The following is a 144,179-nucleotide window of genomic DNA, read 5'->3' as shown; positions in this document are numbered from 1 at the left end:
AAAAAGGTGATGAATATGCTGGCTGGCGAATTACGCAACCAAGTTCAAAAGCGAGGAAGACCATCTACTTCTGATGCTCAAGAACATTTGAATGGTAAACTACATATTATCAGAAACCTACCTGGAAAATAACGTAAAGACTGCTGTCTGTTCAAACATGAGCAAGTAAGCTGGTAGAAAGGAAATAGTTTACTGCTGCAAAAGATATTCAAGGAAACTCGGTCTCCACTTAGAAAATTCTTTGGAAATGTACCACAGAATTAAAAGCTACAAGTATTAATGCATTTTGTGTTCTAACGGCAAGCATGTAACATGAAACATAATTATTTTTTGTGTTGGATAGTTTTGAAGTGTTCACTCCATGCAGCTGTTGATAGTGCGGACATTAATTCGCAGTAGAGCAGGAAGCATACGCTAACGGTAATGGAGTTCACGAGGTTTTAAGACTTCCCGTGTGGTGTTATTACAATACACAATCTTACATGTTTACGACAAAGACAATTGTTGGAGTTTAATAATTAAGTTTACTGGGTATGTCGTCCATCATATTCACTTAGTCCGTCAAGAGGAGGAATTACCACAACGATGCTGCGAGTCAAGCTTCCTTTGTATTGTGATACAGTCAGGACAAATCATAGAAGATACAAGAACTCACTTTACGAGTGGAAGTACGTTTAAACACCAGTAACTGTGACGTCCCACAACAAACTATTCTCGACATCGTGTGCGATAGTTGCGGGCCTATCCAGGCTAATGGAGTGACTTTCTCAAACCTACAGGTATAGCTTAGAAAATCGGTCTTCAGTTGTGATGTGAGATACTGCACCCGTCCACCTCCCGAGTCCCAGACTAGCATTTATCTCAGGGGTGTCGGTTCATTATTTAAGTCATCAAATATAAATATAGCGGCATAAATGAACACGGGAATGAACGGAGCAATTTAAAATTTAAAAAGGGGAAAACTCGATTGTAAACTTGAATTTAAGGACTCCATGATAGGACTAGGAAGTGACTGTTAACTTTAAAAAGGGCATCATCTAACTACAATAAAAAGATTATGAGAATGGTTTCCTTTGAAATAATTTGCCAGAAGGAGCAGTTTATTACGCCACCCGGCGTACGAAACTTTGATACATTTGGCAACGATATTTAAATTCCCACACATGTTACATAAATAAATCACTTGCTATACCGCAAGTGGTATCAATATGTTGCTGGGTTGCTTCTGAAAGAAATTACAAGTGGAGTATAACTTATGGGTCGATTCCATTTGAATCGAACCGTTGTTCAAGGATATAGCTTCCTTCTATCGGGAGCCCGAGCATAACCCATGTTACGGTCGGCTTTTCGATTTAATTAAGATGATGTACCCCGGCTATATACATTTTTCCGAGACCGGTACTCGGACTGGGTAATGTTTCTCGTGAATTACGAAAAATGGATTACACGGACAGTTCCTATCTTACGATGTCCAGCTGATGCCATACCACTGATTTAGCATTTATATTTTATTTACATATGATCTGAGACGTTACAAAGTAGCCTCAGTAGACTACTGCCACAGATGAGATAACGAGAAGCGGTGGGAAATACCGTGCGGAAACCGTACGATAACGAGGTAACAAATGACTATAATATTTATCACCCTTATTATTCAAACATAAGAGTAGAGGGATGTTGTCACCAACTAATTTAATCCACTATCGTCAGAATATTCATTCATCCCCGAAATTTATCATCCTTGAAATTATTATTATTATTATTATTATTATTATTATTATTATTATTATTATTATTATTACTCAACGGTTCCTGGCACTGTCACGTTTGATTAATATCGTCATTATTATGCGGGACGCAAACACCAATGGTTATTACTGTTGTTATTATTATTAGTATCTCCCTCTTGTGGTTATTATTATTAAATAGGTGACTCAAGATATTATTATTATTATTCACGTCACTCAAGAGGTTATTATTATTATTAATGAACCGGTCACTTCCGCCAAAATATATTAAGATATCGGTCGCAATTATAATTATTTCACTGATCAACCAACGGCATCATTACTGTTATTATTATGACAATTATTATTAATCTGACCGCGATGATTTAACATCGTCCTTACATTATTATTATTATTATTATCGGTTGCATATTATCATTTAGATTCCCGTTTAACATCTTTATCCACGCTCATTTAATTAAGGCGGTCCAAACCTTTATCTGCAATATTTATTATTATTATTATTAGCACGACATCATGATTGTCATCACTCGTCATTACAATGATTACAATATACGATCATTTATGTGGACTCTGAACTCTCATTATCCTTAGATCCGTAGTATCTCGACGAATAGCTGTGCAGTCTATTTCGTACATGCTGTCACGGGTTCGAATTCTACCCGCTACGTAACTCAGTATTTCTCTGTGACACTGCCCGTACATTTTACACTCATTTCAATATACTAAGTGTCTCTCGTACGGAATTTATTTCCTTTTCTATCTCAATATTCCTTGATTCATTTATTTCTTACAGAATTATCAACTGACTTATTTATTTACTTCTGACATCGTACGACCTTTTATTATCTGACTGCAGATTCTTTAACATTTTCTATCTCATTTTTATCTACGCCTTAGTTCGTTCTCCACAAATAATCGTAACATTTTGAAATTATATTTACCAAATTTGACAATCATGGTTTCGTAATATTAGTCCTACGTGTTCCGGCTAATGAATTGCAACTTTAAGACACGACATTTTTACGTAAAAAAATATTGGACCGTAATTTAAATCACACGTTCATTAACATGTACGGATTATTAGCACCGATCTTAAATTTCAATATTATTAATTTATCAAGTTAAATTACCACACACTTTAATTCCGAATTAAAAACGACCTCCCGTCATTAAATGATTCCTGATAAACTCAACACCTGATCACTTAAATTTATTATTACGCACGGCTCACTAAAAATTCCAATATCACATGAATTATTATTATATCCAAATAAAAAAAGTAAATTCTTCTTTAAAAAAGTAGTTTTATTATATTTATTATTATTATTAATTTAAAAAAATTATTTCGCCTGTTACACGGTAGTCCACTCTTAATATGTTTAACGCATAACCCCTTTTACAATTTCGATTTATTCTGGCACTAATCAATCCAGATATGATTTACTTGGAATATTTTTATTATAATCGCTTCTCACAAATTTAACAACTTCACTTTGAAACTGTGAACATACTAATCAACAACAAAACACAACTGGTATGACGAAGCTGGACCTTCCTTCAATGTCAGTACATAGCTCGTTAAAATGACAAACAGAAAAACACATATCGGGTCTATTTAACTATCATAACCAAAATCAAATGTAAAGAAAATTATTCTTGAATACAAAGAAAATATGAATGCATGCATGACTTAACGTACTGCCCTATATCTACAAAATTTACATCTCCAACAAACTGAATACATAAAAAAGACCCGATTATTTACATTGTTATATTTACTACTGTCCGTGCTACAAATTTAGGATGGGGTCGTTAAGCGACTCATCTTGTTACAGAAGGTAACCAAGTCTAATCAAATTATTCCCATTTTTCCCATCACGATAACATTTCCCAAATATTATTTACATTGTTATGTACTCATCTTAGTTTCTCGGTATTCCATTACAGCTTTGCAGATGAGAGGCTCCTTTCGGCCCCTCTCTGCATTTTACTCCTCCATTCTTGATGGCGTAGTTCCACAAAAGATTTCCTGGCACATTAGCATTTTACACTAATACCTTAATTATCACAAAACTTCACCATTGACAACGTTAACACTGAACACTTTAACTTTTATACAACAAATTAATATCCTAGACCCAAAAATTTAATATTTTACACTATTTTAATCTTCGTCCAATTACCGCACAATGGACCTGGACACGTACGACGAGGTGTCAAATTTTACGCCCGTCGCGATTTATGTCGTCCGACGCGATACGCCCGTTTCATACGGCACTCTTGAAGTGTTCATGATAGCGGTTCGATATTGCAAAGTACAGGCTATTATTCCCTTAAAGTACTGTTCGTCACACAGTCTATTATTTACGTACTTATTGTGGTACAATTTATATTACTCTCTTACAGTGCAATTAATTTATTTCACTGATATTTATAACTGACAAACACTGTCCTACGTTAACTATTTCCAGTTCATGTTGCTTAAGCGCGATCACATTTTCTAAACACTGGCGGATGCTCGCGCCATTACATGTTGAGTTACTGTACGCCCGTAGAATTCGAAGTTAGCTGCGACCGATGGTTCAGCTCCAGAGATTCATTTCAAGTGTGGTGGCGAGGATCCCTTGTCCCGTATATATGGATGAAGCTTTCCCTCGCGGATTCATTGACGTCATACCCCTGAGGGAGGGGGTGGATTTTTAATATCGGTACTTGCACTCCGAATTGGACGTTAACATTTACATCAAATTAATCCACTCGTCTAGCTTATTTGCTGGATTAAATATGAACTCCTGGCGATCACAGATTTAGGAGATACGGGTGGATTTAGCTCCTCACATTTCGCGCCTTTGGAAGCGTCCCTTACAACGTGGTCTTCGTCCAGCCAATGACATTCAAGCTGTCTGGTTTCCAAGAAATCCGGCCTTCAATTTATTCAATTTGCCAATAATTATTGATTATTTTTCCATGCGTGACATCTAATAAATTCATTACATTGATCCGTGTACTCACAATAATTTATTACTGATTACTTTTGAAGTTACGAGAATATCTCATCCATCATTCCTTAAGATGGTATCCCTGAGTCTTCCATCAAATTTTAGCGATTGGCCGGCAAGCGGTCACGTGATTTAAATTTCCACCTGCCCGAACCTAGGCTAGCGAATGTCCTCGCAACCGCTGTAGCTTTCCATGACGTCACGGAATTTCCGTCCTGCCAAAAATATCCCAGCGCATTACTCATGTTGCGAGCTTCCTTTGTGTCACCTACCCCTTCTCTTTCTGACCAAGACTTATTTGTGGACTTGTATTTTCTTGTTCGCCAACTAATGAGATCCCCTGCTGTGAAGTAGCTAAATGTTGTTGTGTCGAGCTAATCCGTCAGGCTCCAATCTGTCGTCCTTCCTCGCTCGTATTTCGACATTACACAGATGAAATATTTTCAACTACACTTCTGTATTTCAATAAATGTACCATATATTATTTTATCAATCAAATCATGATTGACTTTGGGCCTAAGTCACTCGGGTTCATCACATGTCTCTTTCTTCGTTATATGCAGTATGTACTACACTTCCGCTCTGCGCCTACTGCGACACCTGGTGACCCTCACGGCAGTGCACTGTTTCCACCACCAATTATGCAGAAGGAAAACCTATCATGCACCTGACGAAGACTGTGTGAGTGACTGTTGCAATCAACATTGTGAGAGATACCACGCTCTAAGGTGTCCTAAAAGAGGGATCTCCGTAACTAAATTCTGGCTGGAGTAGTAATTTTAGTTGGTTATTTACAATAGCCTAATAGAACTTGCATACGGCCAATGGCTGCATTAAAGTTTATTACTATAAAAGTGTCATCCTAAAGACTTGACATGAAGGAATATTTCCCTAAAATCCTAAAAATATACAAAGCATAAGAATTGTCTTACGTTATTCCAAACATACATTTAGTAAAGATAATGAATTATAATTTATCCTGGTGGCGTATTAGTTTCATCCAGTAAGAAGTACTCATTTAATTTTTGTATAAATTCAAGGTAGGGCAATGCTATTCCCAAATCTCATATGCGTCCTGAGATAAAGAACTTTAATAGAGATTCATTTACTCATTTAATTGGTAAATTGCCCTCCTAGTGGCCGTTATTTATTTTCCACTCCTGCACGATCGTAACAGGAAATGACATGTATTTGAAGGAGGGAGTCAACGCCAATACTGTCATCATCACTGACTTCACCATGGTGGTGGTAACACATATTGAGGAGCCAGGTAGTGACTCGACATTCTCTATGTTTTCTCCTTGTGATGCTGCAACATGATGTCTCTGTTCTTCTTGATGGGTGTAGTTCTCCAGATAGCCAAGATTAGTATCTCAGGCGGTACAGCGCTGACCTTCTGAGTGAAGTTGGAGGGTTCGAACCTGACGCAGTACAGTACTATTTGAAAGTACTCAAGGACGTCAGCAAGTGTCATCAGATTTTCCAGCATGTGAAAGAACTCTCGAGGCAAAAATTCCAGCACTTCAGCGTCACCTAAAATCGTAAAAATAATAGTTAGTGGAACGTAAAACCAATAACATTATTTATCACGTGCCCATATTGGGTGGTTACCACCTAGCTATCACGCACCGCGAGTTGTACCAGTTGTCTACTACACTGTACAAAGACAAGAATTACCAGAAACTGTTGACCCCGATTCCCCAAGACACAAAAAGTGATAAAACAAATAAGCCTATGAACTCGAGACTATCAATCTGCTCCAACGCCTACAGTAGATACAAGAGGACAAATTGGAGCAAATATTCATTTATAGGACGTGAATTAACGGTTTGGAATAATTTATTAAGGGAAATGTTCGGGAATCTGCCACCTGGATGACGGTCCTAAATGCAGATCAATGATTGATTGATTGATTGATTGATTGATTGATTGATTGATTGATTGATTGATTGATTGATTGATTGATTGATTGATTGATTGATTGATTGATTGATTGATTGATTGATTGATTGATTGATTGATTGATTGATTGATTGATTACTGGAGTCTGAATACTAGATACTGTAAGCCTATGCAACTAGGATTCCTTAAACGAAATGTTACGTCTCTCTGGTTCAGATTCCGAATGAATCTAAAGGTAGACTACAGGCATCCTAGGAATGACCACAATAAAAACAGCCACCTAATACTAGAAGCTTATTTCCTTCCACTTACTGTGGGATACGATTAGATGTCTGAAACACGTTCCCTCTGATGCTTCTACTTCGACATCAATCACTACGAAATATACCGACTGGTTCTAAACTCATTCGAGTTAAAATTTGAAAAGGGGCTATGAGTAAGGAAAGTCATCAATATGTTTCAGTGATACTCCACCTGTAATCCACTAATCGTGTAATGCGCCATAGTTTCGGGAAGTCCTCTTCGAATCTGTATTTACTTCCAGTAAGTTCATAAGTTTCCCCTCCACGTCGGCCAAGTGGACATCTTCACAGTAAGTGGTTTCACTTAACATCGAATTGGAATTCTTCAATACGAGCACATCGTCGTTGCGCCTGTGAAAACCGCTATGTGATGACGTTGTTGGAGAAATACTGACCCGCAGCACTTCTCATTACGGGTAGTCATCACTGAGATGTGGCGATTTTTAATCGAAAATTGAATTTTTAAAAATTATTAAAATCCCTCTATTCCTCTTTCAAATCCCATTGTTACTTTTCCCTAACGCTATTTTTAAAGTTCTCAATGCCAGATTTAAAGGGTGGCAGCACGGCGAATGTAGGGTAGAGCAAACATACGCCCATACATCGTCAGACAATAGTGGTTTCAAAGTTGTTTCGGACTGCCATTTCTATAATCCCAGTGGAATATATTTACCTTGTAGTAGGCTTACGGTGAGCGTAAGAGGAAATAGAAGACTGAGAAAATAACTTAAAGTCCAGAACAGTTTTAATACAAATACTAGAGGACCCATGATACTCCGCACCGGTCATTATAAATAGATCAGATGAAATGTCTTATGGCTTTTCTTAGTGCCGGGATATCCCAGGACGAGCTCGGCTCGCCAGGTGCAGGTCTTTCTATTTGACTCGCGTAGGCGACCTGAAGAAGATGAAATGGTGATGAAGACAACACATACACCCAGTCCCCGTGCCATTGGAATTAACCAATTAAGGTTAAAATACCCGACCCGGCCGGAATCGAACCCGGGGCCCTCTGAACCGAAGGCCAGTTCAGCCAACGAGTCGGACAATAGATCAGATAACTCGCATTAATCTGTCTGTCGTAGTCATATTGTTTTGTCTGTCATATTCAATGGTTTTATGAACATTTTATAATAGGCGTTACGATGTGCCGCAATCCTTAGTCATAATTCATCCATTCATCCATTCTGATGTCATCGTGTCGTCTGTTTGGTATAAATTGTATCCAAATATTCGCTTTTTTATCCTGCAGTTCTTGGTGTAAAGCTTGGTATTGTGTCGTAGAAGGCAATGGTACTTTTAAACGCAGTTATGCTATATAGGACGGTTGTCTTGTGGGCTAATAGGTTAGTCTCGAAGGAGCGCTTTCGCCAGGCAGAGAATATTTTAACTTACATAGCCTTCGTTCTTTCCAGTTTTCCTACGTTATCTTTCGATAGGTGTTCCCAAATAATATATAAGGCGTATGTCATGATCGGGTCTATTCATAAGTATACTTTCTCCTGAAGGAACGCTCTGCCATCTGTTGAATATACTTGGAAGGTGGGAAAGGAAAGAGAATCAAAGAGTATCTAGTACTCTTCCGTGATCATAGGAAGTGTATACTGTCTAACTTCACAGGTAGCAATCAAACTTGGCTGCATTCAATGCCATTACTGCGGATGAAAATCACATATATCAGAATACTAGCAAATGTACCCGTGCTTCGCTACGGTATTCTGCATTGTATACGAATATTGAAGTAAATACTGTACATGCAGTAAATAAGATTGTTTTAAAATAGCATGTCTCTTAGCGTTATCCGAGAAACAATATGCAGAGGTCCCCATACGTTGTTTCCAGTGTAAAGTGCTTGTTACGGATTTGTGATGATAACGACAGGCTCACTTCCCTACTGCGATTCACAATCGAGTTGGGAAGTTTACATTATAATTGCAGGCCCCATTGCCTACTGCGCGGTCACAATCTATTTGGGGAGTTTCCGTTACAATTGCAGGCCCCCTTTCCTACCTCCAGACATATTACAAATTGAAGAGTTTTTATTATAACTTCCCTACAACCAGTCAAAATTGAGTTGTGCAGTTATCATTATAATGATAGGCCCCTTTTCCAACTGCCAGCCAGCTTCCTGCCAGTCACACCAAGTTGATGAGTTTCCATCAAAATAGCAGGCCAGTATGCCTAATGCCAGTCACATTTTAGATGGGTACATCTGTTTATAACTGCGGGAACGCTTGCCTACAGCCAAAGACTGTATGCTGCATGCTCCCTTGCCTTCTGAAAGTCAAATCGAGAAGTGAATTATTCATTACAATGGTAGGCCTGCCTCATTAATGCCAGTTACGCAGGAATTGGAGAAGGACTCCATTCCTACTGCCAGTCATAGTCGGTGTGCGGAGTACTGATTACAATAGCAGACACACCCTTTCTCGATCGCTACAAAATCGACATCAGTGAATATATATAGTTCGACATACGAAAGTATGTGCTTGTTTACAATATTGCAGACCTTCATTTACAGATTAACTGCTTCTAAACGGTACATCATATCGAGAAAAGATTGTACCATAAGACGGCGGATTTAGCGGCCTCAATTGCTGGTCATATGATATCTCATCTATTCATGGGTCAGATTGAGTTAGAAACTTGGGTAAAATTTGTGTAAGATTATCTCACATTGCATTGCTTTTCGGATAATTAAGTGACAGCTACATACATAGCATTTGGCTCACATATGGCTACTGGGTGGACCAATTTTCGTGTAGAGTATGATGATTCTATCTTTCCTCTAAGTGATGGAAGGTATGAATTATGTATGTGAAAAGTACTACTTTACTTAAGATCGAGAAATAGAGAAAAGTCAAACGTAAAATGGATATAAATACGACAAAAAGTCGTACGACAAAGGTTGTAGATCACTCCAAATTGAACGGGGATTGTGCCATCCGTTATGTGATGATACTTCCCGAAGGTCTGCACCATCATTAAAATTGCCTCCATATTTCGATATTCTTCGGGATAGAAAGGGAAAAATTTAAAGCTCTTGGAAGTTTTCCGCCCGTTACAGGCTAAGTCGTAAAATTTTGCCAAATTTCAGTTTTCTTTCTCGACTGGCAGATTATGCCGCAATCTGGGTTTTCAGTGAGAAGTGTAAAAAGTAGAACTTTCAAGATACTAAACCAAAAAATATGCAGATGATCATTATTACCCCTTAAGCGTGTAGCTGTACGAAAATTTCGACAAAATAGTCTATGTACAGGCACACAGTAGTTACGATTTTATTTACATAGATAAATAAGGAACCTGCTCCACGTACAACACCTTTTGGGCTATATCCGCTGGACTTAACCGGAAAAACGGACCGTTTATGATATCTCCCTTATTAATCCTCCTGTCGAAAAAATGCACATGAAAAAAGTTTTAGAGATGGAATTCCATCATGTTTGGTCGATTTCCAGTCGGGTTGGTCTTGTACTGTATATATTCTGGAAGAGTAAAATCACCATTTCGGTTCCCTATAAACCGCCAGTCCATTCCGGGAACATGAAATGTTATTGACGATTAACACCTGCCGTTGGACAGGTGGATGTTAATATAAAGTTTGACTCAAATATCTTCAGTAGTTTTCAAGTTGTAAAACATACGCTTTACACGCACCCGCTCTTGAGTTAAGTCCGGTGGGACTTGTACCGGAAAACGGTCCGTTAATGATATCTCCCTTATTAATCCTCGTATTGAAATGATGCACATGAGGAAAAAGGCCTAGAAATGAATTTCCATTACGGCAGCTAAATTTACATTAAGTTTGGTTGCAAAATGACGGTTTCGGTTTCGTATAATCCCCCAGTCAATTCAGGGATTCAGAAACAATACTTGCCCTAAAACCTACCAAAGGACAGATGGATTCTAAATATCAAGTTTGGTGGAAATATATCCAGTAGTTTCCAAGTTTTAGACAAACAGACAAACAAACAAACAGACAGACACCAAAACAGAATATATGCAGATGGTCATTATTACACCTGAAACGGATAACTGTACGGAAATTTCGCCAAAATTGTCAATGTACAGACATACTCTAGAAGTGTAGACCTTTATTTCGATAGTTACTGCTTTGCAACTGTACGACGTATCTACAAACGGACTTCACCATCAGACGCCCCTTTCAGTGCTATACATGGTTGGTCCTATGACATCTTCTCGTATCTCCTTTATTTATGGGTTAGATTGAGTTAGAGTCATTGAATGGGGTGAAATCTTGTACAGTTTTTGAATGCTACTTTATATTTTTGATTCTCATGTGACAGCTAGAATCATAAAATTTGGCTATAACATTGCCAATGGTCATGTCAATGTGCGTGCCGAATGTCATGATTCTACCTTTCCTATAAGTGTGCCAAATGATAACATATACGTGTAAAAGTACAAAATCAACTTGTGTTTAATGTATTAGGGATAGAAATACGACGAAAAGTCACAGGACAAAAGTTGTAGATCTCTCCAAAATGAAACGCAATTTGCTTTGTGACTTTTGATACGACTTACTGATTAGCCACCAATTACCCCGAAACGAAGGTCTGCACCGCCGTTAAAATTGCATCCATATTTCGGAATTTTCCTGGGCCAGAAGTTATACATTTGCATAGCTTAGAATATTTCCTCAAAGGAAAGAGTGTACAGCATTCGGGATTAGCACTCGCATACATACGTGGTAATTAAGGAAGAAAGTAATACAGTTTAGTAAGTTGAAATTAATAGAAAATAGATTATAACAGAGGACATCCGGATGACGACAAATATATAAATACCAAGTGAATGTATTGGAAAATCAAATGCTCCTCAATAAATTATGCCGGAGTGAGTTATGGATATAAGAAAGCGGTAATCGGAGAGAAATTTAGGCGCAGGGATTCTTAGGTAATCAGATAAGAAGATGAATATTTGTGTTATTACTTATGCTATTCGAGGACGGTTATAACCTCCAATGATATTCCGCCAATATCCCGCAGAATGGCCGATTGACGACTCTCTTGCTTTCTACCCAAGGAACAACCACGAATTTAAAGGAATGATGAGGAAAATGACAATACGTTACTTCCCTGCTGGCAAGCAGTCAGAGACGTTGCCATGGTAACCCATATATTCGTTATCGCTCTGTCAGTCCCTCAATGCCGAGCATGGTATCGGCAGAAAATAGTAAATTTCTCCGTCATTTGAAGAGTAAGGTAAATTATGAACACAACGAAAGTTGTTTGTGATGAAGAGACCTTTCACATACGGTCCACAGAGTTTGCAGAAAATCAATAGTATAAGAGAAAATGGAGGAAGACCGTTGTGGTTTTCCTATAGACCCCCGTCTTTTCAAAGATTTTAAAATGATATGCATATCGAAACCTTCCCCGGGGTGAGTATACTCTAAATATGAAGTTTAGTTGAGATCTATCCAGCCCTTTCGACGTGATGGTGGAACAAACAAACATTTTTATTCTTTTTATTTTGCTAGTTGCTTTACGTCGCACCGACACAGATAGGTCTTATGGCGACGATGGGACAGGGAAGGGATAGGAGTTGGAAGGAATCGGCCGTGGCCTTAATTAAGGTACAGCCCCAGCATTTGCCTGGTGTGAAAATGGGAAACCACGGAAAACCATTTTCAGAGCTGCCGACAGTGGGGTTCGAACCTACTATCTCCCGAATACTGGATATTGGCCGCACTTAAGCCAAACATACAAACAAACAAACAAACAAACAAACAAACAAACAAACAAACAAACAAACAATCAAACAAACAGACAAACAGAAACGAACAACTTTATTTATAAGATTATTTTTATACCACTCCCCTCGCCCCCTGCCAAAAGGGTGCTAGGGGTGTCTTACCCTCACGCGGTTTGTCTCCTGATACTAATTGATAAGTGTACCACGTTTGGTGAAATTGCTCCAGTGGTTTAGGAGGAGATGTGTCATATACACACCCACACCCACACACCCACGCACACACATACATCAATTTTTATATATAGTAAGAAGAAGAAGATAATATTTTTATATGTAGTTTTTCGATTAATTTTATATCTCACCCCCTTCGCTCCCCACTTGGATTTGCAAAAAATCCGGAGTAATACTATTCATCTCAGAGACCCTGAAATCTATGGATTCGAAACTGTTTTTAATTATTTCTATATCTCACCCCACCCCCCCACCCTTTGCTCCCAACCTAAAAGGGGGCTGGATTTTAAAAAAATTCTAGAGTATCACTTTTCAACTCAGCGACCCCGAAAACTATGAATTCGACACTATTCTCGATTATTATTGTAACTACCACCCCCCTGACCCTCTCCCTTAAGGGCGCTAGGGATGGCTTACCCCCCACAGTGATCGTCTCCCGATAGTAAGTGATTCGTGTACCAAGTTTGGTTGAAATTGCTCCAGTGGTTTAGTTGGAGATGTGTCATTTACACACACACTTCCATTTCTATATATAGTAAGATTTTTACACTCGTTCTTCACCCCCTTTCCATCCCCGCCCAAAGGAGTCCTATGAGTGCCTTACACAACAGTATATTTTTTTCCCAGATATTAAGTCTTATTTGTACCTATTTTGGTTGACAGCTATGCCCAAACGTACATGCATAATCTCACTGCTCTAGAATCCTGGAGCTGACGTTGCCATGATTACGGCAGTTCATTTCTTTATCCGATTCCTAGAGCAGGGGTAGTGTGGTGCCAATATCTCCGTAACGGTTGGTTTTAGGGCCTTAAAACATGGTTTTCGGGCCCGTAGGGCTTACCGAGTTTTGTTCTTTGCGTCAAGAGGATTAAATTGAGCTTTGTCTCGTCCTTATACGACAAATTCGATATTTTGAATATAATAGTATAAGAGAAAATGGAGGAAAACCGATTTTCCTATAAAACCCCCGTCTTTTCAAAGATTTTAAAATGATATGCATATCGAAACCTTCCCCGGGGTCAGTATACTCTAAATATGAAGTTTGGTTGAGATCTATCCAGCCGTTTCGACGTGATGGTGGAACAGACAAACAGACAGACAAACAGACAAACAGAAACAATTTTATTTATATAGACTAGCAAATGTACCCGTGCTTCGCTACGGTATTCTGCATTGTATACGAATATTGAAGTAAATACTGTACATGCAGTAAATAAGATTGTTTTAAAATAGCATGTCTCTTAGCGTTATCCGAGAAACAATATGCAGAGGTCCCCATACGTTGTTTCCAGTGTAAAGTGCTTGTTACGGATTTGTGATGATAACGACAGGCTCACTTCCCTACTGCGATTCACAATCGAGTTGGGAAGTTTACATTATAATTGCAGGCCCCATTGCCTACTGCGCGGTCACAATCTATTTGGGGAGTTTCCGTTACAATTGCAGGCCCCCTTTCCTACCTCCAGACATATTACAAATTGAAGAGTTTTTATTATAATGGCAGGAAACTTCCCTACAACCAGTCAAAATTGAGTTGTGCAGTTATCATTATAATGATAGGCCCCTTTTCCAACTGCCAGCCAGCTTCCTGCCAGTCACACCAAGTTGATGAGTTTCCATCAAAATAGCAGGCCAGTATGCCTAATGCCAGTCACATTTTAGATGGGTACATCTGTTTATAACTGCGGGAACGCTTGCCTACAGCCAAAGACTGTATGCTGCATGCTCCCTTGCCTTCTGAAAGTCAAATCGAGAAGTGAATTATTCATTACAATGGTAGGCCTGCCTCATTAATGCCAGTTACACAGGAATTGGAGAAGGACTCCATTCCTACTGCCAGTCATAGTCGGTGTGCGGAGTACTGATTACAATAGCAGACACACCCTTTCTCGATCGCTACAAAATCGACATCAGTGAATATATATAGTTCGACATACGAAAGTATGTGCTTGTTTACAATATTGCAGACCTTCATTTACAGATTAACTGCTTCTAAACGGTACATCATATCGAGAAAAGATTGTACCATAAGACGGCGGATTTAGCGGCCTCAATTGCTGGTCATATGATATCTCATCTATTCATGGGTCAGATTGAGTTAGAAACTTGGGTAAAATTTGTGTAAGATTATCTCACATTGCATTGCTTTTCGGATAATTAAGTGACAGCTACATACATAGCATTTGGCTCACATATGGCTACTGGGTGGACCAATTTTCGTGTAGAGTATGATGATTCTATCTTTCCTCTAAGTGATGGAAGGTATGAATTATGTATGTGAAAAGTACTACTTTACTTAAGATCGAGAAATAGAGAAAAGTCAAACGTAAAATGGATATAAATACGACAAAAAGTCGTACGACAAAGGTTGTAGATCACTCCAAATTGAACGGGGATTGTGCCATCCGTTATGTGATGATACTTCCCGAAGGTCTGCACCATCATTAAAATTGCCTCCATATTTCGATATTCTTCGGGATAGAAAGGGAAAAATTTAAAGCTCTTGGAAGTTTTCCGCCCGTTACAGGCTAAGTCGTAAAATTTTGCCAAATTTCAGTTTTCTTTCTCGACTGGCAGATTATGCCGCAATCTGGGTTTTCAGTGAGAAGTGTAAAAAGTAGAACTTTCAAGATACTAAACCAAAAAATATGCAGATGATCATTATTACCCCTTAAGCGTGTAGCTGTACGAAAATTTCGACAAAATAGTCTATGTACAGGCACACAGTAGTTACGATTTTATTTACATAGATAAATAAGGAACCTGCTCCACGTACAACACCTTTTGGGCTATATCCGCTGGACTTAACCGGAAAAACGGACCGTTTATGATATCTCCCTTATTAATCCTCCTGTCGAAAAAATGCACATGAAAAAAGTTTTAGAGATGGAATTCCATCATGTTTGGTCGATTTCCAGTCGGGTTGGTCTTGTACTGTATATATTCTGGAAGAGTAAAATCACCATTTCGGTTCCCTATAAACCGCCAGTCCATTCCGGGAACATGAAATGTTATTGACGATTAACACCTGCCGTTGGACAGGTGGATGTTAATATAAAGTTTGACTCAAATATCTTCAGTAGTTTTCAAGTTGTAAAACATACGCTTTACACGCACCCGCTCTTGAGTTAAGTCCGGTGGGACTTGTACCGGAAAACGGTCCGTTAATGATATCTCCCTTATTAATCCTCGTATTGAAATGATGCACATGAGGAAAAAGGCCTAGAAATGAATTTCCATTACGGCAGCTAAATTTACATTAAGTTTGGTTGCAAAATGACGGTTTCGGTTTCGTATAATCCCCCAGTCAATTCAGGGATTCAGAAACAATACTTGCCCTAAAACCTACCAAAGGACAGATGGATTCTAAATATCAAGTTTGGTGGAAATATATCCAGTAGTTTCCAAGTTTTAGACAAACAGACAAACAAACAAACAGACAGACACCAAAACAGAATATATGCAGATGGTCATTATTACACCTGAAACGGATAACTGTACGGAAATTTCGCCAAAATTGTCAATGTACAGACATACTCTAGAAGTGTAGACCTTTATTTCGATAGTTACTGCTTTGCAACTGTACGACGTATCTACAAACGGACTTCACCATCAGACGCCCCTTTCAGTGCTATACATGGTTGGTCCTATGACATCTTCTCGTATCTCCTTTATTTATGGGTTAGATTGAGTTAGAGTCATTGAATGGGGTGAAATCTTGTACAGTTTTTGAATGCTACTTTATATTTTTGATTCTCATGTGACAGCTAGAATCATAAAATTTGGCTATAACATTGCCAATGGTCATGTCAATGTGCGTGCCGAATGTCATGATTCTACCTTTCCTATAAGTGTGCCAAATGATAACATATACGTGTAAAAGTACAAAATCAACTTGTGTTTAATGTATTAGGGATAGAAATACGACGAAAAGTCACAGGACAAAAGTTGTAGATCTCTCCAAAATGAAACGCAATTTGCTTTGTGACTTTTGATACGACTTACTGATTAGCCACCAATTACCCCGAAACGAAGGTCTGCACCGCCGTTAAAATTGCATCCATATTTCGGAATTTTCCTGGGCCAGAAGTTATACATTTGCATAGCTTAGAATATTTCCTCAAAGGAAAGAGTGTACAGCATTCGGGATTAGCACTCGCATACATACGTGGTAATTAAGGAAGAAAGTAATACAGTTTAGTAAGTTGAAATTAATAGAAAATAGATTATAACAGAGGACATCCGGATGACGACAAATATATAAATACCAAGTGAATGTATTGGAAAATCAAATGCTCCTCAATAAATTATGCCGGAGTGAGTTATGGATATAAGAAAGCGGTAATCGGAGAGAAATTTAGGCGCAGGGATTCTTAGGTAATCAGATAAGAAGATGAATATTTGTGTTATTACTTATGCTATTCGAGGACGGTTATAACCTCCAATGATATTCCGCCAATATCCCGCAGAATGGCCGATTGACGACTCTCTTGCTTTCTACCCAAGGAACAACCACGAATTTAAAGGAATGATGAGGAAAATGACAATACGTTACTTCCCTGCTGGCAAGCAGTCAGAGACGTTGCCATGGTAACCCATATATTCGTTATCGCTCTGTCAGTCCCTCAATGCCGAGCATGGTATCGGCAGAAAATAGTAAATTTCTCCGTCATTTGAAGAGTAAGGTAAATTATGAACACAACGAAAGTTGTTTGTGATGAAGAGACCTTTCACATACGGTCCACAGAGTTTGCAGAAAATCAATAGTATAAGAGAAAATGGAGGAAGACCGTTGTGGTTTTCCTATAGACCCCCGTCTTTTCAAAGATTTTAAAATGATATGCATATCGAAACCTTCCCCGGGGTGAGTATACTCTAAATATGAAGTTTAGTTGAGATCTATCCAGCCCTTTCGACGTGATGGTGGAACAAACAAACATTTTTATTCTTTTTATTTTGCTAGTTGCTTTACGTCGCACCGACACAGATAGGTCTTATGGCGACGATGGGACAGGGAAGGGATAGGAGTTGGAAGGAATCGGCCGTGGCCTTAATTAAGGTACAGCCCCAGCATTTGCCTGGTGTGAAAATGGGAAACCACGGAAAACCATTTTCAGAGCTGCCGACAGTGGGGTTCGAACCTACTATCTCCCGAATACTGGATATTGGCCGCACTTAAGCCAAACATACAAACAAACAAACAAACAAACAAACAAACAAACAAACAAACAAACAAACAAACAAACAAACAAACAAACAAACAATCAAACAAACAGACAAACAGAAACGAACAACTTTATTTATAAGATTATTTTTATACCACTCCCCTCGCCCCCTGCCAAAAGGGTGCTAGGGGTGTCTTACCCTCACGCGGTTTGTCTCCTGATACTAATTGATAAGTGTACCACGTTTGGTGAAATTGCTCCAGTGGTTTAGGAGGAGATGTGTCATATACACACCCACACCCACACACCCACGCACACACATACATCAATTTTTATATATAGTAAGAAGAAGAAGATAATATTTTTATATGTAGTTTTTCGATTAATTTTATATCTCACCCCCTTCGCTCCCCACTTGGATTTGCAAAAAATCCGGAGTAATACTATTCATCTCAGAGACCCTGAAATCTATGGATTCGAAACTGTTTTTAATTATTTCTATATCTCACCCCACCCCCCCACCCTTTGCTCCCAACCTAAAAGGGGGCTGGATTTTAAAAAAATTCTAGAGTATCACTTTTCAACTCAGCGACCCCGAAAACTATGAATTCGACACTATTCTCGATTATTATTGTAACTACCACCCCCCTGACCCTCTCCCTTAAGGGCGCTAGGGATGGCTTACCCCCCACAGTGATCGTCTCCCGATAGTAAGTGATTCGTGTACCAAGTTTGGTTGAAATTGCTCCAGTGGTTTAGTTGGAGATGTGTCATTTACACACACACTTCCATTTCTATATATAGTAAGATTTTTACACTCGTTCTTCACCCCCTTTCCATCCCCGCCCAAAGGAGTCCTATGAGTGCCTTACACAACAGTATATTTTTTTCCCAGATATTAAGTCTTATTTGTACCTATTTTGGTTGACAGCTATGCCCAAACGTACATGCATAATCTCACTGCTCTAGAATCCTGGAGCTGACGTTGCCATGATTACGGCAGTTCATTTCTTTATCCGATTCCTAGAGCAGGGGTAGTGTGGTGCCAATATCTCCGTAACGGTTGGTTTTAGGGCCTTAAAACATGGTTTTCGGGCCCGTAGGGCTTACCGAGTTTTGTTCTTTGCGTCAAGAGGATTAAATTGAGCTTTGTCTCGTCCTTATACGACAAATTCGATATTTTGCCTATAATAGTATAAGAGAAAATGGAGGAAAACCGTTTTTCCTATAAGCCCCCGTCTTTTCAAAGATTTTAAAATGATATGCATATCGAAACCTTCCCCGGGGTCAGTATACTCTAAATATGAAGTTTGGTTGAGATCTATCCAGCCGTTTCGACGTGATGGTGGAACAGACAAACAGACAGACAAACAGACAAACAGAAACAATTTTATTTATATAGATTAATGAAAATGCTCGTCGCTTAGCAACCTGCTAAGTACAGATTGTATTGGGGGTTACCTTAATAAGTCTTCCCCTGCAATTATTGGAGTGATCATTTAATGATTTGATTTTATGATTACTCAAATTTGGCTGGACTTAGAGACGTATTAATGTCTCACGATTCACCGGCGACTAACTCTGGACAGCATAAAACAAAAATGAAGTAAATTGGTCCAGTAGAACGGACAGTGGATCTGCCAAAACTGTTTTAAGTAAACTCTTCTAAAATATAGATGTTTCTTAAAACTTTCAATTGAAATTTTCTAGCTTAAAATGCTATTAGTTCACTGCCATGTACAAAATATTCCTTGCGACAGAGTTCGTATCAGATTAACCTGCAACTTTCTGATAAAGTTTCAGTATGTACAGGAATTAAAAGTAGATCTGCATTTAGTACCAGTTGAACATTACCTTCATATTTTTGTGCATAAAATAGCACCAAACTAGAGTTTTACCTATTATATGTGTTACTGAGTTTCCGTGTCTCATAGAGGAATAGGAAGACCTTGGGTTGTATGACTTGACAAGTAATTACTTAGAGTAGCATTTAACATAACAAATTCGGAAATTTTATTTCTTTCCTTTTCGCTTTTTTAACAGGGAGATAGAAAATCCGGATGAAAAACAAGCAATAGAACAGGGTATTGATGAGCCCGTCAGCTCTAACAATATCGGAGACTTAAAAGCCCGAACATCAGGAAAAAACTTGCTATAATTACAAGGTTGTTATAATTTATATAGAGAAGAGCGTAATTGATCCGGACAGTTACAATGTTTTGCGAGTTCAAAATGAGCTCCAAAATACCATAGTCTATCCTCGCAGAGGCAATCAGTTTCTGTTGATAAACTTAAATTACACTGGGCAATCCATTCGGTGACCTTACTTTAAAGTGTTCGAACACAGTTGCCGCATGGTGAGCTTATCAATTACTCCACAATAAGATGAACCACTGTCCTCAAAGGGAACGAAAACCAAGAAACAGTTACCCTAAGGATAATACCACATAAACAGGGGCATAGGTGCCCATAATATACGGCCTAATCAGTAAAAAGGAAAGGTTGCATATAATCAGCCACAAACGAAAGGCAACGAGGCAAAACACCTGCACTCCTTTTAAAAATTACTAAAATCCTAAGTGGGCTTATGGCCTAAAGATACAGAGGCTAATCCCATATTGCACGTGGGTGACTAAAGGAGGATCATTTGAAGTCAAGACAGGATTTACGAAATTTTGAGGTTGAACACTTCAGTCTCCCAATGCAAGGTTGAATAGGAAACGACAGAGGGCCACACTCTTCGTTCCCGTACAGGGAATAGAAACAGAATCCTCAGAGTTCGCAGAAAATCCTACATTTACATCACCAGTTTACAAAGTTACATTAAAAGAAAACGGCTTAAACCTTTCCCTCAATCTACCCGCAGGCACTATCACATGTTTAGGTAAATCCTACCATTACCTTGTATCGCTGGAAGTTCTTCAAGGAAGCCGCAGCCCTGCCTCCTAGGCCTCCGACAATTCGCACTCCCAATCACTGGAGCAATTCAGACAAGGCGGCCCAAAAGTGCCCTTCTTTTATAGCTCCGTAAGGGGAAACTTACAGAATTCTTTGTTGAAGGCTAGATTCCTGTACACACCCCCGGTTTTAATTGGCTCCAGAATATATTTCCAAGCATCTGATAGGTAGATTAAATCGAGGAGGAACCAACTATAGTTTTGGCAACTTCGGTACATTAAAACAAATCATAAAAGAGGTTCACCAACTCCTAAAATAAATATTACTGTATCAAGTAGTTAGTTTTTAGTCCGGTAGAGGGAGCAAACGAATCGACGGTAAAGCCATCTAACTTAAGAAGACGAAATTATTTGGTAGTTTACAAGTTCAAGTCCGTTTGGCATAGATGGCAGTAGAGAAGGCGCGCAGTTTAAATAAGTGGAGAAGGTGTATCCCTGGTACAATAAGAATAATGAAATATTGAAAAAACTTACATCTGCAATAGTTTACATTTGATTGCAAAAACCAGAGTTATTATTAATTATATGAATTTTTTGACAAGTCTGTCAAATTATAACTTAAAAATAATGAGAACTGTGCCTGAAGGAGCATTTTCATGCAACATATTTAGAAAAAATATGATTTGTTAATAACTTTGCAACAAATTACCTAATCAACTTGAAATTTTGTGTGTTGCTGTATCTTATTAATGTAGGTATGTGTTTTAAATTTGGTTGTGATAAGGGGTAAATTGTAGAAGTTCCAAACTTAAGTCATGACTCCCCTTAAGAAGGAGAATTCTTTAAGGATCATCACATGGTATTGCAACTTAGATGACTGATCCTTACCGACCAAAATTTTAAGCAGAAATATTTTACATAGCGGTTTTCGCAAGGGCAATGACGATATGAAGTAATTAAATAGTGTATAAGTTTACGATCCGTTCACCCTGCGAGAATGTTAAGTTTTGAATAGGCTCTGCTTATTGCCGACAGGTTACACAACTCGCAATCATAGCTCATATGGAAAAGAAATGCACTGCGAAGTTTAATACTAAGAAAGTAACGAATAATACTAAAAGAAAATTAATTAAATGAAACCTGAAAATCACAGCCACAAATTATGGGAATTACTACATCAGGAGCATGGATGTCCGATGTTGACAAGCAAAACATGAGCCGTACATTTTGATCACGAAATTCTTGAAACCGATACTTACTGAAGTGCTTCATCCACTTAAAAGGTGAGATATTGGTCAAACTGCAGTTGCTAGAACGCTAATATACGCTCAAACGTTAATTCATATCATTTAGTATAGTGATAATGGGGATTTTAATATCCACACTTACCGGGCATCAAACATTTTCTCCGCCTTCTACATCCTGAAATTAAAGAATAAACTGATTTAGAACGTTCCATTTCTACAAGCATAAATTACGAGTATAAATTAAATAAATATGGAATGTCCGTTCAAACGGGGCCATTTCCGCACACTAAGAAAATTGTGGATAAACTCAAAGAACCGTTTAATAAAAGGCACATTGAACGTGGCCATGATGACGTATGGTACACATTTTAAGGAATTAAATCCTTCTGGTCTCATGGCAATCCATAATATTCAACTACTTCAATGTATATGGACAAAATGTAAGTAGAAACAGCACCCTTTAAACAGACATTTCTCAAATAGTAACTCAATTTCAAGAAAATATACGCGATTACTAACCGAAGAATTGTTCTAAATTATGTTCAGAATATCAGTTAAACATTCACTATTGTTTACTGACGACACTCCTGAAATAGAGTTTGACGACAACGGACTTAGTATCGGTAGTGTAGGTAAGCACAGAAGCTTTTCATTTATTCATTATGTTAATACTTGTAAATACTCGTTAATATTATCACCTAATTCTCTATCATTGACAAGTTTACGCAGCGTAAACAATACTGTACATAAATGCGCATGTTTTAAGTGATTTGATACCATCTGAGGATGTTCTTGTAGAACGAAGCATGTCATTCTTTTTATAATTTTTTACATGTGCCTTTAGAGTGTTGTAAGTTAACTTATATTGAAACTGTTCTTTTCACAGACTGGAAAGCTCTTATGTTACATGTTTACTTTCGATTAAGTACATACTTCCGGATCTGGATAGCGACATGCATCAAATGAGAAAGTTAGTGGATCAATATGGATAAAACAGAATATACAGTGGAATCTCGATATCTAGAATCATCTCGGGAGCTAATTTTAGTTCGGGTTATCGAAATTTTGAGATAGAGGGAATACCGTTTTTGAGCTTTTTAGCGCACAATTGATCAAATGTATCTACGAACTTATACTGAAAATAGTATTTTACAGTAATTTAAAATGTACTAAGGAACTCGTATTTTACGGTATCGCTTTAATTATGGCCCTTATTAAAGTAACATGTTAGATAATAATAATTTCGTGTGGCTATATCTAGCCGAGTGCTGTCCTCTGATGAGGATGGGTGGCATCTGCCATGTGTAGGTAACTGCATGTTAGTGTGGTGGAACATAGTGTTATGCTTGATGTGTGAGTTTCAGGGATGTTGGGGACAGCACAAACATACAATGAAGGTTAAAATACCCTACACGGCCGGGAGTCGAATCCGCGACCCTCTGAACCGAACACCAGTACGCTGACCATTCAGCCAACGAGTCGGGCAATTTTTAGATGATAGAATACAGTACATACGGTAGTGAAACAAGAAACATACCTCCATTAACACCTTTGGACAAATTTCGTTAGCCTCTTCTGTTTTTTACTGTTAACATTCTTTTCTCCCACACACTTCACTACAACATTATAGCTGTAAAAAACACTGTCATTTATATTCGACTGACTCTGTATGTACGTTCGAATCCACGCAGCCAAGATTCGTAAATGGAGCTTGCCATCCACGACTTCCGGGGTTGATTTCGCACGTGACCGGTAATGAATTCACACCCGAAAAGCAACGAGGCTTCGCCGATTTTCCGATCACTATAAGGTCTTGGGGAATGGTGTTCTTGTCTTCAAAATGATCTGTTCGTTCAGTAAACCAATCCTCTTGTTTTAAAAGAAAATGCTTTGGCATCACAATCCCTTTTATTCTGAATCTTCTTATATATAGGTCGATAATTTGCGCACAAGCTTTCCATTGTACTCGCGTTACCAAGGTATTCCATTAGCGGCTAATATTGTACACTGACGTTCATTTAATAACTAGTCACCAGCAATATTCATTTCAAGAAAGGGAATCTGTACAGCCATCAGCAGCGCACAGTACCGGCTTACTCTCTCTCTCTCATTGGTCAGAACAAAGCCATGTAGAAGAGTGACATATCCATACAACTGAAGAGAGAGGGGGAGATAGAGAGAGCGGAGACAAACAAGTCAGCTCAATGAGGGTCAAATTCTTCTGTTTCTTTGTAATCCTTGAGTGCTGAAATATTAGCGGTCTCGACCCTAAATGGCATCGCGCTAAATCATTGGAACAAAGAATTACACTCATTTTCATCGATATAGGCCCCGTTAAATAAAACTAATTTCATGTTATAATAAATAATAATGTTACTTGCTTTACGTCCCACTAACTACTTTTACGGTTTTTGGAGACGCCGAGGTGCCGGAATTTAGTCCCGCAGGAGTTCTTTGACGTACCAGTTTATCTACCGACACGAGGCTGACATACTTGAGTACCTTCAAATACCATCGGACTGAGTCAAGATCGAACCTACTTTATTATTTCCGTGAGCAGTGACAAAAGAAGAATTAATATTTTAATGAATATTGAATTTTCACGACCGCATTGTAATCGAAACCGACTTTCAACCTATTAGGTCGTGTTACGTACATTTAGTACGTGTTGAAGAGATGTTAAGTACAGAACAAAAATGGCCAACCAGATACCAGTGGGATCCGAACCCACAACCTCCCGATTTATTGTCGGTTGCTCTACCAATTGAGCTATAGTGGCCTAGGCCATCTTTGTTCTGTTGGAAAGGATCTAAGCTACAGGTCTGGGACAACTGCCATCACACTGTAGAGTGCGTTTAAGTTGCCCGTTGAGGGCCAAGTCAATGAATATAGAATTTTCACGACCGCATTGTAATCGAAACCGATTTTCAACCTATTAGGTCGTGTTACGTACATTTAGTACGTGTTGAACAGATGTTACATTAAGTACAGAACAAAAATATATTTTGTTGCATAAAATATGCAGGGATATCAAATTTGAACTCGAAATTAAGATGAAAGGTCCGCCTCTGTGGTGTAGTGATTAGTGTGATTAGCTGCCACCCCCGGAGGCCCGGGTTCAATTCCCGGCTCTGCCACGAAATTTGAAAAGTGGTACGAGGGCTGGAACGGGGTCCACTTAGCCTCAGGAGGTCAACTGAGTAGAGGGGGCTTTGATTCCCTCCTCAGCCATCCTGGAAGTGGTTTTCCGTGTTTATCCACTTCTCCTCCAGGCAAATGCCGAGATGGTACTTAACTTAAGGCTACGGCCGCTTCCTTCCCTCTTCCTTGTCTATCCCTTCCAATCTTCCCATCCCCCCACAAGGCCCCTGTTCAGCATAGCAGATGAGGCCGCCTGGGCGAGGTACTGGTTATCCTCCCCAGTTGTATCCCAGATTCAGAGTCTGAAGATCCAGGACACTACTATTGTTATGAAATAGCATACAACGCTTTTTCTTAATATCCTTATAGGAAAAGGGAGAGAAGGCAAATGGTATAAAATGACGTATAAGACTGACAGGTAACGTGGCGGCTGTACGAGCAGGACCATGGATACTAACCGTTGTCGCAGCGAGGTAGAAACTCTTGGACACGTGCTCGGTTACTGCTCGCATGGAGAAGCTCTAAGAAATACTTGGTGCCATAAAATACAATGAAATACGATAAAATAAAATTGTTCAAGCGTTAAGGGACCCAGTCTTTACAGTCTTAGAAGAGTTTCGCGGTCTCTCTATTAGAAATAGAAATATATTTATTTAAAGTTAATGACAAGTAGGACCAGAGGTCCCTTTGGCTGTAACTAACTGCCACTTTAACTTAAATGTATCACCTAACATACAAAATCTAATGAAAGAATACATAAAAAGCGTAAGATACATTTTCCTACAGAGGATATAAGAATAAGATTAAAAACTAAACATCTAGAAGGTTACAATAATACTTTAACATTTCATAAACATACACTATACTAACAAGGAACAGAAGACGAAACAGAAACCTAAGAATTTTAAAGCCGAGGATGAATTAAGAGTAAAACTGAGCATCTAAAATGTATCTAGGGAATTATGATATTTCGTACTATTTAATTAATTTGGTGAAAATTCATTTACATGGCTTAATAAGTGGAAAGGTAGCGGTATTTAAGATATTTTTTCTGAGAGGCAGCACCCGTCGAATTGACATGATAGCCTTCAAAGACCACCGAGAGGGCTTTATAATACATCCGACGATCGGATTCGAGACATAAGAAACACAACGCAATGAAGTACACTAGGAAAAGAAAACAACATATGAACCAACCATCCCATTCTATCAACAGGAATACCAGTTGGATGATATGAAAGTCATGGGATTAATAGTAGGCGCTAGAGGAACCATTCATCTCTTTTTCGTCCAGTTCTGCAAATCATTTAACCTTAGTCACGCATTAATAAATGAAATTGTACTGACTGCCCTGAACTATTTCGTCCCAATCCTGAAGAACCACATCTCCCAATCTTTTTAATGCAAGAATATACAGCATGTCAAATGAGCGAACCAACTCAGAGTTACTTTTAATATTCATATTGTCTTTCTGTATACTTTGTCCTGCGGGCAATTTCCAGTTTGGAAAAGTCGAAATTTAAAACAGAGATAATGCTTACATTTACAAATACCTGTATGTGAAGAATATTATTCAAAATTCAAAAATATCAAAATAAAATAAAGGTTGATGATAGGTAAGTTGTAATAAAGAAATTCAGACTCCTTGGCTGAATGGTCAGCTGTGAATTCTTCGCTTCAAGGGTCCCGGGTTCGATTCCCGGCCGTGTCGGGAAATTTAATTGCATCTGATTAATACTTCTGACTCTGGGACTGGCACTAGTGACTACATCCCTCCGCATAGGGTTGGCCTCAGGAAGGGCATCCGGCCATAAAACCGGGCCAAATCCATATGTGCGACACAGTCCACATCCGTGACCTTACAGTTGCGGGATAAAGCGTTAAAAAGAGAAGAATAAGATGTAATAAAGGAAAAAATAGGATATTCTCACACTGTCGCAATAAACTTAAAGAAACAAAGGATTGCACTTAGTAAGAAATAAAATGAACGCTTCCTACGCACGAAAATATAAATGTCCTTTTTAACGAAAGAGAAATAAAACATATACCCACTGTGTACCCTTGTTTTATACATTGTATTCTTCGCGGAGCGTGCTCTTAACGTCTACTCTTTAGGATGCTCCGTAGCACTTCTTTGGATCAATGGACATTGGAATTTTGGCAAACGTGGTGCATCGGAAGGTCTACTTACAGCGCTGCAACTCGCATGGATGGACTTTATTCCCACTATTCGACAAAAAATTCTTCACAAGTGGTCTCCGGAATGGGAAACATCTCTACTGCATAAAGGTAGAGCTTATGCTGTCGTACAACCCAACATCCCTCGTAAGCCATGGTATTGTAAATTTCGTCTGTCACGAGGTCTAACGGTTTATGTAATCCGAATAAGGATAAATCATGCATCATTCTTTTCACATCGACATCGCATAGGAGTTTTGGATTCACCGCGCTGTCAATGTCAGTATGCGGAGGATGGCAATCTCAACCACATTTTGTTCAAGTGTGGCCTTTATGATGCTTCTCGAATCCGCTTTCTATCTGAACTATGTCATCTACAAGTGCCGTTCCCAACCAGCGCTGCATTGGCGTTGCAAGGTGAAAACTTTTCAGTTCTCAATGCTGTGATACAGACATCGTCAGTCGAGAGCGAAATGCCTTCGGAGCCAGTTTGCTCCCCGCTCTCGAGGAACGAGAGCATCTTAGTGGACAAGTAGGGGAAGTGCATGACGTAGTATGTACTGAAGGCCAGTGGCGCAAGTACAGTTCGGCCACGGTATGCAACCCGCCTGACTGCTGCTCCCTTGTCACGTGACAAACACCCGTCCCGAGCGGAGCAAGTAACACCGGCTCCCTAGAGCAACTACGTGATAACGTCTGCTGTTTGAGATCCGCGGATATAGGAATTTGACTTTGTGCTAATCGCATTGTTGCCAGTGTTTTGTTCGTTCTGCCGCTCTCCTACCGGAAAATAGATCCAGTGTGGTTTTATGTACTTGATGAATAAGGACGATTTCGTTTTTATTTCTTATGAGTACTTTGCGCTGAAAATTCATATTTTGGCATGTATGCTTTGAGTGTCCATTGTAAGGGTTGGCCGCTTTATCCAACACGAGGTGTTTAGAGAGGAAGATGCCAAATACCGAATAAGTTACACAAACATATTTTAAATAAGCTAGTGATTTCAAGAGAATTTATAGGACAGAAATATGGGGCATTGAAGTATGAAGAAAAATTATATGTAATAAATAACAAATTCTGCAAAATGATTATGGGGCCTCTAGAGTGCACGGATAATTGTGGAGTTAGAAGACTATGTGAGGATATAAGCATTCAAGCAGATACAGACAAGCAAGCAATAAAATACTGGTTAAGATTAAGAAGAGGAGAGGGGATGGAAATACTGAATTTAGCATAAAAACAACAGATGGAACACTTAAAGGATGATTACTATCTAACGGAAGTGAAATGGATAGGAATGAAAAACTACTGAAGTAAAGAGATTCCGTAGTAAGATAAGGAATTCAGTGAGAAAGTGAGGAATATTGAGAGACGATTATGGCGCAATGTGGAACTAAAAGGACACTGCTGAAATTTTGTAAAATCATACACAATATGGCAATAAGGAGAAAAAGGCTTCCTAACAGAGAAGTGAGAAGAATGGTGTGGTGGCTAATGGGAATTTATAAAAATAAGAGTCAGAGGGAAAGAAATAACGAAGATCAGTGTTCACTCTGTGGAGAAGAACTGAAAGAATCGCATCTATTAAGAGTTTGTAGGTCAACGGAAGCACTGAGAGGGAAATATCTGGGAAGTGAATATGAAACAAAAATAGATTGAGAGAGAGAATTCTATACAATTACTAAAATACTAAATAGAGATTGGATTACACCGGGAAGAATAGCAATTCTTTTTGTATTTAGAAATAATGTGTAAAAAGTAAATTGAAAACATCAAGACAAATACAAACGAGAGTAATGAAGGATAAGGATAAGATGGATAAGAATCCTGCGTATCCTAGAATAATAAATATATAATTACTAGTAGTTTAAAAAATTTCAAATGTAATAATATACAAATTGTTGTATTGTCGTGTCATTAACCCCATGGCACTACAGCCCTGAAGGGCCTTGGCCTACCAAGCGAACGCTGCTCAGTCCGAAGGTCTGCAGATTACAAAGTGGCATGTAGTCAGCACGACGGATTCTCTCAGCCGTTATTCTTGGCTTTCTAGACTGGGGCTACTACCTCACCGTAATTTAGTTCCTCAATTCTAATCACATAGGCTGAGCGAACCTCGTACCAGCCCTCAGATCCAAGTAAATATCCCTAACCTGGCCGGAAATCGAACCCGGAGCCTCCGCGTAAGAGGCAAGCACGCTACCTCTACACCACGGGTCCGGCTCGTGTCATTATAGTCTATTCATAATTCAGCCGTTAATTATGGCAAGTTGTTAATGGTAGGATACGCCAAAACACCTGTAATACAAAAGTTAGCATTAAATAAGCTAAGGAAAGATACATGTTGTGCTAGATATTATAACATTGTTAACGTCTAGGGCAAAATAAATTATATTTAGTGTAGTAACAGTCAAATAATTTATAAGAAGAAAATATAATGCATGTATCGAACTTTAATGAATTGCAATAAAAGAGAGCTCTCTCTCTCTAGTTTCAGGCGATCCGGAACTCGGAGATGGCAGTACTTTATGCTGAGTGTTCATTGTACATGGAGGATGGCCAAATGTTGTTACAACAAAGAGCAATGTTTTAAAAAAATTACATAGCATTCTTTGAAATGACGACTCATATTTATAAATCCGAAGCCATCTCTTTTCAGTTCCGACTCGGTTAGAAACTCATATTTATAATATCCGAACCGATTTCTTTTCAGTTCCGATTCGGTTAGAAACTCAAATTTATAATATCCGAAGCCATCTCTTTTCAATTTGACTTGGTTACAAACTCATACTTATTCTTTGATCGATATAATCAGGGATAGGAACAAACAAACAAATAAATAATATTTTACATAACAGTGTGAAAGTAGTCAATACAGAACGCTGGACGCCTGCAATTCACGCACGGCAGCAGTCTGGCAAACAAATGGAAAAACAAAACCAGTGGGAGGTATGAATGCAGTACCTGGGCGAGATATTCAGAGTGGTGGTGGAATGATGCCAGTGAACAAAGAGCCTAGCTGCCTCTAATGACCCTCATTAGCCTCCAGTGGTTACCTGACTGGGAGAGTCCTGTAAAATACGTCCTCTTCCGCAGCAGATGACATCATAACGCAATTTATTCCCTAAATACTCCATTTTCTATGGCAGCTGATATGGTTGCTAGAATTTACACCTCTCTCTTTCGATAACTACAATGAATATTCGCTCAAGTGGAGAAGAACCAATGTATGCCTACTGTACTAAATGTCTGAACCGTTGCCTATTGATCTTAAAGTCTTGAATGTTATAAATTGAAATATTAATAATGTTAATAAGCTCTAATTGAAGGTTGTGATGCAAGTAACTCCATTTTACCATTCATTTTTCTCAGGAGAGACAGAGAACTAATCAACTTATCGCACCTTGGGAAGAACAAGGCCACAACTGCAAAATGATACTTCTGAGATAATTGTAATGTAAGATTTAAAAAGGTCTAGTAAATACAGTTTTAATATATTTTATGTATGTTATATATTATGTATTTTATATATCTTTCTATATTTTCAATATATTTTACATTCATAGATTGTAATTTCGTCAGAAGTATCATGTTTGCATTCGTGGCCCTCTTCTTCACAAGGTGCGATATTTCACATAGCTTAAATAGTTTTGAGAGATATATTCCCAAACACCTATTGTAGGGCGGTAATGCGTGGGTACAGTTTGAAAGTTCACGCTGATTATTATTAATATATGTTTAATACGGAGTTATCAATATATTAAAAACTAGCAAATGTACCCGTGGTTCGCTACGGTATTGTACCTTGTATACCGAGTTCTACGCAAGTAACTGTACACGCAATGAGTAAGATTATATTAAATTACACGTCTCTTAGCGTTATCCGAGAAACCAAACGGACAAGATCCCATACGTTATTTCCGATGTAAGGTGTACGTTGGGAAAATGTTAATGATAATCGCATGCCACGTTGCCTACTGCCATTCACAATGAAGTTCTTACCGTTTAGAAAGCAGTCACCAAGGAACGCAGGTCTGCACCGTCATTGAAATTGCCACCATATTTCGATATATTCCGGAGCCTAAAAGTAATGCATTTGAATAGCCTGGAATTTTCCTTCAAAGGAAAGAGTGTCCAGTGACCAGCCGAAAACACGTGCATAACAGAAGTTGTTTAATAGGAAGCGACGTCTCACATATAGTCCACGGATAAAAAGCATCAATAGTGTAAGAAACGGTTGTGGTTTCCCTATAAAACCCCAGTTTATTGAGTGATTTTTATTCTTATGCATATCTAAACCTTCCTCTGGATGAGTACACTCTATATATGAAATTTAGTCGAGATCTATCCATTTCGCCGTGATGGTGGAAAAGACGGACAAACAGACAGACGGGCAAATACACCTAAATCGGATAATTATCTCAAAAATTGGCAAAACAAACGAAATTACATAAAGGGACCCCCTACAAATTTATTTATATAAATAAGCATGGGCAAGTTTATAAGTGCAGACTTTCAATTCGACATTTACTCCTTTTAAACAGTACGTCATATCAACAAAAAGATTCCACCATCAGACGCCACTTTTAGTGTTATGTATTGTTTGTCCTATGACATTTTCTCGTATCTCCTATATTTATGGGTTAGATTGAGTTAGAAACATTGAACAGGGCGAAATTTGGGTACAGTTTTCATACATTACTTTTCTTTTGGGATACTTATGTGGCAGCAAGAATCATAAAATTTGACTAATATATGACCACTGATCGTGTCGATGTGCGTAGCGAATTTGAGGATTTGGTCTTTATTATGAGTATGTCAAGAGATAAGACGCGTGTAAAAGGTACAAAATTAACTTAAAATTGAGAAGTGCAGCTCTATCTAAGGTATAAGGGATCGAGATACGACAATATGTCGTAAGACCAAAGTTGTAGATCTCTCCAAATTGAAACGCCAGGTGCCTTCTCTACTGCACGTCAAAATTGTGTTGTACTGTTATCTATATAATCACAGGCTCCTTTTCCTAAAGCCAGTCAGCTTACTACCAGTCACACCGAGCTGGTGAGTTTCCGTTATAATTGCAGGCCACTATGCCTAACGGCAGTCACATTTTCGATGGGTGAATTTGTTTATAATGGCGGGCACCCTTGCCTACTGCCAAACGCAATCAGGTAAAGGAGTTCTGAAAAAAGTCCATGCTCCCTAACCTTGTGTAAATCAAATCGAGAAGGCAATAATTAATTACAATGGCACACAAGAGTTGGAGAAGGACCCCATTCCTACTGCCAGCCAAAGTCGATGTGGGGAGTACTGATTACAACAGCAGACGCCCTCCTGCTTACAGTAATTAGCGATTTGTAAGGTATTAATTACAATGGCACACACACCCTTTGCAGGTCACTACAAGTCGACTTCAGTGAATAAATATAGCTCGACATAAGAACGTATATGTATGTTTATCTCCATTTAAAATGTCCGGCTCCATGGCTAAGTGGTTAGCGTGCTGGCCTTTGGTCACAAGGGTCCCGGGTTCAATTCCCAGCAGGGTCAGGAATTTTTACCACCATTGGTTAATTTCGCTGGCACGGGGGCTGGGTGTATGTGTCGTCCTCATCATCATTTCATCCTCATCACGACGCGCAGATCGCTACGGGAGTCAAATCAAAAGACCTGCACTTGGCGAGCCGAACTTGTCCTTGGATACTCCCGGTACTAAAAGCCATACGCCATTTCATTTCATTTTCCATTTAAAATTTCACTGCTGGTAAACAGTAATCATATCGACAACCGGAATGCACGATAAGACGCCACATTTAGCGGTCTAAATGGCTGGTCCTATGGTATTTTCTCGTATCTCATCTGTTTATGGGTAAGACTGAGTTAGGAACGTTGAATAGGGTGAAATATGGGTAAGGTTTTTTCACAGTGCAGTAATGTTTGGATACTATTGTGACAGCTACAAACATAGAATTTGGGCCAATGTTCATGAAGAATTTGATGATCCTATCCTTCCTAAAAGTGATTAAAACCATCAAATATACGCGTAAAATGCGCAACATTTCCGTACAGTCCAGAAATAGAGCCTAATTTAAGGCGTAAGGGTTAGAGATACAACAAAATGTCATAGGACCAAAGTTGTAGATCGCTCCAAATTGAATGGAGATTGTGCCATCCGTTTTGTGATACGACTTACCGTTTAGCCACCTCGAAAGGAAGGTCTGAACCGTCATTAAAATTGCCTCCATATTTCGATATTAAGGTAAACATACATTTAAATATCGCGTAATTTTTCTGTCGGTTAGAGACTAAAAGCTATAATTTTGCCAAATTTCAATTTTCTAGCTAGCCTGGCAGATTGTGTCGCCATCTTGATTTGGGAGAGTGGTAAAAAATTATGACTTTCAAGAAACGTTTAAGCCCATGAAACCTATAGGTTACCGTTTTGGATAAATATATCCAACTGCGTTCATATGCTGAGCCACAAATTTGACATTCCCAGCGTGGCCCCCCGAGGGTATTTTGAGAATTTTCTATTTTTCTAGGGATCGTGAAGTCATCCGCTTTTCTGGTACCAAGTTTTAAGTTTCTAAGATGCCTGGAAGTGCCTCATTAATTCATGTCTATTTTCATTTTTATACCTATATATACAGTATATACAGTATATATGTACTTTAAAAATATCCGGAGTGTCATTATTAATCTTAGCAATCCGGAAAAGTATGGATTCGACACTATTTTTGATTATTGTTATATATTACTCACTCCTCGCCCCCCACCCCAAAGGGGTTTAACATGGTCTTTAAAAAAAATCCGGAGTGTCACTACTGATCTCTGCGACCCCGAAAAGTATGGATTTGACACTATCTTCTAATATTTTATACGTCACCCCCTCGCCTCCGGCCCCTAAGGGTACTTGAAGTGTCTTACCCCCAAGAGGTATGTCTCCCGATACTAAGTCGTAAGTGTACGAAGTTTGGTGTAAATCGCTCCAGTGGTTTAGTAGGAGATTTAATAGATACATACCCACATACATACAATGACATTTATATATATTTTTCTTTTTTTTAAATGTTCCGACGTTCTTTTCCGCTTAACCCTTTAACATATACGTGTGGTATGTGGTGTGGGAAGTCACCGGGAATACGATTATTTATTCACACGTTAACTTGGCAAGTACAGACATTTATTTGATTACTATGACGATTGCTGCTTTTCGGGGCCTAACATCTCGATCATTGGTTCCTGATGGCAAAAGACGAAATTATCGTAATTTAAAATTCATCCATTGACATGGATATTAAAATAATCTGTGGATCTGATTCATAATATCTTACTTTCCGTAAAATGATCGAAAGAAATAAAATGCAATAAAATCAATTAGGCATTGATTTAAAAGTAAAGTAATGCGTCTATATTATTTACTTATCTTGATTTAATTTTTACGCATTTATATAGACGGTCTCGGTCATGAGCGTAAGAGAAGTATAGGGAGACCAAAACGACGATTGTTAGACTTAGTTTTCTAATTATTTAAATACAAGATATACAGTATGGTATTAAACGTGGCCACAGAACTAGTTCAAATAGAGGATTGTGGAGGATTTTAATAAATTCAAAGAGGCTTGCAGACTGAACGCGAAAAGTGCATAACATTTCTTTTACAATTTGTTTTACGTCGCACTGACGCAAATAGATATTATGGCGACGATGGGATAGGAAAGGGATAAGAGTGGGAAGGAATCGATAGTGGCCTTAATTAAGGTACAGTCACGGAATTTACCTTGTGTGAAAATGGGAAACCACGGAAAACCATCTTCAGGGCTGCCAACAGTGGGTTTGGAACCCACTATCTCCCGAATGCAAGCTGATAGCTATGTGACCCAAACAGCACAGCCACATGCTCGGTAAAAGGCAAAACAGTCAATAATGACGACGTATTTAATTTATTTATTTACTTATTTATTTATTTATTATTTATTTATTTATTTATTCATTTATTTATTTATTTATTTATGCCTTTACAAATGTCGAAGTTACGTCTCTCTCTCTTACACTCTAAAAACATTTTAAAATACGGGTTGAATTCAATAAATAAGGTGCTGATTAATATTGTAATAAAGATAGTAAAGAAGAGATTTTAACATTCAATCTGTAGTAAAAAACAGGAAATATGGTAACTTACAGTGTAGAGTAAAACACAGTTATGCACATAACTAGATTACTCAGGGTGATAATGGTGATACTAACGAATAAAAAGAAGTAAGTTACAACAAAGTATGTACCATTCGTAGCAGAGTGATCGTCTACATGACCTAATGCCTCGTATTAGAGTTATATCATTAATGGAAATACTTATGTACTATCATTCATTCTCACAGTCACGCGTGAATTCATACGAGTTGGTGACGCACTTCCCAGGATGATCCTTTAAAAGAGGCTAATGTCATGCAATTCCTAAGTCTCACTAGCACCAGGCATGAGAAACGAACGATTGTACACTGGTGTACCATTTATTGGTGAAGTAAATGAAGAGTTGGATCTGTGTGATGCTGATGAGCTGAGTAGAGATAGCTAAGATCTGAAGAAACGTACTGCTTCATTCAAAAGTTGGCAGATGAGTTGCGTGTATTTATATACTAAAAGGGTCGGTAACCTTATTCACTGAACCACCCTCGTATTATTATTATTATTATTATTATTATTATTATTATTATTATTATTATTATTATTATTATTATGTAATATTTAATGGTTCATGTTTGTGGGTTACTGTAGTCACGTCCTAGTTCGTGAACCATGGGCAACGGCTGAGTGGCCTAGTAAGTGGTCCTGAGAGTCGGGATACCAGTTGCTATGGGAAGGGAGTGGGCATCTCGGACATATTCTGAGTCGTGGCCCTCCTTGTGCTCAGGCGGCTAGGAATATACAATTCACCGGTGGTCCATAACCCGTTAGAGGAGAGATCCTCACTTGGACTATGTGCAAGTAGGGCAGCATCCTGCTTCATGAATTTACCGAGCTCAGAACACTTTAAGCAAGCCTCGGACCTATGGGAGTAATGGAGTCCCACTCCCATTTGACAGGCGAGGGACTCCTTGGAAACAACTTGGCGAACGAAATGGAATTCGATGGGGAGCTATCAATATTAATGGGGCTTATGGAAGAAAGAAGGTAGAACTGGCTGAGTCAGCAAAGAGGATGCATTTGGGTGAGCTAGGAGTAAGTGATATTCGGGTAAGGGGAGATAATGAGGAAGAGATAGGAGATTATAAGGTGTACTTGACGGATGTTAGAAAGGGAAGGGCAGAGTCTGGGGTAGGGCTCTTTATCAGGAATACCATTGCAGGCAACATAGATTCTGTTAGGCACGTAAACGAGCGAATGATGTTGGTAGATTTGTCAGTGGGAGGAATTAGGACAAGAATTGTGTCCGTGTATTCACCATGTGAGGGTGCAGATGAGGATGAAGTTGACAAGTTTTATGAAGCATTGAGTGACATCGTGGTCAGGGTCAACAGCAAGGATAGAATAGTGCTAATGGGCGATTTCATGCGAGAGTTGGGAATAGAACTGAAGGATACGAAAGGGTGATTGGTAAATGTGGGGAAGATATAGAAGCTAATCGGAATCGGAAGCGTTTGCTGGACTTCAATGCTAGTATGGGTTTAGCTGTTACGAATACATTCTTCAAGCATAAGGCTATTCACCGCAACACATGGGAGGCTAGGGGTACCAGATCCATAATAGACTATATCTTAACAGACTTTGAATTCAGGAAATCTGTTAGGAATGTACGAGTTTTCCGGGGATTTTTCGATGATACAGACCACTATCTGATCTGTAGTAAACTAAGTATCACTAGGCCTAGGGTAGAGAAAGTGAAATCTGTCTGCAAACGAATAAGGGTAGAAAATCTCATGGACGAGGAAATTAGACAGAAGTACATGGATATGATTAGTGAGAAGTTTCGAACAGTAGACAGTAAGCAGGTTCAGGATATAGAAAGTGAATGGATGGCATACAGGAATACTGTAGTAGAAACAGCAAGGGAATGCCTAGGAACAACTGCGTGTAAAGATGGGAAAAGGCGAACGTCTTGGTGGAATGATGAAGTGAGAAAAGCCTGTAAACGTAAAAAGAAGGCTTATCAGAAGTGGCTCCAAACAAGGGCCGAGGCAGACAAGGATTTGTACGTAGATGAAAGAAACAGAGCGAAACAAATAGTTGTTGAATCCAAAAAGAAGTCATGGGAAGATTTTGATAATAACCTGGAAAGCAGCAGGAAAACCTTTCTGGACAGTAATAAAGAATCTTAGGAAGGGAGGGAAAAAGGAAATGAACAGTGTTTTGAGTAATTCAGGTGAACTCATAATAGATCCCAGGGAATCACTGGAGAGGTGGAGGGAATATTTTGAACATCTTCTCAATGTAAAAGGAAATCATCATGATGGTGTTGCAAACAGCCAAGCTCATGGGGTGGAGGAAAATGATGTTGGTGAAATTACGCTTGAGAAAGTGGAAGGATAGTAAATAAACTCCATTGTCATAAGGCAGCAGGAATAGATGAATTTAGACCTGAAATGTTGAAGTATAGTGGGAAGGCAGGGATGAAATGGCTTCATAGAGTAGTAAAATTAGCGTGGAGTGTTCGTAAGGTACCTTCAGATTGGACAAAAGCAGTAATTGCACCTATCTATAAGCAAGGGAACAGGAAGGATTGCAACAACTATCGAGGTATCTCATTGATTAGTATACCAGGCAAAGTATTCACTGGCATCTTGGAAGGGAGGGTGCGATCAGTCGTTGAGAGGAAGTTGGATGAAAACCAGTGTGGTTTCAGACCACAGAGAGGCTGTCAGGATCAGATTTTCAGTATGCGCCAGGTAATCGAAAAATGCTACGAGAGGAATAGGCAGTTGTGTTTATGTTTCGTAGATTTACAGAAAGCATATGACAGGGTACCGAGAGAAAAGATGTTCGCCATACTGGGGGACTATGGAATTAAAGGTAGATTATTAAAATCAATCAAAGGCATTTATGTTGACAATTGGGCTTCAGTGAGAATTGATGGTAGAATGAGTTCTTGGTTCAGGGTACTTACAGGAGTTAGACAAGGCTGTAATCTTTCACCTTTCCTGTTCGTAGTTTACATGGATCATCTGCTGAAAGGTATAAAATGGCAGGGAGGGATTCAGTTAGGTGGAAATGTAGTAAGCAGTTTGGCCTATGCTGACGACTTAGTCTTAATGGCAGACTGTGCCGAAAGCCTGCAGTCTAATATCTTGGAACTTGAAAATAGGTGCAATGAGTATGATATGAAAATTAGCCTATCGAAGACTAAATTGATGTCAGTAGGTAAGAAATTCAACAGAATTGAATGTCAGATTGGTGATACAAAGCTAGAACAGGTCGATAATTTCAAGTATTTAGGTTGTGTGTTCTTCCAGGATGGTAATATAGTAAGTGAGATTGAATCAAGGTGTAGTAAAGCTAATGCAGTGAGCTCGCAGTTGCGATCAGCAGTATTCTGTAAGAAGGAAGTCAGCTCCCAGACGAAACTATCTTTACATCGGTCTGTTTTCAGACCAACTTTGCTTTACGGGAGCGAAAGCTGGGTGGTGGGTGGACTCAGGATATCTTATTCATAAGTTAGAAGTAACAGACATGAAAGTAGCAAGAATGATTGCTGGTACAAACAGATGGGAACAATGGCAGGAGGGAACTCGGAATGAGGAGATAAAGGCTAATTTAGGAATGAACTCGATGGATGAAGCTGTACGCATAAAGCGGCTTCGGTGGTGGGGTCATGTGAGGCGAATGGAGGAGGATAGGTTACCTAGGAGAATAATGGACTCTGTTATGGAGAGTAAGAGAAGTAGAGGGAGACCAAGACGACGATGGTTAGACTCGGTTTCTAACGATTTAAAGATGAGAGGTATAGAACTAAATGAGGCCACAACGCTAGTTGCAAATCGAGGATTGTGGCGACGTTTAGTAAATTCCTAGAGGCTTGCAGACTGAACGCTGAAAGGCATAACAGTCTATAATGATAATGTATGTGTATGTATGTATGTATGTATGTAATATTTATAATAAAATTAATAACAGCATCCAAGAAAACTCAGCAAGCCATTGAATGTGATTGACCGATGGCTTGCAGGTATAATATCAATCCTCCGTCAAAGGTAATCCCAGTCTATCAACACACTGGTTCAATTATGATCAATTATTCAGTGTTCTGTAATCTACCATTTAGCACATCTCATCGCGCACAGCAAATCTCCAAGGTGCTCACTGTGAACTACGGGTTGCTTACAGGTGTAATCTCAATCTATCTCAAGGGTAATTCCAGTCTATCAACATGTCAAATCAATGGTGACTCCATGGACTGTTCGATGACAGTCGCTAGTGGTTATAATGTACTCGACCTCTGTACGTCAACACAACAGGTGTTATAAATAGCCGTCATCCCACGCGTTGCGATTATTATGATGACCAGGATCACAGTAGCATGATGATTGTTCTTACTGTTGTCCTTGTTTGAATTATCAGTCCATAAGCTGGTTTGTGGCGAAGCCTCCATGGCTCAGACGGCAGCGCATCGGCCTCTCCGCTGAGTTCCGTGGTTCAAATCTCGGTCACTCAACGTGAGACTTTTGCTGGACAAAGCGGAGGCGGGACAGGTTTTTTTCCGGGTACTCCGGTTTTCCCTGTCATCTTTCATTCCAGCAACATTCTCCACTATCATTTCATTTCATCTGTCAGTCATTAATCATTGCCCCAGAGGAGTGCAACAGGCTTCGGCCGCCGGCAGAATTCCTATCCTTACCGCAAGATGCGTGCTTCATTCATTCCATCTCTGACCGGTCACTGACTGGTAAACAGGCTGTAGGTTTTCATTTTCGAGCTGGTTTGTGGCATGCCTTCACACAATTTTCACCTAGGCTAACTTAATCTCCACATAATTATCTTATCCTTTACTCTAATATGTTCCTTATACTTAATTCCTTGTCTCCTACTACTATTTACACATCCCTAAAAACAGCTGAGAGTTCTAAATGTCATCAAATATGTACAATTCTCTATTCCTTCTTCCGGCCAAATTTATCCAAGAAGTCTTCCTCTCACTAACTTCATATACGATAACTTTCAACAATCCTCTGTATTACCACATTTCAAAGGCTCTAATGACGTTCTACCTAAACTAGCTATTGCCAGTGTTTCATTTCATCCTACAGCATGATCCACAGAAAAGTAATATTGTCTTAATGTCTATATCTTTGTCTTGAAGTGAATAGAATTTTCTGATTAATAAAGTACTTCCTTCCCTGAGTTAGTCATTTGAAGGACAAAACAATAGAATAATAAGATTTACTTAAAATGAACACAAGGATAAATAGTAAGGATTTCAAACCTTTGTAAGTTAACTGTATTGACTAAAGAAATCAGGAGAAATATTTGGACCGAGCAATTGTCCAAGCGACTTGGTTCACGTTGTTATCAGCTTGCATTCGGAAGATAGTGGGTTCGATCCCCACTGTTGGCAGCCCTGGAGATGGTTTTCCATGTTTCTCCATTTTCACATCAGCCAAATGCAGGGTCTGAACTTTAAATAAGGCCAAGACCTCTTCCTACCCACTTCTCCCTTTCCTGTCCCATAGTCGCCATAAGACCTATCTGTGTCGGTGCGACGTAAAGCAAATAACAAAAAAAAAGGACTGACGTTGTTGATAAAGGTAGTCGCTGTCACTGCACAGAGGAGGCTTGAGACTTGTTGGTCATCCCTCGCACTATATTTCTCTTTCTTCTCCTTTTCAAGGTTTAGCTTGCGGTCCACTGATTTTGGAGCGCTATTTAGAACAATCATGAGCATCTTCGGTACGAAGACCAATCACATTCAGATCTGCACTGACTGTCAATCCAGCGCTGTTTTGGTCAACTGGGAGGACGTCGGTCATCTACTTCTAGGGAGTGATCGGCACTGGTGACAGTGGTCGGTGCAGAGCGAACTCTATGATCAAACCATTGGAATCTTCTCTGTCGCACCTTCTGATAAACACCATCATCATATACTGTCTTATTTCTTATTTCCTTTTTCGGTCAAGGAGATGGACCCGCAAGTGACCCGCGGGTAATGCACATCTCCATTATACGGAGGCAGATTTGGTGGCTGGCAAGAAAGCGCTTCCACACAGCCCCACTTAAGGTGAATCGGCAATCTTTTGTCACACACGACTCCTGTAACCTCCCTCCTTCATTAACAGGTTATACTTGCGCTGTACTGCACCCGCCCACCTCCTGAGTCCCAGACTAGCATTTATCTCAGGGGTGATCAGTTCGAAAACGATAAAAAAATTATATAAAGAAAATAAAAAAAATATATATCGGCGCATCTAATGAACACAGGGATGAACGGGGCATGCAAATTTAGGTTACGGGGGACGACTCATTCATGGATACAAATTTTTGACTCCACAATAGGACTGGGAAGTGACAACTTAAATTCCATGGGCATACTGGACTAACTACAATGAAAAGATATGGAAACTGTTTCCTATTGAAAATGCAATGAAGAGCAATTTATTCACTTATTTTGCATACTACACATGATGACAATTTTACATTGGGACACTTTCATCCTGAAAAATAAATGACATAATACTTGGATTTTACCTCACTACTCTGGTAGTGTAAAACATCTGGTGAATTCGCCCCAATTGGTTACTGGGGATCGAATTCACATCCGTATGATTGGACGTTTCACCGCTGGAGATCTTCTTTCGGGGACGAAGGCACGACAGTAACTTTTTACTGTCGTCTCCTCGTTCCGTTTGGACATGAGACACTTCCGGTATGTACATTCTGGTGAGCCGGGCACCCACCGTAGAAAATGTTATCGCCTCGAAAAAACGGGAATTTATAATACGGACAAACTCTAGCCTATTATTTTCAGATTCACAAACACACCAGGTAGAGTTCATTAACTCAAAAGCTACTTTAATATTTACACTTGTCAATACGACAAGACGTACGGAAAGGTTCATTACTATGCTCTGACCATGAAAACATGTGCCGTCCGTGGGTTATTTACGTATCTACTGCTAACAATCTCCCCGTGAAAACCCAACATCTGGTTCAGAGCAGTTCGACACAGGATGACTGTCCCTAGCATATCCTCCTATTATTATTAGATAATATCATTACCATTCTTTATCTGATCATTAGCATATTCTTTGACTACCATCAATTAATTTTATTATGATCATTAATTTCAATTATAATCCTATTTTTGATTATTATCATTTGTCATCCGGGATGATTATATGCCAACCCTTGCCGATGTTTCAAACGAAGGGTCGTTCTTCCTACTAATTTATCCGCACAATATAATGATCAGCTTCCTCATAAATATTTATTATTATTATTATTATTATTATTATTATTATTATTATTATTATTATTATTATTATTATTATTAATAGTGGAAATCGTGATTATCGTAACCCGTAATCATCCTTGCTATAATACTCCAACTTCTCGCTCTTATTATTTTCATCAAAAAAATAAAATAAAAAAGTACCTTCATTGGTTATTCTTCTTCTCCTTCTTCAAATATTTTTATTTATTATTATTATTAGTTAAAAATCTCAAATCTTTCATTTCATCTCCCAACATCATTATTATGTCCAAAATATTAAAACAAATTAATTCTTCAAAAAAAAAGTAGCTTAGTTTTTATTATTATTATTATTATTTTTTTTAAAAAACTTAATTTCGCCTGTTACACGGTAGTTCACTCTTAATATGTTTAACGCGTAACCCCTTTTACAATTCCGATTTATCTTGGCACTAAGCACTCGATTTAAGACAAGATTCACTTGGAGTATGATTATTGTTATTATTATTATTAAAAATGGAAAGATGATATTTTAATTTCCACTCTTTAGAATTTAGTCACATATGTTAAATCCCGTTATGAACCACTAAGATCTGCTTTATATTAGTCGGGACAACACGGTATCCGGGACCGTACCTTCAATTTCGTACTGCCGTTAATTTTATATGGGGACACACGTCCTCCCAAGACACATCTCACAACCTATGGCACATCGCGGCTGGGCAAATACCTCCAATGCCGGCGATTGCTAAACTATTCCTTCAAATTTGAAGTCCATTTCCTTTCATCGGAACTCTTCAAACATTTAATTCATAAAATAATCATCGGTGCGTGGATTCTACCACTAATAACACCGGCATATGCATTTATAGCATCTTAGGCCTTGAGATTCATCTATTTCATCATTACAAACAATACGGCTCAATTTATTTCACGCCGGATATTCGTCCCTCATGACTTCCAACTCTAAATATGGGCTCAAATCATTCTGGGCTTTTAACATATCGTGACCATTCTAATTCACGTGCCTATATCGCTTTTAAACAAAATTTTAATGGTTAAAATCAAATCCAAAAACATAAAATCAAAAATGTACGTAAAATCAAACTGATTACGCGAGTGAAAGTTTTTGACGCTACATGTCATCTCCACATTGATTATTATATTTGCACTGGCTAACTTGTGAAGCACCGTCATTATTATTATTATACTTTAACTTGCACACGCCCAAATATTATTATTATTATTATTATTATTATTATTATTATTTTACTTTCCTTTGTCGACTCACAAATATGATTATTATTAGTATTTTAATGACCTTCCGTACGCAACACAAATCTTCCATACTCTGGCTCTTTCATAATCTGGCTGTCTAATAGAAATTATTCCTAATTAAAATACAAATGATCACCGCAGTGAATGAAATTCAAATAAATGGGTTAGCACAAAAAAAGAATTTAACACTTGAAATGAACTTAATTCAAAGTATTACAAACAGCATGCATTAATTGAAAGAAATATATCCCATATTTACATTATATACAACAAACAAATACTCAAATTAATTAATCTAACCCATTATTACGTTAATATAAATTAATTCGTCCGTCTAACAAACAACAAAAAAATCATGACTCGGGAAGCGGACCATGTTAAGTAACCATAATTAATTTACACTGAACCCCGTTTAGTCGCGATAACATTCCCCAATATCAAAATTGTGTACTCATTCCTATGTAGAATTCCATTGTCTCGTAGCGGAGGAGATATAGGCCTTACGGCCCCATGGTGATCTACTCGTCCATCATGCCGCACAATACAAATTTAACACCATAAAACACTTCTGGGTGACTACCCATGATTAATACCTTATTACACTATTTTACACAGGAATACTAATAACAAAAAAAACACTTATAGGTGCTCCTAGACCCCTGACACTCGCACAATATAATCTTCATATACGCCCGAAACACACGTCGTGGCACATTACGACGAAATGTCGTTCATTTGAACCGGCGCGTATCGCGTCTTCAACCGGCACTTCCTGGTTTATTTCTAAGCCGTCTTGATAATCGCCTAGCTCCTATGGTTCCCTGCTCGGATAGTTATTCACCGTCTATCTTGAGGTGTTTACTTCAGGCTCCGCACACTGCCTTCCAAAGGTACTATCGGCGTTCCGTTAGTTATTTATTATTTAAACACATGACATTCATTAAATTCAACATACAGTTGTACTGATTATACACACTCGGTACTATTGATAATTTCACTGTTCGTATTCATTCTCCTAATAATTCACGTACTTTCAGCTCTAACTGACTTCGAATGCGTCCCGAGGTACTGACTTACAGAGTCAACGTGTCAGAGTCTCAACTACTCCATTACGACTGACACGACTGGTGACCGATAACGACTGGTGACTGGTAAGAACTGAGTGATGTGAGGTCCGCTTCTGGACTTTTATGGACGATACGGTTTCCCGCCGGGGTCATCCGCGGTCAGCTCCTGGAGAGGGGGGTTGGTTATCCTAAATCGGCATATGCAGGTGGATTTGGATCTCTTGCTTTATCCTACTTAATACACTGGTGATACACATTCATGTGTCGTATTCTGAACTCCTATCGTTCGGTGATCATGGAAATATCACTTAATTTCTGTCCTCCACCTTTCGCGCGCTAACTCGGCGTCCCTGATGGCGTGCTCATTTCGACCAATGGCGAGATAGCGTGGGTCATTTCCACGAATTCATTACTTTAATTTATTACGATTACAATTATTCAACATGGGAACGATGTCACAAAAATCCCCTCTATTCAATTATGTGGTTGGAATAATTTAATTATTGTTATCGGAGAAGCTAACTGGAGTTCACTCTGAGTTTTTCTTATGTTGGTTTATCTGCGGGCCTGTGATATATTTTCTCATTGGTCAACACCGCTTCGGTTAGTTTGAAATCTCTTCCTTGTAACGTTGACAACACCAAATGCCTCGGGCGTGGAAAAACTGGCACGTCACATTCTCGGTATTGGTGATACATCTACTCGCCCTTGGTCCGAAATATATACTCTTTCACTTCCTCGAAGTCATTATTCTGTTGTTGTGAGCTCTAGATTTAATCCTCTTATCTTCTGGCCAAGAAACATTTTCCCCTTAATGACAAGCTTACACTGTGGCGACGGACAGTCGCGATATGTCTAGCTCATGTCGAAATTATCCCGTCCACACAAAACTGACACTGTATTCATTTAATATTCCTTTATATCTGTATTTCTCATATCAAAATCAAATCATGAAACTAGGGCCTATCTCATCAGGGTACATTTTCCTGTTGCTCGGTAAAAAAAAAATCTTGTGATAATCATGAGATTTTTTTATATATCCGCATCATACTTTCATCATGATTTGATTACTGCTTTCGTTCCTTTTCGATGGTGACTGATCTCGTCCCGCAGATTGTGGTTATTGAGTCTCAATTCTTCATTCTCTCGTTGAATCATGTGGATCCTGTTAACGAAATCTTGGACATCACTGTCGATCTCTCCGCATTCTGGGCATGGTCTTGCTTCTATTTGCCTATGGATCAGTTGGACTTCTTCTTCTCTTCCATCTTCTTCTTCATCATCCTCTCCTTCGTCCTCGTCTTCTTCTTGGTCATCCTGTTTTATTGAAACTCTGTCGTTTTCCTCCTAGCACCGAGTTGTCGTTCGTCCTCGAATCTAGGGGCGTTTGGATTTAGCTGGCTATTATATTGGTATTGTGGCATCGGCGCGTTCCTTTCCCCGTTGTGACCACCATTTGCCTCCTTCTTCCATTTGTCTTCTAAATATTGCTTGGTCTCCTGATGTAGCTCCTCCATAGTTTGTATCGTCGCCTCTATGTATGGTTTCCCATCGTCTCGGTCCCAAACACTACATGGCTTGTCATCCTTTCTGTCATGATTTTGGATTGCCTCCTTCCATTTCCTCTTCTTCAGCTCATCGAGGTACTGCTGGGTTTCTGGGTGTCGATCCTCCCCATTTCTACGGTACTCCTCCGTGTAAGGCCTTCGGTTATTCTGATTTCTTCGGTGGTACGGCTGAGTTTCGCTCCTTCCATTCCGATATCCACGGTATCCCCTTTCGTCATGGAATTTAACATGCTTCGTTTGCCAGTTGCCTTCCGCAAATCCTCCTCCGTGATTCCATTGTCGGGGTCTCCATCCTGGATCATACATCCTCTTGGGTTCTGGATCGGTACTCGTTCCTTGACTTCTAGTACTGATGGTTCTAGTTTCCGTCTGCCTCTCGACGTTATTTATCTGTTGCTCTCTAGGCCTGGGTTGCCTCTGGTTAGAGTGATACGTGGTCTGATCTAATTGACGTAACAGAGCTTCCGCTTGCACTGCAGTCTGAATATTCGACGCAATCATCATCCGCTGGACCTCAAATGGTAACTGCTTCCCGATAGCGCTAATGAGTTCTGTTTCGCTGACCGGATTGTCTAATTCCCGCATCTTATGAAATTGGGATACGAAATACTCTGAATATTTAGTTGGGGACGATGTTGAATAACGTCTAGAATAGAACTCCAACCTAAGATCTTGCTGTTCTTGGATACTCCAGAATTTTTGCAAAAACGCCTGTCGGAATCCCATGAAATCCTCGAATGTGTATAAGAAGGCCCTGAACCACATTGCAGGTGCTCCGTCCAAAAACTTCTCTACAGTTCGTAATTGCCGCTCCGCCGGAATTTTATTTTCACTAATATAGTTAGTGATCTCGCGGATGAAGCCTTTAGGGGTAATATGTCCTCGAGCGTCGTATCTAGGTGGTTTGTCGTCTGACATTTTGATGACGTGGACCACAGATGTCGGAAGGGCATTTGATGATGATGACGATCCGTCTCCTACTTCAAACTTAAGTCCGATCGTATCGGCTTGTAACATGCCTTCCTTTTTATGAAAGCCCTGATTGTCTGGGGTCTCGAACTCTCGGTACTGGAGATGGAAGTCCTGAAGTGACCCTGGCTGTTCTAACCTGGCCTTGACCTGTTCCAGATCCTTTCTAATTTCTTCCAGCCTTTCGGTATTACTGTCTGACATTTTCTTGGCCACTGAATTCTGCCCCGTGTGTACATTAAATTGTTCCACTATTCTGACCTCTGTGTCAGCGATCGTCTGGCTTTGTTCCGCTAACCCATCAGTCTTTCTGAACAATGCTATATTTGCCTCCTCACACTGTGTGAGTCTACGGCTACGGTCTTCCGAATTCGTCTTCATATCCTGAATTTCATTTCTGAGACCAGCTACTAGTACTAGGGTACGAACAGTTTCACCTCGTAACTCATCGATTCCCTTTTCGTGCCTGTCCAAAGTACTTGCAGTATGTGCACCTTTACTTTCCACGTGGCTTCGGATGATATCGTTTTCCTTGCGACATTCACCCCTCACCTCTTCGATGTGCGCCTTTAAATCTTCGCGGTCGACCAACCTCTGAGCTGAAATCTCCTGAATACTGGCCTTTAATTTCTCCTTAATTTCATTACGTTCTAGTAACGCCTCATCCCTGAATCGGTCAACCTTTTCATTGACACTAATAATACAAGAGTCGATATGCCCTTTCAATTCGTCCTTAGCGAAATGACACGCCTCCTGGACTTGGGTCATTCGGTCCCGTAATTCCTGTCCTAGTGATATACTGGCGGCATGAACCTCAGCTATTTGTTCTGTGAGTTTTATTTTATTAAATTCACACGCGGCCTGTACCATCTCGACTTTATTTTCTAATGAAACATTAGCGGCATGTATTTGTTCCGTCAGTTCCTGTCTAGTAGAAACACTAGCGGCCTGAACTATAGATGTCAGTTCCTGTTTAGTAGAAACACTAGCGGCCTGAACTATAGACGTCAGTTCCTGTTTAGTAGAAACATTACCGGCCTGAATTTGTTCCGTAGTTATAGCCAAAACTCGCATCAAATCTTCCAAAGTGAGAGCTTTCACCTCTCCCTGTCCTTCTAACTGTTCACCTTGGGGACGCTCCCCACCTTCGTCTGACATTATATAAAATGAGAAAAGAGGGCCGATCAGCCTCTCATCCTATCGCACACGATTACGACAATGTTGGGTCTAGGCCCTATCATACGGTTATATCCTCGTTAATAATTTCTAAAAATTTTAAATTTCCAAATTCAAAACCAAAACAATATTTTTCGCTTTCACATAGCGAATTATTATATAACGTAATTCAAATTTGCATATTAATTGCCATCACGTGCTTATTATGCCTGAATTAGATATCATCAGTCACTCCAAACTATGACAATAACAACAACAACAATCGATAATACAACGATGGAAAACTTGAAGTCACCTGTCTTGAAATAATTTAAATTTAAATTACACAGTTCCATTATCTTTTTATTAATACTTGAATCTGGTTCTCAGTCACATATTTACCAAATACAGTATTCCTAATAAATTTTGCCTATATAAAATTCCTGCCCATGGATAGTTACATTTATGTGGAGTCTCACTAAATCACAATAAATTTTAATTTTATAGAATAGGGAATTATTAATTTAATGAGCCTTCATAGCAATAACTACTCTTGTATAATTATCAAGTCTAGCCCCGTTCGAAACTAACCTTACTTTAACATGAAATACTACTTGACATATCAAAAACCACTATTTAACTTAACCGTGATGCGGTCAAACTTTTAATTAAATATCCCGATTGGGTTTACATTTAAGTTAAACAACTGGGCATATTTATAATGAAATCGGGCACTGAGCTGGTCGCTCATGATATCGTCGCTAATACAACAAAAATTCAGATGTGGTTTTTTTTTTCGTAAAAAATTATAAAGTCACCCGTTGCTCAAACATGATGCAATAGGCCCTTTTACGTTGGGCGCCATTATGCACCCGCCCACCTCCTGAGTCCAAGACTAGCATTTATCTCAGGGGTGATCAGTTCGAAAACGATAAAAAAATTATATAAAGAAAATCAAAAAAATATATATCGGCGCATCTAATGAACACAGGGATGAACGGGGCATGCAAATTTAGGTTACGGGGGACGACTCATTCATGGATACAAATTTTTGACTCCACAATAGGACTGGGAAGTGACAACTTAAATTCCATGGGCATACTGGACTAACTACAATGAAAAGATATGGAAACTGTTTCCTATTGAAATTGCAATGAAGAGCAATTTATTCACTTATTTTGCATACTACACATGATGACAATTTTACATTGGGACACTTTCATCCTGAAAAATAAATGACATAATACTTGGATTTTACCTCACTACTCTGGTAGTGTAAAACATCTGGTGAATTCGCCCCAATTGGTTACTGGGGATCGAATTCACATCCGTATGATTGGACGTTTCACCGCTGGAGATCTTCTTTCGGGGACGAAGGCACGACAGTAACTTTTTACTGTCGTCTCCTCGTTCCGTTTGGACATGAGACACTTCCGGTATGTACATTCTGGTGAGCCGGACACCCACCGTAGAAAATGTTATCGCCTCGAAAAAACGGGAATTTATAATACGGACAAACTCTAGCCTATTATTTCCAGATTCACAAACACACCAGGTAGAGTTCATTAACTCAAAAGCTACTTTAATATTTACACTTGTCAATACGACAAGACGTACGGAAAGGTTCATTACTATGCTCTGACCATGAAAACATGTGCCGTCCGTGGGTTATTTACGTATCTACTGCTAACAAACTCCCCGTGAAAACCCAACATCTGGTTCAGAGCAGTTCGACACAGGATGACTGTCCCTAGCATATCCTCCTATTATTATTAGATAATATCATTACCATTCTTTATCTGATCATTAGCATATTCTTTGACTACCATCAATTAATTTTATTATGATCATTAATTTCAATTATAATCCTATTTTTGATTATTATCATTTGTCATCCGGGATGATTATATGCCAACCCTTGCCGATGTTTCAAACGAAGGGTCGTTCTTCCTACTAATTTATCCGCACAATATAATGATCAGCTTCCTCATAAATATTTATTATTATTATTATTATTATTATTATTATTATTATTATTATTAATATTATTATTATTATTAATAATAGTGGAAATCGTGATTATCGTAACCCGTAATCATCCTTGCTATAATACTCCAACTTCTCGCTCTTATTATTTTCATCAAAAAAATAAAATAAAAAAAGTACCTTCATTGGTTATTCTTCTTCTCCTTCTTCAAATATTTTTATTTATTATTATTATTAGTTAAAAATCTCAAATCTTTCATTTCATCTCCCAACATCATTATTATGTCCAAAATATTAAAAAAAATTAATTCTTCAAAAAAAAAGTAGCTTAGTTTTTTTATTATTATTATTATTATTTTTTTTTTTTTAAAAAAACTTAATTTCGCCTGTTACACGGTAGTTCACTCTTAATATGTTTAACGCGTAACCCCTTTTACAATTCCGATTTATCTTGGCACTAAGCACTCGATTTAAGACAAGATTCACTTGGAGTATGATTATTGTTATTATTATTATTAAAAATGGAAAGATGATATTTTAATTTCCACTCTTTAGAATTTAGTCACATATGTTAAATCCCGTTATGAACCACTAAGATCTGCTTTATATTAGTCGGGACAACACGGTATCCGGGACCGTACCTTCAATTTCGTACTGCCGTTAATTTTATATGGGGACACACGTCCTCCCAAGACACATCTCACAACCTATGGCACATCGCGGCTGGGCAAATACCTCCAATGCCGGCGATTGCTAAACTATTCCTTCAAATTTGAAGTCCATTTCCTTTCATCGGAACTCTTCAAACATTTAATTCATAAAATAATCATCGGTGCGTGGATTCTACCACTAATAACACCGGCATATGCATTTATAGCATCTTAGGCCTTGAGATTCATCTATTTCATCATTACAAACAATACGGCTCAATTTATTTCACGCCGGATATTCGTCCCTCATGACTTCCAACTCTAAATATGGGCTCAAATCATTCTGGGCTTTTAACATATCGTGACCATTCTAATTCACGTGCCTATATCGCTTTTAAACAAAATTTTAATGGTTAAAATCAAATCCAAAAACATAAAATCAAAAATGTACGTAAAATCAAACTGATTACGCGAGTGAAAGTTTTTGACGCTACATGTCATCTCCACATTGATTATTATATTTGCACTGGCTAACTCGCGAAGCACCGTCATTATTATTATTATACTTTAACTTGCACACGCCCAAATATTATTATTATTATTATTTTACTTTCCTTTGTCGACTCACAAACATGATTATTATTAGTATTTTAATGACCTTCCGTACGCAACACAAATCTTCCATACTCTGGCTCTTTCATAATCTGGCTGTCTAATAGAAATTATTCCTAATTAAAATACAAATGATCACCGCAGTGAATGAAATTCAAATAAATGGGTTAGCACAAAAAAGAATTTAACACTTGAAATGAACTTAATTCAAAGTATTACAAACAGCATGCATTAATTGAAAGAAATATATCCCATATTTACATTATATACAACAAACAAATACTCAAATTAATTAATCTAACCCATTATTACGTTAATATAAATTAATTCGTCCGTCTAACAAACAACAAAAAAATCATGACTCGGGAAGCGGACCATGTTAAGTAACCATAATTAATTTACACTGAACCCCGTTTAGTCGCGATAACATTCCCCAATATCAAAATTGTGTACTCATTCCTATGTAGAATTCCATTGTCTCGTAGCGGAGGAGATATAGGCCTTACGGCCCCATGGTGATCTACTCGTCCATCATGCCGCACAATACAAATTTAACACCATAAAACACTTCTGGGTGACTACCCATGATTAATACCTTATTACACTATTTTACACAGGAATACTAATAACAAAAAAAACACTTATAGGTGCTCCTAGACCCCTGACACTCGCACAATATAATCTTCATATACGCCCGAAACACACGTCGTGGCACATTACGACGAAATGTCGTTCATTTGAACCGGCGCGTATCGCGTCTTCAACCGGCACTTCCTGGTTTATTTCTAAGCCGTCTTGATAATCGCCTAGCTCCTATGGTTCCCTGCTCGGATAGTTATTCACCGTCTATCTTGAGGTGTTTACTTCAGGCTCCGCACACTGCCTTCCAAAGGTACTATCGGCGTTCCGTTAGTTATTTATTATTTAAACACATGACATTCATTAAATTCAACATACAGTTGTACTGATTATACACACTCGGTACTATTGATAATTTCACTGTTCGTATTCATTCTCCTAATAATTCACGTACTTTCAGCTCTAACTGACTTCGAATGCGTCCCGAGGTACTGACTTACAGAGTCAACGTGTCAGAGTCTCAACTACTCCATTACGACTGACACGACTGGTGACCGATAACGACTGGTGACTGGTAAGAACTGAGTGATGTGAGGTCCGCTTCTGGACTTTTATGGACGATACGGTTTCCCGCCGGGGTCATCCGCGGTCAGCTCCTGGAGAGGGGGGTTGGTTATCCTAAATCGGCATATGCAGGTGGATTTGGATCTCTTGCTTTATCCTACTTAATACACTGGTGATACACATTCATGTGTCGTATTCTGAACTCCTATCGTTCGGTGATCATGGAAATATCACTTAATTTCTGTCCTCCACCTTTCGCGCGCTAACTCGGCGTCCCTGATGGCGTGCTCATTTCGACCAATGGCGAGATAGCGTGGGTCATTTCCACGAATTCATTACTTTAATTTATTACGATTACAATTATTCAACATGGGAACGATGTCACAAAAATCCCCTCTATTCAATTATGTGGTTGGAATAATTTAATTATTGTTATCGGAGAAGCTAACTGGAGTTCACTCTGAGTTTTTCTTATGTTGGTTTATCTGCGGGCCTGTGATATATTTTCTCATTGGTCAACACCGCTTCGGTTAGTTTGAAATCTCTTCCTTGTAACGTTGACAACACCAAATGCCTCGGGCGTGGAAAAACTGGCACGTCACATTCTCGGTATTGGTGATACATCTACTCGCCCTTGGTCCGAAATATATACTCTTTCACTTCCTCGAAGTCATTATTCTGTTGTTGTGAGCTCTAGATTTAATCCTCTTATCTTCTGGCCAAGAAACATTTTCCCCTTAATGACAAGCTTACACTGTGGCGACGGACAGTCGCGATATGTCTAGCTCATGTCGAAATTATCCCGTCCACACAAAACTGACACTGTATTCATTTAATATTCCTTTATATCTGTATTTCTCATATCAAAATCAAATCATGAAACTAGGGCCTATCTCATCAGGGTACAGTACCGTCAATATTACCGTCATAATGTCGATCCCAAGTACCAGAACTGAGTAGCCTTAGTAAGTTCCACGCCATTTATTTTCATGGAACCTGCTTAGGAAATGTTTTCCACGTTGTCAGCTTTAGTGATGTTTAGACGCAAATAAAACTACCTGAGACGCTTAGGCCTATGACTTGTTTCTCTGGTGTTAGCTGCTAGCATTATATCATCTGCATAGAGCAAAGTCCAGTGTGGATTCTGTCTCAGGCCTAGGATGATAGCATCAATGACCAGCACGAGGTGCAACTGCATTTTATTGTGTAGACATATTTTTCTATGGTGAATTTACTGGTGTATGCAAACTTCAGCGCTTTAATTATTTGAGTGCAAAGGGTTGAAAAGAATGACGCAATTTATTTGTGTTGGAATATTTTCAATGTTTGCAGAAATACGAAGGAAGTTATAAGAAAAGTATTTCCCGCAGAGCGATTTAGTCTTGAACTACACGTTTCTATCGGAACACTTTGGTATTTATACTCCTCCGTGAGCTTTTTCAGTTCCTAAATAACCTTTGAAGCATCTGGTGTATACACTATTATGTATTCTCCAAGCAAGGTTGCCCTATTTTACCTAAAAGTATGATAGGGATATATTTTTTAGCATTACGATATTAAATATTATTAATTCATTATCAGGTAAAACAAAATACTGCAAAGAATATTACAATGAGTTAATCATTTTCTAAGAAACAGATAAAAACTGAAGTGCAACAACTTTTCACAAATATATCAGAGAAGATTACACTGCAGTAACTCAGGTGTCCTAACAAATTGTTTCTTTTGATAGCGTGTAGTGGACAATGGAAAATTAAATAAGCTACTATTTGATCTGATTGGCACTTGCAAAGGTATCCCTTTGGTTATTGTATGTTAAACCGTTGAAAATAATTTCCATATTTAACATATCCAGTAATAAACGGTGGGTTAGAAGAATTAAGTTAAACATTGTTGAACGGTTAGAAAGAACAACACCCGCATGACATGTTATTTGTCCACACCGAGTTCCATCTGTATTCCAATTCACTTATAAGTATCTTCTTCACATGAGATACGTGGAGAAGCTGAAAAATCGGTATCCCATCGAGCCGAGGTTAACATATCCACCCTCCCATTTCTAACAGTTCCAGCACGACCTTTTACCCAACTAAACCATACATGCAAGTTGCTGGATAAGAGCAAATTCCTAATGTTTGACACCAACGGGTGTATTAATATACCACTATTTCCGGCGAAATCTTTGCAGATATCTTTCTTTGTAAGTACGTTCTGCAAACCTTCAAACTTCAGAACGTTATACGTATCTCCTCAAAGCAGCATTCAATGTAACTTGTTTTCTTGTTGTCTCTCCAAGGATAACCCATTAGAGTTTAGGGTTATTACAATTACGCGCAGTGGTAGGTGGACGGGTAAGAGAAGGAATTTTGTGGAGGATTTGTAAGTATAACGGGAGTTCATGTTAGGACGTGAGAGGCAACTGATATTTTCAGTGAATTCTTACGAACATCGCTGGGGTTCATATCTGGTGAATGATGAAAAGTCACGTCAGAATATATATAAAACTGATGGAATGAAGGAAAGACTCTCAGAAACGGTAGGCAAATGGAATACTAATTACAGGACAGATTGCATTACACTTGACTTTAAAGCACAATAGTTCCAATGGAATGCTTACAAACACACAAAGAAACAATAGCCCCAATCGGACTTAAAATGCTGGGACTCAAAACCAAGAGAACTACGGGAGAGATGAAAGATATATATTGATATTTTGTTTCATAAAAAACGAAACGTGTTAAACACTGACTTCTGTGAGGTGAGAATAGCAACAAAAAAACAAAATAATGGCTGCGAACGTTAAGTTAATAGCAAATGAACTACATTATTACTAAGTAACACAAGTGAATGAAATCGGCGATGAGACTGTTAGAAATATTGAAAATATCGGTATATATCGCAGTACGGTATAATATTATATCCATAATTAATGATAGCATTAGCTGGGCTGAGTGGTTCAGACGGTTAAGGCGCTGGCCTTCTAACCCCAACTTGGCAGGTTCGAACCTGGCTCTGTCCGCTGGTATTTGAAGGTGCTCAAATACGACATCCTCGTGTCGGTGGATTTACTGGCACGTAAAAGAACTCCTGCGGGACTAAATTCCGGCACCTCGGGGTCTCCGAAGACCGTAAAAGTAGTTAGTGGGACGTAAAGCAAATAACATTATTATTTTTACTATTATTATTATTATTATTATTATTATTATTATTATTATTATTATTATTATTAATAGCATTACATATATACATTATCATTATAGACCGTTATCCTTTCAGCGTTCAGTCTGCAAGCCTCTGTGAATTTACTAAACGTCACCACAATCCTCTATGCGCAACTAGTTCTGTATCCCCATTTAGTTTTATACCTCTTATCTTTAAGTCGTTAGAAACTGACTCTAACAATCGTCGTTTTGGTCTCCCTCTCCTTCTCTTACCCTCCATAACGGAGTCCATTATCTTCTTAGGTAACCTATCCTCCTCTATTCGCCTCACATGACCCCACCACCGAAGCCGCTTTATGCATACATCTTCATCCATCGAGTTCATTCCTAAATTAGCCTTTATCTCCTCATTCCGAGTACCCTCCTGCCATTGTTCCCACCTGTTTGTACCAGCAATCATTCTCGCTACGTTCATGTCTGTTGCTTCTAACTTATGAATAAGATATCCTGAGTCCACCCAGCTTTCGCTCCCGTAAAGCAAAGTTGGTCTGAAAGCAGTCCGATGTAATGATAGTTTCGTACGAGAGCTGACTTCATGCTTACAGAATAATGTTGATCGCAACTGCGAGCTCACGGCATTAGCTTTATTGCACCTTGATTCAATCTCACTTGCTATATTACCATCCTGGGAGAACACACAACTTATATACTTGAAATTATCTACCAGTTCCAGCTTTGTATCACCAATCTGACATTCAATTCTGTTGAATGTCTTACCTACTGACATCAATTTGGTCTTCGAAAGGCTAATTTTCATACCGTACTCAGTGTACCTATTTTCAAGTTCCAAAATGTTACACTGCAGGCTTTCGGCACAATCTGCCATTAAGACCAAGTCGTCAGCATAGGCCAGACTGCTTACTATATTTCCACCAAACTGAATCACTCCCTTTCTACCTTTCAGCAGATGATCCATGTAAACTACGAACAGGAAAGGTGAAAGATTACAGCCTTGTCTAATCCCTGTAAGTACCCTGAACCAAGAACTCATTCTGCCATCAAATCTCAGTGTAGCCCAATTGCCAACATAAATGCCTTTGATTGCTTTTAATAATCTACATTTAATTCCATAGTCCCCCAGTATGGCGAACATCTTTTCCCTCGGTACCCTGTCATATGATTTCTCCAGATCTACGAAGCATAAACACAACTGCCTATTCCTTTCGTAGCATTTTTCAATTACCTAGTGCATACTAAAAATTTGATCCTGACAGCCCCCCTGTGGTCTGAAACCACACTTATTTTCATCCAACTTCCTATCAACGACTGATCGCACCCTCCTTTCCAAGATGCCAGTGAATACTTTGCCTGGTATACTAATCAATTAGATACCTCGATAGTTGTTGCAATCCTTCCTATTCCCTTGCTTAGATATAGGTGAAATTACTGTTTCTGTCCAGTCTGAAGGTACCTTGCCAATCCAATACTCCATGCTAACCTTACTACACTATGAAGCATTTTCATAACTGTCTTCGCACTATATTTCACAATTTCAAGTCTAACTTCATCTATTCATGCTATTTTATGACACTGGGGATTATTTATTTACTTCCTCAAGCGTAATTTCACCAATATCATTTTCCTCCTCCCCATGAGCTTGGCTGTTGGCAACACCACCAGGAAGATTTCCTTTTACGTTGAGAACATGTTCAAAATATTCCCTCAACCTCTCCCTGGGATCTAATATGAGTTCACCTGAATTACTCAAAATACCTTTCACTTCCACTTTCCCTCCCTTACTAAACTTTTTTATTACTGTCCAGAAAGGTTTCCCTTCTGCTTAACCTAGCCTTTCCAGATTATTACCAAAATCTTCCCATGGCTTATTTTTTGATTCAACACCTACTTGTTTCGCTTTGTTTCTTTCATCTACGTACAATTTCCTGTCTGCATCCGTCCTTGTTTGGAGCCATTTCGGATAAGCCTTCCTTTTATGTTTACAAGCTGCTCTCACTTCATCATTTCACCAAGGTGTTCGCTTTTTTCCATACTTATACACAGTTGTTTCTACGTATTTTCTTGCTCTTTCTACTACGGTATCCCTGTATGCCACCCATTCTCTTTCTATATCCTCAATCTGCTTACTGTTGACTGTTCGAAACTTCTCACTAATCATATCCATGTACTTCTGTCTAATTTCCTCGTCCTGGAGATTTTCTACCCTTATGCGTTTGCAGGCAGATTTCACTTTCTATATCCTAGGCCTAGAGATACTTAGTTCACTACAGATCAGATAGTGGTCTGTACCATCGTGAAATCCCAGGAAAACTCGTAGATTTCTAACAGACTTCCTGAATTCGAAGTAGGTTAAGATATAGTCTATTATTGATGTAGTACGCTTAGCTTCCCATGTATAGCAGTGAATATCCTTATGCTTGAAGAATGTATCAGTAATTGCTAAACCCATACTAGCACAGAAGTCCAGCAAACGCTTCCTATTCCCATTAGCTTCCATATCTTCCCCCATTTACCAATCACCCTTTCGTATCCTTCAGTTCTATTTCCAACTCTCGCATTGAAATCGCCCATTGGCGCTATCCTATCCTTGCTGTTGACCCTGACCACGATGTCACTCAATGCTTCATAAAACTTGTAAATTTCATCCTCATCTGCACCCTCACATGGTGAATACACTGAGACAAATATCGTCCTATTTCCTCCAACTGCCAAATCTACCCACATCATTCTCTCATTTACGTGCCTAACAGGAACTTTGTTGCGTGCAATGCTAATCCTGATCAACAGCCCTACGCCATACTCTGCCCTTGACTTTCTAACACCCGTCAAGTACACTTTTAATCTCCTAACTCTTCCTTTTTATCTCCCGTTACCCGAATATCACTTAATCCTAGCACATCCAGATGCATCTTCTTTACTGACTCAACCAGTTCTACTTTCTTTCTTCCATAATCCCCATTAATATTGATAGATCCCCATCGAATTCAATTTCGTTCCCACTAACTATTATGACGGTTTTCTGAGACGCTATGGTGCCGTAATTTAATCGCGCAAGAGTTAATTTACGTGCCAGTAAAAATACCGACACGAGGCTGACGTATTTGAGTACCTTCAAATACCACCGATCGAACCTGCCAAGTTGGTGTCAGAAGGCCCGCGCCTCAACCGTCTGAGTGATACATCCCGGCTTGAAAGGATCTCTACCACGATTAAGAATAAGAAAATTACTTCCTACGAACAAATCACAGGTATGGAACAAGAAGAGTTATCAAATAATATCTTCACCTTGCAGGAGCATAGAAGAACAAAAGTCTTATGGGAGGATAGAAGTGCGTAATACACGAAACGTGGGATCAAGGAAGATGAGGTAGGAAACAGATAAGTGTTGAGGTGAAGGATCGGCCTGCAGAAAAAACAATGTGGACAGATAGGAAGAAGAATGAGAAAAGGTGGACCAGGGAGTGCAAGAATACCTAAAAAAGATAGACGATAATGAAATGAACTTGAAGTGATGAAGGAAATCGTGTGATCGATGGCTCACAGATGGCTGAACGAATATACTGTAATAGTAATATCAATAATAATATAGTCAAAGAATATCCACCTACCGGGCGAATTGGCCTTGCGGTTAGGAGCGCGAAACTATTGCGTTGCATTCGGGAGATAGTGGGTTCGAACCCCACTGCCGGCAGCCCTGAAAATGGTTTTCCGTGTTTTCCCATTTTCACACCAGGCAAATGCTGGTCGACTGTCGCTTCCTTCCTTCCTTCCTTCCTTCCTTCCTTCCTTCCTTCCTTCCTTCCTTCCTTCCTTCCTTCCTTCCTTCTCCTAGGCCTTTCCTATCCCATTGTAACCATAAGACCTATCTGTGTCTGTACGACGTAATCATTTTAATCATTCTAAGTATTAATAAGTGTTTTCTCTCTGCAGATAATTTATTTTATATAGTTACATATTATCGTATTATAGTATCGTCTCTTTCCGAAATCGAGTATTATCTAGGCCGGAAAAAGTTCCTGGCAACTCATCAGCGCATGACATAGCGGTAACTATAAAGAGCTCCTGTACATTTCCCGTAATGCGTGAGTCGTGTACTGCTTTCTGTCAAGCCCCTCGTGCCGGGCAACCCGCAACACAATACAATGTCATGAACGGGCGAGCCGATGTCGCAGGGGCATGCCTGCCTGTGACTTAAATTAGCACTGCAGCCTATCGTATCACCGACTACAATGTTTATCTACCTTCAGCGACTTGCGTTTCGTTCGTGCACTGCGCTCCACGAGGAAATTCGAGTGTCACACGGGAATGTACAGTAGTTCCGCTTCATATATCTGTAAGTATACCAAATTGGTTAATATATGGTGGAAAAGGTGTAGCTCATACCTTGCCAATAATAATAATAATAATAATAATAATAATAATAATAATAATAATAATAATAATAATAATAATAATAATAATAATAATAATAATAATAATAATAATAATAATAACAAAATGAAATAAAGCACTACAACACAGTAGTGAAACCAGAATGCCTGTATCCCAGCGAATGTCTACCACTGAACTACAAGCTCGATAAATTAGAAATATTAGAAAGAAGAATTATAAGGAAAATATTAGGCCCTCTAAGAATTGAAGAGTTTTGGAAATTAAGAAGTAACAATGAAATTTACCAAAACATACAAAACATATCAGAAACAATAAGAAAAAGGAAGATTGCTATTTCTTGGACACATTTACAGAATGGATGACAATAGACTAACTAAACGAATCTTCAACTACCTTTGGGAAAAGAAATCAACTACCACCTGGATTCAAGAAGTCAAGAAAGATCCTGAAAGGAACAACATACGAGAAGAATAATTGTTGGAAAGAAAGATTTTTGGAAAGAAAGTCTTACAAATGGAAGGATTCCAAGGGAGGAAGGAAAAGAAAACAGGCAGAAAGTGGACGGAAGACAGAAAAAGAAGTACAATGAAACAATGAAAGAATACTGGAAGAAAAGGAAAGAACTAAGGAGGAAGAATTGAAATTGTAACGTGGTCCTTAGAAGGCCGGAACGCAAAAAGAAGAAGAAGAATTGCTCCGGAGATTCTGTGGTTTGCAGAGGTGAAAGAAGGTGCGCGCATGAATGGGTGGATATGGAAACGCCAGAAGATTAATTTAAAACTTCAAATTTGGAGCTATATTTCTTCCGTATATCTTTTTTGTTTTCAAATTTTAAACTTTACACTTTGCTAAACAAATAGTAAATCAGGTACAAACTCTACCTTGTGAGCTTAGAAACATCAGAACATCAACTAATAACCAATTAACAACCTAAGATCAGAAAATCGAGTAATAACCAATTAACAACCTTGAGCTTGAAGCTCCCTAAATACAAATTTTACATGAGCACTGCGGCTCCTTTCAAGCAACAGTCAAGGAGACGGATCTCCCAATTTTTACATCAGTGGAAGAGCTTCCTTCCTCTAAAAATTTACAATTTACAAGCCTACGAAACTCACAACCTACATTTAACAAAATTAAACAGTATTCACTTTCATTACATCCCTGAACCGGTCAATGACTGGAAAATAGGTGGTAGGTTTTCATTTTCAAACAGTATTCACTGTCTTAACTGCTCAACAGTCTGAGTGCCTTAAAATGAAATGAATACGGTTGACAGTAACAGGGTAACAAGTATCCATTCCACCTGATCTTTGGTAAAAACAAAAGGTTAAAGTTACTGGCCGAAAATCAAAATTGTAAGGAGGCGAACACTTGGTTCCTTGAAATTTACATGAAATACTTAAAACCCTATTTGGGCTTATGGGCCGACGTTACGGAGGCTTAGCCTATACTACGGAGGTGACTAGATGCAGAACAATATTAAAGTTACAGAAATTACTAGATAGATTTTAAAGGTTGCGAAATCACAGTCACCTCAATATGAAGTTGAGAGGGAATACAAGAGGGTACCTCACTCTTTATTCCCTAAGTTCGAGTAAATTCTTTAGACTTGTTTGAAATTTACATTAAGAAATTAAAGTTATATTGCGAAAGAAATTTGAAACCTTCCCCTCGAGCTAGCTTTCGAAGACTATTACGTTATAAATCAGAATCTGCCATTACCTTGAACTGGTGGATCTTCGGAAGATGGACGAGGGAGCCTTTCCCCCTGCCTCCGTAACGTACACACTCTAGACTGGAGCGATCACAAAGACAACGTGGCCCAAAATGTGCCACCTTTTATAACGGAGAGGAAGGTTCCAGATTTCTGTGGGTCGAAACCCTGACACACCCACAATTTTCGTTGGACAATCAATTAAATATCAAACACCGTGATTGGTTGCTTAAATAAATATACAAAATTTCCCATTGGCCAACATCTTAAGTTGGCGTGAAGAGATCGTTGATAACATTTGAACGCCAAAAACAAACAATAAGCAATTCAGTTTAGGAAACCTTGACATACAAAATCACTTTGAATATTAATAATTCATCTTCACCCCAGAGGGTGCAACGTAATTTGATAGTAGTGACATCTGCTGAGAAATGTTCAAACTATTTCCAAAATGAGTTTCAGATTTCCTGATCTAGATGGCCTTCTACAAGGTGCTAGTTTTAAATGCACGGGGTGGGTGTACCTCCGGTAAAGTAATAATAATAATAATAATAATAATAATAATAATAATAATAATAATAATAATAATAATAATAATAATAATAATAATAATGACGAAATACAATAAAACGGATTGGCGAACAAAACCAGTCTGAAAGAGGCAGGAATTACAACAGCAGGTGTCCAAACCGGCTAATCTTCAGATCCAATATTCACAAATGGCAAGTTGAAAACGAGGAAATACTAAAAGAGACTGGAACAATCTGGTCTAAAGACATAAAGGAAGCACACAGTGAAGGAATAAAAGAAATGTAGTCACAAAGGAAGGCAAATGCACACCTCTAAGTACGTACGCAAGTCAATAAGTATCTGCAACTTTGCTCTAATTGTCTTTAAGTTGGATCTATGACATTGTGTGCTCACCAACCGCTATATGTCACCGTTATATTCGTATATACCAGGAGCGGAAATTCATACAAGACTTTCAGCACAATACGGGGGCAATGTTTTGCCACAGCGAAGTGTTTACCAGTGGATTGAACAGTTCAAATGGGGTCGCACGAGAGTGAAGGATGAGAAAAGGATCCGGGCGTCCACCTGCAGCCGTAAGTGATGCCAATATTGAACAAAGGCGTGATGTTATCCTGCATAACGGACGAGTAACTTATGTGAATTTTCGCCCCTGGTGCACCCTCAGACCACAAAAAACAGATTGCGGAACGCTGTTCTTCCTTGGTGCGAACAGAGAGTGGTGGGGCCAACTTTACGTCGCAACAGCACATTCTGTGCTGATCTGATAACGCTGAAACCTACCACAGACGTAGATAACGGTGCCATCTAGAGACTGGTGAGCACACAACGCCATAAAGCCAACCTAAAGAAAATTAGAGCAAAATGTCAGATACTTATCGACTTTCCGTCGTACTTTGCGTAGTCCTAATGGGCTTATTCGCAAATATAAATATAATAACGACGTGTGACGTCAGGATAATCCTGGTGCCGGCCTTTCGAGTTGACACACTCCAGGCGACCTACGCATCTGTCAAAATAGAGTCCTACCTAACACGAACGATGAAGACGGCACAATCACCTAGTCGCCAGGCCAGGCGAATTAACCAATGGAAGTTAAAATTCGAAGACCAGACCGGGAACAGAACTCAAGACCCGTTGGATTACAGGCCAGCGTGGTAACCATTTAGCCATGGATGTGGACGCCTTGTCGACGCAACTACGTTTCTCTTCTCTCCTCTTTTTTGCTTCATTTCTGATATGGGTCTGTCATGGAAGACAATATTTCAAATTAATTCCATTAAACGACGTCATAGGGAGTGTTATTTATTTATTTATTTATTTATTTATTTATTTATTTATTTATTTATTTATTTATTTATTTATTTATTTATTTATTTATTTATATATAATTCGCTGGGGCCATCAAGGACCACGTTAAGTCTTGCTGCATATGACACTGAACTTGGCCTTCTTTAGAGCCCAAATTTCCCTCATTCTTTGTGAGTGGGCCTGCTTACGCTCCTCTGTCCAAGGGGCACCGTGTCTTCTCTTCGGCTGCTCGTCTCGGTTTAGCCCGTTCGTCAATATTTTCTTGCGGAAGAGATCCCTGTTAAGGGCGTCTTTAGCTGAGATATGTAGCATTTGCAGGTCTTCTTTGGTATTTCTAAACCAGGGAATTGTTGTTTTGGGGTTTGAATCAAAAAGTGAAAGATTTCTTTAGTTAACTTTCTTCCGTCCATTCCTTTCAAATGACCGTAAAATCGTGCCCGTCTTTTTCTGATTGTCTCGGTAATTTCCTCTATTTTGCTGTAGACTTCCTTGTTGGATCTCTTTTGATGGATTCCATTTCTGTACTTTGATCCCAAGATTCCTCTCACAATTTTGCGTTCTCTTTTCTCCAGTTCTTCAAGGAGTCCTTTGTTGGCATTTAGAAACAGGGTTTCGGCTGCATATAGAACTACTGGCTTCAGAACTGTTTCATAGTGACGTATCTTGGTGTTTTGGGAAAGGCATTTTTTGTTGTAGATTGTGCGGGATGTTTGGTAGGCTATTTCCAGTTTGCGTACTCGCTCCTGAAGTGCTTCTTTGTCCAGTCCATTTTTCATGATGATCTCACCCAGGCATTTGAATTTGTCTACTCGGGTGATGTCCCCGTATTTTGTATGGAGTTTTGGTGGAGCCTCTTTGATGTTAGTCATTACTTCTGTTTTCTCAAACGATATCTGCAAACCAGTTTGTTCGGCAATTTCCTTTAAAATTTCAACCTGAGCTCTAGCGGTTTCTATGTCGTTTGAGAGAACAGCAATATCATCGGCAAATGCTAAGCAGTCTGTTGCGATGCCCTTGGATTTGGTTCCTATTCTCAATGGACTGTAGTTGGTTTCCTGTAATCTCACCCGCCAGGTTCTGATGATCTTTTCAAGAACACAGTTGAAGAGTATCGGGGAAAGCCCATCACCTTGTCGGACTCCTGTTTTGATGTCAAAGGAATGCGAGAGACATCCGTGGAACTTCACCTTGGATTTTGTATCGGTCAGGGTGTCTCTAATTAATGCCAGCAGTTTTAAATCAACTCGAAATTCATTTAAGATGTTTAGCAGGACTTCCCGGTCAATGGAGTCGTACGCTTTCTTAAAGTCCACAAAGACAGACACATACTGCTTGGACCTTAGTGTACAATATCTGATGATCGTTTTGAGATTTTGGATCTGTTCAGCTGTTGAGCGACCTTTTCTGAACCCTCCTTGGTATTCACCTATTTGATGTTCGACTTGTGCTTCCAAACGCTCCAGTATGGCAAGTGATAGAATTTTGTAAGTCACGGGTAGCAAAGATATTCCTCTGTAGTTGTTGATGTTCTTCATGCTGGCTTTTTTGTGTAATGGATGGATCAAAGCTATTTTCCAATCTTCGGGTAGGGTCTCCTTGTTCCAAATTTCTTCTATTTGCTTTTGCAAGATATCAAGTGATTCCTCTGGGGCATATTTCCATAGTTCTGCTACTACTGAGTCTTCCCCCGGCGCTTTGTTATTTTTCAGACGGGCAATGTGGCGCTTGATTTCATCTCTGTCGGGTGGTCTGGAATCTGGGTACCTGAGTAAGGGTTCCTTGGTATCAATGGCGCTTTGAGGTTTAGAGCAATTAAGTAAATTCTTGAAGTAATCTGCCAGAATGCTGCAATTTTCTTCATTTGATGTCGCCAGTGTGCCGTCCTTTCGCTCAAAGCATAGAGATGGTGGTTTATAGCCAGTGAGTTTGCGTTTGAAGGCTCTGTAGTACTCCCTGCTTTCATTCTTCCTAAAGTTTTGTTCTATCTTTTCAATGAGAGATTTTTCGTATTTACGTTTCTCAGTTCTGGACACCCTATCTGCTTGGGCACGTTGGGTTTTGTAGGTTTCCCAATCATTTTCTGATTTCGTGGAGTAGTACTCTTTCCACGCATTGAGTCTTTCTTGGAGGACTGATTCGCAGGTACCATTCCACCAGGCATGCTTTTTGCCTCTCTTGATTTCTGCAACGTCTTTGGCGGCCTCAACAAGGAGACTTTTGGCGTTGTTAAAGTCACAGTCATTTGGTCTAGCCTTCTCCTGGAACTCCTCGACCCTTTGCCGAAGTTTATCATTGTCGAAGCGTGTGATCTGTTTGGTTGTCTTCCTTGTGTTTGCGGGAATTGGTTTGAATTTCATAAGAGACATATAATGATCTGAGGCCACATTAATGCCTTTCTTTACCTTGACATTCATAATCTCAGGGCTGTTTCTCCTGGAGATTGCAACATGATCAATTTGGAACTCTCCGAGAGCTTGGACGGGAGAACGCCAAGTCAATTGCTTTCTGGGTAGATGGCGAAAGTGGGTCGACATGACCTGCAGGTTGTGAATTTCGCAAATGGACACCAGTCTTTTGCCGTTGGGTTGGTTCTTTTGTGAGCAGGGTAATTTCCTATAACTCTCTTCTACTTCTGTTCACGACTTAGTTCGGCATTGAAGTCACCCAAAAGAAGCTTGACATGGTGTTTGGGGATTTTGTTTAATTTTTCATCCAGTAGGTCCCAGAAATTATCAACTTCGTCTGGATCAGACTTGTTCTTATCGTTAGTAGGAGCATGTGCGTTAACTAGGGCGTAGGTTTTGTTCGCGCATTTAATTGTGAGTATAGACAATCTGTCATTCACAGGTTCGAAATTTGCAACCGATTTAAGGATCTTGGTTCTAACAGCAAACGTGGTTCCAAGCATCACAGCTCCATTGAGGATTCCTCTTTGCGCTTTGCTCTTGAAAAATCGGTAGCCTTCGGATTCAAAAATCTCTTCATCTGGGTACCTTGTTTCCTGTAGGGCCATTATGGATATCTGATTTTCGCGAAGAGCTTTGGTGAGGGTTTTCAGCTTGCCAGTTTGTGTAAGTGAATTTATGTTGAAAGTTGCTAGAAAGGTTTTAGATTTTGGCCTGAGTTTTTGACTCTTCGGGGTACACCGAGACGCTCCGACTCGTCTCTTGCATGATGTCGAGTCTCCCCCAGAATCCGAACGAGACTCGTGCGCCGTGGCGTTCACGACGAGGGATTTATCCGAAGATTTACCCCCTGGGGTATGTTTCTTGAAATGTTGTGCCATCATGCTTTTTGACTTGACTTTGCTTTGGACGGGTACCCATCCTTTTACAACTAGGGTTGTTAGCCCTAGAGGTTGCCTCAAGATGTTTTCTGGCTTCTGGTGATTTACCAGTCTTCACCGTAACCCTGGCAAGGGACCAGTTATTTTCACGGTGGTATTTTATTTCCCTACTACCCTCTGACTCTGCTGGCGGCAGAGCCAGCGAGCTTCCCCAATTCCAATGGGACGAGCCCGATGGAGGTAACCGGTAAATCCCCACACGGGATTTATTTATTTATTTATTTATTTATTTATTTATTTATTTATTTATTTATTTATTTATTTATTTATTTATTTATTTATTTATTTATTTATTTATTTATTTATTTATTTATTTATTTATTTATTTATTTATTTATTTATTTATTTATTTATTTATTTATTTATTTATTTATTTATTTATTTTCGAAATAGGTATTACTGCAGTGCTATAAAATAAGAACAGCTCGCGGCTTCGTAGTATCGTCACATGTATCTCTTAGAACTCTTAACATACCATTAGTGACCATAATGCCCGAAAGTTCGTGACCAAGTATATGAAATATTGAAAATGTTACGACATTTCTTTTATACGTTGAAAATTGTTATGATGTATCATATAGAGAAGTTTACTTTTGTATCAAGCATGCGTTTGATTTAACACTCGCAAAACACATCATGGTGCCGAAACCCGAGATAAGCACTATGGACTCAGAAAGTCGTATTAGTTCGTCATCTAGGATCACCTCCCAGTAATTATCTCCACCTGTGAGAAGTTCAGTACGGAGATCACTTTCATTGCCCTATGAATCTGCTAATTGCAACCTTGCATAATCAGAAACAGTCATAGATTGGAACGGCAAGATACGAGGAACACTTGTTTTCTCTTTCGAAAGCTGTTACAGTTATATTCGTTTTCGTCCACAGGACATTGATGTTAAACTGGACAATCTTGCGTGCTGTATCCGTGTGTTGACACACTCAAATGCCGTAATAGAGAGTTCCCTCGCGCAATCTTCATTTTGTACCGCGTGTATTATGTGACTTGTCTACAGATACCTCCTAAGTACAAGATGCCAAACTTGAAAAAAGCATACGTTTGTACAACTTAACAAGATTATTTTCAAAACTAATTCATGATTTGTTATTGGCACCACTTATTTTCCATTTTCAACCATTAGGATGTGTTTCTCGCACTCTCGTAAAATCAGGCTTTTCTTACATACCAAGTGCCCTTTCCTAAGCGACGTTTTATGATGATCGTTCTATTTCAATGTATGCATGAATAGATTGTGCAATATTAGCAAACATTTTATTTGAACTACGTCATTTTTACTCTAATTCAGTGGGTAAATATAACCTTAGACCGTCTGAATACTATATTTAGGGTAGGTGCTCATTTTCTGTTTTCAGATTCCGGGATCGAATCCCGGAGCAATACATCAAAATTTCAAAGATCTTACTTATGTGAGACAGACCGGAGACAATCCATTTTCTGGTACGATAATTAATATCTCTTCGGAAATAACCTTGGCACTCGAGCAATGTAGAAATTGACAGCAATTGAAGGGGTATTGAATACGTACGACAACATTCACGAGCATACCTCAATCTGCATTTTGGTGAACTCCACCCAGTCGAAGCATTATAATGTTTGAGAAACATTGTGTTATTATATATGACAATGATCCGCCTTAACAACACTCACATACGTAACAATTATTATTCACATATTTATTTTAGGTACATGCTGCGGGACTTTTCCAATCCCTTCATCAGCTAATAGTACAATAACGGCATAGCATATGAAAGAACCTTTCCACTCTATATTGCTACCTTCCACTTAAAATATCTAAAATCCTGGCGATGTTATTAAAGTATACCCGTTAAAAGATTATGCTTTTTATTAAAATAAGTCCGCCTCTGTGGTGTAGTGGTTAGCGTGATTAGCTGCCACCCCCGGAGGCCCGGGTTCGATTCCCGGCACTGCCACGAAATTTGAAAAGTGGTACGAGGGCTGGAACGGGGTCCACTCAGCCTCGGGAGGTCAACTGAGTAGAGGTGGGTTCGATTCCCACCTCAGCCATCCTGGAAGTCGTTTTCCGTGGTTTCCCACTTATCCTCCAGGCGAATGCCGGGATGGTACCTAACTTAAGGCCACGGCCGCTTCCTTCCCTCTTCCTTGCCTATCCCTTCCAATCTTCCCATCCCTCCACAAGGCCCCTGTTCAGCATAGCAGGTGAGGCCGCCTGGGCGAGGTACTGGTCATGCTCCCCAGTTGTATCCCCCAACCAAGAGTCTGAAGCTCCAGGACACTGCCCTTGAGGCGGTAGAGGTGGGATCCATCGCTAAGTCCGAGGGGAAACCCGAACCTGGAGGGTAAACAGATGATGATGATGATGATGATTAAAATAGTTGTCATAATTTAAAAGCGTGCCATATTTCTTCACTTCTGCTCGGAAACTCTAAACGATTATAATTGACACTTCATCTCAAAGTTTGCTGCCACCGGCATAAGTAGACAGTCCAATCACACATAATTGCTGCTAGGGGGAGATTATGAGGGGCGACCTGGCTGACTTGTAATAGTAGAAAAAGAAATAAGGATCCGCCTCCAAACTACATAGAATAAACAGAAAAGTATCAGTGGAAGTGCCTTTTCTATGGACTTGTCGTAAGAGTAAAAAAGGGTCAGTGGAACAACATCAAGTGATTGATGAACTATCAGTTTTAACAATTTATAGCTTCTGAACAGAAGGGAAGAAATATAACACTTTTTTTTCTACTTGCTTTACGTCGCACCGACACAGATAGGTCTTATGGCGACGATGGGACAGGAAAGGCCTAGGAGTGGGAAGGAAGCGGACGTGGCCTCAATTAAGGTACAGCCCCAGCATTTGCCTGGTGTGAAAATGGGAAACCACGGAAAACCATTTTCAGGGCTGCCGACAGTGGGGTTCGAACCTACTATCTCCCGAATACTGGATACTGGCAACACGCTCTTAAATTATGGCAATTGTTTTAATGGCAAGCATAATCCTGTAATGAGTATCCATGTAGTATTTTAATAACACAGCCAGGGTTTTAGATATTTAAGTAGAATGTAGAATGGAAAGGTTCTTTGATATGTTATGGTGATATTGTGTAATTGGCTGTTCGGGTCCATGGCTAAATGGTTAGCGTCCTGGCCTTTGAGCACAGGGGTCCCGGGTTCGATTACCGGCAGGGTCGGGAATTTTAACCATAATTGTTTAATTTCGCTGGCACGGGGGTTGGGTGTATGTGACGTCTTCATCATTATTTCATCCTCATCACGACGCGCAGGTCGCCTACGTTAGTCGAATCAAAAGACCTGCATTTGGCGAGCAGAACTTGTCATCGGACACTCCCGGCACTGAAAGCCATACGCCATTATTTATTTATGTATAATTGACTCATAAATGGATTGGAAAAGTCCCGAAACATGTAGCAAAAATAAATATGTGAATAATAATTAATTTGTACATATGTGAGTATTGATGAAGCGGACCAACTGCATATAAAAGACAAAACTCTTATTGTATATTATTAAAATAGGACTTTTGTCTTACATTGCTCAGAATTTGAAAAGAATGGTATTTCTTTATCGGTCGTATACACAACAATAAGGAAATGCCCTTTTTAAGTTACCGTAATGTCTGTCTGTCTGTCTGTCTGTCTGTCTGTCTGTCTGTCTGTCTGTCTGTCTGTCTGTCTGTCTGTCTGTCTGTCTGTCTGTCTGTCTGTCTGTCTGTCTGTCTGTCTGTCTGTCTGTCTGTCTGTCTGTCTGTCTGTCTGTCTGTCTGTCTGTCTGTCTGTCTGTCTGTCTGTCTGTACGTATAAACTTACGCCTCACTAGAAAAGGCTGAAGAAAATTTAATGAACATCGTTATGTAAAGTCGCATAATAAGTGGCTACAATCTACGCCATGAATAAGTTAAGTTTATTCTCAAATGGTCCACTCAGCCTACGTGAATACAATTGAGGAGGTGTATGACGGTGAGATAGCGGCCCTGCTCTAGAAAGCCAAGAATAACTGATGAGAGGATTCGTCGTGCTGACCACACGACACCTCGTAATCTGCAGGCCTTCGGGCTGAGCAGCGGCCGCTTGGCCCTTCATGGGCTGTAGTACCATGGGGTTGGGGGTTTATTCTCAAATATTTATGTTATTAGTGGTACTGTCGATAAATAATGCGTAACTAAAGTTATAAAATATTAGATTTCCGATTTTTTATGTCTTATACATTTTTATTGTACCGGCTACGATAACATATATTTATGAATTTGTATATTTGTTCTTAAGTCCATGTCAACACCGAGTCACGAGGAAATGGGTAAACAAAATTTAATGAAAATCGGTATGTAATAATCGAGGAATAAGGAACTATATTCTACGCTATAAATAATTTTCTAACTTGTCCTACCGGACGAGTTGGCCGTGCGGTTAGGAGAGGGCGGCTGTGAGCTTGCATCCGGGAGATAGTGGGTTCAAATCTCACTGTCGGCAGCCCTGAAGATGATTTTCCGTGGTTTCCCACTTTCACACCAGGCAAATGATGAGGCTGAAACTTAATTAAGGTCACGGTCGCTTCCCTCTAACTCCTATGTCTTTCCTCTCCCATAATCGCTATAAGACCTATCGGTGAGACGTAAAACCACTAGCAAAAAAATAAAAAATGTTCTAATATTACAGAGTCGGAAGAAAACTAAATGTTAAGGCCTACAACATAGAAAGCTCATACAATTGATCAATAATAACATTACATTGACCATTCTTTGTTGTGATGTGCTTTGTGTCTTCTGCTACCACTCGTCTCGGATAGATGGGATTACTGTTGCGTACCGAGCATAACAGCCTCTCTGAATAATGGCGGGAAGTAGCTGGGGAGTTGGATCTCTTTCGCCTTTGGCCTCTGGATTATACATTTTCTGATACTATTGGTACGTAATACACTGGTTCATCATAGCATTCCAACTATTCAGTTCCGCTATGAGGTACTGATTGGAATGAGCAGTGTGCACATTTAATGGAATAATGGCGAAAGTGTGTTCGCAGCTGTCTGCGGACTGGTCATTCCAGCACTGGAACTTAGGATTGTTAGATCGGCACGGTATTACTGTTCGTTAAAAGTGAGAAAATGTGCGATTTTCCATTTGATCGAGTATTTTATATGATAACATTGCTCTTAATCGCCACATTCCTACTGACGTCATTATAATGACCTATGATGACTTCAGTTGGGAAAACCACAAAGACAGTCTTCCTGAGAATTCCGTAACAAAGCATGGGTACATTAGCTAGTAATAATATTGTAGTAGTCAATACGAACCAATCGACCAAAATATGGTCAAAATAATAAACACTGTGTTCGCAGGGTTATAAAAGCATACGAGTTACATGGAGGGCCGCGGAAACAGGCCTCGTCTGACGGGAGACACAGAGCCTCCGGAGGGATCTACCCACAAGAGACACATTACCAGCTCACGAGACCCGCACTTAAATATTAACGAGCACGTACCTTAATGGAGGAGACTAAGTTTCAGCCTTGAGATACTGCAGACTCCGTAGAGCTGGTTCTGGAATTAATTATGTGCATGTCTTGGGAAGCGGAAATAGCAGTGTAGGCCAACTTACCAACTTGTAACCGAGTTAGATAAGGCAATCCAGCGTTCTGATTGTTAATAACACTAGGTTTATGGTACGATCGATACATCATTACCTCAGAGAGTAAAGTAATAGTATTGAAAATAGCACCGTAAAACAAACTACAAATTGTTTTTCCACTTTTGAGATTCCCGTAGCATAGATTTTCTTGAAAATGATAATTCACTCCAGGGAAGCAGAGAAGGGGGTTACTGGAACTAGAATCCCCCGCCCTCATGGAAATGTTTACAAAAGGAAATGGAGAGAAACTGACAATAAACAAGTAATAGTCGATTCAAGGGGTTCACTCTTTTGTACATTCACAGAGGTATAATTGTAAAAACAAAAGATCTCTTGGATCTATTTTCTAAGAAACCTTGAAAGTTGGATTTTAGATTGTAATCTGAACATACCATTTGTTGTAAAACTATTCACCTTGAACATATTGCTCTTGTTCTGTATTTTAATGTAAGATTTTGTAATATACCGGTACTGCAATCTGATATCAATCTGATAACAACATAATTTACTTGTATCAGTGTCCTTATAATGACACGCATGCCCACACCACTCACGCACACGCACTTCCGTTATGTTCTATGAACATTTTGAACACCGCCCCCTCCCCCCAATTGGTCGATACTGGCTTTGCTGCTAATCTACTGCAACTACAATTCAGCGTACAACGTTGTTAAATGTCCTAAATTTGGTTCATCTATCCCAAATATAAAAGCGATTTTGTAGTATTCACTTTTTTATTTAAATTCTGAAGTTTAATTTTGCATTTCCCTTCTCCTTTAAGATAATATCTATTTACGAAATATGCTTTATTACCTTACAAGGAAAATGCATGAACTTCCCTCTTAAGATTTTTACAACCGAGCTCGATAGCTTCAGTCGCTTAAGTGCGGCCAGTATCCGGTATTCGGGAGATAGTAGGTTCGAACCCCACTGTCGGCAGCCCTGAAGATGGTTTTCCGTGGTTTCCCATTTTCACACCAGGAAAATACTTGGGCTGTACCTTAACTAATTCCACGGCCGATTCCTTCCCACTCCTAGCACTTTCGTATCCCATCATCGCCATAAGACCTCTCTGTGTCGGTGCGGCGTAAAGCAACTTGCAAAAAAAAAAAACTACAAGATGCCTGTGCGGATGATGTGCTCTGATGTATCAACCTACTACGTCCACAGACTCCACGAGCTCCATGGGAATATTGTCTTCTTTAGGGAGTTATTTTTGACAACAATATAAACATTCGGACTCTGAGACAGAAAGTGAAGATGTACAAAATGAACAAAACGAGCAGACTGCGAAGAGTCTGGAAGACATTTCCGACACACGAAGGGCCCAATGCCCTCACTGTGGTGGATATTTTCAAGGAACAAGAGATGTAAACATTCACATTAGTCGCCCTCATCCACAAATACATTGAACTACCTTCTTAACCAACGTATGTCAGTCAATAGATATTATTCCCACCGAGTATCAATATCCTATTCAAGAGGAGACTACTTTTCAGTCAGAATTAAAGGAATGCAAGCACAAATTCACTCAGTTCTGCAGTGAAAACTATTTTGATTTCGACACACTCATCTCTTACCTGATTCAAAACACCCTGCTACAAAATATTACGAAGCGAGGAGAAAAGAACATCTCGGATATCAAGGTAAAATATATAGCAAATCTCGAATCCACAACGCCAAGAAAGGAAATGTAAATACAATATCAGTTCACTCAGTTTCAGTTCTACAATCAGCCAAGGAAAGCCGTGCGGAGGGTACTGAATCCAAAATCTGAATCTTGCAACGTCGATATTTCCAAAATATTTACTACTTACTCTGATTTGTTTCCATTGAAAATTCCAAAATAAGATATGATTACTGCTCCAAAATCAGTGACTTAGACCGTGTCCAGTCCAATGATCACAAAAGAAGGAATTTTCGCAGCAACGCGTCGAATTGTAGTAGATACCGCTCCTGATCCTGACCGTATCTAAGTACGAGTCATCAGGGACGACACGGTATAAAAAATCACAGCAATCATTGCGACTCGAATGCTTTCCACAGGTAAAATACCCCAGTGTCTAAAGAGTGCTAGGACGTTGAATGTCAGTCAGACTGGAGACCAGTAACAATCTGTTCATTAATTAGACATGCGTTCCTTTGTAACTTTCAGAGAACTCCAAAGAGGCATTAACGACGAGCCAGGATGCCTCATAAATACTTCCATTCTCAGAGGACTCCTCAAGACAGCAAAGGCAGACAAACAAGATGTTACCACGTTTTTTTGTTTGTTTTTTAGACATATCAAAAGCATTCGAAAACATCGGACATCATCACCTAAATCTAACACTAGCAGCCGAGTCACTTCCATCTAAACTGAAGGAACTAATCATAAATCTACACAGACTCATAATATAACACAGATCGAAACTACTAAGGGTAAAACGAAACCAATCCACTTGTTAAGAGGACTTCGCAGGGATCAGCAATATCGCCAGCATTGTATAACCTAGCCACAGATTTCATTTTTGATGAGATAACAGAAGAAAACCTACTACAATTTTCTGCAGAACTGCCCCCTCTTAGTATTATGGGTTGCACCGACGACACAGTTATTGTTGGCAAAAATAAGGAAGTAGCTCTTGAGTTGACATGCATTGCTATCACGTTGTTCCTGGAAATCCGTTTACAGATAAATGCCAACAAATGTGTGGGCATATGTATTGAGAAGGAGAAGGTCGTAGATGGAGTCCTCGATATTCACGAAAATTTCAAGATTACAGCAGTAGCCTACTATTAAAGAAAGAGAAGAAATTCGATATCTTGGTGTCACTTTCAACGAAACACTCACCTTTCACGCGACCTCTTCTTTAAAAATCTTGCTCAAGAAGTTAGATGCGCTTACAGCCTCACCTGTATTACAGGAAGATCAAAATTTCATTGTTTTGAACAAAGGAGTCAGACCTACTCTTGTGTATGTTTTTCAGAGTGCTGAAATAAGACAAGTGCCGGTTAGCTCCCTGAAAACCTCTGACAAAATGTTAAAGAACTCTCTAAAGGAAATTTTACAGTTACCCATTGATACACCCGATAGGGCTCTGGATTCTAATTTAAGATTCAAAGCTCTCGGACTTTTAAAAGGAACCTGAGAAGTACATCTGTAACAAATGAGCGCATACAACGCACTTCGCCGAGCCAGCAATAGCTACGTTTGAAAGATGCGTGATCTGTCATCCGAAATGACACATTGCTCACAGGCCCTCAACATCACAGATGTTAGCAGATTCTCCAATAAAGGCAGCGACCTTCCAAATCCAAGAAAAATCCGCCAAGAACGAAGAAGTTGTGAAATGGCAATTTGGTGCTCTTTGCCTCAGAAGAGGATTGGTATAGAGCTGTATAAAGAATACACTCCGGCCAACAATTGGATTAGGCATCACCAAGGACTAATAATAATAATAATAATAATAATAATAATAATAATAATAATAATAATAATAATAATAATAATAATTTCGTGTGGCTATTTCTAGCCGGGTGCATCCCTTGTAAGGTAGACCCTCCGATGAGGGTGGGCGGCATCTGCCAGGTGTAGGTAACTGCGTGTTATTGTGGAGGAGGATAGTGTTGTGTGTGGTGTGTGAGTTGCAGCGATGTTGGCGGCAGCACAAATACCCAGTCCCCGATCCAAGGCAATTAACCATTTAAGATTAAAATCTCCGACCCGGCCGGGAATCTAACCTAGGACCCTCTGGACCAAAGGCCAGCACGCTAACCATTTAGTCATGGTGCCGGACACCAAGGACTTTCTTGTAGCGAATGGCGAGAGGCAATCAAGAAGACATCAAATGTTTCTGCAGTAGCAGCTATTCCGGTCACAATTCAGGACGGGAACCTCCGTCGCAGATGCGTCAGAGAGAAAGAAACACTGGCTCACGTTCTGGGTTCTTGCCCTTGCGGCGAAGTACTGAGAAACCCACGTCACCACAAGATAAGATCACTGATAGCCGAAGAACATCGTAGTAAAAACTTCCGTGTACATGAAGAAGTCTACTGTTTGTCTATGACAGGAAGTACAGTATGTACAAGACGATTTGACAAAATTGCCTTTAAAGATAACGACAAAAAAGGCTTCTTTATCGATCCCACCATCCAATTCGAGAACCATGTCGGCCAACCCACTTAAGTCCCCCTTGAAAAGCAGAGCATTTGCCCGCCCATCATACCGTTCTACAACAATAAATACTGGCTGAATGAAGTAGAGATTATCGGCCTAATGGTGGGTGCTCGTGGCACAAAATCTGCCTTGTTCATAGAATTCTGGAAGAAGTTCGAACTGCCTATGAACAGTATTGAAAAAATAGTTACCACCACCATACATGGATCTGAACACATTCTAAAATCTCATTTGTTCGAACCACGATAATTAAAACAATTCCATATTACAGATATATTTCTATATGACAAAGTATTCTCTATCCTGATATGCTTTATTTTGTCCACTGTGGCAACCCGCAATTGCGGGAATTAGTTCCTTCGTTCAATATAGATATATATTATAAATTAAGGTGGTGTCGTACATTGTATAGTCGTGTGAAAGAATAAATAGAAAACGAAGAAATAAACAGTTCAAAAAATTAGAACATATTTTTGAACGTATGTCATGCTCCACAAAACAATACCTCACACTCAGGTATATTACCAACTAAACCTTTATTCCTTACCATTAAAGTATACAAAAGAACATCGATGAATTCGCGTTCATTTTCAGAACACAAACGGAAATGTACAAATAGGGGCGAAAATAAAGTGATAATATGTTGCCATTGATGCTTGCACTGCCCGTACTTATAGATATGATACTGTATAGGCTTTGGGTTTATGCCATGTCAAGAAAATAAGGTGAAATTCTTTACGTTTCGCAGAGAACTGTGCTCTGCGTCATCAGAAGAAAATCTCGACTGTCCACGAGAAAGGCTTCTTAAACAATGACATTTTTTGAAATTGAGACGTTATAATAGAAGTGGAAATGGTACGTTCATTCGTCACCAGATGGCTCCCCGGATGTGGCACAGCGCTAGCGTTCGAAGCGGAAGCTGACCGAACCATCAGAATCAGTTTAAGAGGGTCACATAACATGTGTCCGGCTCCACGGCTAAATGGTTAGCGTGCTGGCCTTTGGTCACAGAGGTCCTGGGTTCAATTCCTGGCAGGATCGGGAATTTTAACCATCACTGGTTAATTTCGCTGACACGGGAGCTGGGTGTATGTGTCTTCTTCATCATCATTTCATCCTCAACACGACGCGCAGGTCGCGTACGGGAGTCACCTCAAAAGACCTGCACCTGGCGAGCCGAACATGTCCTCGGACACTCCCGGCACAAAAAGCCATACGCCATTTATTTTTCTTTACATAACATGTGTACGTAACATATGACATAGACACAAGCCTGGAATGAAACATCTGGCGATGAGGAACGTATGAATTTGGAAAACACCGAGACTAAATAACAATAGTGAAGGGACAGGAAAGGGAACTACCTACGTAAATCCGTTATGGCTGGCAACCAGGTATTACTTAATTGATAGCCAGTGTCCCTGTTGAAATTGTTAGGATTTCTACGTATTTCCACAGTTTCCAGTATAACCCTGGACCTGTAGTATCTAGTGTGGGTAAGAGGTCGAGCATCCTGGAACATGACATCATGACCCGACGATAGAGCGTGCTCAGCTATTGCCGATTTGTCTGGCTGGTTGAGACGAATATTACGTTCATGTTCCTTGATACGGGTACCAATGGACCGGCATGTTTGTCCGATGTATATCTTACCGCAACTATAGGGAATTTCATATACCCCAGGACGTAAAATTGGGGAAAATTTGTCCTTAGTTTTACTCACACAGTGAGCAATTTGATTGGCGGTGCCAAACACGGTTTTTATATTGTGTTGCGGAGGACCCTGGCAATTCAATCTGTGGTGTTGTGAATGTAAGGCAAGTAGGCAGAAGGAAGAAGTGAAGGGAACTGCCTAATTGCCTTACATTCACAACACCACAGATTGAATTGCCAGGGTCCTCCACAAACACAACATAAAAGCCGTGTTTGGCACCACCACAAAAATTGATCACAGTCTGAGTAAAACCAAGTACAAATTTTCCCCACTTTTACATCCTGAGGTATACGTCATTTAAGTAACACTTGGTTGCCAGCCATTAAGGATTTACGTAGGTAGTTCCCTTCCCTGTCCCTTCACTCTTGTTATTTCGTCTCGATGTTTTCCTCATCGCCAGATGTTTCATTCCAGGCTTGTATCAATGTCATACACCTGTCAATGTTACGCACCCATGTCATGTGACCCTCTTAAACTGATTCTGATGGTTCGGTCAGCTTCCGTTTCGAACGCTAGCGCTGTGCCACATCCGGGGAGCCATCTGGTGACGAATGAACGTACCATTTCCACTTCTATTATAACGTCTAAATTTTAAAAAATGTCATTGTTTAAGAAGCCTTTCTCGTGGACAGTCGAGAATTTCTTCTGATATCGCAAGGCATAGTTCTCTGCGAAACGTACAAAAATTCACGTTATTTTCTTGACACGGCATAAGCCCAAAAGCCTATACAGTATCAAAGTGATAACAGTCCTCCAGGGTGGATTATTATCACAGTTGGACAGCTTCAGTATGGTATATGTCCTCCAGGAGCATTTATCACAGCTTGGCACCTACGTGTCACGCTCCGTATAAGTCGACGGAGGTCACGTTGCGGTATCAGGTACCATTCTTCTATGAGAGCCTGTTCGAGGTCTTCCAGAATCTGTGGTGGAACAGGACGCAGAGAACACTTTTGTCAAGCCTATCCCACATATGTTCGATGGGATTAAGGTCGGTACTGATTGCTGGACATTCCATTTCTTGAATGTCCAGTCCTCGCAAGAATGCCCTAGTGATGCGCTACATGAGCCCTGGCTTTTTCGTTCTTGAGTACGAATTCAGGGCCAACACCGTATGCAGAAACCATCACATGCTGTAGCAGTATCTGCTCGATGTACCCCGCAGCGGTAATGTTACCATGGACGACGACAAGATCCGTACGGCCATCAATACTGATGCCACCCCACACCATCACAGAACATTGCACGAATCGGTCGCCTTCCTGGACAACACTTGGCATGTACTGCTTACCACGGCGTCTCTATACACGTTGACGTCCATCTCGCTGTGTCAGGGGAAATCTGGACTCGTCTGTGAACAACACAGGTCTCCACTGGCGAAGTTGCCAGTTGACGTGGGTACGGGCAAACAGAAGGCGAGCTGCGCGATGTTGCTGCGTTAAACGGGGCACTCGAGCAGGACGTCTGGGTCGTAAGTACACTTATCTTAACCTGAACCTTAATGTCTGGTCCGACGCCGTGACTCCAGTGACCCTCCTGAGGTCTTGTTGCTGCTCTGTGGCAGTTTCTGGACGACGCCGCATCACAAAGATGGTCAGATATCGGTCATCCTGTAGGTTTTTCATGCGTCCACGACCTTGTCCAACCCTCCTCGTGAACTGGTCTGCCTCCCCGTAGCGATTCCACAAGTGGTGAATAACTGGCGGAGAGAATTTGAGATCCACAACAACACGACGAAATGTCCAGCCTTCCTGGATCAAAGTGACGGCCCTTGCGACTTGAACCTCGTTAAGATCTCTCATGGGATGTGCTGGTTTACGTACAACATGCTCAAATTACCGTAGTAGTCCGTGTACCTCACAACGACACACGGACGCACCACTATTCACTTTGTTTCGAGGGGTCACCTGACAGTTTAATGCATGGCTACGCCTACACATGGAGTATAACTTCGATATGACGTACCCTCAGTAGCTAAGGTCTCAATGTATGCTATATGACCACTGGAAACCCATCTACCAAATTAACGTTCACATACCAGACATTACAAAACACGTCCCCGTAATTTTTTTGAACTGTGTGTTACCCCTATGTTAAGGCATGCCTTGACACCATTTGAATGATTACACGTACAAAATGTATAAATATATTTGTTCCAAAAAACTTGAATTTTCGAACTTTTAATGACGTCCTCATTACTCTCCACTCTAGCAGTTATAAAAATAAAAACTAATTAATTTTGTGTCACAGGTCAATCGAGGAAGAGTGTAAATACCATTTTAACTTTACTGCATTGTATCAAGTTAATGAAAATATTCTTATGTATATTTTCCTCTTAGTCTTGTTTCCTGATACAATGTGTACCTGTTTAACTAGTCAGCAACGTGAAGTACTGTCTATCACCCAGGATTCATGGCGAGGATCTTCACACAAACCTATTAACGTTTGAAGAGGTTGTGAAATCTAGTATTTCTCTAGCTAATCTTGACTAGTTCTTTCTTACGTAAAAGTATCATCACGCATATTAAAATTAATTTAACAGAATCTGATGATTTTCTCTCAGAAATGAAATAGGCCATTCTGTTATGAATTAAATGTTATCCTCTTCAGTATTTTCTAGTTTTTACCACGTTACTGGAAAGTTTAAAAGTGATATGTTCATTAATAGTTTAGGTTACCGATGAGAAGAACGGACTTGCCCACTGGGTGTAGAAGAAGTAGGTGGTGATGTTTAGAAACGTGCTCAAACTTATTCACCTTTTCATTCCACCAATGTGTCTCTTTTTCCTTCACCCTCTCCGAAGTTCTGCCGCAAATCTTCTCTTCACTGTTCACAAACGTGTGTTTATACTTGGTCCATTCTTCTTCTACTCTTTCTGTTTCTGATATAGGGGTGTGCTGTTTTAATTTCTCCACAGTTCTTTTACTTTCACGATTTTCAGTTTTGCCACCACTCCTCTGTGCCTCACCTGTAGTGCTGTTACATCCACTAACTGTTTACGATTTATTTTCTCAACCAAAAGATAATCAATAACTGTTTTTTTTCCTTCTTTCACCCCAGCCGCATCTAGAGATATTTCTACTATTCTTCTTTCTAAACCAAGTTTACCCACAATCACTCAATCTCCCTCACTGTTTCTTTCTCCATATCCAAATGGACCTATCATTTCTTCCTTACCAATTATGTAATTTCCAACATCCCATTGAGGTCTCCCGCGACTATCACTTCCACATCGGTGATTATTTCCTCGAGTGTCGCCAAGAATTCCTCAATTGTTTAACTCGTCTCTTCTTAAATCATTTCAAAGAACTTTGAAATTTGTCGACAATTTTTTCTTGATAAATTATTCTATTCCTTAACTCCTCTTTCTATAAGCGAATACTCGGCCCACTTTGCCCTCTTTAATTCGAACTTTATATCCATACTTTGATCTTTCCTACATTTAAAAGCTCCTCTCAAGGTTATTTGACTACTAATGTCATTCCACAACACCTCGTCACCGACAGCTTGGAACATACCTCTTAGTCGAACAGCTCATCCCCTTACTTTCAAATCTTCCCAGTCCAAGTTTGCAACATTTTTCTTAACGCTACTTTTTTATCGGATATCATTCAAAACAAATCGCGCTGTTTTCCTTTGGATATTTCCCAGTTTTCCTATCAAGTAGTCTTGGTGTGGGTCCAAACACTGGAACATTAACCTAATTGGGATCTTGAAAACGACGCTAATCATTCAGCCGAGAAAGCAGACACTGTAATAATAATAATAATAATAATAATAATAATAATAATAATAATAATAATAATAATAATAATAATAATAATAACGCCCATCGTTCGTGTGTCTTTAGGAGACACCGAGATTCTTTAACGTGAGAGTCAATGTAACTGCACAGTCTTCTCACATTTAAGCACAGTTAAAGCACTGTAAAATGACTATGGCTTGCAGCTGGATACGATCCCACAACCTTAAGGGAACCGCGAAGTGTGAAACAATAGGAAAATGTAACTTCTAATGTTTAGTTACGTATCTCAGAGGAGGAATTTCCTTTCATGTTCTTTTTATATATTCATAATACTTCCGTCATATTTGGGAAGAATATGAAGCTTCTATGTTTAATATCTTTTGTAATAAAGAACATTATAAAATTAACATCTTTTAAAAATAATTTTTAAAATTCACTTAAGTTAATGTGCCTTTTTCAGAGAAAATATCCAAACCAAACCCAAGAAACTTTGTATTCATAATATATAAATTTTTTACGGGACGTTAAAGTAAAATTATTGTCCTATTGTTTTCAGGAATTGAAAAATGATATTTTTATATCCTAGTCGAAAACTGAAATTTTCTGCAAAATTTTCAGTGCTCATCAAGCTGGTCTCCATGAACTAATAAATATATCTGAATTAATTCACTTTCACGAACATATCTATATAGTGTTCAAATAAATTGATGTGATAGTTTGTGAGAAAAAAGATAGGCCTACACAAAGTTTCAAAAAAGATGACTTACGGAAAATTCAAAAGGAATGTTTGACTGGTAGCTGGCAACTAATGATATTCAGCGTGCAGGATTATGTTTAAACCTAATTTTATTGCCTCAAATATAACTTCAGCACAATAATTGATACACAAAAATTTTTCAGGAAAGATTGGAGATATTTTAAAGCTCAAAAACGAAAATTGAAATATCTGAGTCTATCGCACTTCCCGGTTCCCTTACGTATCTAAAAGTGCCTAAACAACTGCAGCTGTTGATTAACTAAAAGTTGGGTTTTTAATTCACTTTGATGTATTGTGGTGCACCAGTTTATTGAGATTACAAGGGAGGGACTTGAAACAAAACAATTCAGGAGCTGTTATTCTACAACATTCCATTCAGCGAGAAACACAAATGACATCACACTTTACTTTTCACTTGTAATCACACGGAGAGTTCTGCTGTGAAATCAAAACAACATACCTCTACTATTTTTAATGGAATTATTTATCTTAATTAAATATCTGTAGAGAATTCAATAACATCAACTCTATCGGTGCATCAGTGAAATTAAAATTTAACAGTCTAAACAAATACCAAAATGCTGTAGAAGAGCAATTTTTGTTTAGTGTTGCATTGTATTCACGGTAACTGAAGATAACTTATCATTAAACAAGGACGTTCAGTTATTATAGAACTTTCCTTCTGTAACATCGTAATGTGTCTTTCGACGGTATTATTAAAAGAAACGCCCACGAAAGTGGAAATAGTTGCAGACTAAATAAAACTTGTTATCTTTTCTGTGAGGTTTCGGACCACAATTCCTTTCGGCGGTATTGCATTGATGATAAACTACTAATAATTTTCACCCATAGACATTTTGGTTGAGAAAGTTCTAGGGATCGCTACCTGTCAATATATTGGTGGACTAGAATATTGTCATCGGAAAAAATCGTTAGTAATAGCTTATGACATCGATGCACAGAATAACTGTGCGTAATAAGTGCAAAGAGTGTCAATATATAAGGGGTAGTCAAATGAAAACAGAACACCCGCCATATTCCGCGCGAAAGGTGGCAACACTGTTGTTACGTATCGATACTGCCATCGCTGTGGAGGAGAACTGCATAGTGACAACTCACAGATGTTGGGTTGTCTTTGTTGGTGCGCGGACTAGTCTAGTGTGTTCGTCCAGTTGTAGAAATGGAGGTAAGTAAAGAAGCAGAGAAGTGTGACTAGTTTTCTGGTGGCTGAGCATTTGGAGTACGCCAAACTCACCGTCTCATGTCTGTTGTGTATGACGAACACTGCATATCCATGACGACTGTGCACGAGTAGCATAGGAGATTCCGAGAGGAGCGTACATCACTACAAGACGATGCACGCGCGGGAGAGGCCTATAGAGCCATTACTCCTGACGTGATAGGGCGGATTGGTGGCCTTAACCGAGAAAACGACGAATCACGGAGGAAGAGAAACATTCGTGGAAGTCGTTTTAATTCGGACGAGAAAGTGCAGAGCGGGTGCGACTGTGGATCCGTCAGCGACCTACCTGTTTCTACGAAACTGGAATTGATCGTCTCGTTTCCCAGTGGGATAAATGTGTTCACGCTTTTTGTAATTACTCGTGAATAAAACCATTCCATGGTCACGTTGTGGCGGGTGCTCTGTCTTCATTTGTAGACATGTTCAGTTCAAAATGGCGGTTGAGTAAGATAAGGGTCACGGAGTGCTCCCGTATATACGTTGTTTGTAGCCAAAATACCGTGAAATCGTAGGATACTTTTTTGATAGTTGCGTGAAGTGAGTGCCAACTTTCCATAGGATGATGCGTAACCTACCGATTACGACCGGTGTAATGTGGTAGTGTCTTACATTTGAGTCAGCGTTGGAGTGGTGGCACCAAGAATGATAAGGCAATTATTTTGCGTAGTAGAACAAGAGTTGATGTGTCGACAAATATATTTAGTTAATTATTCTGTAATATATCCGTGTGGCAGCATTATTATTATTTCTTTTTAGTGGATATTCTTGTATTATGGAACGGACAGGACATTATTCAGGGCCGCAAGCACCGTGGAGTCTCCCATCTTGTTTGAAGAACGGATTGGAAATCAACCACCTGAACAACGAAACCCATGTGGTCCAGTGGTCGGACACATCAATGCGACGGTTGTTGCAAGACATTCAAACTTTCTGTTAGACGATATGTAACTTACTGATTACGACCGGTGTAACGTGGCAGTATTTGACATCCAAGCCAGCGTTGGAGTAGTGGCACCTTGAATAATAAGGGAACTATTTCGTGTGGTGGAACAAGAGTATATTTACTCAATTATTCTATGATAAATTCGTGTGCCAGCATTTTATCTAGTGGATATTCTTGTAGTATGGAATGGATAGGACATTATTCAGAGTCCCAAGCACTGCCGAATCTCTAACTTACTTGAAGAATGAGTTGCAAACCAATCACCTGAACAATGAAACCCATGTTGACCAGAGGTCTGGTACATCAATGCGATGTCGTTACAAGTCATTCAAACTGGAAGTACGCCGTAATGACATTTTTCTAGCCATAATTGAAAACGGCAGTACCGGTATACAGACAGTGTGGGGAAACGTGCAGGTTATGATGTAGACAGGTGTTATGCACACAGGGTCAAGAAATATAAGAACGTGATACTAACGCAGTCTAAGGGGAAAATAGCCATAATGGACACGGGACCTTTGATGAAGTGGCTACCAAGTTTATCGTTGCTATCGTTCGCCAAATCAAGCCGCAGCTTGCTATTGAGGAGAAAATTATTAGAACATTAAGAAGAGAGACAAATGCACAGGAAGAAATCCACTGTCTTCTAGATCGAGAAAACATCGTAGAAGTGAATAATACGAGACAGTACAAACATTGAAAGTACCCCCAACGATAACACGCGACATAAACTACACATCGCCCACAACAACAGCAAATCGCTTTGAAGTCCTTGGGAATCCAGAAGAAGATATTACAGCCGTTTACGCGGGAGCGAGACCTAAATAACAGAGTAAATCGAAAGAGGTTAAGTTTAAATTTCGTCTTTTACTGAGAGATTCTTTAGTCAAGAATATGTACCGTTGTCTAAGGGTCCAGGTTAGTCAACGAACACGGATAGTGTACACATACCGGAGAGAAACCGTTACGCTGCGTCGAACGCAATAAAGCTTGTACAACCGGGGGCAATCTCCTGCAACGTGCATACTGGACAGAGGCCGTTCCACCGTAAAAAATAAAAATCACAATATGGTGGTTTACAACAAGGAGCATTCTACAAAGACACGCAACTCCTCATACGGGATTAAAGATATTCCAGTGCAGGCAATGCAATAAAACGATTTCCGTAGACTTTCAGCTCCAAACCCTGCTGCCTGTTCATAATGGCGAAAGGCCCTCCCAATGCCAGGATTGTAACAATGCATTTGAAAGAATAATAGATCTAGCTTCCGAAAACACATGACGCCGCATACTAAAGACAGTCCAACCTGCTGTTAAGAATGCAACAAGCCGTCTACAACTAACAGCAAACTCCGAACACACACTGTTACACATACTGGATCGAGGCCATTCCAGTGCCGGTAATGCAATAAAACGCCTACCCAGCGAGGTAATCTACAACGGCACCCCCTTCTTCATAATGGAGAAACACCATCTCAGTGTCAGGAATACAATTAAACGTTTAGTCAAGCCCGTCTCTCAAGCAACATACACTGACTGACAGTGACAATGCAACACCAAGGAGGAGTGGTTCGAAAGGGATGAAAGTTGGGGAAAAAACAGAGACGGCACGGACGAATAATTGATGTTTATTTCAAACCGATATGCAGGTTACACAATGCGCACGGCATCGACTCAGTAGGATGTAGGACCACCGCGAGCGGCGATGCACGCAGAAACACGTCGAGGTACAGAGTCAATAAGAGTGCGGATGGTGTCCTGAGGGATGGTTCTCCATTCTCTGTCAACCATTTGCCACAGTTGGTCGTCCGTACGAGGCTGGGGCAGAGTTTGCAAACGGCGTCCAATGAGATCCCACACGTGTTCGATTGGTGAGAGATCCGGAGAGTACGCTGGCCACGGAAGCATCTGTACACCTCGTAGAGCCTGTTGGGAGATGCGAGCAGTGTGTGGGCGGGCATTATCCTGCTGAAACAGAGCATTGGGCAGCCCCTGAAGGTACGGGAGTGCCACCGGCCGCAGCACATGCTGCACGTAGCGGTGGGCATTTAACGTGCCTTGAATACGCAGTAGAGGTGACGTGGAATCAAACGCAATAGCGCCCCAAACCATGATGCCGCGTTGTCTAGCGGTAGGGCGCTCCACAGTTACTGCCGGATTTGACCTTTCTCCACGCCGACGCCACACTCGTCTGCGGTCACTATCACTGACAGAACAGAAGCGTGACTCATCGGAGAACACGACGTTCCGCCATTCCCTCATCCAAGTCGCTCTAGCCCGGCACCATGCCAGGCGTGCACGTCAATGCTGTGGAGTCAATGGTAGTCTTCTGAGCGGACGCCGGGAGTGCAGGCCTCCTTCAACCAATCGACGGGAAATTGTTCTGGTCGATATTGGAAGAGCCAGGGTGTCTTAAACATGCTGAAGAATGGCGGTTGACGTGGCGTGCGGGGCTGCCACCGCTTGGCGGCGGATGCGCCGATCCTCGCGTGCTGACGTCACTCGGGCTGCGCCTGGACCCCTCGCACGTGCCACATGTCCCTGCGCCAACCATCTTCGCCACAGGCGCTGCACCGTGAACACATCCCTATGGGTATCGGCTGCCATTTGACGAAGCGACCAACCTGCCCTTCTCAGCCCGATCACCATACCCCTCGTAAAGTCGTCTGTCTGCTGGAAATGCCTCCGTTGACGGCGGCCTGGCATTCTTAGCTATACACGTGTCCTGTGGCACACGACAACACGTTCTACAATGACTGTCGGCTGAGAAATCACGGTACGAAGTGGGCCATTCGCCAACGCCGTGTCCCATTTATCGTTCACTACGTGCGCAGCACAGCGGCGCATTTCACATCATGAGCATACCTCAGTGACGTCAGTCTACCCTGTAATTGGCATAAAGTTCTGACCACTCCTTCTTGGTGTTGCATTTGCTCTGTCAGTCAGTGTATCATCACGCATACCGGAGAAAGACCATTCTAATGTAAATAATGCAATAAAGCGTTTGAAGTTAAATGGTAGCCTCCGACAACACGAAGTCGTACATACTGGAGAAAAGCCATGCCCCTGTATGAAATGCAATAAGACGTTTTGTCTACTTAGTAATCTTCGCACCCACTTGCTTCTTCATAAAGGGGAAAGGCTCTCTCAGTGTTAGTATTGCAACAAACTATTCGCTAGGCGAAGTGACCTCCGGCTACACATAACAATACATACTGGAGAGAAGTCCTTCTACTGGAAAAAGGACAACCTGCACTCTTCGTTTGGTGTTGCATAGGATATGATCTATACTTCACTCAAACCTGGCGGAAGGTATACGTAAAACGTGACCCAGTTTTGTGGAGACAATCATAAAGGAAGACATTTATTACTTTAAACTTACATCTTTTCACGGTTTCTTGCTTGTGGAGTACAGTACATCCCTTATCCGAGAGGACTTGAAGTGTACCTAGTCTCTATTTTTTTCGTGTGGTGTAGATTATTGATAGTTGAAAAGTTTAGTGTGGTTAACTTTTATACATGTCGCCTGTTATGTGATTGTCATATATCCTAGTATTCCGCCGCCTCATTCAGTAAATCAAGTCGACAAGGCAGTGATGTTAGAAGATCACGTGGCTCGTTTTATATTCTTTCCTGGATAACAGCGCATAGATAAGAATATTTCAATCATAGTTATACGGTCACATATACATGTTCGCAATATGGCTAACAATCTTTCCGACGAACAACAATCACATGGTGTACAATGCACGCACTGTGGGAAATATTATCGATCCGATAGGGGCGTAAGCATACACGTTAGCAGAGCTCACCCTGCAGTGCACAGAGATACCCTGGTCAAGAAGCAGAGTAAAATCAGCATTATACGAAATTCTCCAGAGAATCGTCAGTCCAATGAAACCACAACCAATACCGCTACTACTCAAGCTCCGAATATGGACGAGTACAACCGCGATCTGATTGAATGGAAATCAAAGTTTTCTGAAAACCTAACAGACGACCACTTCGACGAGGCCGTTAATGACTTTGTCCAATTCTTAGCTTCAGTACCACATATTCTTCCCGGGCCGAAACACCCCGCCCAGAAATATTACGAACTGAGAAAGAATGGCCAACTAAATTCTACCCAACGTTCATATAGGACCTCTTCAAACCCTGAAAGATCAACGAAAAGGGGAAGAGAGAAGAGAAGAAGGAAGTACATGTATGAATCCACTCAGTTCTACTATTACAATCAGCGGCGAAAAGCCATACGCAATGTGTTTACAAACGAACAACCGATTTGCAGCCTGAAAGAATATGTATTGCACACATTCATTTCGGACATATTTTCTAGGCCTAACGACCACAAAAGACCAGAATACCCTCAAAAATTCACTGAGAGTGAAATCATGGAGACTAACGACCTATACAATCCGGTCATATCTAAAGAAGACATTATTCAGGCAACACAGAACATCAAGATAGACACCGCAAGCGGTCCTGACCACGTAATCGTCCGAGCCATTAAAAACAGCACGATTTCAGAGATAATCGCAATCATCGCCACTAGAATGCTAACAACAGGGTTAGTACCATCGACTTTCAAGAAAGCCCGTACAATTCTGGTTCACAAAGGAGGCGACGTAAACGATCCCAGTAACTGGCGTCCAATTACTATATGCTCAGTTATTAGACGAGTCATCGAGAGAGTTCTTGACAAACAGCTTCGGAACTACATTGGGTTTCATGACAACCAAAGGGGTTTCACCAATACACCCGGTACTTACATAAATACCTCAATTTTGGAAGCCGCTTTACAGCACACTAGGCAAGAAAAGAACGATGCATGCATTATATTTCTCGACGTTCGCAAAGCTTTTGATAACGTCGGACATGCGCACCTCCAGAGCACACTGGAGTCGGTCGGAGTTCCCGAAAAACTGACGAAACTGATAATTGCTCTACAAGAGGGAAACGTAACACAGATAGAGACACGAAAACAGGGAACAAAACCCATCAAAATTAATCGCGGTGTGCTTCAAGGCTCCCCTTTGTCACCGGCATTATTTAACATCGCTACCAATCATATTGTGGAAGAACTTTCTGAAGATTCTTTAGCAAGGAATTACGGTTACTCGATTGCAAACGAGGAGCCTAACCTCAATATAATGTGTTTCGCCGACGATACGGTAATATTTGGGAAAAACACTGAATCTGCTGCCGAACTAGCCAGGATCGCCATAGAAAGATTTAAGGAACTCGGCCTGCACATCAGCGCTTCAAAATCAGCTTGTCTTTCTATCAAGAAAGGTCGGCTAACGGAGGAGAATATCATCATTAATGACGACTGTGAAATTAAATCACAGTGCAATTCGTTACTTAGGTGTGAATTTCATCAATGAAATTAAACTGGATCCACAAGCCGTACTTGAAAAGACGCGAAACAAGATTGACACCCTTGTTAGCTCACCATTGCTGCAATCTGACCAGAAATTTTCAATTTTAAACAGTTGAATATCACCTACTCTTATTTATCCACTCCAAGTTACTCCCCTAAACAAGATACCTCAATCTTTTCTATCAGATGCGGATAAAATATTAAAGAGTGGAACTAAAGAATTATTACAACTACCAGCAGACGTTCCGGATCACATGGTATACTCCGAAAGGAAGTATAAAGGCCTCGGTTTGTTTCGCGCGACTTGGGAAGCCAAACTACAGCATATTAACATCTGTAATAAATTATCGCTTGCAAATAACGGCTACATTAATGCAACTAGAAACTTGGAACAAGAGCGTACAATTTGTTTGCAAGATCTAGGCATAGAAATGAATGATCGAGTTATGTCCAAAAATAGCCATCTACCCAACGTAAGGAAGGTCCGACAGACACTACGAGACAGAGAAGTTCAGTCATGGACGAAGTTGCCGCACAAAGGAAAGGGCGTCGGACTCTTCCAGGAATACACGCCAGCGAACAAATGGATAAGAGATCACCGAGGCTTATCCTGTGCGGAATGGAGAGAGGCCATCAAGATGACAGCGAACGTGTGCGCCGTTCGCTCCGTGCCAGGAAGGTCCCAGGACAACACCCTCTGTCGGCGTTGCCACAGAGAGCACGAAACCCTTGCCCATGTCCTGGGAGCCTGCCCTCACGGGGAGGTATTGAGAAATTCCCGCCATCATACAATACGACATATGATTGCGACCTCGCTGAGGGATCACGGTTTCACGGTGCACGAAGAGGTCTCTGGCCTAGCTACCGACGGGAGTAACAGACGTATTGACATGATAGCCTTTCAACCAGCTAGCAAGCAAGGACTAATCTTAGATCCCACAATACGCTTCGAGTCCCACGTTGGCCAGGCCGAAGAGGTGGACGCCGAAAAGAAGTCAATTTACCAGCCAACTGTAAACTACTATAAATATAAATATCACCTAGACAATATTTCCGTCCATGGACTCATGATCGGAGCTCGAGGCACAATCCCTAAATTTCTTGTACAGCTATGGGATTCTCTCGGTCTCAGCCGGACACGACTCCACGACATCGCTATCGCCGCAATACGAGGTTCAGTGACCATACTCCGCAATCATCTATATAACATCTGACGAACCGTATTGCAAATCTATTCCTGAGCCTTTTGGGGAATCTTCTACCTGGCACACTAGCAAAGTCAACAGTAACTTAGAAGACAAAATACTGTGTAGTCGACATACTTTGTCCTTGTGGCAGCCTCCGCATGGGGGAAGTTGTAATAATAATAATAATAATAGGCTTTTGGGCTTATAGTAAAATGAAAATGTTAAAGGTCGACCTTTTCAATACCATGAATGTTTATTGATGTGAATATATATCACATAACGTTTAAAGCCTCCTCTGCCAATCATGTGACCTTGCCGCGGTGGGGAGGCTTGCGTGTCCCAATGATGCAGATAGCCGAGCCGCAGGTGCAACCATATCGGATGGGTATCTGTTGAGAGACCAGACTAAGGAATGGTTCATCGAAAGGGGGTGGCAGCCTTTCGGTAGTTGCAAAGGCGGCAGTCTAGATGAGTGACTGATACGGCCTTGTAATAATACTCAACATAGCTTAGCTGTGTTGATACTGCTACACGGCTGAAAGCAACGGGAAACTACGGCCGTAACTAACTCCCGAGGACATGCAGCTCTCTGTATGAATGATGTACTGATGAAGGCTTCCTCCCGGGTAAAATATTCCGGAGGTAAACTAGTCCGCCATTCGGATATCCGGGTGGGGACTACACGAGAGGGGGCGATCATCAGGAAGATGCATACTGACATTCTGCGAGTCGGAGCGTGGAATGTTAGAAGTTTAAATCGTTGTGGTAGGTTAGAGAAACTGAAAAGGGAGATGGATAGGCTAAAGATAGATGTAGTTGGTATAAGTGAAGTACGTTGGCAGGAAGAACAAGATTTTTGGTCAGGCGACTACCGAATTATCAACACAAAATCAAACAGGGGAAATGCAGGAGTTGGTTTAATAATGAATAAGAAAATAGGGCAGCGCGTAAGCTACTACGACCAGCATAGTGAAAGAATTATTGTCGTCAAGATAGACACCAAACCAATGCCCATCACAATAGTGCAGGTCGATATGCCTACTAGTTCAGCGGATGATGAAGAAATTGAAAGAATATATGAGGAGATAGAAGATTGAATACAATATGTAAAAGGTGACGAGAATCTAATTGTGATGGGTGACTGGAATGCAGTAGTACAGTAGGAGAATTTGGATTGGGACAAAGGAACGAAAGAGGAAGTCGGCTGGTTGAATTCTGCACTGATCATAATTTAGTCCTTGCCAATACGTCATTCAATCACCACAAACGACGGCTGTATACATGGACGAGACCTGGAGACACTGGAAGGTATCAAATAGACTTCATTATGATTAGGCAGAGATTCAACCAGGTGTTGGATTGCAAAACTTTCCCAGGAGCAGACGTGGACTCTGACCATACTTGTTGGTCATGAAATGCCATCTAAAGTTGAAGAAATTGAAGAAAGGAAAAAATGCAAAAAGATGGGATCTAGACAAGTTGAAAGAAAAGAGTGTGAGAGGTTGTTTCAAGGAACATGTTGCACAATGACTGAATGAAAAGGCTGAAAGAAACACTATAGAGGAAGAGTGGAGAGTCATGAAAAATGAAGTCAGTAGGGCTGCTGAAGAAATGTTAGGAAGGAAGAAAAGATCAACTAAGAATCAGTGGATAACTCAGGAGATACTAGACCTGATTGATGAACGACGAAAATACAAGAATGCTAGATATGAAGAGGGCAGAAAAGAATACAGGCGATTAAAGAATCAAGTGTATAGAAAGTGCAAGGTAGCTAAGGAAGAATGGCTGAAGGAAAAGTGCAAGGATGTCGAAGGCTGTATGGTCCTGGGAAAGGTAGATGCTGCATACAGGAAAATCAAGGAAACCTGTGGAGAAAGGAAATCTATGTGTATGAATATTAAGAGCTCAGATGGAAAGCCACTTCTAGGGAAAGAAAACAAAGCAGAAAGATGGCAGGAACATATCCAACAGTTGTATCAAGGTAAAGATGTAGATAATTTGGTTCTGGAACTTGAAGAGGCTGTTGATGCTGATGAAATGGGAGACCCAATTTTGAGGTCAGAGTTTGACAGAGCTGTGAGTGACCTCAATAGGAACAAGGCACCTGGAATTGATGACATTCCCTCTGAATTACTGACTGCCTTAGGAGAAACCAACATGGCAAGGTTATTTCATTTAGTGTGCAAGATTTATGAGACAGGAGAAGTCCCATCCGATTTTCGGAAGAATGTTGTTATACCTATTCCCAAGAAAGCTGGTACTGACAGGTGTGAAAACTACCGCACCATTAGTTTAGTATCTCATGCCTGCAAAATTTTAACACGTTTTACTTACAGAAGAATGGAAAAACAAGTTGAAGCTGAGTTGGGAGAAGATCAGTTTGGCTTCAGAAGACATGTAGGAACACGTGAAGCAATCCTGACTTTACGTCTGATCTTAGAGGATCGAATCAAGAAGGACAAGCCCACGTACATGGCATTCGTAGATCTAGAAAAGGCATTCGATAATGTTGATTGGACCAAGCTATTTATGATTCTGAAGATGATAGGGATCAGATACCGAGAACGAAAAATCATCTACAAGCTGTATAAAAATCAGTCTGCAGTGATAAGAATCGAGGGCTTTGAAGAAGAAGCAGCAATCCAGAAAGGAGTGAGGCGAGGCTGCACTTTGTCCCCTCTCCTTTTCAATGTTTACATAGAACAGGCAGTAAAGGAAATCAAAGAGAAATTTGGAAAGGGAATCACAGTCCAAGGAGAGGAAATCAAAACCTTGAGATTTGCCGATGATATTGTTATTTTATCTGAGACTGCAGAAGATCTCGAGCAGTTGCTGAATGGTATGGATGAAGTCTTGGGTAAGGAGTACAAGATGAAAATAAATAAGTCCAAAACAAAAGTAATGGAGTGCAGTCGAACAAAGGCAGGTGATGTAGGGAATATTAGATTAGGAAATGAAGTCTTAAAGGAAATAGATGAATATTGTTACTTGGGTAGTAAAATAACTAACGATGGCAGAAGTAAGGAGGACATAAAATGCAGACTAGCACAAGCAAGGAAGAGCTTTCTTAAGAAAAGAAATTTGCTCACTTCAAACATTGATATCGGAATTAGAAAGATGTTTTTGAAGACCTTCGTATGGAGCGTGGCATTGAATGGAAGTGAAACATGGACGATAACTGGCTCAGAAAAAAAGAGAATAGAAGCTTTTGAAATGTGGTGTTACAGAAGAATGCTAAAGGTGAGATGGATAGATCGAATCACGAATGAAGAGATACTGAACCGAATTGGTGATAGGAGATCGATTTGGCCAAATTTGACGACAAGAAGAGATAGAATGATAGGACACATCTTAAGACACCCAGGACTTGTTCTGTTGGTTTTTGAAGGAAGTGTGGGTGGTAAGAACGGTAGGGGTAGACCAAGGTATGAATATGACAAGCAGATTAGAGCAGATGTAGGATACAATAGTTACGTAGAAATGAAAAGTTTAGCACAGGATAGGGTGGCATGAAGGGCTGCATCAAACCAGTCTATGGACTGATGACTCAAACGCAACGTTTAAAGAAGATTGGTACTAGTTTCGACGCTCATTGTGCGTCATCATCAGCCAACAAATCAATTGAGCAAAATACAGCTTATCAAATAGCAATATATAACAATAAGAGAACAAGGTTTAATCTTCCCACTGATAACGTATGTTGCCTTATGATCTATGCACCTCAAGCTGGACTATTCTCTTCTTTATCAAGACTCAACAACTGGGATACCTTCTCAAAAATGTTATATTTTACTGTCAGACGCACCTCATCATTTTAACGTTACATTTAAAATTTGCCTTAATAGGTGCATTTAAATGTTGTATATAGATACACCTTATGTTCTACAAACCTCAAGCTGGACTACTTTCTCGTGTATCATACCCTAACTATTGTTCCATTCTCTGTTTTGCTTTCATTGTTGTAACTTTTGACATTTTAACTTTTGACATTAATCCTCGTATTTGCTGTCATGTGTTTTATATTTCAACTAGTCATAGTTTAACATTTGTCTTGTAGGTGCTATCATGTGTTATAAATTGCTATTTGATAAGTTATATTTTGCTCAATTGATTTGTTAGCTGATGATGACGCGCAATGAGCGTCGAAAGTAGTACCAATCTTCTTTCAACATTATGTGATATATATTCACATCAATAAACATTCATAGTATTGAAAAGGTGGACCTTTAACTTTTTCATTTTACTGTAATCCCAGTTCAATACGGAACAAAATGAAGTTCCTAACTTTCAATTTTGGGCTTATGCCGTGTCAAGAAAATAAGGTAAAATTATTTACGTTTCGCAGATATTTCTGTGTCCAGTCATTCGACCGGGTCAGGAATGGAATGAATTAAGCCCCATCTAGCGGCGAGGGTAGGAATCATGCCGACTGCCAAAGCCCCTCGCACTCCTCTGGGGCAATGACTAATAACTGACAGATGAGTAAAATGATATTGGAGAGTGTTGCTGGAGTGAAAGATGACAGTGAAAACCGGAGTACCTGGAGGATATCCTGCCCAGCCTCCGCTTTGTCCAGCGCAAATCTCACATGGAGTGACCGGGATTTGAACCACGGAACCCAGCTGTGCTGCCGTCTGAGCCACGGAGACAATACGTTTCAATAAAAATGCAAAAACATATTTCATCATCATCATCATCTGTTTACCCTCCAGGTTCGGTTTTCCCTCGGACTCAGCGAGGGATCCCACCTCTACCGCCTCAAGGGCAGTGTCCTGGAGCTTCAGACTCTTGGTCGGGGATACAACTGGGGAGGATGACCAGTACCTCGCCCAGGCGGCCTCACCTGCTATGCTGAACAGGGGCCTTGTGGAGGGATGGGAAGATTGGAAGGGATAGGCAAGGAAGAGGGAAGGAAGCGGCCGTGGCCTTATGTTAGGTACCATCCCGGCATTCGCCTGGAGGAGAAGTGGGGAAACCATGGAAAACCACTTCCAGGATGGCTGAGGTTGGAATCGAACCCACCTCTACTCAGTGGACCTCCCGAGGCTGAGTGGACCACGTTCCAGCCCTCATACCACTTTTTCAAATTTCGTGGCAGAGCCGGGAATCGAACTCGGGCCTCCGGGGGTGGCAGCTAATCACGCTAACCACTACACCACAGAGGCGGACAAAAACATATTTCTTGAAGTAAATTGTTTGTTACTTCGAGAATGCAATTTTATACACTGGCCTTTAGAAAGAAAGGAAAGACGACTGATACTGAAGCTAGACAAGTGACGGGAACATTGTAAAGCACTATAATGAGGAAAAATTCACCTACTATTTAAGCTCCATTTTCTTGACAAACATTCTTCAGTGGATGAACTCATACTGCCGCAGTCGTTAGTAGTGTTTAAGAAATAACAATAATGAATATTCATTCTGGCGATCCGTAGAGGTTGGTGTCCCACAGGGGTCTGTCCTAGGCCCGCTTCTATTTTCCGTCTGTTTCATGATCTTGTATTGTCAGTAAACACCTGAGGACACCACTGTCTGTATACAATATTATACTTGCAGTGTGAACCGGAAAGACTAACTGTTGAAATTAAAAACTTCAATAGGGACTTACAAGAAATGTGTAACTAGACTTCTTTTTGTTATTTGCTTTACGTCACACCGACACAGATAGGTCTTATGGCGACGATGAGGCAGGAGGGAGCTAGAAGTGGGAAGGAAGCAGCCGTGGCCTTAATTAAGGTACAGCCTGGTAGTAGTAGTGTATGAGTTCATCCACTGAAGAATGTTTGTCAAGAAAATGGAGCTTAAATAGTAGATGAATTTTTCCTCATTATAGTGCTTTACAATGTTCCCGTCACTTGTCTAGCTTCAGTATCAGTGTAAAAATGGGAAACCACGGAAAACCATCTTCAGGGCTGCCGACAGTGGGGTTCGAACCCACGATCTCCTGAATGCTGGATACTGGCCGCACTTAAGCGACTGCAGCTATCGAGCTCGGTGTGTAACTAGACTGACACGCATGTACTTAGAATAAACGAAGTAAAATATCAAGGTATAATAATCTCTCATCCTCAAAGTCGTTCAAAAACCACAAGGAACTTCACTTTATAAAACCTCTACCTACTAAATTCACCAACTGATTTCAGTGAATCGGTCAAAGATCTCGGCGTTATCATAGACAATCATTTTTCTTGCAAGTGGCAGGTTATCGGGTCTCCAGGAAAATATTTGCAGCACCTAACTCATATTTTCTCGAGTATTCATTTGCACTCTGGTATTACCTCATTTCGACTACTGTGACACCGTGTACAATGACCTGACTACTACTCTTAATGACAAACTACAGCACGCGCAAAACACCTGTGTTCGCTATACAGAAGGTCGTCCGGGATCTCTGGGAAGGGTAGGGCTAATTAGCTTATGGAAAGCCATTTCATTACCAACGATCATGCTCATTTGGAAATCCAGCATTTCCAGCTATAGCCCGACAATGTAATTTCCATTGCAGCAAACGTTTTCGCAGAGCTAGCATGTCTATCGTATCGCTCTCCTCCTGACAGGCTTTCCAGAGGCTATTAACAGTGCGTGGACGTCTACTTCTTAAGGCCCTTTTTAAGAGTCCAAATGCGCAGAAGTCCATGCGTGACCCATTGGATGCCTTAACCGGAATGCCAGTAAAAGGAATTGCACGGATTCCAGTTTCTCTCTCCATTCTCTCTAAGAATAGACGAGTTTAACTTGGTTTTTCGCCCTCCCATACAGTGCTGGGATATCTGTGTTGTAAATGGGTGTTAAAACTTCTTGCTGATAGTACGTAGAGTTCACCTTCATATTATTAGAGACACGGCGAATTGTTAACTTGCCATTGCAGCAGTATCCAGCAATGATCATGAAACCCCTTGGAAAACTTTCCTGGCATTCTTTATACAATGTTTGACAACAATAATTGTCTCAAGGGCGGCGGAAAATCGAGCGGCGTTTGTTGCAGTCACTGAGGTACACATAAGCTTCGTCCAGTGTTACTACATTTATTCATCTGTCCTCTGCCAGATAGTGTTTATATAGCTCTCTTGAGGTAGTGCGACGTTCCGAAATGTGACGAGGCAACAGCTTGTCTATTATGGTGTTAACTGTTGAAACAGATATCCCCAAGTTACGTACGATAGTCCTTTGGGGGGGGGGGGGGGGGGGCAGGGTTACCACCTGAGACAAGGACCTTCACTTTCTTCACCACTTCTGGTGTATGGCTGGTGGAATCAAGCCCAGTCTGCCTATGCCTCTCTTATTCACTACAACACTGATCCACTTCTTTGATATCAAGAAATCACGCTTCTTTCACGTGCCTTGGATTGTGGAATAGCTATATTTAGCATCGGAAAGCGCTGTTATCTAGCCCTCCCAGTGAGGGTCAATCCGCTTCGGCGTCGTTGCAGCTAATGTGACCAAATTCTACGCATACGTTCTCAGTACCGACGTGAAACATCACTCCCCGTTTTGACGTGCTCAAGTTGATAACAGTGCCTCCATCGGCCTTCAAACTCGTACCCAGAGATCCCGAACGGCATTCTGTCTATGTGACCTACGCTACTATGACCATGTAACACCTGCCTACGATGAACTCTGTTGGCTAAACTCAAACAACGCCGTAATCTTCATGCTTAATGCCTTCTTCATCGAATATTCTCCTCACACTCCCCTCCGTACTTGTACAGTCAATTTCACCACCTCATCGCAGCACAAGATACACAAACTTATTTCTTATTTCTTCGGCACGACAGTGGAATGCACTACCTGTCTCTATCAGAGAAATCTTACATGCAAGTTTCAGGCAAATTTGTCCCCGATATCTCCTGGGTAATAGATGAAGTCTTAAATTGTTTCTCGTGTGTTATGTTAATATACAGTAGATCAGCCTTCCTTCAAATTTTAGACTTTATATAATCGAACTGTTAATATTAAAGCTAATAGAAATAAGCTAACATTTATGAACACCATAGTCATATAATGACGGCCCCACGATGTGGGGTAGGAAGGGGTTCGATTCCCAGCCAAGTCAAGGATTTTACCTGGATCCGAAGGCTGATTCGAGGTCCACTCAGCCTACGTGGTTAGAATTGAGGAGCTGCCTGACGGTGAGATAGCGGCCCCGGTCTAGAAAACCAAGAATAACGGCCGACAGGATTCGTCGTGCTGACCACACGACACCTCATAATCTGCACACCTTCGGGCTGAGCAGCGGTCGCTTGGCCATGGCCCTTCGGGGCTGTTTCGCCATTGAAGAGGGGGATAGTCATATAGTAACTGTGTAAACCATCATCATTTCCACCATTCTATGAAATTGTACATGATGATGCTGGATTTAGAATGTTTAGTATTCCTTGTAATATTTCCTATCCATGGAATTGCTTGTTGTTGTTGTTGTTGTTGTTGTTGTTGTTGTTGTTGTTGTTGTTGTGTTTTAACTTTACCTCACTATCACACTACTGTAAGTGACCATTGCCACATGGATATTTACCAATTGCGATGTATTTGTTAATAATAGCCTCCGTGGCTCAGGCGGCAGCGCGCCGACTTCTCACCACTGGGTTCCGTGGTTCGAATCCCGATCACCCCGTGTGAGATTTGTGCAGGACAAAGCGGAGGCGGGACAGGATTTTCTCCGGGTACTCCGGGTTTCCCTGCCATATTTCATTCCAGCAACATTCTCCGATATCATTTCATTTCATCTGTCATTCATTAATCATTGCCCCAGAGGAGTGCGACAGGCTTCGGCAGCCGGCACAATTCCTATCCTCGCCGCTAGATGGGGCTTCATTCATTCCATTCCTGACCCGGTCGAATGACAGGAAACAGGTTGTGGATTTTTATTCGCAATAATAATAATAATAATAATAATAATAATAATAATAATAATAATAATAATAATGTATTGATTTGTTTTCCTTTAAATATTGTATTGTTTAGTAGCTGCATTATTATTCAATTGTAGTCTATTTTCTTTAATTCTGCACATTCAAATATTGCATTTTCTAGTCAGATGGAAGAGAGGGTCTAATGGCTTTATTCTTGCCTTAATTCACTGTATTGTCTTGTAATTTAAAAGTGGCATCAGGTCATATTGATCCGCTTGAGATAATAAGTTCCAAGAGCTTTGTTTGTGAATTAACTTTATACCCTAACTGCAGGGTTGGGACCTCCATGAATATATTCAGTCCTATACTAGAAAATTCCATTCTAGTTCTGTTCTGAAGTTCATCCGAGCTTGCGCTGTAATGTACGAAATGACCCGAGCAGCCAGGCAAGGCATTCCTCTAGGAAATCAACTGCTAATTTGTGAGTGTGGAGCGTGCCTGCAAGCTGCTACAGGGCCCAGATATTGTTATGTCCGGCTGAACAGCTTTCGTTTGGGCCGTGTTTGTTTTTACAGAGCCACATGAACGCCAAAGATCTAATTACGATAGAAGTAGCACAATATGGCGCAACTTGAGAGAAGTGGCTTCCCTTCAAGAAATTGACCAACAGCAGACAGTCGTTCTGAGCTCATGTTAACACAGGCTGCTCTGTTGACGTTTCAGCTCGGCCTAGTATTTATCTGATTAATGACTGTCCATCAATCAGGTTCCATCATGGCTACCCAAGGATTCATAGGGTGAAATTACTCACTCCAGAGCGTAATGGCATGTAGGATATTAGCTCTACAATGCTTAGTTATTCATATTTGAATCGTACGATTTTCTAGCTTGCTGCTTTAACCTGTTATTACAAAGAGGTATATTTCCGGCACAGCTTCAAATGTACAGTCAAACAAAGACATATTCCAGTGATGCCTGATTAACAGACGACAAAACAGCCCTACAACTTAAAGTTGGGTACCAACCACCGTTTATTTTCCGTGGGCTCTCCCCATCACATTGCCACAGGCTTCTCAGACTCTTCGTCTGACAGTCTCCGAAGTCACAGTGAGATTTCTTACTGCCTCGAGACGATGTCTGGCTTGGACACTGGTAGTTTGACGTTCGCTCGAGACTTGGATGACCAGAAACCTATCGTCCCTAGCAGATGTAAACCTCCGATGGACTGATCCAAGTTGTCTGTGCTAGAGACCGAGTTCAAGAAATCCTCTTGGAACATGCTGGATGCTTCCATATAATGCACCGATGGCATTAGTCACATAACGAATGCTGCGTCCATCATTCACTAACGCCAGGGCACGTCTTCAAATGTGAAAGAGAAAGTGAAGGAAAATACTTATTTTTAGTAGATATTGTATCACACACTGATAATCCATCAATAACTTCCGCCCAATAACAAAAAAAAATCTATTTGCTATACCTCACACCGACACAGATAGGTCCTATGGCGATGATGGGACAGAAAAGGCCTAGGAATGGGAAGGAAGCGACCGTGGCCTTAATTAAGCAACAGCCCAAGGATTTGCCTGGTGTGAAACTAGGAAACCACGGAAAACCCACTATTTCCCGCATACCGCATGGCCAACTCGCCCGGTAAAGGTGTTGTTAACAGTCTATGCAATAAAATTGAGCGTCTAGCACGTAGTTGTGGAAAGGAACGCCTCAAGTTTACTTATGACCTCTAAACAATATATTTTCTCCAAAACTGCAGAAAGAACTTAGAAATTGCCTTAATGACACAATTTCCTCTAATAATCGGTGTTTAACAATTACGATTTCGTTTCTACAAAGTGATCCACATTTTTGTCCGCCAGTGTAAGTTTCTTGCTTCTGCATCTTATGAATCGTGTAACTGGTGGTCTATATGGGATATATGAGACAAGGCATGACCCAAGAAAGAGAGTTGAATAGAAGAAGGATAAACATGGTCACAGAGTGATACCCGAGAAGTGTACAAATAAAATGAGAAGAAGAAGAAGAGGAAGAATCACATCTACTCTTCAACTGTATTCTTGAAAAAATCATCCAGGAGTGGCGCGAAGAATTGAATAATCAAGGAGTTCAAATCCGAGTCAGGCTAGAGTGCAAAAGCCAATATTTTGATGTTGTTTGGCTAGACTTTGCAGATGATCTTGCATTTTTAGGATTCCTTAACATAGCCATGGACCAGATTTTTCAGCTTAAAACACAAGCAGCGAAGGCAGGCCCACAGATCTCTTTTGAGAAAACAATGCTTTTAACTAATATCAAGCTGGCACCCAGAGAGCTCACAGTGGGACAAGACAAAGAGTTGATAACACCAAATTTGTCGGAGAAAGAAGCCTTCACATTACGGATGAGCAAAATGGAAATGGAGTACTATTTAACCAAGGGCGTGTACAATAAATGGTCCATATTTTTCAAAACGAAGCTGAGGCATTACTGCAGCGTCATCCGTCCAGAGATCTTCAGAGTGTCTTGCAATGAACCAAAATGACCTGATCGAGAAACTGGAGGCCAAATAAAGGAATAGCTTGAGAAAGATCTTAGGTCCTGTCCAAGACATTGGAGAGTACGGAAGATGGCATAACGACGAAATGTACACCCACGCAGAGAAGATTACGGATACCATCCGGAATAGAAGAATTACCTTTTAAGGGCTTGCGACACGAGTGCACCCAACAAAACTGACCAACCGCATCATCAACTTCTTTCAGCAGAAAAAACTAAAGGGGCTTCGTTGACTGAGTGGCTTAGAGATCTTGAAGAAGTGGGAATCACACATAATTATATCCCACTTTTTAAAAAAGAAACTTCAAGCGTTCCAGGGTTTCCGAGACAAGGCCAAAATTAACAACAGGAAAGCCACGGACACAGGAGAGGAAAGAAGGACACCGAGACGCATGCGGAAATATTGGGTAGACCTCAAAGTCAGAAGCAGCCAGTTAAAATGACGTGGTCCGAAATTGGCCGATATGACATGAAACAACAACAATAAAAATATTCGTTTGTCCAACCCTTCTCACGTTTCTGTACTGGGTCGGATATAAGGTGAGATGAATCTGTCGTGTCGGTTTATTATAACTGGATGCACTTCCTGACGTCAACCTCATCAGAGGAGTTAATGAGATGAAATGAATGACGTGATATATGATAGTAGGGAGAGGGTGAAGCCCGGTGCCGGCACTCCTCTCCAATAGCACCAAGGGGTCTGCTCACGGCTCAAGGTCTCCATCCGACGGACGAATACCATCAACAGAGTCATATGTCCAAACTCCATATGAGCACTGCGGTGAGGTTCATATTTTAATCCACTCTTTTGGCACGCAATGTAGTGATTAGAAATTGTACCACCACCTCCCCTACCCTGCCGGCCAATATTCTGATGGCGAAAATATTTTCGACCAACGGGACTCGAACCGGCTAACCACGGTGTCAGACCGTTTATACTTCAATGCCTTAACGGTCATGGCCACCAGGGAGGCTAACAACAACAACAGTAAAAATGTAATTGGATTTACGTCCCTGTTTTAGGGTTTTCATTCAACCAGTATCGTATTTTACTTCGGGAAAAATACTTCAATTCCCAACGGCAGAAAGATCGGAAGAACCTGCGAGAAATAATCATTTCGGACTAACAGTCCGATCTTACTTCGGATTTTAATTCCTACCCTTATATAACATTATTATTATTATTATTATTATTATTATTATTATTATTATTATTATTATTATTATTATTATTATTGTGTTGTCAGCAATCCCCAAACGTGCAACAAACAAAAATTGAAGGGTTGGATGCAAGAACCAGGCAGCTCCATTTTTTCTAACTTTTCAGGAGCAAGAGAAAACTGTATAAAATAATTATGAATGATGGTATAAATATATTTTTCTGTCAGTATGTTCATTATGACCTCATTGATACATTTAGTCTGTATTGTAGCAGAATTTTCAATTTTCTTGTCTTTTATAGCAATAAATTAATTTTGGAGCCACCTGGTTCCTGCACAGAAAATGTTTAATTCAATGATTTCTGTGGTTTTACTTACCAAAAACTGTTATTTTTGCAAAATAAATGACAGTATTTCAATATGCAAACACTTCATAATAAGTCACAGAAATTTTAAGAACCTTGAATATTAAGTGTATCCACGATTACAGTATGACAGTTGATCTTATTCACTTCCAGATGAGGTGTTCACATTATTTTCTCTTGAATGGCTGGTTATGTTGTTGTAATACCACTTGTCTGTGGGAGGTACATAACGTTCGGCCAGTGCCATTACATCCCGAAATTTTGCTTCCTTGATGTGCAGGGCTTCTGGATACAGTTTCAGACTCACGTGAGGAAACTTTGGAGCACTGTTCTTTTTCAAGAGAGGAAACTCTTATAAAGAAAAAACTGATGCATTCATTGAACATTTAACAGTTCCACAAAATTCTTCACTATGAATAAACAACCGATATTTTGAAATGAAGAACTTCTCTTTACCTATGCCACTAACATTCTTCTTGAAGGATTCTTCAAAAGTACCTTTATAGTCTAGGAAGCTGTCTCTCTCAATTTGTTTGACAACAAATTTTGAGCTTGATCCTTTTATGAGGTTAACATAGTCATTAGGTACATACAGTCTTTCTCCCTTCCGTTTTTCTTTTTCTACTGTTCCAAAGCTTCGGCACCAGTGACGATGCACTGAACTAAAATCGATAGAAGAACCAGGTGGCTCCTGGAGCTGCCTTGTTCTTGCATTAAAATCATGATGAATGCTATCTCCATGTGGCTCCTTTCCTTTTCTATCGCCAATGGAAGTCATTGGAGTTGCATGGTTCTTGCATAGAAATGTGCGCCTATTTGTTTACATTCGATATATATGAAAATGTCCATTTTGACGAAAAGTGGAGCTGCCTGGTTCTTGCATCCAACCCTTCAATATAAATTAATATAAATTAAACGTTATAGTCGATACATTTACCGAAAATGTAACAAACAATACGCCGTTTTATAATAAGCGATGTCGTACTAGGCGATTTTTTAAATAGAATGTTTGTTTTTTTCATACAAATGGGACCGTTACATTTCGCCGTTATATCCAGTACGCCGCTAAAAGCGATGTTACAATAAACTGTTTCGATAGTAATACCTAAAATAACGGTGTAGGTTTTGGTTATGTCAGGAGGGTTAGAATGTCACTAGGGCGACGTGTGACGTGCTGGGACGTTAACAACTTCTCGTGCACGTGTCAACAATTAACGTGTAAGCTTTATCGTTATTCAAGCGAGAGGTCAGTCGTTGTAGTACACGTCAGGTGCGTTTGGCTCCCGCACGTCACAGCGAGCTGTTCTACGTCACGGCAACTCACTATATATCCACAAGCGTATGTTTGTCCAACCCTTGTCCCGTTTCCCTACGGGGTCGGGTATGAGGTGAGATGAATTTGTCGTGGCGGTTTTTTATGACCGGATGCCCTTCCTGACGTCAACCTCATCAGAGGAGTTAATGAGAGATGAAATGAATGACGTGATATATGATAGTAGGGAGAGGGTGAAACCCGGTGCCGGCACATAGCCTACTCCTGTCCAATAGCACCAAGGGGTCTGCTCAAGGCTTAACGTCCCCATCCGACGGACGAATCACCATCAACAGCGTCATATGCCCTCACTCCATATGAGCACTGCGGAGAGGTTTGGAATTTAATCCAGGCTTTTGGCACGCAATCTAGTGATTAGAAACTGTATACCACCATCTCCCCTACCCTGCCGGCCAACATTCTGATGGTGAAAATTTTTTCTACCAACGGGACTCGAACCGGCTAACCTCGGTGTTAGACCGTTTTTAGACTTCAGCGCCGTAACTATCATGGCCACCAGGCGGGCTTATCCACAAGCGTAAGAATGGGAAATTAAAGTCCGGGGTTTGGGTCACGTAGCTATCAGATTGCATACAGGAGATACAGGATTCGAACCCCAATGTCGGCAGCCCTGAGGGTGGTTTCCCATTTGCACATCAGACAAATGCTGGGGCCGTAAATTAATTAAGGAAACTATCGCTGGAATTTGTTGGGCACTTGCCCCGTAAGAATGATAACAGATTAGTCAAAAATATTTTCAGTTCCATGCTAGAACGAACAAGGAAATTTTTAAGACCTAACCTGAGGTGGATGAATGTGTGACAAAAGACATGTGAACCATAGGACTTTGAAATTGGAAGAGCCTGGCTCAAAATAGAGAGGAATGATGAAAAATTTTGAAGAAGGCCAGGGCACGATGTTGATTATCAGGACGATGATGATGAGTATCCAGTCCAGAGCATATGTGTAGTAAATGTAAAGCAGCTGCTCTCCCTTGAAAATCCACAGTCTGTTTCCAGTCATTTGACCGGGTCAGGAATGGAATGAATGAAGCCAAATCTTGCGGCGATGATAGAAATTATGCGGGATGCCGAAGCATGTCTCACACATCCGGGGGAATAATTAATGACTGACAGATGAAGTTATATTCGAGAGTGTTGCTGAAATGAAAGATTACGGCGAAAATAGGGCTACCCGGAGAAAAAATTGCCACGTCTTCACTTTGTCCACCCCAGCACAAATCTCATGTGGAGTGACCGGGATTTGAACCACGGAACCCAGCCGTGAGAGGCCGGCGCACTGCCACCTGAGCCAAGGAGGCTTCGTCTGTTCTCCCATATAAGCTCATTAGTTTGGTCAATGTTTGTAAGGGTGATGGAAGTTTGTGGACGACAATAATGTGGTCCATTCTCGGCGCCCCCTCTGTCTCTCTCTCTCTCTTCTCTAAAAGTTCTACTCAACCGAAACTCGTAGATTAGAGTAGATGACAACTCGCATACAGTATAGCCAATGACGCATTCCAGGAAGTTTCAAACAGGAGGGAACTTTCTAAAGAGCCCACACATAGCCAGACTGCTCGAGTACGTAGATAATTTTTTCTGATTCTGATCTGTGCCGTCTGTACTGTGCTGTGGGACCATAAGGGAACTCGTACACGCCAAAACAGTTCAGAGGAGTACAAACTCACTACCAGTCCAGAGGATCGCCTCTTTGTTGGTAGTCAAGTGACTTATATCCATCAACAGAGACATGGATTGACATCAGCCCTCATCATTGATATCCGAATTGCAGAACTAGAAAGACTTACACCCTCTCTCGTTTTTTAACGTTTCTGTTTGTTGAGGCAGTAAAGTTTATGTCCACTGTATTCAGATATTAGAAAGATATGAAGAACCAATAACCTGTTCGTCACAAACGCTGATAGCAATCTAAGGAGCGTTTACAACATAAGAGCGTGATAAGGACATTCTAGGGGCTGGGGATGTTCTTATTATTTTAGGACTAGCGAAGCTCATTTTCCAGTAAATATACACTTAAGAAAATGGAAATTGCAACACTATGAAGGCATTGGTCGTTTGTTTCCATTTTCAAGATATGGAACGACGCCATGTAGGCATGTAAACGATCAAAGTTTCAGACCCATTAGGTTGTTTCTACAGGTCTCCCCACGTGATTGGTCGTGGAGGAATCAACTCCAGTATACGGACTCTGGTGTAGCGTAGTTGACTTGCAGTCTGTGCAGTGAAGTGTTCCCCGTCAAACATGCCACGACGACAGAGAAGAGCACGCTATCAACAACAGTCGCCGTTTGAGAGGGCTCGGATAATTGGGCTGTGTGAGGCTGGATTATAGCTAAGGACTGTCGCTGCACGAGTTGGCCGTCAGGTATCTACGGTACAACGTGTATGGCAGCAGTGGTCAAATGAAGGTACCCACACTCGTAGAACTGGCACAGGCCCAGCGCGACAGACAACTGTGAGAGAGGATCGCCGCATCATTCGGATGGCCCGCATGGAACCCCATGCAACAGCAGCGCAAATTCGAGCAGCTGTAGCACCCCACTTTACACTATACAAACAGTTGGTAATCGCCTGCGTGCAGCTGGCTTATGAACCCGTGTCCCTGCAGAAGGCGCTCCATTGAGCCTACAACAGCAACGTGTAACGCTAGCCTGGTGTCGAGAAAGATCGACGTGGGTCGACGAATGGCATAGGGTCCTCTTTAGTGATGAATCGCGCTTCTGTCTTGCCCGCAGTGATCGCCGAAATCATGTGCGCCGATGTACCGGTGAGAGGGGCCACCCAGATCTTATTGTCGAGAGGCACACTGGGCCAACACCAAGCATTATGGTCTGGAGAGCTATTGGATTGAATGTGAAATCAGAATTAGTGCTTGTTGAGGGCACCATGACTGCTCAACAGTACGTTGATAGGGTACTCAATCCAGTGGTTGTCCCTATGATGGCGAACGTTGCTGATGGGATGTTTCAGCAGGACAATGCCCGGGTTCACACTGCACGCATCTCCAGAGGAGCTCTCCACGACATCACAACCTTGGAATGGGCCGCCAGATCTCTGGACCTCAGTCCTATTGAGCATGTGTGGGACATGATGGGTCGACAACTGACCAACCGTCCTCAGCCACCCACAACTCTGGAACAACTGACCCGTGCAGTGCAGCAAGCATGGTCCACAATTCCTCAGGAAGCGATCCAGGGCCTTATTGACTCCATGTCTCGACGAATTCATCAATGTATTGCAACTCATGGTGGGCACATCCTGTATTGATTGTTGTCCAAACTTGCGGTCAGAGGGAGCTGAAAGTGTAATCATTGAATCACAACCGAACACTCGTCCTGTATGTTCAATTTCAGCAATGTAGCACCATTCCATTTTCTTCAGTGTATTAATAGGTTCTTGATGACTGTCCTAATCATCCATATTTGTCTGTCGTCTATCATACGTGTGACAAAAATTGGAACGGCACGTTTGATCATAGTCGAGAAAAAAGCGTCTAAGAGATGAAACCTTACTCTGTATATTCAGCATATTCCCTCCATACATACACAACGTTTCATAACTGCATCCTATCGAGCAAGTGGCCGTGCGGTTAGGGTTGCGCCTCAGTTGGCTTGAAATCGGGAGATACTGGGTTCAAACCCCACTGTCGGCAGCCCTGAAGATGGTTTGCCGTGGTTTCCCATTTTCACACCAGGCAAATGCTAGGGTTGTTCTTTAATTAAGCCCACGGCCGCTTCCTTCCAACTCCTAGCCCTTTCGTATCCCATCGTCATCATAACACCTATCTGTGTCGGTGAGACGTAAAACAAATTGCAAAAAAAAAAAAAAAAAATAGTAAATGCGTCCTAAACCAGGGAATTTCCTTGTAGGTGTCTTAATTCTAGGGGCGGTCTGAAATGTCCGTATTATTATTACGTCATCGTATTCTGGCAACTAACTAACTCGTTTACTCCGAGACGGAACAGTTTTTTCATTACAGCTCCCTTCATCTCTACCAAATGGTACATATTCGCGATGGCTGCTTTTTGGAATGTCAGGTGTGTTGTAATCGAATTCATGTTCCCTATCGTAAATCTATATCCACAAAAGTAAATTTGTTTGTTCGTTATACAAATCTACACGCCCCCACTGATCAGTGCCAAAGTTTACACCAAGGTGCATGAAGCACTTGGAAGTGTCGTAGAGGTTCGACATGATATAGGCTTTGAGCTTATGCCGTGTCTTCTGAAGTTCACAAGCACGGGCCGTGAAAGTATCAATGTTAACATTCAAATAGAATTGGTCATAATATGTGATATACGGGTAGGAGGGTTTGTGTGTTGACGCCATTTTAATACCAGAGCTCTTAAGAAATAAACTGGACACACGAAAAGCTTGGAACTTAGAATAGCGAAGAATAATAGACTGGACACACGAAAAGCTTGGAACATACAATAGCGAAGAATAATAGACTGGATACACGAAAAGCTTGGAACATACAATAGCGAAGAATAATAGACTGGACACACGAAAAGCTTGGAATATACAATAGCGAAGAATAATAGACTGGACACACGAAAAGCTTGGAACATACAATAGCGAAGAATAATAGACTGGACATACGAAAAGCTTGGAACATACAATAGCGAAGAATAATAGACTGGACACACGAAAAGCTTGGAACATACAATAGCGAAGAATAATAGACTGGACACACGAAAAGCTTGGAGCTTAGAACAACAAAGAATAATAGACTGGACACACGAAAAGCTTGGAACTTAGAACAGCAAAGAATAATAGACTGGACACACGAAAAGCTTGGAACATAGAATAGCGAAGAATAACAGATTGGACACACGAAAAGCTTGGAACGTACAATAGCGAAGAATAATAGACCGCACACACGAAAAGCTTGGAGCTTAGAACAGCAAAGAATAATAGACCGGACACACGAAAAGCTTGGAACTTAGAATAGCGAAGAATAGTAGACCGGACACACGAAAAGCTTTAAACTTAGAATAGCAAGGAATATACTCAAAACTCTTAGAAGCACAGGACTAAAGTCTTGGCTTGTACTGCGCTGTATTCTGCTCTATGGTACAATTCTATCGATTTGTTTCCGGCAAAATTAACCTGAACCCCTTGAATGAATCGGACATAGTCATATCGTCAAAGCTTTCTCTTTTTTTACCATTTGCTTTATATTGCACCGACACAGGTAAGTCCTATGGCGACGATGGGATAGGAAAGGCCTAGTGATTGAAATGAAGCGACCGTGGCCTTAATTAAGGTACACCCCAGCATTTCCTGGTGTGAAGATGGTAAACCACAGAAAACCATCTTCAGGGCTGCCGACAGTGAGGTTCGAACACACTATCTACTGGATGCAAGCTCACAGCTGCACGCCCCTAACCGCACGGTCAACTCGGCCGGTGTCAAAGATTTCATAAAACTGGTATTTTTACGATATACGGGTGAGACGGCATGTTTGATACCAAAACGCTTAACGGTTAGACTGGACAAATGAATAGCATGGGACTTAAGATAGTGAGAAATATCTATAATACTATCTAGCGATATATTATCTGGAAAATTAACCTCAGTTCCATAAATGGGTATCAAATGACTGCTTACAGGTGGCGTGTGATACAACATAGCAATTGGTTGTCTAGAATGAGTATTGCTTTCGGACTTACTTTCTTCATTGTGTTTATTCAACCAGTACAGGCTTCGTATTAGTCTTATATTGGATTACTGCATTTACTACAATCGTATGATCATAGTTTTGTATTCCTCTACGTAATATAATATTACCACAGCAGTTCATGTGTATTATTTCATTACGAGAAACTTTGCAAATATATCCCTGGGGTATTAATGAACAACATGATAAGTCGCGAACGGAGCAAGTGTGAAACTGCTAGTCCTATATAGACAGTGAAAGTGGAATCGAATAACGATGTAGGTGAAGCTTACTCCTTTCCGCAAGAATTCAAACTGGCGTACCATTGCGGACGTAAGTTTGAAGTGAAGAGTTATTTCGCGTCATACGAAGCTATCCACCCTACATGTTCCATAAAATACCGATGACTTTGAGGCTGTTCTCGAGGTTCCCTAAACAATTACTAACCTGATTTTTTTATATAAGAACTAAAGGCAGGCATTTGTACAAGTAGAGGCACATGCTTCCCCTAGTGCCCCGTCACTGCATTGTCCTACATAAGAGGGTTGCAGTGGTGTGTCAACGGCGCAGTGGCCACCAGCGTCTTGGAAAGGTGTAGCGATCTAACTGATGAACCCAGTGCTACACAGGGGCGAAACGCTGGTAATTTCACGATCGGAAAAGCCTTAACAGCTTAAATGTTTTTAAAAATTGCAATCGATGGAATTAAATTACGGTTTCCTTCAAAGAACCTAAATCTTTTGAATTAATAACCTGCATTGGGGAAGAGTGATGGTAACAGGAGAAGAGGGCGACAACGGAAAAGGTGGATTGATGACATCAAGGAAGCCACGGCTCTCAATTTAGAAAGACTTCGGAAAACAGTATACGACAGGAAAAAATGGCGCACTTTGGTCTATGGGGTCACGGAGAGTCGAAAGCGACTAAACGACTAACAACAACAACAACAACAATTGTCTTTCACATATGGACATATTTGCACTGAAACTTGGTTGCACAATTCACCACCCACTCCTTGCCCTCAGGAGCGTTCAATATACATTTTTCCGATTAATTCGGGATGACTACAACCCCGGCTACAGAAGTGGTAAAAGGTTTGCATAATCTTATCAAAACCATTTTGAAAGAAGTAATGTGTATGCATTGTTCTTACCTTTCATGCATCATTGAACAGCATTATGGATGGTGCAGCGACATCCACGTGAGACCTTCAAAAAAAAGAAACAAGGGAGATTAGGTGGTGTTTTATAGAGTCCGTTCGTAAGATACAGGGAGGTTGGAATCAACGTGAACGTTACAGGGTTGGTCATCCTGATAAATAACTTAATTTGAAAAAAATAATTCGATATCACATGCCGTTGTCTTTTTATCAACTGCTGAAGTTAACCAATCAAATAGCGAACTCAAATGGTCTTTGTGAGGCGGTGTTGGCAAATCTGGCCTCCCACAAGGTCAACCCCTCGTCCACGTCGTGGGAGGTAGGCAACGGCATGAAGTAGAGGATTGCCTGTAGGGGTGATGTACAGCGGGAACTGTGTGTGCCCCATGACCGCTACGGTAGCTGTGAAGGCCTTACAGGAGCCCTGAAAAGTGACGGCTAACGGGGCTCTGGTGAAGACCTAAACGGCAGCAATGGCGGAGAAGGAGTCCTTTGGTACGGCGAAGCTGGCGGAGGAGGCAGCCCTTCTTCTTGGGGATAAACAAAGAAGAAACCACTGCCTTGTGGTAAAGAGGGAGATGACCCCTACAGAGAAAACCTGTGGTCTAGCACAGACAGGGGCAGCCCCTCCACTGAACTTAGGATGCTGTGGGCTAATAACTCGCACACCTGAATTAAATTACAGAAACCAGACGAAATTTATGCCGGCCGGATTTTATGGAGACGACTTTTGTAATGAAATACAGGACACGAATCGGATTTTGGAATGTGAAAACTATGTATGAAATAAGCAGACTGAGAGAAGTAATGGCAGAAATGAAAAGGTATAAACTGGAGATACTTGGGTTGAGTGAAGCAAGATGGACAGGCTATGGAGAGGTGAGGACATAAGAGGGTGGTGTCTTCATTTACTCTGGATGAGAAGAAAATGATCAGCATTCAAGTGGAGTGGGTGTCTTACTCACAAAGAAAGCAAAAAATAACATAATGGAATGGACCCCTGTATCACACAGGATAATTACTGTACGAATAAGAACCAAATTTAGACCTGTGACCATAGTACAGTGTTATGCGTCAACAGAGGTAGCAGAAGCGGAAGAGAAGGAGGAGTTTTATGATAGGCTGACATCAACACTGGCAGGGATAAAGAAGAAGGACATTGTGGTATTGATGGGAGATCTAAATACAAAAATCGGTAATGAAAATGAAGGAAGAGAAATCATCATGGGCACATGCGGAATAGGAGAAGAAAATAATAATGGCCAGAGATTCATAGACCTATTCAGTAATTTTGGATTGATTACAGGTGGATCATTGTTTCCACATAAGAACTGCCGCAAGATCTCGTGGGTGTCACCTGATCTCCGGACAGAAAACCAAATTGATCACTTGGCAATAAGTAAAAGATGGAGACATTCACTCCGGATGTGAGGAATAAACGTGGATCAGATGTAGGGAGCGACAGTCACCTTATGATTCCTGATATTAGATTGAAGGTGGCAGCACCAGTGAAACAAGAAGAAGTACGAATGAAACGTTTCAACTCCGGAAAATTTGGGAAACTTGAAGTGCAAAATGAATTTAAGGTACATTTGAAGAACAATTTTGAAGCCCTTGCCGAACAACCAGATGAAGAGGTAAATACTAAATGGAACACAGTCAAGGAACTCTTTCATGACACATGTGAAGAGACAGTGGGCTACAGAGAAACAGGGAGGAAATAATGGATATCGAATGACACTTGGGAATCAATCCAAAAGCGAAGAGAGTGCAAGGCACTCGTCAACTCCAGTAGAACAAGAAACCAGAAAGCAGTAGCAATGGAAAAATACAGGGAGGCCAACAAGGAGGTTAAGAAGAAAGTGAGGAGAGATAAACAAATGTTTACAGACCAACTGGCAACACAAGCAGAAGAAGCAGCAAGAGTCGGCAAGAGCAAAGAAGTATATGTCATTACTAGAAAGCTTACTAGGAGGAACTTTTCAGGGCAGAAACCAGTCATAGCTTTGACATCTGAGACACAACGATTGGAAAGATGGAGACATCACTAACTTCATGGAAGTACTCAATAATCTTGGTGACGAATCAAGAACTGAAGAAGTTAAAACCATTTAGGACTATCCAGACATCTTGGTAGAATCACCAACATGACAAGAGATTGCCCAAGCAGTGAAACAAATGAAGAGTGGCAAAGCACCCGGTGTAGATAACATTATCCCAGATGCCCTAAAGGTAGATCCAGATTTAATAGCGGAAATCATGGAGCCACTTCTAACACTAATATGGAGCGAAGAACACCTCCCTGAGGAGTAGAAGAAGGGTGTCCTCATCAAAATACCGAAGAAGGGTGACCTCTCAGACTGCAGTAACTGGAGGGGAATAACGTTGCTCTCATATGGGGGAAAAGTGATGTCAAGAGTCATACTCAACAGAATAAGCATTGCCGTTGACAGGAGACTACATCAAGAACAGGCAGGTTTCAGAGAAGGTCGGTCTACTGTGGATCAGATTAATACACTAAAGCTAATCATTGAACAATTTTCTGAGTATCAGACACTCTGCATATACTTTTCATTGATTTTGAAAAGGCCTTTGACTCTGCCAACCTGAGGAAAATGTGGAAGGCTATGGAAAAGTTTGGAATTCCGCAAAAGATAGTCCATCTTACAAAGGCAATGTATGATGGATATACTTGTCAAGTAGAACATAAAAAGAAGCTGTCTGAACCTGTTACTGTAAAATCTGGAGTAAAACAAGGATTTCTACTGTTGTCAATCTTGTTTATCATGGCACTGGATTGTATGATGAGAGAGGCCGCGAATAGAAAGCGTGGCATTCAGTGGGGATTAAATAACCGATTGGAAGAACTGGATTATGTGGATGATCTCTATCTTCTTGCAGAATGTTTTAAGGACATGGAAATCAAACTGAATGACTTAAAAATAGAAGCTAAAGAAGTAGGCTTAAAGATTAATAACAAGAAGACTAAACAAATACGCATAAACTATCGTAACAATTGTAGGTTGACTCTAGATGGAATGGATAGAGAAAGGGTAGAGGAATTTTGTTACTTAGGAAGCATGGTAAGCCAAGATGGAGGTGCTTTTAGAGATGTGGTGAGTCGTATAAATAAAGCCAAAGGAGCTTTTGCACAGTTACGACCAATATGGAGATCCCCTCACATTCGTATAAAAACGAAGCTAAGGATATTCAACTCAAATGTTAAATCTGTGTTACTGTATGGAAGTGAGACCTGGAAAGTGACCAAAGACATTACCACAAGGTTACAGACTTTTATAAATCGGTGTTTGATGTACATTATGAGAATATGGTGGCCAAAGAGCACCTCAAAGACCTTTGGGAGGCCACAAGTCCAAGTCCCATACAGGAACAGATAATGAGAAGAAAATGGAGATGGATTAGGCACATCCTGACAAGACCACAAGAAAGTATCACAAGACATGGAGGGAGGTGAAAGCATTGGCGGCAGATAAAACAAGCTGGAGAAATTTCGTCGAAGCCATATGTTCCATCTGAAATTAAAGGAAATAAGTCAAGTTGGCAAATCTGCACGTTGCTTAATACCGACCTCAGATATATGCCGTGAAATCTGCGTCAAATACAAACACACCATGGACTCAACCGGTGTTATGGTAGCTTGCTTGCAATGACGTGATCCTGCCAGCTCGGAGGTTCGTGTTGAAATCTTTCCCCGTGCGAAATTGTTTTCTTCGATTGATCTTCTCAAGCACATGCTAAGCCACGTGAAGATTTAACAACACCACCTAGCAAAGGCCATTTGAATTCGCCTGCGAAGCGATCTGATTGGCTAACTTCGGCAGCTGATAAAAGTACAATGGCGCGAGATATCGATTTATCGTTTTCAAATTATTTATCAATGTGACCAACCCTCTAACGCACAAACACCTGCTTTACGTTGATTTCGGCTACGCTGTAGATTCCAAAAGATAAAACGTACCTTATAAAACTGAATTTTGACACAATACTAAAATAATTCGGCTACTGTTCGTCTTAATGGATGTTGTAATGCTGAAGAAGGTTTCAGTCTGCTAGCACGCACCTGAAAGATTTCGACACACTTAAATACCAAACGTTTGTATCTCGAATGGATTCTACAACAGAAAATAGGTGGGAGCCTTAAACACCTGTACTACTTAATACAGACTATCTGTACTACATCATTCAGTGAACAGGAACAAGAAAACGAGTATTTGTTTAAGAAAAAATTATACTTTTCTATAACCTATAATTCCGTAGAGAACACATTATTGCGGGCGTGACTCATTCTTCAGAACATAAATTAAAATTTTCACCATGTTACAAAAATTATTCTTTTTTTAATCATAAATTGAGCGATTGGTTGATGCCTCAAATGGAAATATTAAATGTCGATATTAGTTCAAGGCATTGTCCGACTCGTTGGCTGAATGGTCAGCATACTGGACTTCAGTTCAGAGGGTACCGGGTTCGATTCCCGGTCGGGTCGGGAATTTTAATCGTTTCTGATTAATTCTTCTGGCTCGGGGACTGGATCTATGTGTCCGTCCCAACACTCTCCCCATCACATTTAGACAACATACCACACTACCAACCACCACAGAAATACGCAATAGTGATTGGCGCCAGGAACGGCATCTGGCCGTAAACCAGGCCCAATTCCATATGTGCGACGCAGTTCTCACCCGCGACACCACAGCTGTGGGAAAAGAGGTAGCAAAAGAAGATTAGTTCAAAGCATTATGATTTTAAAGGCTTTAATTACGGGTTGTATATTGTACCGGTTACGACCTGTACATGCATATTTTTTTGAGAGTTGATCGTATTTTATCACCACGCGTATTATTCCGTGCAAGCCTGGTTTGTTTACATTCAGCAGGACGAACGAGCAACCTGAGAACAGCTGTATGCGTGACGTAGCCGCAGGGGCTAGTTAGATCACCCGCCTGTCATGCCACGTGCAGCTAGTCTGAACTCGTATGTTCCAGATTCAAGCGTCACACCTTCCGGAACATTCTATGGAGAAAAATTTTAAACTCCTATAATAATTGTGATAGCGACTTGAGCAACATGTCATTTTAAAGGGAATTACATAAACGTCGCAATGCTTGAATTTCAAGAAAATCCGTCGAGGGATTCAGGAGATAACCAGCTTCACGGCATATGTGACGTAGATGCCCCCAAACCAAATATAAGGAGGGCTCAATATAGCCTGATATCTCAGTCAGTCAGTCACAGTCGAGTAGTCAACGTGGCTCTACTCGCTGCCATTATCGTCGGAAGCTATCTTCGTGTGGTTATAGTCTCACTGAGGAGCGAATTCTTCTAAGTCTTTATAAATGGGACTTGTAATATTTACGAGTGTTGAGGAACTCTGAATTCTTCTAAGTCTTTATAAATGGGACTTGTAATATTTACGACTTGTGTAATTTTTTCCATTGATGAACTATAACATTATTGAAAGTCTTCATGAACACGGACATGTCATTTCCATCAGTGTTAAAAGGTGAATTCTTGAAAGTCTTTATGAACATTGAATAGTGATTTTACTAATGGTGTGAAAACTAATTATTTAAGGTTTTCATGAATTTTGACTTATCAATTCCGCGAGTGACGAATAACACATTTTCGGAGTTTTGTGGGCATCAACCTCATTGTACTTGGGTAATGTGATTACCGTCAACATCGTCAGGAACCAGCGGAGGTCATCACGAGCATCGGGAATTTGAGGCGTATTCCATGCAACCAACCTGGATGGTCCGTCCGCATCTTGACAGAGTACTTGGGCATCTTCTGGAACGTGTTCCAGCCGGTGCGGCCTGGTGAGCTGGAGACCCGGGCCATTTAAAGGACAATGTGGAAGATAACCCCTATCTACCATGAGGTGATATGCAATTTAATATGCATTACATGAATAAACTCTTATCAAATCAGATTCAAACTTTTCTTGTAGATAGGACCCTGCCTCCTGTACCAAGCCCTAGCTAATATTCATCCAGTTTAGCCCTGAGAACTATTCCATGCTTACGTTGAAAATAAATCTTAAAGTCGGGCTCTTTTACTGGTACAATATACTGAGTGTTCAGCTATTGCAGACGATCAAGTGGAAGGGAGAATCACGTGATTACCTGATGGTTGGCAGGTTCGAATCAGCTTGGACGTTGAAGGGTCAGTTTCCCTGGAGCTTCCACCGTATTCAGTCCGAGTAAGCAAGAGTCTATATTACCTGTGATTAGTACCGTTAAGTTACGCGAGGAGGGCCATCCTAACGCGGTCGTGTTTCTCGTAATAAATGTAAGTGTAGGATTTTCATGTACACATTTGTTGAAAATCACTGTATGGCAGGTCATATGGCGTGCACAAAGAACACAGGAATTCTGGTACATAGTGACATAACCACTTGGCGGATTTGCTCCTTCATTCAAATACGTTTACACATTCTCTATACATCGGAAGTGATATTCCAAGAATCCACCAGTTCATTCATTCATTCATTCATTCATTCAATCAATCAATCAATCAATCAATCAATCAATCAATCAATCAATCAATCAATCAATCAATCAATCAATCAATCAATCAATCAATCAATCAATCAATCAATCATTACCATTGATCTACACTTAAGGCTGTCACCGACGTAACAGATCCTATCATTTGTTTGCCTAGTCCTTTCTTGAATGATTTCAAAAAACTTAGAAATTTATCAAACATTTGTTGTGATAAATTATATCAATCTCTAATTAATCTTCCTGTGAATGGATATTTATCAAAATTCGTATCCTTGAATTCAAACTTTATCTTCTTATCATGATATTTCGTGCCGCTGGGTTGAGTGGTTCAGACGATTGAGGCGCTGGCCTTCTGACCCCAACTTGACATGTTCGATCCTGACTCAGTCCGGTGGTATTTGAAGGTGCTCAAATACGTCAGCCTCGTGTCGGTAGATTCACTGGCACGTAAATTAACTCCTACGGGACAAAATTCCAGCACCACGGCGTCTCCGATAATCATCAAAAGTAGTTAGTCGGACGTAAAAACAATAACATTATTTGACCTTTCCTACCTTTAAAAACACTACTCAACCATATTCGCCTCACGCCATCTCTCCACTGACAGCTCGTAACTGTCGAGCACCTCGTCTCCTTACTCCAAAGTCTTCCCAGTTCAAAGTTTGCAACAGTTTCGTAACACTACTCCTTTGTCAGAAGTCACACAGAAAAATTATCGCGATTCTTTCCCCTTCTAGGATCAAGTAATCCTGGTGGGGATCCCATACACTGGAACTATACTCAAATTGGGGTTGTCCCAGAGACTTACACGCCCTCTTAGCCTACATACTTACTACAACACCTAAATACTCTCGTAAGTATATGGAGAGTTATGTAATCTTTATTTACAATCTCGTTAATGTTCTTTTGTTTTTACGTCGCACCGACACAGATTGGTCTTATGCCGACGATGGGATACGAAAGGTCTAGGACAGGGAAGAAAGAGGCCGTGGCAATAATTAAAGTACAGCCCCAGCATTATCCTGGTGTGAAAATGGGAAACCACGGAAAACCATTTTCAGGGCTGCCAATAGTGGGGTCAAACCACTATCTGCCGGTTGCAAGCTGACAGCTGCGCACCCCTAACCGCACGGCCAAGTCACCCGGTTCTCATTAATGTGATTTCCCCATTGAAGATCTCTATTTACTTTAGTTATCCCCTAAGTACTTAGAGTGATCTCCGTGAGGCACATTCACCCCCCCCCCCAACACAGTACTTAAAACTGACAGGACTTTTCCTCCTGGTGAAACTCACAACCTGACTTTTCATCCAGTTTATCATTATCTCTTCTGTCCATCTCACAAAATTGTCCAGATCTGTTTTGCGGTCGCTCACAATCCAGTAACTTGTTTACTATTCTGTACAGTATAACATCGAAAATGACCAATATTAATTGCAAATCCACAGGTTTCGCGGTCGCTGAAATTAACTGCAACACTCATTCATTTTACATGCACCCCCCCCCCTCCTCACCCTAAGGGAATGGAGGAGGGAAAGGAACTAGCCACCCTACCGTACGTAAACTCCGGCTCAGGCACACCTCTGCGGAGGTTCGGATCTGCCTTCGGCCAGAATACACCAAATCCTCTAGAGGTAATAATAATAATAATAATAATAATAATAATAATAATAATAATAATAATAATAATAATAATAATAATAATAATTGTACCGGGAAGTACACCGCAACACCGCACATTCAAAATAAGCGCCTTAATGAATTCCTCTATCGACCAAAAGGTGAAACTAATACTACATAAAGTTGGAACTTTAATCAAAAGATGTCACCACTGAAGTATTAAGTAATTGTGTTATTGTGAAGTTTCCTAAACTGATTGCATTTCTCTTGGTTTTGTTTTTGCTGTGCATCAAGAAGTTTGGACATTTTTCCACAGATGCCAAAACCAAAAAAACTAAAGTCATGCACTCTGGTGCAAGGTAAAGGAAGTTGTTATTGAAAGAGATTTTGTGTTTATTGGATTTCTCAACTTTCATTTGGTTTTTATGTAATTCTAGGTTTGCAACACTTCTTTCTCATTCGGCCAGTTTTGAATCTGGCCAACGAAAATTTTCTGTAATTAATTTTCTGCCTATCACAGGCTTCTTGTTCGGTTTTGAGTGTAACTTTTGGGTTCAGCCAATAAAAATGACAGGGTGTGTCCGGATTAGCCCAGAATCCTCTCGAACCTTCCCTGAGAGTACATAGGTTGCGGCTTTTCAAGTTTCCCTGTCTCCTGATCGTCGTCTTTCTGAGTGTGTGTGTTAAGACAGGAGGTGAGGAGCCTATTTCTACGGCAGGCAGTACATCAGTCAGGTAATGGCCACCTAAATTCTCTTTTTCTATAGCTTCCTCCGCAGACTTATCCGAGGGGAAGGTCCGAATTTTTAACTATGTAACAAACTTTTCTAAAATGTAAATTTTCTTTCGGCTAATGCAAAATTTCTTAAAGTCTTTAACTGTAAATGGGGGATAGAGAGTGAGTCACCCTCTCGAGCTCCCCTTCATCTTGGTTTGAGGTGACTACCATTTCGTAACTGTTTTCTTTCCTGTAATATATTAAATTTATTTCCATGAGAGCCACCTCAGTAGCTTGAGAATAGCCCCTGTTTCCTTGGGCCGAGAGCCCTGTTAGGTTTTTAATATTTCATTATCTGGGAGCGCAAGTGTACGCCTCCATTCAGTTTGTGTTCGGACCATTTATTTAATCTGTTCTTTTTTCGCAAAAGCCCAGTAGTTTGGGTACTAGATACCCCTGTGTAAAAGTGTTTCCATTGGTAAATCGTCCCTTGTGTAATGTTGCTCTGAGTGGGCTGTAAGAAATCGAGAGCATGTAAGCTCTTGTCAAAGTTTTGTAATAGTTAGGGTGCCCCTGGAAGGCTAAATATTGTAACTTCTGGAGCAAGTGCTCTTTAATCGGGATATATCCGTCCCTGTCTACACATTGAGATTTCGCAAGTAAACTGGATCCGGTATCTCAGAGTTTGTAAACTAAGTGCTTGAAGCCCCAAAGCTGTAAATTTCACTAATCTTGGATTTTTTCCAAGACTTGTTTCAAGATTGCTAATTGTACCTGTCATTTTATTATGTTCACTCACTAAAAAAAGAATTTTTAACATTGATATTCAAAAAGAAATATAACCTTTTAATGTTTTAATTAAATTCTTGATATTGCAGTTAGACCCATTCAAGCCCGCACCTTCTTTCAGCCCTCTGCGATCCACCAAGACACGGTAACAACAATAATAATAATAATTGTTACGGGGTTACCCGTATAGCAGAAAGAGGTTAAAGAGGGTTCCGGGGTGAATGGGTCTATCTACAATATCAAAGTTGACTTAAAACTTTAAAAGGTTATATTTCCTTTCCAAAAATTAACTTAACAATATTTTTTACTGAGTGAACATAACAACATATCAGGTACAAAAGTAACCTTGAAGTAAGACTAGGAAAATCCAAGATTCAGAACTTTAAAAATTGTGGGCTTCAAGCCCCTAGTTTACGATGTCAGAGATACCGGATTCAGTTTACAAAAACTTTAATTCAAACTAAGGAATCATTTCTCCAAGTGCAGAAATCCCCTTAATTCAAGAGCACTTGCTCCCTAAATACAATATTAAGCCTCCCAGAGGCACTCGTTACTCTTACAAAATTTTGGAAAAAGAGCAAACAGGCTCTGACCACTCAAGGCACAACTTACAATTTGAATTGGATTTTACACAGGGGTATCTAGTACCCAACCTACAGGGCCTTTGCGAAAAAGAACAAGTTAAATGAACGGCCCGAACACAAACTGCACGGAGGCGTACAATGCACTCCAAGATAGTGAAAATTTAAAACCTACTGGGCTCTCGGCCTATGAAACAGGGGCTAATCCCAAGCTACCTGAGGTGGCGCGCATGGAAATAACTGTAATACATTACAAAAGGTAGCTCAATTGCGGACACCTCAAATCAAGATGAAGGGAAGCTCGAGAGGATAACTCACTCTCTATCCCCGATTTACAGTTAAAGCTTTATGTTTTACATTAGCCAAAATAAAATTTACATTTTAGAAAAGTATGTTACATAGTTAAAGATTCGGACCTTTCCCCTCGGATTAAGCTGCGTAGATAGCTAAAACAAGAAAGATATAATTTATGAAGCCATTACATTATAGATGTTCTGCTGCCGAAGAAAGAGGCCGCCCGCTTCCTGCTTAACGACACACACTCAGAAAGACACTCGATTGGCCAGGAAACATGAAAATCCGTAGTTTATATACCCTCAGGGAAGGCTCGAGATCATTAAAGACTAATCAGGACATATCCTCTTAATTTTATTGGTTAAGTTCAAAAGTAACACTCAAAATCGAACAAGAAGCCTGTGATAGGTTGAAAATTAATTACAGAAATTTTTCATTGGCCAGATTCAAAACTGGCGGAAAGAAAAAGGAAGTATTGCCAACCCAAAAATAAATGAACATAGATCAGTTACAAAAACATAGAAATACAAAACTTCTTTAAATTATAAGTTCTTCCACCTTGAACCAGAGTGCATGATCATAGTGTTTAGTAGTGTCATCTGTAGAAAAATGTTCAAACTTCTTGATGTATATCAAAACAAAACAAGGAGATATTCAATCAGTTTAGGAAACTGCACAATAACAAAATCACTTAAAATTTCAGTGGAGACATCTTCTGATTAAAGTTCTAACTTGTTGTGTTATCAGTTTCACTATTTGACCAATAGAGGAGTTCATTTAGGCACTAGTTTTGAATGCGCGGCGTTGAGGTGTACCTCCCGGTACAATAATAATAATAATAATAATAATAATAATAATAATAATAATAATAATAATAATAATCGTATGTCCTCAGCTACCGTGTGCAGGCATTTCAATTTGACGCCATCTGACTCTCTGCTCGCGAATTTCAACGTTCCGTTTTACTCTAGGCCCACTAGATGGCGGAGTAAAGCGAATCTTCTCTAGAGCATCTGTGGCTGATATTTAATGAATTTTGTCAGGTAAACACCAAATGTGTCACCAGAGATCTTTTACATGCCGACATCGTACGACATGGAGTGTCGAATGGACTTTTTTCCGCCCTTCAAAAATCCGACGACCTCTGCCGGGTTTGACCCCGCTATCTTGGTATCCAGAGGCCGACAATCTACCACTAATCCACAGTGGCAGCTTCCCCTAGGGGTGCCACGGGTGTATTACATACATAGTATTCTCTGTTTCAGATGGTAAGTCATATGTGTACCAAGTTTGGTTGAAATTGCTACAACATTCCAGAGCTACAGTATGCTGTAACACACACATACTATTGCGTCTTTGTGGTAGCTGTTTATTTGAAGTGGTGTATGTAGATGAAGAGAAGTACATTGAAAAGAACACTAACACAAATACCCAGTCCCCCAGCCAGACGAATTAACCATACTCAGTAAAAATCCTAGGTCCACCTAGGAATTGAACCTGAGTCCCTCCGAGCCCAAAGCCAGGACGCTTACCATTCAGCCAAGCAGGCAGAGGGGGTGGAATAACTTCTCATTTACAAAATCCCATATGTGTTGGCGCAGATTCAGAACACAGGGAGGCTCATGACCACTATGTGCCTAGTACCCAAATGGGCTTTGCGAAGCGGTGTTGCTAAATCTTCACGTGTTTTAAAACCGAATGAGAGCCATGCCGAGAAATCGGCAACAATTACAAACACCCCGTAGTGTACTTGCTATGGCGTGATCCTCTCACCTGGGAGGTCCGTGTTCAAATTCCTACCCTGACGTAGTGCTCTCAAACCGATCATAAGCCACGTAAAGATTTAACAACACCACCTCGCAAAGCCTATTTCAATTCGCCCGCATAGCGATCTGATTGTCTGACTACAGCAGTTGATAAAAATGACAACGGTGTGAGGTACCGAGTTATTCCCAAATACACAATAGAGAATACGTGCCACTTTGCGAGATATCGCAAGACATTGATTGCCAGCGCACCTAACGGGACGGCCTTGAAACTGAGTGCAGTCTTACACTATACACTGTGATATATGCCGAAAGTGTCAGATTCCAAGTCGTCTTTAATTCATAAGTAGTTAGAGGAGCTTTCCCATTTCACATCGGATGGTAAAATTATATTCTGCGTCGTTTACAGCAAAGAGGTGAGTGAAACTTGTTTTATTTTCCCCCTCACGAGTTATTATCAATTTATCAAAATAAACTTGGTATTTTAATTGATGCTTATTAAAATACATAAAATTTAAAACCAAAACCAACCCCCATGGCACTACAGCCCTTGAAGGGCCTTGGCCTACCAAGCGACCGCTGCTCAGCCCGACGGCCTGCAGATTACGAGGTGTCGTGTGGTCAGCATGACGAATCCTCTCGGCCGTTATTCTTGGCTTTCTAGACCGATGCCGCTATCTCAACGTCAGAAAGCTCCTCAATTCTAATCACGTAGGCTGAGTGGACCTCGAACCAGCCCTCAGGTCCAGGTAAAAATCCCTGACCTGGCCGGGAATCGTACCCGGGGCCTCCGGGTAAGAGGCAGGCACGCTACCCCTACACCACGGGGCCGGCATTACATCAAATTTAAGCTGCCTAAAATTATTTTAGGGGGTACCTGGCCGAGGCGGTAAAGGCGTGCTCGATTCGCCCGGAAGGACGTGGGTTCGAATCCCCGTCAGGAAGTCGTAAAATTTAAGAAACGAGATTTCCACTTCCGGAGGTGCATATTGCCCTGAGGTTCATTCAGCCTACACCAAAAATGAGTACCAGGTTAATTCCTGGGGGCAAAGGCGGCCGGACGTATAGCTAACCACTCTACTCCATTACGTGCCGAGGTTAACAATGGTGGAAGCCTTTACCTTCCACTCCGCCAACGGCCTTCATGGCCTGTACGAAGGTGATTTTGCTTTGCTTTGTTTTGCTTTGCTAAAATTATTTTAGAACCTATTTTAGAGTCTATTTTAGGCAGCTAAATAACATTTAAGCACAGTAAAAATCCAAAGTCAAGTAATCACTATTTCATGTTTCTGTGGTGGTTGGAAGTGTAGAGTGTTGTCTGAATATGAAGAAAAACGTGTAGGAACAAACAAAAACACCCATTCCCGGATTCAGAAGAATTAATTAGATGCGATTTAAATCCCCGATCTGGGCGGAAATCGAATCTGAGACCTTCTGAACCGAAGGCCCCAACGCTGACAATTCGGTGAAGGATTCGGACAAAATGAAATAATTATTGAGTTTCATTATTTCTATCAATTTTGTAGTCTCCATGGCTCAGGCGGCATCGCGCTGACCTCTCACCGCTGGGTTCCGTGGTTCAAATTCCCGTCATTCCGTGTGAGATTTGTGCTGGACAAAGCGGAGGCGGGACAGGTTTTTCTCCGGGTACTTTTGGTTTTCCCCGTCATATTTCATTCCAGTAACACTCTCCCAATTCCTATCCTCGCCGCTAGATGGGTGCTTCATTCATTCCATTCCTGACCCGGTCAAATGACTGGAAACAGGCTGTGGATTTTCATTTCTATCAATTTTAACATGCATCTTTCGTAGTTTCAAACTTGCCGCCTGATGTCTAAGGTCGGGCCGCCAGGTGCGCCAGTGTCTCTCAGTTTAGTACGGGAGAATACGGAAGTGTCCAGTATTGTCTATAGTGTATTTGTTATTCGTTTCAAATTACTTATCAGTATGGCCAACTCTCTAACGCTTATATACGTGGTTCACGTTGTTTCGTACCAGCCTGTATTGTAAGAGAGAAGAAGACCGCAGCGGTGATGAAGTATCATGAACTAGTTCCCGTGTTTTCCTTGAGGAACATACAGCCCTACTGTTTCTGCTATCCATCACCATTTCAATGCTGACTTGTTCGTAAACAATGCAATTAAACCGTCTTGGACCGCAATGGTTACCAGTGAATACCACCCCTCATTAGCCTGACATCTCTCGCTCCATTTGTTGCTCTGTCGAGCGTAACAAAAAGCAGAACGTAGCACGCAATTACAGGAATGCCAACTGAGACAGGAGTTGATTCATCTCATCTCTTATGGAGCGAAGATTAATTTTATATGAAGCTTGAGTGCTGTTTGGTGGTGGGGGTGGTCTGCCACTGTACTGTAGAGGGTGTAGAGTCGACACGGTGAGGAAACTTTTATGATCGTTAGTTTTTTTTATGATGTCCCGGGAACTGAAGTTCTATAAACCTCTACTAACACACGGGCAGGGAATTCCCTTTTATTTACAACTTTCTTTAAGTCCCACCGACACAGGTACATTTTATGGCAACGATGGGATTGGAAAAGTCTAGGTGTGGGAAGGAAGCGACCGTGGCCTAAATTAAGGTATAGCCGCAGCATTTGCCTGCTGTGTAAATGGGAAACGAAGTAGAATCATCTTCAGGGCTGCCGACAGTGGCCTTCGAACCTGCTATATCCTGAATGCAAGTTGGCAGTTACATGGCCCAAACCGCGCAGTGACTCGCTGGGTCGGGCTGGTGTTGAAGAAGCCGTAGAAAATGTAGTAGTGTGTACTGCTTGCAGCCTCTAGAGTCATTGTAGTTAGAGGCGATACATACACCTTCATTATAAAATCTAATGACTTTCAGCGTTCAGTCTGCAAGCCTCTGTGAATTTTCTAACCGCCTGCACAATCCTCCATTTTTGTAACTAGCCGTGAGGAAACATTTACTTCTTCACCGCTTATTTAAACATTAGAAACAGAGTCTACCCACCGCCGGTTTCGTCAGCCTCTACTTCTCTTACCCTCCATGGCCGACTCCATTATTCTTCTCGGTAACTTATGCTCCTCCATTCGCCTCATATGATCCCATCATCGAAGCTTCATCCACACACTTCATTTATAACTCAGCCTTTATCTCCTCATTCCAAGTACCCTCCTGCCATTGTTACCACCTATTTGTATCAGCGATCATTCCTGCTACATTGTTATCTGTTAGTTCTAACTTACGAATAAGATACCGTGAGTCCACCAAGCTTTCACTTCCGTACAGCAAAGTTGGCCTGTAAACAGACCGGTGTGAGAACAGCTTAGCCCAGGAGCTGACTTCCTCCTTACAGAATACTGTCGATCGCATAATAATAATAATAATAATAATAATAATAATAATAATAATAATAATAATTATAATAATAATAATAATAATAATAATAATAATAATAATAATAATAATAATAATAATAATAGCCGGCTCCCTGGTGTAGGCGTAGCGTGCTGCCTCTTATCCGGAGGCCCCGGGTTCGATTCCCGGAGAAGTCAGGGATTTTTATCTGGACCTGAGGGCAGGTTCAAGGTCCATTCAGCCTACGTGATTAGAATTGAGGAGCTATCTGACGGTGAGATAGCGGCCTCGGTCTAGAAAGCCAAGAATAACGGCCGAGAGGACTCGTCGTGCTGACCACACGATACCTCGTAATCTGCAGAACTTCGGGCTGAGCAGCGGTCGCTTGGTAGGCCAAGGCGCTTCAAGGGCTGTAGTGCCATTATGTTGGGGGTAATACTAATAATAATAATAATAATAATAATAATAATAATAATAATAATAATAATAATAATAATGTAAATACTGTAATAATAATAATAATAATAATAATAATAATAATAATAATAATAATAATAATAATAATAATAATAATAATTATGTTATTTCTTTTTCTACCACTTTGTCCCACATCTGTGGGGTTGCGGGTGCAAACTGTGTCGCACATGTGGATTTGGCCCTGTTGTATGGCCGGATGCCCTTCCTGACGCCAACCCTATGGAGGGATGTAATCACTAATGCCTGTTTCTGTGGTAATTGGTAGTGTAGTGCGTTTTCTAAATATGAAAGGGAAGCGTTGGGACAAGCACAAATACCCAGTCCCCGAGCCGAAAGAATTAATCAGACGCGATTAAAATCCCTGATCCGGCTGGGAATCCAACGCGGGACCCTCTGAGCTGAAGACCTCAGCGCTGGCCATGCAGCCAATGAGTCGATATAATAATGATGTACTTCCAAAATCTTAAGGTAAAATGCAGTGCTGTGTGATTTTTTGTTATGAAAAAATCACCTTCTGTCACATATGAGGTCTCTCAATTGCTTATATTAAACATTGTCAAGATTGAGGATGGGCTCAAAGGGTACCATGCACAATATATAATTGAGCGGTGTATATTGTATCCAACACAGGTCTAGCTTAATGGTCAGCATAGTCATGTTCACTTCAGAGGGTCTTCGGTTCGATTTCTGGATGGTGATTTTAGCTTGTACACAATACATTACACTATCTACCAACTGCCAGAGGAATGACCAGTACCTAATAAATCCCTCCAGACAGGGTTGGCGAATTTACCCTGCTGTAAAAGAGGGTAAATTCCACATGTAGGACACAGATCGCACCCACGATCTCACCGCAGTTCGAGAGAAGCGACGGAGAAAAAAAAGAAAGATTGCATCTAACCCACAATGTCAGACAGATAAATATTACTTGGAATTAATTTCTCGAAGTATTTCTGATGAAAGAATTAATTAAAAAGTTCGTAAAACTTGCATTTGAATACAACTCAGCTGTAACACGAGCCGAAGGTTTTTATTCTGGGAAGAAATAAATAGCAAATTAGTTACGGGAGTGGGCTTGTACGGCTTGCATGTTTAGCCTCAATCAAGCAGGCGGTCTTAATGCGTGATAGACAGCGTACAAACAAGCGTACAATTCTCAGGATAGCTGATAAAATGCAATGTTAGTAAAGCCAGCTTTTATCTCGTGAACAAAATTAAACTTACAGGAATATATTCAGAGTAGCAATTTCCGAATTGTGAATTTTTAGCAATCAGTAGCTCGTGAGGAGAAACTGCCTGACTGAAGCGGTAAAAGGTATGATCGCCGGGCTAAATGGCTCAGACGGTTGAGGTGCTGGCCTTCTGGCCCCAACTTGGCAGGTTCGATCCTGGCTCAATCCGGTGGGATATGAAGGGACTCAAATAAGCCAGCCTGGTGTCGGTAGACTTACTGGCACGTAAAAGTACACCTGCGGGACTTACTTTCGACACCTCGGCGTCTCTAAAAATCGTAAAAAGTAGTTAGTGGGACGTAAAGCAAATATTAATTATTATGCTCGGTTGACCCGGAAGTACATGGGCTCGATTCCCCTTCAGAAAGTCCAAAAATGTTAGAATCGAGATTTTCACTTCCAGAGGTGCGCTTAGTTCTGAGGTTCACTCAGCCTACTCCAGAAATGAGTACCAGGTAAATTCCTGGCGTCAAAAGTGGCTGGGCGTAGAGCTAACCACTCCACCCCCATAAAGTGCCAAGGTTGCTGTTGGTCGAAACCTTTCCCTTCATGACGGGAACGGAAATGGCTTTGGTAGCTCGTGAGTGGAAACTGCAGAGCCCTGGTAATCCGAACTAACCGGGGCAGCGGTTTTGTTCGAAATAAGAAATGTTCGGATTATCCGGACAAGCAATACTGTATAGTATAGAACAGGCCTGTCAAAGACGTTTTTCAATTTTTTTAAAATTTCCAATCATCATTGATGTGCATTTAGGGCAGTCGCCCAGGTGGCAGATTCCCTATCTGTTGTTTTCCTAGCCTTTTCTTAAATGATTGCAAAGAAATTGGAAGTTTATTGAACATATCCCTTTGTAAGTCATTCCAATCCCTAACTCCCCTTCCTATAGACGAATATTGCCCCAATTTGTCCTCTTGAATCCCAACTTTATCTTCATATTGTGATCTTTCCTACTTTTAAAGACACCACTGAAACTTATTCGTCTACTGATGTCCTTCCACGCCATCTCTCCACTGACAGCTCGGAACATACCACTTAGTCGAGCAGCTCGTCTCCTTTCACCCAAGTCTTCCCAGCCCAAACTTTGCAACATTTTTGTAACGCTACTATTTTGTCGGAAATCGCCCAGAACAAATCGAGCTGCTTTTCTTTGGATTTTTTCCAGTTCCTGAATCAAGTAATCCTGGTGACGGTCCCATACACTGGAACCATACTCTAGTTGGGGTCTCGCCAGAGACAAATATGCTCTCTCCTTTACATCCTTACTATAACCCCTAAATACCTTCGTAACTATGTGCAGAGATCTGTACCCTTTATTTACAATCATATTTATGTGATTACCCCAATTAAAATATTTCCTTATATTAATACCTAGGTATTTATAAAGATCCCCAAGGGGAACTTTCACCCCATCAACGCAGTAATTATAACTGAGAGGACTTTTCCAATTTATGAAACTCACAACCTGACTTTTATCCCCGTTTATCATCGTACCATTGCCTACTGTCAATCTCACAGCATTATCGAGGTCATTTTGCAATTGCTCACAATCTTGTAACTAATTTATTACAATGTACAGAATAACAACATTTGCAAAAAGCCTTATCTCTGATTCCACTTCTTTATACATATCATGATATATATAAGAAAACATAAAGGTCCAATAGTAGTCCCTTGAGGAATTCCCCTCTTAATTATTACAGGGTCAGATAAAGCTTCACCTAATCTAATTCCCTGAATTCTATTTTCTAGAAACTGAGTCACTGTTTTGTCTAGTCCAATTGCACTCATTTTTGCCAGTAGTCTCCCATGATCCACCCTATCAAATGCTTTAGACATGTCAATCGCGATACAGTCCACTTGACCTCCAGAATCCAAGATATCTGCTATATCTTGCTGGAATCCTACAAGTTGAGCTTCAGTGGAATAATCTTTCCTAAAACCGAATTGCCTTCTATCGAACCAGTTATTAATTTCACAAACATGTCTAATATAATCAGAAAGAATGCCTTCCCAAAGCTTACATACAATGCATGTCAAACTTACTGGCCTGTAATTTTCAGCTTTATGTCTATCACCCTTTCCTTTATACACAGGGGCTACTATAGCAACTCTCCATTCATCTGGTATAGCTTCTCCGACCAAACAATAATCAAATAAGTACTTCAGATATGGTACTATATCCCAACTCATTGTCTTTAGTATATCCCCAGAAATCTGATCAATTCCAGCCGATTTTCTAATTTTCAACTTCTGTATCTTATTGTAAATGTCATTGCTGTCATAGGTAAATTTTAATACTTCATTAGTATTAGTCACCTCCTCTATCCGGACATTATCCTTGTAACCAAAAATCTTTAGATATTGATGACTGAATAATTCTGCCTTTTGAAGATCCTCGCACACACACTCCCCTTGTTCATTAATGATTCCTGGAATGTCCTTCTTGGAACCAGTTTCTGCCTTAAAGTATCTATACATACTCTTCCATTTTTCACTAAAATTTGTATGGCCGCCAATTATGCTTGCCATCATATTATCCTTAGCTGACTTCTTTGCTAGATTCAATTTCCTAGTAAGTTCCTTGAAATTCTCCTTACTTCCACAGCCATTTCTAACTCTATTTCTTTCCAACCTGCACCTCCTTCTTAGTCTCTTTACTTCCCTGTTATAATATAGTGGATCTTTACCATTCCTTACCACCTTTAAAAGTACAAACCTATTTTCACATTCCTCAACAATTGCTTTGAACCCATCCCAGAGTCTGTTTACATTTTTATTTACCGTTTTCCACCGATCATAGTTACTTATTAAAAACTCCCTCATGCCTCTTTCAACAGCCATATGGTACTGCCTAATAGTCCTAATTTTAATATCTTCCTTTCTTTCACATTTATTTTTAATCACCACAAGAACAGCTTCGTGATCACTAATACCATCTATTACTTCGGTTTCTCTATACAGCTTATCTGGTTTTACCAGCACCACATCCAGAATAATCTTCCCTCTAGTTGGTTCCATCACTTTCTGAATCAGGTGCCCTTCCCATATTTAACTTATTTGCCGTTTGTTGGTCATGCCTCCTGTCGTTCGCATTACTTTCCCAATTGACATTTGGTAAATTAAGATCACCCGCTACAATCATGTTCCTTTTCTTATCGTTTCCCACATAGCTGATTATCTTATCAAATAATTCTGAATCAGCATCTGCGCTACCCTTTCCTGGTCTGTACACTCCAAAGACATTAAGTTGCCTATTATCTTTAGAGATGAGCCTTACCCCTAGAATTCCGTGTTTGTCATCTCTAACTTTTCCGTAGCTCACAAATACTTCTTTCACCAGAATGAATACTCCCCCTCCTAGCATTCCTATCCTATCTCTACGATACACCCTCCAGTTCCATGAGAAAATTTCTGCATCCGTTATATCATTTCTCAGCCATGATTCAACTCCTATTACAATATCTGGTAAGTACACTGACTGACAGAGCAAATGCAACACCAAGGAGGAGTGGTTCGAAAGGGATGAAAGTTGGGGAAAAAACAGAGACGGCACGGACGAATAACTGATGTTTATTTCAAACCGATATGCAAGTTACACAATGCGCACGGCATCGACTCAGTAGGATGTAGGACCACCGCGAGCGGCGATGCACGCAGAAACACGTCGAGGTACAGAGTCAATAAGAGTGCGGATGGTGTCCTGAGGGATGGTTCTCCATTCTCTGTCAACCATTTGCCACAGTTGGTCGTCCGTACGAGGCTGGGGCAGAGTTTGCAAACGGCGTCCAATGAGATCCCACACGTGTTCGATCGGTGAGAGATCCGGAGAGTACGCTGGCCACGGAAGCATCTGTACACCTCGTAGAGCCTGTGTGTGGGCGGGCATTATCCTGCTGAAACAGAGCATTGGGCAGCCCCTGAAGGTACGGGAGTGCCACCGGCCGCAGCACATGCTGCACGTAGCGGTGGGCATTTAACGTGCCTTGAATACCCACTAGAGGTGACGTGGAATCATACGCAATAGCGCCCCAAACCATGATGCCGCGTTGTCTAGCGGTAGGGCGCTCCACAGTTACTGCCGGATTTGACCTTTCTCCACGACGACGCCACACTCGTCTGCGGTGACTATCACTGACAGAACAGAAGCGTGACTCATCGGAGAACACGACGTTCCGCCATTCCCTCATCCAAGTCGCTCTAGCCCGGCACCATGCCAGGCGTGCACGTCTATGCTGTGGAGTCAATGGTAGTCTTCTGACCGGACGCCGGGAGTGCAGGCCTCCTTCAACCAATCGACGGGAAATTGTTCTGGTCGATATTGGAACAGCCAGGGTGTCTTGCACATGCTGAAGAATGGCGGTTGACGTGACGTGCGGGGCTGCCACCGCTTGGCGGCGGATGCGCCGATCCTCGCGTGCTGACGTCACTCGGGCTGCGCCTGGACCCCTCGCACGTGCCACATGTCCCTGCGCCAACCATCTTCGCCACAGGCGCTGCACCGTGGACACATCCCTATGGGTATCGGCTGCGATTTGACGAAGCGACCAACCTGCCCTTCTCAGCCCGATCACCATACCCCTCGTAAAGTCGTCTGTCTGCTGGAAATGCCTCCGTTGACGGCGGCCTGGCATTCTTAGCTATACACGTGTCCTGTGGCACACGACAACACGTTCTACAATGACTGTCGGCTGAGAAATCACGGTACGAAGTGGGCCATTCGCCAACACCGTGTCCCATTTATCGTTCGCTACGTGCGCAGCACAGCGGCGCATTTCACATCATGAGCATACCTCAGTGACGTCAGTCTACCCTGCAATTGGCATAAAGTTCTGACCACTCCTTCTTGGTGTTGCATTTGCTCTGTCAGTCAGTGTATATATCTGTTAAATTACTTCGAAATACCTCTACAGTTGAGCACTAACATTTTTATGTCATCCCTACTTGATTCCCAGTTCTCTGTTCCCTTAACACCGCTCCCTAGGCCACCCTGTTTCCCTGAATGTATCTCTCTATAACCCTTCTAAACAAATTTCCTAACTTATATGTACCACTGCAGTTTAAGTGAAGGCCATCTGAGCGCAGATCCCTATCTCCTAGCCACCCATTAGGATCTAGAAATCTCACTCCCTGTTTCCCACATACCCATTCCATAGTCTCATTTAAAGCCCCAATCACCTTCCAGTCAGTATCCCTCCTACACAGTATTCCACTGATAATAATCTCCGCTTCCTTAAAGTTCACCCGTGCTGCATTTACCAGGTCCCACACATCCCCAACTACTTATACCTGCTTGTTTTACGTTGTTAGTACCAACGTGAAAACTACCACCTTATCCTTTCCCTCCTCCTTCTCTTCTACTTTCCTCAACATCCGCCTTAACCTAATTCCTGGATAACACTCTACCCTGGTACCCTTTCCTTCACACACTTTCCCGACATATCTAACGATAGAATCCCCCATGACCAGAGCCTCAACCCTACCCACCTCATTTGATTCCCCCTCCCCCACCTCCTGGTCAGTCTTATCTTTCCTGACAGCTGCAATGTTTCCTTAGATTGACTGGTAACTTTGTTTTAAATTTTTTGGCAAATATTAGCATTTCCGATAGATATCTGGGTAACGCCTTCTTAACTATGAAATATTTCCCTGTTAATTTAGGTAATTTTCTTTTGGTGTAATGAACTAATACCGGACGAGTTGGCAATGCGGTTAGGTTCGCGCAGCTGTGAGCTAGAATTCAGTAGATAGTGGGTTCGAACCCCACTGTCGGCAGCCCCGAATATCGTTTTCCGTGGTTTCTCATATTGACACCAGGCAAATACTTGGGCTATACCTTAATTAAGACCACGGCCGTTCCTTTCCACACCTCACCCTTTCCTGTCCCATCGTCGCCATAAGACCTATCTGCTCGATGTTCCGCTAAATGGTGGCTTAAATAATGAATTTTAAGTACAGTGAAAATCCATAGACTGTTTCCAGTCATTCGACCAGGCCAGGAGTGGAATGAATGGATAAATGAATGACCCCATGTAGCGGCAAGGATAGGAATTGTGCCGGCTATCGATGTCTGTCGCACTCCTCTGGGGCAACGATTAACGACTGAAAGATGAAATGAGTCCGCCTCTGTCCGCCCTTCTGCCAATCGGAAAGCTGTCCGAGGAGGCCCAAGAATACCGAAACAAGGATTACAGGTTCTTCCGGGAGCACCAAACCCGGAAGTCCTCCAGAAAGGAAACTACAACTGAACTTAATACACAGTCTCCTGTGTTCGTCGGACCCAATAGTTACAAGGCACCTCATCAAAGCCGAAATTTTCTGGAATGAACTGCCCCCTGAAGTACACGCTTTGCTCGTGTTCGATGTGGACACAGATGAAGAGGAGGCTACGGATGAAGAGACGTCCGAAGAAGAGACTCCCAAAGCAGAAGAAGACGACGTTGAAATGTCAAATACAGATAGTGAACCCGAGTCATGACTCGTAGGTAGTCTTATTAATAAGTAAAATGGCGCTAAAAATCGAAACATATCAAATATAACGTAATATATTTTTATTCCTTTTCAGGTCACCTTCCTCGCCAAACCGGCCAAATTTTTATAATCGTTGGTATGTTTCACATTATGGATTTAGATGACCGATTCTTATTAAAATAACATCATGACATTTGTCAAGGATTCCATATGTTTTCTTTCTAAACCCTGTTCATAATTTCATTTAAGAGTTAACGGAAGCGTAGGGAGTCATTTACCATGAATCCATTCGCGGAATACTAAATTTTGTCCGGCTACCTTAAGTTTTGCGAGTTACCGGACGCGTAGTGGATCCGCTACTCCGTTAATCGTAAAATCCGTTAACAGATTCGTAATCAGCGACCTCGAAAACCTCCAAGTATGAATTTTCGTCGGCTTCTGTGAACCCGGAAAGATTATAAACTTACGATTTATTGCCGGCTAGAATCGGTGTTTAGACCACTGTGCACAGCGGGGCCGGGCAATACATCCACTTGGTATTTACATATTTGTCCTATACGGCTGTCCTCAGTTATAATATTTTCTATTAATTTCAACTTTCTTAACTGTATTACTTCCTCTCTTAATTACTCCGTACGTATGTGACTTCTAATTTCGAAATTTGGACACTCTTCTTTGACGAAAAATTCCAAGCTGTTCAAATTTATAACTTTTGGCCACGGAAAAATCGAATTATGGATTCAATTTTAATGACGGTGCAGACCTTCGTTTCGGGGTAGTTGGTGGCTAAACGGTAAGTCGTATTACAAAACAGATAGCACAATCACCGTTCAATTTGGAGAGATCTGCAACTTGATACTTTAGATAGCGCGGCATTTCTCGATTATAATCAAATCTCTCCAGCTCGATTGTGACTTCCGGTGGGAAAATGGGCCCGCCTTTATAATGAAAACTCTCCATCTCTACTGTGAATGGCAGTTGCCAAGTGAGCCTGCCGTTATAGTAGAAACTCTGGAACTCGATTTTGATTGCCAATAGGAAATGTTGCCTGCCATCATCAACAAAACTTCCCCAATGGCTACTTTACATCGGAAACAACGTACGGTGTCCTCCCTGTTTTGTTTCTCGCATAGCGCTAAGAAACATGCAATTTAATATAATCTTGCTCATTGCCTTCATAGTAATTTATGGAGAAATCCGTATACAATGTAGAATACTGTAGCGAAGCACGGGTACATTTGCTAGTAAAGAATATATTTTCATACTTTATTATATGTTATTTACCTAAAACTCGTAGCTCATATCCCTAGGATGTTTTCAACATTGAGTTGTTTGCCTGGAAGGCTAGAAATGTGGATTTTTACTTTCTGTTTTAACAACTCTTATTTACCGTTAGCGAAGAGAAAGCAATCAAAATTCAGACTTCGCTAGCAGCTGTACACAAAGCCACTGTTATAACAACAGCTAGTTCCCGTCTTGCACGTGGGTAGTCAATCGCAGCTTGTCATTACAACAGCGTCCGGCTCCATGGCTAAATGGTTAGCGTGCTGACCTTTGGTCACAGGGGTTCCGGGTTCAATTCCCGTCAGGGTCGGGAATTTTAACCTTAATTGGTTAATTTTGCTGTCACGGGGACTGGGTCTATGTGTCGTCTTCATCATCATTTCATCCTCATCACGACGCGCAGGTTGCCTACAGGCATCAAGTCAAAAGACCTGCATCTGGCGAGCCGAACTTGTCCTCGGACACTCCTGGCACTAAAAGCCATACGCAATTTAATTTTAATTACAACAGAAAGCGTTATTGTTTTTGTGTCATTATAACTTAGTTCACACTTTATTGGAGAAACAGTGTAATTAAATACAGTGTATTAGTGGAGTAAGTGCCATACGGTTAGCAGAAGAGTTTCTAAGCAGAATCGTGAACAATTGCGTTATTATCACCAGATACAGTGAATATGAACGGAGAAAATTACATTTCGTCGCTGCGTGAGCAATACCCACATATTCCACAATGCTCTGTCTATCCATGATTTTTCTTAAGATAGGTCACGTCTCTCAGCTTCATATGGATATGCAGTCCATCAGAACCATTTTCGTTGTGCTCATTTCCCTGTGCTAATGTGTAAGGGAAAATGAATTTTAAAATGCATTATATTGGAGGAGTGCGTAAATTCTGCATATAGACAACATCCCCACAAAATGGTATGGTAAGGTTCATTTTCCCTTATACGATAGCATAAGCATATAAACACAACGAATATTCTTCTGATGGACTGCATATAAATATCTGGCTGGGAGGCGTGACCAGTCTTAAGGAATATAATGGATAGGAAGAGCATTGTGGAATATGGGGTATTGCTCACGCAGCGAATATTGGCTCTTTTGGGGTTCTTAATGCTGCTAAGACACTATAAAGTAAGCAAATAATATTTGATGTAGTGGATAATACAGCACATCTATCCCTCAAATTATATACCAAGTTTCGAGAAACTTTAGCCGTCTTCCAGTGGAGAAAAATGAATTCTACGAAAACCAAAAGATACGTGTTTCTTCATTTTTAAAGGAGATTTCAAACACCAACATTTTTACGTCTGCAACATGTTTTAAGTTTTCGAGATATAGGCCTACTCATTTTGAGAATTCACCGCTTTTCACGTTTTTAACCCTCTCTAAGTTGATTTTTCCAAAAAATGAGTGTTTCTTTAATATCAGTTTTGACGTCTGTAATATGTTAAGTTCATGAGATATAGTCATTTTAAAAATTCACCCAATTCTTCACTTCCTTCCACCCCCCTAACTGGATTTTCTGCAAACGTAAAAATACGTTTTTTTTAATTTTTAAAAGATATTCTATGTACCAATTTTCACGCCTGTAACCTCTTCAGTTCTTGAGATATGATCATTGCACGCTATAAATTTCATATTAGAGCCCGTATTGTCGAAGGATCAACTTGTGAAAATTTAGATTGTAAAGGTGGAATTATAAAATCTAAATTTTCACAAGTTGATATGACCATTCTCATAAAAAATGATTAAACCCCCTTTTCACTTATTTTAACCCCTTTAGTAAATTATTATTATTAGATATTATTTAGAACAAACACAATGCAATTCTTGGTTCTTATATTATGTATGTGCAGCCTCCAGTGTTCATTTTTACTCCATTTGTAAGCGTGTGCTAATAGGATTAATCAAAATTTCCAACCGTTGTTTTCTATTTTCTATATGTATATAAATGAATGTATGTTTGTATGTCTCGATTAGACTCAACAACTACTGGACCGATTTCGCTGAAAATTTCACAATTCGTTCTTATTACTCCTGGGTGGGTTAGAAACTGTTTTGTATGAAATCCGATGGGTAGTTTTCTATGACGAGTCATTTTATATAATTATTTTGAATTGCAAAGCCACACCAAGATTGGATGGGCTTGATGGACAGGGGGAAAGGCGGTAGAAGGAGAAGAAGATTGTTTATGTCTATCTTAAAAAGTGTACTCCTTTTCTGTATTATTGTGCTCTTCCCCCTTGACTTTTGTCATTTTAATCTACAAGTAGTTACTGTTAGCTATAATTAAATTGTTCTACATAGTTTAAGTTTATGATAGGTTACTTTTTAATAACATGTAATTATTTAGTTATCAACCTAGTTTTGATACTGGTTAAGTGTAAGACAGCGAGAGCGATTCCTAACTTTGCCAGAATAAATAAATTATCTATCTATCTATCTATCTATCTATCTATCTATCTATCTATCTATCTATCTATCTATTTATCTATCTATCTATCTATCCATCTATATATGTAGTAATTATGGTCCTGTGTTAAGTTTTATCCATAAGATACGAGGGCTGTAAATAAAGTAGTTCAAACACTCGTAATAGGATATGGGAGCGGTAAGGCATCCAGTTCGGAGTGTTGTTGCTGTGTGGCGTTGAAGTGAAGAGTGTCGATTTCATCGCTCTACAGTAAAGCATGTTCTCAATAGGTGATCAACGTTCGTGGATTAAAATCGAGGTTGCCGGTGGCAAAAATGCATCAGAATGTTATCGATATAAGGTGAAGCCTACGGAGAGAATATATTACCGTATAGGATGGTTGCACGATGCGTCAAGGCGTTTCGTGCGGGTCGGAATGAAGCTGCGGATTTGCACGGCTGTTCATTCCTCAAGATCAGATTGACATTCGTGAGTGGTCTCGTTTGCGTAGACCATCGATGGGCTGTGCGGGAATTATCCGTAGATGTTCGTCAGTCATCAATCGGTGTGGCACATACTGACGACATGGGTTCCACATCAACTCACCGACGTACAAAAATTGCACCGGTATGTACTGGCTGGCATCCACCTGGAGAGATATCGCAACGAAGGAGACGCATTTCCGCAGCTTATTGTCGCCACTGATGAGATGAGAGCACGAGCCTACGAGCCGGAATTAAAGCATCACTCGATTGAATGGTGCCACCCAGGGTCACCACATCCACAGAAATTTCGACAGGAACACAGTCGGGCGAACCTTATACTGATTGTGGCATGCGACTACGAGAGTCTTTTTCATACACATGCTGTGCCTGAGGGTCAAACACCCTCCGTACTCACCGGACATGAGTCCTTGTGACTTCGACCTGTTTCCGAAGTTGACGGAACCCCTCCGAGGCCACTGAATTCCTGACGAGTCATCTGTACTCCGCGCAGCAGGGCGTTCTGTGGCTGTCATCAATAGTGAACGCCTTGCCAAAGGTCCCCAACGGCTTCCCGACATTTGGCAAAACGGAATATACTTTACGGGTAACTAGATTCAAGGAATGTAATGCAATTGTACTTGTTACTTCATTAAATATTGCCACTACCTTTATTTACAGCCCTCGTACACTGACATGATCATTTCAAATTTCGCCTGTCCGACACAGCATTCCATAGGCCTACTAGTCTTATTTATATAAGCCGACTATATCCATGTATGATGAAAGGCATTGTTGGTGTTAATATTGTCTTAGCTCTTATCCTCGGAATTCCTTCTCAGTTTCAAATATCATCTCCATTAATCATGAGTTAAAGAGTAGGAGTGTGTTCTCTAAGATTGAAACCTGTCCCATTATCAGTGTCGCCGTTGTGTCTGTAGAAGTGTGACTTATTATACGAGTTTGAACGTCATCTGAAAACCAAAATGAACGAACTAAACGTCTCTACTATTCTGTAACGTCAGTTTTAGAGTGTGTGTTTTTAGTTGTGTGGCACAATACATCATAACCCTTTCCAAAAGCTTTCCCGTTTCCTTTTGGAACTCACAAGTATATTTGCATAAAACTCTATTTCTTTCCTCTTCGTAAACGCCAGCCCCATTGTCTGGATCCGTCTTCTTTAATTTAGACGCTGTCTCTATTGTGTCATCCCATTGGAGAGCACGAATATCTCTATTTTATACACCGTTGTTCCAAGAGATCCCCTTACAGCATTCCTGTATCTAGTCCATTCTAGTGACATATGCTACACTATCTTGTTATTGTTCCTGAGTTGTTGTTGTTGTTGTTGTTGTTCTTGTTCTTGTTCTTGTTCTTGTTGAGCCTCCGTGGCTGTGACGGCAGTGCGCCGGCCTCAAATCGCTGGGTTCTCTGGTTCAAATCCCGGTCACTCCATGTGAGATTTGAGGTGGAGGCGGGACAGGTTTTCTCAGGATACTCCGATTTTTCCTGTCATCTTTCATTCCAGCGACAGTCTCCAATACAAATTCATTTCATCTGTCAGTCATGAATCATTACCCCAGAGGAGAGCGACAGCTTCGGCAGATGGCACAATTCCTAACCCCACCACTAGATGGAGCTTCATTCATTCCATTCCTGACCCGATCGAATGACTGACAACAGGTTGATGATTTCCAATATTATCATTATTATTATTATTTACAATTGGCTTTACGTCGCATTGACACAAATAGGTCTTACTATTTGATTTACATCGCACCGACACAGATAGGTCTTATGCCGACGATGGGACGGGGAAGAGCTAGGAGTTGGAAGGAAGCGGGTGCGGCCTTAATTAAGGTGCATCTCCAGAATTTGCCTGGTGTGAAAATGGGGAACCAGGGAAAACCATCTTCACGGCTGCCAACAGTGGGGTTCGAACCCACTATCTCCCGAATGCAAGCTCACAGCTGCCCGCTCCCAACCGCACGGCACCTGGGTCGGTAGTAGTAGTAGTAGTAGTAGTAGTAGTAGTAGTAGTAGTAGTAGTAGTAGTAGTAGTAGTAGTAGTAGTAGTAGTAGTAGTAGTAGTAGTAGTAGTAGTAGTAGTAGTAGTAGTAGTAGTAGTAGTAGTAGTAGTAGTAGTAGTAGTAGTAGTAGTAGTAGTAGTAGTAGTAGTAGTAGTAGTAGTAGTAGTAGTAGTAGTAGTAGTAGTAGTAGTAGTAGTAGTAGTAGTAGTAGTAGTAGTAGTAGTAGTAGTAGTAGTAGTAGTAGTAGTAGTAGTAGTAGTAGTAGTAGTAGTAGTAGTAGTAGTAGTAGTAGTAGTAGTAGTAGTAGTAGTAGTAGTAGTAGTACATCGGTAAAGCATCTCCCTAGTGTTAGGCAACACCTTGAACATCTGAATATGGTGAAGTCTTGCGGAAACGAGCTGGACTTTAAGGACACTACTATATTCTGAATCCTGTTGAAAGATGCGATTATTTTAGTTCGGGGTGACACCTAGGGAA

Source organism: Anabrus simplex, chromosome 7 (assembly GCF_040414725.1).
Source record: "Anabrus simplex isolate iqAnaSimp1 chromosome 7, ASM4041472v1, whole genome shotgun sequence".
Classification (NCBI taxonomy): Eukaryota; Metazoa; Arthropoda; class Insecta; order Orthoptera; family Tettigoniidae; genus Anabrus; species Anabrus simplex.
The sequence above is the reverse complement of the archived record's forward strand: the minus strand, read 5'-3'. Positions refer to the sequence as shown.